At 43.6% G+C, this 144,179-nt stretch overlaps 1 protein-coding gene across 1 annotated transcript; it reads left to right on the top strand.

The window, feature by feature from the left end:
- The first annotated feature begins 57,827 nt into the window (after positions 1-57,827).
- VIPR2 (vasoactive intestinal peptide receptor 2) lies at positions 57,828-137,912 on the top strand. The gene is made up of 13 exons (XM_060248122.1): positions 57,828-57,922; positions 76,578-76,680; positions 103,846-103,953; positions 106,721-106,818; positions 119,887-119,981; positions 123,352-123,493; positions 126,050-126,200; positions 128,129-128,189; positions 129,964-130,033; positions 135,137-135,228; positions 135,325-135,454; positions 135,552-135,593; positions 137,665-137,912. The coding sequence occupies exons 1-13, from the start codon at positions 57,872-57,874 to the stop codon at positions 137,836-137,838; spliced, it is 1,317 nt and encodes a 438-aa protein (XP_060104105.1). The 5' UTR covers positions 57,828-57,871; the 3' UTR covers positions 137,839-137,912.
- The last annotated feature ends 6,267 nt before the right edge of the window (positions 137,913-144,179 follow it).

Below are 144,179 nucleotides of genomic sequence, written 5' to 3'. Positions count from 1 at the left end.
CACATGTGCTAAAAACAGGGGTGGAATTCTAGCATGAGCTCCTTTGCATATTAGGCCACACACCCCTAATGTAGCCAATCCTCCAAGAGCTTACAAGGCTCTTTTTTATAAGTTCTTTGAGGATTGGCTACATCAGGGGTGTGTGGCCTCATACGCAAAGGAGCTCCTGCTAGAATTCCACCCCTGTCTAAAACCATTTTTAGATTACTTATAGAAGCCATGCGATTCTCCATGATACAAGCATTGTACAGGAATGTTCACATCCATTTTAAGAGAAGAAAAGCACAAACATTCCACACTATACAGTTGAACTTCTATTTTGTGAATCTTTGGCTGTTTTTAAAAATTAGAGGTGGTGTGAGCCCATTTCCTGTCATTCTCTCTGGTATATTTTTATCCTGTCCTTCCTTCGAGGAACTCAACACCGTGTACACAGTTCTTCCTTCCTAATTTTAATCTTTACAATAATCCCATGATGCTGAGAAGTGTGACCAGCTCAAGGCTGCTCGACTAGCTTCCACGGCAATAGGTGTATCTGAATATAGGTTTGTAAGACCCTAGTTCAGGGGTACCCACCAACACCTTTCTTGGTGCCCAAGCATTTTTTAAAAATGGGCAGCACCAAATGGAGCTTTTGCCATGCAAGGTTTCTGATTGGCACTGGAGATTTAATTGGATATGGAAATTGTTTAAAATGTTGCTTTGGCATCAGCTGTCACTATAGTACACGGCTCTTCACTGTGTAAGCTGAAGCAGCCATTTTGTGGCTAGGTCCACCTCCTGTGGCCGCTATCTTGTGTGGCAGCTGTTTTGTGGCTGTGTCCCCCATGCTCTGTCAGAATTCCAAACATGCCCACAGGCTCAAAAAGGTCGGGCACCTCTGTCTTAGTGCAGCACCCTAACTGCTACATCACACTTGCTCCAGGGTAGCCCAAACATTCCCACAATCAAGGGTGGAATTCTAGCAGGAGCTCCTTTACATATTTGGTCCCACACCCCTGATGTAGCCAATCCTCCAAGAGCTTACAAAAAACAGCCTTGTAAGCTGTTGGAGGATTGTCTACATTAGGGGTGTGTGGCCTCATATGCAAAGGAGCTCCTGCTAGAAGTCATCCACCCCTGCCCACAACTAAGGCTGACTTCCCGTTCCCTTAATGCTTTGTATACAGAGCTGGGGTATTGTGTAGCATTGTTCCTCAGGATGATCACTAGAGCCTGAAATTCAATCTGCAATTATATCCTAAGCACTAGTTCTTCAAATCCTTTAGCAAAGATATTTTTTAAAATTGTCGTTCCTTTGACTGCCATTGTCCATTATGGAAATACTAACAAACGTGGCTGACACAGAACAGGGTGGTGGGAAGGAAGGAGATACAGGAAAGAAACTAACAGACCGACCACAAGACATAATGAACATGGGAGAACAGAATAGTAAATGTTCGTGGAGAGGCTAGAGACTGGTCAGTATATTGTTTGGAGACAAAGCAGCTCAATGGGATGAGGCAGAATTTACAGTAAGTAGACAAAATAGCCTTGTAATTATTTCATGGCCATGTAAATGGGGTACCACATGAAAGAATAGAGAGAGAGTCAGGAAAGACAGCTCTCGTTATTTTCATTGGGGAAAAAATCCAATTGCTGTATATCTGCGTCATCCTAATCAGATCATTTATAAGAATAATGTAAACATGGATATATGTCGCGAAAAACATGTGATTGTATATTACTTTCTAGTAAAATACTGAAATAAACCGTTATTTTTGTGGAAATGAATCAGAGAGCAAAATATGGGTGAGTTAGTGACTAAATTAAGGCCATTGTACTTGGATCACGTTACAGAAGTCAAGAGTCACTGGAAAAGACTACAATGCTCAGAAAAGTTGAAAACAGCATGAAAAGAGGACGGCCTATCAAGGGATGGGAACACACTGGAAAATGTGGCTTGGTTTGTGGTTCATCATAGAATCCCTAAGCCAACATAGGGTTGCCAGATGCCTTCCAGCCACCAGAAGGGAATAGAGGGATTAGGGTTGCCAGATCCAGGTTGTGAAACTCCTGGAGATTTGGGGATGGAGCCTGGGGAGGACAGGGACCTCTATGGGGTACAATGCTGTAGAGCCACCCTCCACAGGATCCATTTTCTCAGGGGAAACAGATATCTGTACTGCAGAGATAAACTGTAATTTCGGGGAATCCCAACATCCCACCTGGAGGCTGGCATCCCTAAGTCCCAACATGAGATGAATTGAACCAATAAAGGAAGCCACAGCCCTCAGTTTCCAAGACCTGAGCAAGCCTGTTAACAATTTTGGAGGTTATTCATTCATGTGGTCACCATAGGTTGGAAGGCATTTAACATACATACACACACACACATGCATTTTTTCTTTCAACTACACAGGGTGGTAGAACATGCCAGTATAAGTGAGGATTTGGTTTTTATGTTATTTAACTGGCTTTCTCAGAATCTATCCACATGAAATGCTTAAACTCTTACTCATATGTTCTAGTTTTGAAATGCTGTTCAGTTCCTTTGCCAAAGGATTTGAAGGATTAACTTGATATCGTGTGGACATAATTCATCCAAAATATGTCATATGAACACCAAAGAACATCCCCAACAGAATTATCTTTGATGGATGTTTAAGCCCCTGTAATTGCCCACTGGAGATGACTAAGTGTCATGCTGAATGTGTCACAACATCTTTGTGACATTACAGGAGATGGTGAAGCATATTTTGTGGCCTTACACTTTGGCTGCCCGTCAAAATGTTCCCATTGACTTAATATGAATTAATTCAGTACAAGTACCCAAAATGCTTGCACCAAGGTGATCGATACCAGTGGTTGGTAGGTGTGTGAGCTATTGCTGAGCGGTCGGGTAATGAAATTGCTGAGCAGTTGGGTTAAAACTAATAAAAGGAAGTACTTCTTCACCCAAAGGGTGGTTAACACATGGAATTCACTGCCACAAGAGGTGGCGGCAGCTCTAAGCATAGCCAGCTTCAAGAGGGGATTGGATAAGCATATGGAGCATAGGTCCCTCAGTGGCTACTAGCCACAGCTTATCATTGGAACTCTCTGGGGCACAGTGGGAGGGCTTCTAGTGTCCTGGCCCTACTGGTGGACCTCCTAATGGCACTTGGTTTTTTTGGCCACTGTGTGACACAGAGTATTGGACTGGATGGGCCATTGGCCTGATCCAACGTGGTTTCTCTTATGTTCTTATGTTCTATTGTTTTGTTTCATTAGAAAATGGCTATGCCACCCCTCCAGAGAACCTGCTCAAGATGGGTTAGAAAGTTGAATATAATTCATGAAAAGTCACTAGCAATTAAAAACTCAGCAAGAGCATAAAACGGCATAGAACAGGAGTGGGGACCAGCACTTCACACACCTGCATTCCACACAGCAAATCTGCCACTTGGAGGTCAGCCCTGGGTGGAATAGTGGCATCATCTGTATCAAGAGGCACACCCATCAAATGCAGCAGGATCTAGATAAGCATATCTTCAACTATTGGCCACATAATTCTCCATTACTGAATCTGAGTCTTTTAACTTTACATTTGTTTAATGCCACTGTCTTAGTGATATTAATGACCTTGGAATATGGTTCTTTCCTTTCAGATAATTTATTTTTCCAGTCATGTTTGGAATATCCCAGTAATTTCCACAACACTACGGAGCTCTCCCACCAAAATCTCATGTTACCAAGGGCTTTCTGCTGTCTTTCTGCAATACTTTTGCCAATCTTGTTTCCATTTTAAAAAATTAACATTATCCTCTATGCTAACTTTCTATAGGAATCCACCAAATCTTAGGTCCATTAAGGCTTCCTCACAGAAAGCCCATAATCTCAATCAAGATTTTATCCTATATAATCTTTCAGAGTATCATTCCTTCTGACATCAGAATGGCTTTACTGTACCCATAAAGCAAATCTTTTCAGTGGTCATGTGAGGAATGTGTATATTAGGGTGAATGGCAGCATTTATATAATGAATGATGTAGAACACAGGAAATCTCTGCCTTACACCAATAAATCAATGTGTAGAATGAGAATTACATATAGAAGCTGGATGGGAAAGAGTCACGTATTTGTACTTTGGCTACCATTTCGACCATAAATTTCATTGGCTTTCATCAGAATTTGATGGTGTTCTAAAAGCTAATGAAAACTGCCTTGGAAACCAGAAAAGCCTTTTGTTTTGAGCAGAACTGAATTCAACATTTACTGGGCAATTTCTTGCTGTTTGACTTCCAGTCACTTTATTATAGTGTTTTTTTGTGCTTGGGTCAGATTGACATTTCACAAAATCTAGATAATATTAAACAATTTCTTTCAACTCTTCTGTTTACGTTTAATGGAAGTTAATTTTCACCAAGGAAATGTATTTCTATGTTGTTTTAACTTCGATTATAAGAATTTTTCAGTTGCTGCTCCATTCAAAAGTGAATGCATGAGAACTTACTTCATGCCCTGCAAAATGAAAAATTTCATATCATGTTTTCAGTAATCTAAGGGTGAGATTCGTCCCTTCTTCCCGCCCCCTTCCTACCAGCATGCCTGGGGCACAATCTGATTCTTAGTAGCCACACAACTTGGGCCCTTTGAAATTAGCTAAGCATTCTACAGACAAAAATGTCTAGCATCATTGCCAGAAAGTTCTCTCTCTCTCTCCCTCTCTCTCTCTCTCTCTCTCTCTCTCTCTCTCTCTCTCTCTCTCTCTCTCTCTCTCTCTCTCTCTCCTAATGAAGAATTCTAGAGAACTCAAAAGCTTGCACATGATTTTGTGTCATTGTGGTTACTCCTATTATGTAAAATGTGGGTTCTGGATTTTGTTTCGGACCAATATGGCTTCTTGCGACTTCCTTCTGTTCTGGTTAAAAAGCTGGATTCTAGTATTTCCTGGTATGGTAGATACATAATGCATAATTCACACATGTGTTACTTCCTTAACACTACACTCTGATATTCACAGTTTCTGCCAGATTTTAACACTAATCCAGCCTCTTAACCTTCCTTTGTCCAGACATTTTCCATTCATCACACCAGCTGGGTTTTCTATAATTTTTCTATAATTTTTTCCTCTTGATAGCCCCTCAAGATGATGCTGTTATCTTCATCTACCTGAGACTGCTGCATTTCAAAGAAGCAGGAGGGAGAAGAGAAGGAGGAGGAAGAAATTGGATTTATACCCCACCCTTCACTCAGAGTTTAAGAGGGGCTTACAATCTCCTTCCCTTCCTTCCCTTCCTCTCCCCACGATAGACACCCTGTGAGGAAGAAAGGGCTGAGAGAGCTCTTCAAAAACTGCTCTTGAGAGAACAGTTTTGAGAGAACTGTGACTGACCAAGGTCACCCAGCTGGCTGCATGTGGAGGAGTGGGGAATCAAACCTGGTTCTCCAGATTAGAGTCCACCACACTTAACCACTACAATTGCTTTCTCTTGGAGGATTCACGTGCTGTATTAATGCACAACACAACTTAAATAGAATTATGCTGAGGGAATAAATTCATTTTGAACGCATCCATTTGTGGGATGATGTTTGTTCTACTTTTCCTTTTCCCTCTGACAGCAGTATTGCTCTTTAGTTAAAAGCCTTAATTTCTTAGACAGAAGGGAATTTCTCTAGGGGAAATAACATACTTTAGTTAGAGGAAAGCTGGGGTGGGGGGTAGATATCCTTTCTTCTAAATGTTAATGTATAATTTATTTGCCTCTTACTATGGCTGAGCTATGAAGAAAAATGCAAGATAGGCCAAGACAGAATGAGTAATTGTCCAAAAAGCCTTTTGTGAATTACAAAGCCAAATGTAGTGTTTAAAACATCTAGATCCATGCTGGAGGTTTTCTTAAAAGATATTGTCTCCTAAAACATTATAATTACAAGAGATTTAGCAGTATTCCCTCAGGTGAGGTGACTCCTGTTTAGAGATTGGTTACCGATAACTAGGGGTGTGCAAAAAAAAAATCAGAATTAATCGGATTTGGAAATATATGGGGCCAAAATATTCGGAATACCATATATTTCCAAATACCGGTATTCAGAATAGCCGTATATACTGGAGATATACGGCTATTTCCGAATATACAGCCCCATTATACCCTATCGGCCATTGAAATCAATGGCAAAATAGGGTTTATTGGAAGTCATCTGGAGGGGAGGGGGTTTGAGGGAAAGCCCCCAAATTTGCAGAGGACCTGCAGGGGACTCTCCCCTACAAATGCCCCAAGTCCCAAAAAGATTGGGCAAGGGGTTCCCATTCCAGGAGCACCCAAACAGGGTGCCCCTATCCCACCATTATACCCTATGGGCCATTGAACTCAATAGCAACATAGGGCATAATCAGAGGCTACTGGGAAGCAGGGGGTTTGAGGGAGAGCCCCCAAAACTGCATGGAACCCGCAGGGGACTCTCCCCTACAAAACCCCCAAGTCCCAAAAAGATTGGGCCAGGGGGTTTCTGTCTTTGGGCTTCCCAAAAGGCCCATTGCCACCAATGCTGGGGAAAGCCCAATTAGCCACTTCCTCCACTATAATTGCTCTGGGAAAAGTGGCTCTGGCCAGAGGGGGGTTTGAAGGAGAGGCCCCAAAACTGCAGGGCAGCTTCAGAGAACTTCCCCACATGCAACCCTCCTGGCCCAAAAAGACTGCACCCATCTGTGGGCACTCCAAAAGGAACACTGCTCCCAATGGTGAGAAAAAAACAATTAGAGCCACTTCCCCCACTGTAATTATCATGGGAAAAGTGGCTCTGGGGAGCAGGGGGTTTTGAGGAGAGGCCCCCCAAACTGCTGTGCAGCTTCAGGGCACTGTCTCGCACAAAACACACAAGGCCAAAAAAAAAAAATTGGACCAGGGGGTCCAATTCCTGGGGCACGCAAAACAAACCTAACTTCACATCAGAGAATCTCTATAGGACCTAAATGCACTACATCCATCTATCTACTCTATGAACCCTGCTGGCCTGGAACCAATATAAACCCAGTTGCCAACGTCACTGCCACACAATCTGCTCAAAACACAACCTGGCTGCAGCAAACCCAAATGCCAGCTCTCCAGCCCTGCCCCAAACAACGCGGGGAGTGCTGGCCAAGCACAACAGTCTTGCTGGTTCTGGGTCTCTCACCCAGATGCCAGCTTCCCTGCCACAAAAAGTGCAATCTACAGATGCCAGCTCTCCAGCCCTGCCTCAAACAACGTGGGGAGAGCTGGCCAAGCACAATAAGCATGCTGGTTCTGGGTCTCTCACCCAGATGCCAGCTTCCCTGCCACAGAACATGCAATCTACAGATGCCAGCTCTCCAGCCCTGGCCCAAACAATGCGGGGAGAGCTGGCCAAGCACAATAAGCATGCTGGTTCTGGGTCTCTCACCCAGATGCCAGCTTCCCTGCCACAGACCATGCAATCTACAGATGCCAGGTCTCCAGCCCTGCCCCAAACAGCACAACTCTCAAACAAGAGAAGTGGTGGACCACACCTAGCTCCACATCATTCTGTATCTGACACAAAGCAAGAAGCATTTAGACTTACCTTGAGTGATGTATGGTTGGCTGGTCCAGGCTCTTTTGCATTACCCAGGGTGAACCATGAGGAGGCGAGCCAGAGTTGCACCCCAAATGAGGATCACTGGGAGTGCCTCAGACTGTGTGAGAGGAAGGGAACCATTCCTTCTCTCTCAGCTCAGCAGCAACACACCAGCATCACTGTCCCATTAGAGGGACCTCAGCATTGGTATGGCTGCTGGCTGCCTGTCATCATCACTGGCACTTCCCTCTTTCTTCCTCCTGCCTCTGAAAAAAAAACACTGGGTTATCCTGACTGGGCCTGTGGGTGCTGGCGGTTACAGTTGGGGGCTGCAATGACTCTTTCAGTATTACTAGGCATATGTGGATGGGGACTGGGGAAATTTGGATTGCTTTGCAGATTTTAAATCAGCATTCACTTTTGGTTTGGGGATGGATGAGGGGTTGGGGGGATGCACTGCCAATCAATTGTGAGTGAGTTTTTGGGCTGTCTTTGGACTCTAGTCTATGTTTAGTGGGAGAGTGTTTTACAACCCCCTTCCAAGCGCAGACCAAGAGATAATGCAGGCACAAATAGGTGCTCACTTCATTCACTCTCACAGTCTATGTTCGGGGAGCCGAACAGAGGCAAGTTGACCTTCAGGAAGACCAACTGCTCAACTGTTCAGGGTTGCAGGCGATTGCGATGTGAGCAACCAATGTCGCCCATATGCAAAAAGACACACTCACTCTGCACGCTCGTCGGTGGGCATGAGAGGAACGCCTCGGCCACAGAGAGGGCCGGTCAGACCGCTTCCTTCATGATCCAGTAGTCCAAAGGAGACGTTTCCTGTGACTCGTTGGGCTCCGAAAGATAGTCCCTCACCATCGCAGCACCCGTCTCCACTCTCAGTGGCCTACCGCTCCCAGAGGGGCCAACGAGCCACCCAATGAGTGTTATCTCAGCATGAGATGGCATGAGTCTGGTGGGAAACACTGCCTAGCCAGGGAGGTTGAGGATGAACAGCAGTGGAAGTGGCAGATGAGCTGCTTCCGCCCTCCTCCTCCTCAGCTACCGGCACTGGGCTCGCCCTGACTGCAGCACTCGACCTTCTGAGAAAGCTTGTCTTGCCAGCGATGGAGCTCATTGGCCTGCTCGGCGATCGTGCCCTTAAGGCGTGGGTCTAACATGGTCACCATCATGTAGATTTTATCCTGGGTGAAAGTCTGAAAGCAGGCCTCAAGCCCTTCCTGCAGCCTAACAACCAGGGCGCGCACCATTGGAAGAACGTCTGCACAGCCTTGAGCTGGCACTAGAAATGAGGCCAGGTCCTCACAGGCCATTTGAACCATGGGGACAACAAGTGCGATGCTCGCTGTATTAGACGAGAGCATTTCTGTGTGGGTCTTGAAGGGCCCAAGAACCTCCACAGTCTGAGAAATGACTACCCAATCCTCTTGGGTGAGATGGTTCTCATCCCAAAAGACCCTTGTCTCAGAGACAAAGGCATCCAGGGCTGCTCTCTGCTCCACCATGCACTTCAGCATAGCACAGGTGGAGTTCCAGCATGTGCTGATGTCACCGTTCAGGCGGTGGCCTGGCATGCCTGTCAGTGTCTTTTTCTCTTGCAGCAGATACGAGTTCATATTGCTGTGTGAGAAGTGACCCGTGATGTGCCGACACTTCTGGAGCAGAAGTCGATACTCATGGGTCACGGCTAGATACCAACAATCCTGGCTTTTCGTCTGGCCCAATGCATCCTTAACCACAAGGTGCAGAAGGTGGGCCACGCAAGGAAGGCGTTTTAGGCCCTGACGCTGGACAGCTGCCTTGATGTTGGAGCCACCATCAGTCACCACGAAGCCTGTGGCCATGTCCCTGCCTACCCAGCCCTCTAACTGCTGTGAGAGGATGGCTCCAAGAGTGTCTGCTGTGTGCAGCGCGTCAACTGCTTCAACATGCAGCAAGGCCCAGAGATAGCCGGCCTGGCGGCCCTGACCCTATCTGCTGCTACTGCCACCCCCACCCTGCAGCTCACTGGGTTACCACCACTGCGCAGTCAGGGAGAGATACCCTTCGAATGATGTTGGCAGCTCCAGAAATAAGAAAGTGAACTAAGAATAACCTAAAAATCATTAAAAAGTAAGATATAAATAAAATTAATAACAAATCCTATTCAAAATTCAGAGTGAAAGAATTTGTCTATAAGTTGAGTTGTCTGGTAGGATATCATAAGTCAAAGTATACTCCATAAATGGGAACCATTTTTCTTTAAAAGAAGTAGATTTAGGATAAATGTCCGATTAGGCTATTTGGTCTGTGATTTTTTTCTATAATTAATTGATCCCATATTTTTGTGAACCAAACAAGATTGAAGGTGTTGTGTTGGATTTCCAAGAGAGAAGCTATTGATGTTTTTGCTGCCATTCTCTCTCGGCTTGACTTCGCGAACGAAGATTTAAGAAGGGTGCAGTAGTCCACGTCTGCTGCAGGCTCGCTGGTGACTGACAAGACCAATGCGGGACAGGCAGATCCAGCCACAGTGGCTGCAGGGAAAAGTCTGATTTGGGGTTGGTGCTGTAGCAGTGCGATTCTTCCTCAATCTCCTTTTGTCCTCAAGACCAGCTATGCGTGCGTTCTCAAAGGAAGAGACAGCCTGGTGGATGGTGTGCCTCCATGCTTTGCGATCTGAGGCTAGGTCAGACCACTGGTGATGGTTGATGCGACAGGTGCCAAGGGATTTCTTCAAGGAGTCCTTGTACCTCTTCTTTGGTGCCCCTCTATTTCGATGGCCGGTGGAAAGTTCACCATGCAGAGCAATCTTGGGAAGGCGGTGGTTTTCCATCCTAGAAATATGCCCTGCCCAGCGCAGCTGCGTCTTCAACAGCAGTGCTTCGATGCTTGTAACCTCCGCCCTCTTGAGGACTTCAGTGTTGATCACAAAGTCACTCCAGTGGATGTTGAGGATGGTGCGAAGGCAGCGCTGATGAAAGCGCTCAAGGAGTCGCAGGTGATGACAGTATAAAACCCACGATTCGGAGCCGTAGATGAGGGTTATCATCACAACCACTTTGTAAACATTGATCTTTGTGCCTTTTTTCAGATGCTTGTTGAACCACACTCTTTTGTGCAGTCGGCCAAATGCACGATTTGCCTTTGCCAGCCTGTTGTCAATCTCCTTGTCGATCTTGGCATCTGAGGAGATGATGCAACCCAGGTAGCTGAACTGCTGGACTGTCTTCAGAACTGATTCACCCATAGTGATGCAGGGAGGGTGATAATCTTCCTGGGGTGCAGGCTGGTGGAGAACTTCTGTCTTCTTCAGACTAACTTCTAGGCCGAATAGCTTGGCAGCCTCTGCAAAGCAGAACGTCATATGCTGCAGAGCTGATACCGAGTGGGAGACGAGTGCAGCATCATCAGCAAACAGTAGCTCTCGGATGAGTTTTTCCATTGTCTTGGAGTGAGCCTTTAGTCGCCTCAGGTTGAACAGGCTGCCATCGGTGCGATAGCGGACGTAGACGCCATCGTCATCATCTAGATCTACTGCGGCTCTTTGCTGCCATTAATAAGCTGTCAATTAATGAGTGTCTTGTTGTAGGAACTGTTGTATATTGCCAGTATTGGAGAAAAAGTATCAGAGGCTGAAATGGGATTCTGTAACCAGTCATTTTAGCAATGTGTTCAAGAACTGTGTTCGAGAAAGCTGCAATAAATGGACATTGCCACCAACAATGTGCAAAAGATCCAGTGTCTTGACACCCTTTCCAACATAAAGAGGAGTTGGATGCTGAAAATTTAGCCAGTTGTTTGGGACTAAGATACCAGTAGGTTAACAACTTAAAGTTTTGAAGCTTCATGTGTCGTGAAAATGAACTGACAAGCATAGAATGCCAGATAGCAGGCCAGTGGTCCTCTAACATTATTACAATATTTATTCCAAGACATTTGATAAGTAAGAGTTTAGATCATGAACTTTTTAGAAATACTGCATATATTTGCAATGTAAGACCATGATAGTTTGTTTCCTTACTATCTAGCAGCTTTTCAAAGTCTGTTTGTGGAGATTGCAATACTGCATTTAGTTTAAATTGAGTAGTCATATGCTGAAGTTGAAGGTAGAAAAACCAGGGAACATCTGCTTGTAATTTTCATTCCAGAAGTAGCTTAGGAAGGCCTTGTTTTCAAGATATGTCTACTAGACGACTGATTTTAGCTTTCCTCCAGACTGAGAGGATATGTGGGTCACAACCCGGAAGGAACCAATCTTGTTGTAAAAAGGAGGAAAATCTGGATATGTTTGGTAATAACTTGCCTTTGAGAGAATCCCAAGATTTAAATAAAGTTGACAGTATTAAGTTATTACATATCGTTTATGGACGAGATGATGGTTTCTTCCGAAAAAGCCTCCTGAATGTGAGGGAGCTCAGGAATGGTCTTTGTCCAGTCAGCATTCTCCACATTCCTGAGAAACTTAATCACTGTTGTCAGCAATGCAGTTATGTAATACAAAGTGATGTCAGGATACTTTAGACCTCCTTGAGAGGTGCATAGTCTTAAAATATTGAAAGCAATACGTGGTCTTTTGTGCTTCCATAAAAACTAATTAAGTATGCTTTGCCAGGCAGTCAAAAGTTTGTTTGGTATATAAATTGGAGGAGTTCGAAAAAGAAATAGGAGCTTTGGTACCACAAAAGATTTTATTAAGTAGAAGCAATCATGCCAACTGAAGGATAATTTGTCCATTTTCTAAGATCCAACTGGATATCTTGAATTTTCTTCAAGTAATTAATCTTCAGCAAATCACTAGACAAGGAGGAGAGTTGAATCCCTAGGTAGGGCAGTGATGATTTTGACCATTTATAAGCAAAAAGGGTTTTCATAGAGTTTATTCTATCATCTGATAAGGTAAGTGGTAAAATTGAAGACTTTGAGGTGTTCACTGTCAAACCTGCAATAGAGCTAAATTCTGCAAGAACTTCTTGAGGATGCAGTAAAGATGCTTCTGGTTCTGTGATGTACAAAAGCATGTCATCAGCAAACATTACTAACTTTAAATTCATGATTTTGCAGGGGAACTCCGTGTACGTTGTTGTTATTTTGGATCACATTTGCTAATGGTTCTAATGCTATTGCAAAGAGAATAGGTGACAACAGACATCCCTGACATGTACCTCATTGTAGAATAAATTTGTTAGATAATGTTCCATTCACTTTGACAAATGCAGAATGATTAGCATATATGGTGTCCACCATACGTACAAAATTATCCCCAAAGTTCATATTTTGTAAAAGGTAAAGTAAATATTTAGTTTCCAATGAATCAAATGCTTTCTCAATATCTAATGAAAGTAATAATGTTTCTGGGCCCTCCCGAGTACAAGATGAGATTATATTTATGGTCTTAAATATATTGGAAGCAAGGTCTCTCCGAGGCATAAAACCAGTTTGATCAGGCTTAACATAGTGAGTTATGAAGGTAGACAATTGTTTGGCTATGAGGGAAGTAAAAATTTTATAGTCCTGATTTAGGAGGGAAATAGGACGATAGGAAGCAGGAGTTGTAGCATCTCTCTCTGGTTTAGGTATCACCACTATCGATGCTTCATTCTATGATGTTGGCATTGTTCCTGATGTCAGTATTTCATTGCAAGCATCTGCTAATGGAGCAGCCAGGAGTAAGGCAAATTTCTTATAGAATTCTGAGGGGAAACCATCAGGCCCTGCTGTTTTATTATTCTTCAGTGTTTTAATAGTACGTAGAATTTCCTGTGAGTCAACTGGCCTATTTAAGTCGATACAATGTTCTTTGGAGAGTTTTGGTAGATGAGGCACCATTTTAAGATATTCATCTATATCTGAAGAAGTAGGATTTTTAGAAGTATAGAGCATGCAGTGGAGGACGGTAAGCAGTGGAGTGCCGCAGGGCTCAGTACTGGGTCCCATGCTCTTTAACTTGTTTATAAATGATTTGGAGTTGAGAGTAGGCAGTGAAGTGGCCAAGTTTGCAGATGACACTAAATTGTTCAGGGTGGTAAGAACCAGAGAGGATTGTGAGGACCTACAAAGAGATCTGTTGAGGCTGGGTGAATGGGCGCCAACGTGGCAGATGAGGTTCAATGTGGCCAAGTGCAAAGTAATGCACATTGGGGCCAAGAATCCCAGCTACAAATACAAGTTAAACCTTAGTTTAGATATACTCTCTAAGCACATGAAATATTAATGTAAATACAGTAGTTCTATCTAACTTGCTATTACAATGAATTTTTTTTAAATGTCAACTCTATATTTACTAGTAGATATGTGAAGAGCACACAGAATTCAGTATAAGAATTAATTCACAAACTGTAAATTAGTGACCCGATAAAAATTGATTTTAATAAATAATAATCAAATTCTAAGAATTAATCACACTATAATTTTCTAAGCAGTTTTATGAATCAATGAGTTATACAATTGATATCTAGATTATTAATAAAATTAATGAATAATTTAAATATTTAAGTTTTTATATATAAAACATATATATATATATATATACACACACACACACACACATATATATATAAAATGTACAGAAATGTCTTTTCAGACAAAGAGATAAAATCTTAAAAACTGTGAAGAGTATTAAGAACTTCTGGAACTACTATCTACAACCTTAAATAAAACTCACAACACTGGGGAAAAAAATAAATATACAAGATGCAGAATTAATTATTGTTATATATTTAAATATTATTATTAAAACATACTATCTAGAATTATGTATTTTATTTATTTTTAAATTAATTAGAGTAAATTAATTAGAGTAAAACTCAAATGTATACCCACACCCACCCACCGATACACACACACAAACAAAGGAATTTATGTTCAAAGACTTTTCAAAACAAGTAAAATAGACCTCCCCCTCCTCCCCCCAAACCCATATATTCGTTATAAATATCAATAACAAGCAACCTGAACGTCAAGCATTGTAATCATACAGACAGAGGCACTTAATGCTATTGTAGTATCACAAAAGCAGCACAGTTTAAAGTTGAATAATCAAGACTTTTTTTTCTATCACTGGAGAAGGTGGCTGTTCCTGTTTACGCTTAGAGGCTGACTTCCCAAAATCAGCAGGCATCGGCACTTGGAGATTCTGAAGGAGTCTCCCAGATTCCCGGTCATCAGCATTATATGTGTGTTCCTTGTGGAATACTTGTATTTTTACTAGATCCTTCCAGCGATAAGGAATGTGTGCATGTTGCAGAGCCTCTGCAATGGGTTTCAAATCTCTTTGTTTATTAAGAACGTCAGGAGGGAGATCTGGGAAGACAGCTATAGCAGAGCCTTTAAATGACAAAGAATCCCAGGATCTGACAGCATCAAGGACTGATTTTCTCGTGTGAGAGTTGGGTATCACAGCCAGAATGTCCCTTGGATCATATCTTTTATTATTGTGGGCAGAGCCCAGCCTGTAGGCAGCTGTTATTAAAGGAGCCGCCCCCACCTCCAGTTTTAACTCATGAGTAAACCACCGTGTTAGAAATGTAGAGAGTTTTAGGTGAAGAGGCTTCCAAGGCTAAGACTCTGGACTGTAAGCGCTCATTTTCTGACTTAAGAGTCTGTTGGCCATCGGCTTCTGTTCCATTTTATTAAACAGTGAGGTAAAAATCTCATCTTGTGATGGGGGGGGGGGGGGTTGCGGGCTTACCTGGGCTTGTTCTGTCACCATGTTGTTGCTTTCTTCTTCACTCTCTTCACTGACAAAACCCTCAGAAGCTCGGGCATAAAGATCAGGAATATATTTAGAGTTCTTTAAAGCTGGCCCTGACTTGTTTGCCTTCTTACTTCCCATGTCAGAGATAGGTACTTAAAAGTTCAGATTGCTTATTTATTTGGTTTAATGGGGCTGAGGAAGCAGAGCACTAAATTAGGCGTCCATCTCCTTCAGCACTGACGCCACACCCCCCCTCCCAATCTTCAATGAAAAGCTGCTGAGGCCCATAAGCTGAAGGAACACACACTAGCAGTACGGGGCACTTGGCCTAACCTTTCCCTGAAGCCATTTCCGTGCTCCCTTACTCAGGCCTTTTTAAACTAGGGTTGCCAAGTCCAATTCAAGAAATATCTGGGGACTTTGGGGGTGGAGCCAGGAGACTTTGGGGGGTGGAGCCAGGAGACATTGGGGCGGAGCCAGGAACAAGAGTGTGACAAGCATAACTGAACTCCAAGAGAGTTCTGGCCATCACATTTAAAGGGACAGCACACCTTTTTAAATGTCTTCCTTCCATAGGAAATAATGAAGGATAAGGGCACCTTCTTTTGGGGCTCATAGAATTGGACCCCCTGGTCCAATCGTTTTGAAATTTGGGGGATACTTTGGGGAGAGGCACTAGATACTATATTGAAAATTTGGTGCCTCTACCTCAAAAAACAGCTCCCCCAGAGCCCCCGAAACCTCCAGATCAATTCCCCATTATACCCTATGAGAAGACGTTTCCCTCTCCACCCCCCCCCGCCCCCCCCCCCCCCCGTTTCTGGGAAATCTGATGCAGGGGACAGAACTCACTCACCTCCGGAGGTGCAAAGGCACATGGTCCTTTGGGGGCGTGGCTGGGCTCCCCTCCCTTCACCAGCCAGCTGACTGGGGGCGGGAAGCAGCCTGAGAAAACGGAAGAGCTCTGGCTGCTGCGATCGGGGCTGGGTGGGAAGGGCTGCCGTTCTCCCCCCTCCCCTCCCCCCGCTTTCCCTTTTATGGCCAGCGGGGGGAGGAGGCTCCAAATCGGGAGTCTCCAGGCCTAGCGGGGGATTTGGGAACCCTATTTTAAACACAAGATATTATTTAAAAATATCAGTAGGACTTATCAACTTATAGTGTTCTGAGGGGTACAAAGATAATTTAGGGATGCCAATCCTCATATTGGGGCTGAGACCTCCTGGCATTACAAATGATCTCCAGGCAATAGAAATCAGTTCAACTGGAGAAAATGGCCGCTTTGGAAGGAGGCTTCTATTGTTTATACCTTGCTGAGGTCCCTCCCCTCCCCAAAGCCCACACTCCCAGGCTCTACCCTCAAATCTCCAGGTATTTCAGAATTCGGAGTTAGCTGGCAGCCCTAGTCCTTACTGCTTTCCATACGCGAAAGATGAGAGTACCCCTGTCTTTCCCCCTATGGGTAAAGAAGTAACTGGATGTTTGTGTGTGGTTTTGATTAAAAACACAGAGGGGAAAAGCTCGAGCCATTCCACTACTCTACTAAGATTGCCAACTACTGCTTGGAAATTCCTGGAGATCTAGGGGTAATGTCTGGAGAGGATGGAGTTTGGAGAGCGGAGGGACCTCAGCAGTGGTGTGATGCCATAGAATCCACTCACTCTCTGAAGCTGCCATTTCCTCCAAACATTTCAGAGCACAGCTCTAGAGCAGGAGATGGACTTTGAACCACTTTAATTGAAGTTACAATTGCTTGCAGCACATGAATTTAAAAACACATTTAAAGAGACATTGACAGAGAGTCGAGGAAGTTTGGCTATTGTAATTGTAACTGTTGATACTATATTGTGATATTGTATTATTTTGATAAGAATATATTGTTTGCATTGTAATTTGCTGCAATTTGTTTCCATTTCCTCCAAGGAAGCTGATTTACTATTATTATTATTAAAACCATTTTAAGGTGCCTTTCCCCACAAATGGGGTTCCCAAGGCAAAAAAAGAGTGGAAAAAGGTGTCAGAAATCTCAAGAGGGAAAAGAAAGAGAAACACAAAGGTGCCCCTTGTGAATTTTTAAACATTTTTTGAGAATTTTGTTTCCAAGAAGAGGTTCTAGAACTCTGTTCTGCTGCATTCCGCCAGGGGGAAAAATCCAAATGAACAAACTATACCAGAATTAGGGAGAAGGGCCAACAACTGATATGGGGGGGCGGCTTTTTTATAGCAGAAACTCCTTTGCATATTAGGCCACAGAGCCCTAATGTAGCCAATCCTCCAAGAGCTTACAGGGCTCTTCTTACAGGGCCTTACTGTAAGCTCCAGGAGGATTGGCTACATAAGGGTATGTAGCCTAATATGCAAAGGAGTTCCTGCTACAAAAAAAGTCCTGGGGTGCATGCAAAAAAGATGTTCACTCACTGGTGGAAGACACTGATCCAGGGAGACAGATCAGTCTCTCTGGGGAGATCTTTGTGGTCTGGCACTATAATTCCAGGGGGACTCCAGGGCCTACCTGGAGGTTGGCAAACCTGTAACAAAGTTCCTTTCTGAAGCTGATTCAGCAAAACCAGCCATCAGACTTTGAGTGCCATATTTGTGGTACAAATGGTAGTCGGACCCTGAGATGTGCTGTGTAGCATCTTAGAGAACATAAAGAAAAGAGTGCTGGGTCTGATCTCATATTTCTAGTGAATTCCCTTGGTATGTCTTAGGCAAGCCGGTCTCTCTCTTAGCCTCAGCTAATTGAAGAGAACAATACTGCTTGCCTTAAAGAAATGCTGTTTGCATTAATGTGGGAAATACTGAATATTGAAAGTGCCATATAGTCGCTAAGCATTATGATAAGGAAACAGATTTAATGGAGTAGCAGAAGAATATCATATAGGCAGTTTTGCAGGGAGGGGGCTTGTCTGAAATAATTTCCTGTGGTTGTAGATTGAGAGAAGGACCATAAGGTCAAAGTCAGAATTCTAAGAACTGCTAGATGGTTATATCCCATCAGGCCTGTAGCCAGGATTTTCAGAGGGCACTTAATGGCTCCCCTCCCCTGGCTGCTGCCATTGTGACGCAGGGCACCGAACTCAGGATGCCTGACCTTCCCTTCTGCCCCCCGCCACTGCTTGAGGGGCCTCAGGGGTGAAAGCTGAGAGCCAGGGGCCACCCTCTCCCTCCCCATGTTTTAAATTGCATGGGAGAGGTACCCAGGAGTAGCCACTGCCCCTCCCACAACATTTAAAGGGCTGGGAGGAGCAGCAGCTGTTCCTGGGTACCCCTCCTGTCCAATTTAAATCATGGAGTGCAGGGAAGGTCAGGGGCACCTGAGTTGGGGCACCCAACAGGAAGTCAGGGGGCAGGGACCCTGTAGCTGTAGGCCTGAATCCCATCCCTCTCAACAAAAGGGAATGGGAGTTTTCAGCCTGGACCTCAATCATTAGCCAGAGAACCAAGAGTTCCAGGGAGTATTGCCCTTCCTCCATGCCTAGGAGAACACAAAAACACATGAAACTGCCTTCCACTGAATCACCAGACCACTGGTCCATCACTGCCAGTGTTGTCCATCCAGACTGGCAGCAGCTCTCCAGTGTCTCTGGCATTCACATCACTTACAGCCGGATTCCTTTTAACAGGAGATGGCGGGGATCGAACCTGGGAACTTTGGCATGCCAAGCAGATGTTCTGCCACCAAGTCACAACCCCTGCCTCTGCCGTACTGGTCAGCCTTGCCCAGCAGCTTTAGAAGCGAGTGGTTTCAGTCCTCCCTCGCCCAAGACTTCTGGGATGCTGTGCTTCTTCTTCCCTCTCAGTAAGAAAATATGTAACAAGTATCTGTTGTCAAGAGCCACTGCCAGAAAGAGAGAGCAGTTTTGAAAGCGTTTCTGCCATTTTTAGAAAACCTTTATTTCCTTGTTATTTTAATGCAGCCGTTGGGAGTCTCCCCCCCCCCCACACACACCTTTTTGCCTCTGTCCTCTTATCAGTGATACCTCAATCTCCTTGTCTGTTTTATCTGATAACTGGATCACTTTGTATCCCTCACTGGAGTTGCTGTCCTTTCGAACGGCTCCTAAATGCCTGATGTTCAGAAATGAAGCAAGAAAACCTTTTCACGTCTGTTGATCTCCCTGCTAGGATGGGCTTCACCTGCTGAAATTGGGGATCAGGCTTCTTTGGAAAGCACCAGGAGTAGTATGAAAGATAGCAACCCTAACGCCTTACTCTGTATCTTTAAGCAAGCTCTTGACAGTGTTCCCTCTAAGCTGAATTCGTGTGAGTTAGCTCACAGTATTTTAGCCTCCACCTCACACATTTTTTTCTTAGTTCAGGAAAAATGGCCCCAGAGCAAGCTAATTTATGCAGTAGCTCACAACTTTAATGCCAGTAGCCCACGAAGTAGAATTTTGATCACAAGACTCCACAGCTTAGAGCAGAGGTATCAAACTCATTTTTTATGAGGGGCAGATCTGACATAAATGAGACCTTTTGGGGCTGGGCCATGTCGGGTTGGGCCGGGCCATGTGTGTACCTATTTAAGATTAGGTAGCAAAGTTATAAACTTTAAACTGGGCACAGGAAGCTCTGGCTCTTTCCTTCATTCCCCAGAGGACCAGGGGGTAGGAGCCTCAGCCAATAGAAGGAAGAGAGGCTTAGCTAGTATCGCTGCTGTGCGATTGAGAGAGCCTGGAAAAACAAGCTCTGCCTCCCCCCTTCTTCCTCCCCAAGGGAGGATCCTCAGCCAATGGAGAAAATAGAGATTTTGGTAGCTCCTGTGCAACTGAGCAAACCTTGCAAGGCAAGCTGTTATGCAGAAGGAAGCAAGAGAGAGGGAGAAGGAAGCAGAGGACAGCCAGTTGCTCAGGGGCTTGATAGGAGCCCTCCAGGGGCCTGATGTGGCCCCCGAACTGCATGTTTGACACCCCTGGCTTAGAAGGAGTACTACCCTTGATCTGATCCCTTCCCATTTAAATAAGCCATCCTTTTATCAATTCTCAAAAATCTTGTCATGGATATTTCCCCATTTCTCTTTCTATTACTGGCTTCGAAATTCCTGGGGGAACCTCCACTTTCAGAGGCAGTCAGCCTCTGAATCCCAGTGCCACGAGGCAATCTCAGAGGAAGGTCTTGACTTCTCTGCCCTGTTCTTGGCCTTCCAGAGGAACTGGCTGGCCACTATGTGAGACAGGATGCTGGCCTAGATGGACTACTGGTCTGACCCAGCAAGGCTCTTATATTTTTATGTGCTTGTTGTTTATAATTGATGCCTTCGTATTTGCTTATTCCTTCTTTGATCTGTCCCGGTCTGGTTTTCGTCCTGCTCACTCCGCAGGAACAACACTCACCAGAACTTCTACGGATTCACAATTTGGGACATCTCCCTATGACACATTTCACCATTCACGAGGCTGGACGCAAAGCAAGCAACTCAGGAGTTCTGGATGACCTTTTTGTTATGATCCATTTTATCCAAAAACTCTTCCCGTATGCACTTCAGTTCTGGAATGGCACAAAGATATATAGCAATAAACTTTCTTCCAGAGATTGAGTTCCTTCTGACTCTAATTAGTCATAAGAAACATGAAAAGTTCCTCTGTTTTTAGAACGTAAATCTGTCAGAAGGGCACTTATTCACTTTGAGCCATATGGTTTAAATACACATATGTACACACACAAAACCAGAAGATGGTGTTTTATTTCCCCTCACTTTATCTGGAAGAACATAGACATCGCCTCCCCCCCCAACTGAAGTGAATAAGAATTTTTCCATCCCTGATGTAATTTTTGTTAGTTTTAAAAGCAGAAATATGCCTTCAAGCTGGTCTTTGAAAGATGTTTATCTGTTATAAGGATGTCCTATTATTTATTCTTGCTGATCTATTAGCTCTGAAATGCTGTTCCAGTTTCAGATGATTAAGCTGTAAAGTGGCTGAAAAAAATAAAACAATCTAAGAAAACATATAATAGTAAAACCATAAAAAGTTAATACGTTGAAGAACTCAATAAAAATTTATTGGTGCCCAGCTTTAACCAGACTAAAAAGTCCCCAAGAAAGAGGACAATTTTGCAGACATGGTGGAAGTCTAACACTATGGAAGTTTGCCCTCTGTATCTCCTCTAGCAATCTCCTCCTTATTTATTTACTATTTATTATTCTCCATCTTTCTCCTGGGGGCGGGGAGAGGGGCACTAGCAGCTTACGTAATTCTCCTCTCTCTGTTTTATCCCCACAAGAACCCTGTGATGTACACTAGCCTGAGAGCATGAAACGGGCCAGCGTGGTATAATGGTTGAGTCAGACTCAAATCTGGAAGACTCAGGTTCGAATCCCCACTTGTACCATGGAAGCCCACTGGGTGACCTTGGGCTAGTCACAGGCTCTCAGCCTAACCTTCTTCAGAGAGTTGTTTGTGAGGCTAAAATGGGAGCAAGGAGAATGATGTAAGCCACGTCTTGCGGCTCTCAAACATCTGATGCTTATTCTACGAGGCTCTTAAGTAAGTTTGGCCACCCCTGGTATAACCTCATCTCACAACATCTCAGAAGCTAAGTACTTGGAAGGGAGACTACCAAGGAAGACTCTGCAGGGGAAGGGAAAGGCAAACCGTCTCTGCTTCTCACTTGCCCTGAAAGCCCCTTGCTGGGGTAGCCATTAGTCAGCTGTGACTTGATGACACTTGACACACAAACAAACAAGTAGAGGAGTAACTGATTCCTTTAACTCCACACCAACGTTTTGGCCTCAATATTTACACATGTCACCATATAAGAGAATTAAATTTCCACCAGATGTATGGGTTGTGGGTGTGGGTAACTTCTGTGTATAATTACCCAACGTGACCCAATGAGTCACACGCTGGTCAAATACTCATAGCTGTTTTATTATATTTGATTTTCAGTGATATCTCAGATTTGTTAAACCTTAGTCCTCAATTAGGGTAACTAGGCATTTAATCCTCTGTGACAAGTAGTCGATCTGAATTGCTCACTTGTAAGGCTGTGACTTCAAAAAACAATGTGTTTTTCTGTCTTCCTGTGACCTTAAAATATATATTTAACATATGCAATATTTTGACAAATACATTACCAAGTAAAACCATTTTGCTTGCTATTTGTTACAAACCACTCTTCCATGGCCATCAGATTAAATTCAAGTACAAAAAACTCAGGACCCCACCACCACCCCTGTATTTTTTATTTTTAAAAACACCTTTTTTAGCATGGTAGTATTCAAAACAAAGTTCTCTAATGTAACCCCGGTTACAATTGCTGCTAATAAAACCTGCAAAATTAAGCTTTTAATAACAGGCCATTATTCACAATCATGATTTCCACAGATGGTAAGTGGACTTTGATTAATACTCTGTTATGCTTCATTTCTGCAAGCTGGTCAACACGCAGCAGATCTCACCGTCTAGGTCCCGTGTATAGCAGTAAAGCCTGTTTTCATAATATTGCAATTTCAGTGTTCATTCAGAACACTTGATGTTCATTATCTCAGCACTGCCTCATAAGAAGCCTGTAAGTCTGGCCAGCATTATTATCTCTCGACAGTATAGATGGAGCATTGAGCCCAAGGGAGGGGCTTGGGCCGCAGTCCTAAGAACATTTTCCTAGGAGTAAGTCCTATTGAATAAAAGGGGACTTACTTCTAACTAGACCTGCTTAAGCCGGCTCCCTCTCTTGCAAAAAATAGGGATGCTATGCTACCAAGTAGCCCTTTCTCATATGCCCAGGGAAATCCTGTTTGCCACTTTGGGGTTAGGCAGCAATTTTTCTCCAGGCCAGTTGTAGCAGTTAAGAATGCGGACTCTAATCTGGAAAATTGGAGTTGATTCCCCACCCCTCCACATGAACAGCAAGGGATCCTTAAGGGTGGGGCTTTTTTTTGCCTTCTTCTCAGCATGGAGCATCACTGTTTGTGCGCGTGTGGGGAGGTATTTGTGAAATTCCTGCATTGTGCAGGGGGTTGGACTAGATGACCCTGGAGATCTCTTCCAATTCTATGGTTCTAAGTTTTGCCACCATTTTCAGCTTGAAAATACTTGTTTCACTTTAACTTTTCAGCTTGAAATCACTTGTTTCATTTTAACTTTCCTTTTTTTGCAACCTGCTGGTCTTTTATTTTTAATGCCTTTCTTGTGGATACTTTCTATTAAATGTATGCAATTTTTAATGCTGTTTTTGTGTCAATAAAGGGTATTTTGTGGCTGTGCCCACTATACTGTATCAGAATTCTAAAGATAACCACAGGCTCAAAAAGGTTGGGGACCCCTGCTCTGGAGAAAGGGCAGGTAGTACAACATGGCAGGTATAGGGAATCTGCATCCCTAGGACATATCCCCAAATCTTTAACAATGTGCTGTAGTTCCTTGTTCAGTCAGTTGTGCTATAAGGCAAAAAGGAAAGGTCCCCTGTGCAAGCATCAGTCATTTCCGACTCTGGGGTGACGTTACTTTCACAACGTTTTCACAGCAGACTTTTTACGGGGTGGTTTGCCATTGGCTTCCCCAGTCATCTACACTTTCCCTCCAGCAAGCTGGGTACTCATTTTACCGACCTCAGAAGGATGGAAGGCTGAGTCAACCTTGGGCCGGCTACCTGAATCCAGCTTCTGCTGGAATCGAACTCAGGTCGTGAGCAGAGAGTTCAGACCTCAGTACTGTAGTACTGCTGCTTTACCACTCTGCGCCACGGGGCCACTTGTGCTATAAGAAGTGATCTCTAAAGGCAGAAAGTGTGAAAATCACCATTTGCAACAAGAAGGGTGTATCCATAATAACCTACATTTTTAAAAAAAATACTAAATGGAAGCTAGAATCAATTTGTTGACTGGATTTCTGTATTATTCTTACTCAGTTCTGATCAATTGTTTGATCCTAATAATTCAGAAGAAAGCATCTAAAATATTGGGGCGGGGGGCTGCCATAGTTTAGATGCTACTTTTCTAAGCCTGGATTAATAGTACTGACAGTTGTCTGAGAACAGACTTCCTTGAACGTGCTTGAATAATTTCTGCTTCTAGGCAGCCTGTAAATAGTAGAAGAACAGCCTTTCTCGCAGAGCTTGGCTTTTCCCTTTCTGGTCCCGAGAGGATCCAAGGCATGCAGAAACATGAGGGTGAAAACCTGTTTTTTAAAAAGCAAAGGGTTTTTTTTTTACTTCCCCTTCCCCCAAGATTGGAGGTCAGTATAAGGGTTTTCATATTCCACACATGGCTTGTTTTAAAGAACAACGTTATCAAGCAATGTTGCTGTCGGGGCTCAACTCATGTCAACTTATTTTTAGGAGAAGTTCATGCTTTCGCTTTCTTGCATGTTGAAAAAGTATCTGTTATATTATGAAGGTGCATTTGAGCTAGAAGCCAAGGACAAAAGAGTCCAGCCTGTATGACTTTTAAAGAAGCAAACTGGTATTTAAGTGTGCCTGATAATTCTGCAAAATCAGATGCATTGAATCCATGAAGCTGCCTTATACTGAATCAGACTACTGGTTCCTCGAGGTCAGTATGCCTACTCTGACAGGTAGTGTCTCTCCTGGGTCTCTGGTAGAGCAATTATCGATTCCTTTTTACTAGAAGTGTTGGGGATTGAACTAATAATAATAATAAATTTATTTTTATATCCCGCCCTCCCCCGCCAAGGCAGGCTCAGGGCAGGCTAAGGACCATCGGCATTCAAAGTAGATGCTCTGAGCCCTGATGCCTCCATACCCACTACATTCAAGATTTAGCTTAAACTTGGCTCTCCACCCTTGACCTTTGTCCAGTTAGTTTGCTTTTTAAAAATGATTTGTCCCTCCTTTATGCACTGATTGGCCTTCCCTTCCCTGGCTGCAGCAAACCCCACCCCTTCTTCCCTCAACTCAATGGGCGAGGCAGGAACGGACATTTGCTAATTTTTGCAAATTGGTTTCCACAATGCCCTTTGCAGGTTGCTGTTTATGCTCGCAGTAAAATAAGAATAATTAGTGCTGGGGCATGGTGGAAGGCTGGAACCATTTTTCACGAGCTGATCCGCAGCTGATACTTGCAAGCTAAAGACAAGGACAACAGAATATGCAGGATATCCATCCAGGAGTCACAAAGGACTGCCGATGTTTGCAATTATGTTATTCATTATATTGTAATTTTCTATACTGTACCGTTCTGTACCATACCATACCATACCATCAGGGCTTTTTTTGGTAGAAAAAGCCCAGCAGGAACTCATTTGCATATTAGACCACACCATCCGACACCAAGCCAGTCAGAACTGCGTTCCTGCTCAAAAAAGCCCTGCATACCATACCATACCATATCACACCTCAAAAGGACATTTTGAATAATTGGTACCAAGCTAATGTTGCATTGTCATGACCTGGATGGTCCAGACTAGAATGAACTTGTCAGATCTCAGAAGCTAAGCAGAGTCAGCCCTGGTTAGTACTTGGATGGGAGCAAAGGGTAAAAGTGCAAGCACCACTCATTTCCGACTCTAGGGTGATATTGCATCATGACGTTTTCACGGCAGACTTTTTACGGGGTGGTTTGCCATTGCCTTGCCCAGTCATCTACACTTTCCCCCCAGGAAGCTGGGTACTCATTTTACTGACCATGAAAGGATGGAAGGCTGATTCAACCTTGAGCTGGCTACCTGAACCCAGCTTCTGTCGGGATCAAACTCAGGTCGTGAGCAGAGCTTGGACTGCAGTACTGCAGCTTTACCACTCTGCACCATGGGTCTCTTACTTGGATGGGAGACCCCCAAGGAAATACAGGGTCACTATACAATGGCAAAGCAGCTGTGTCTATTGCCTTGAAACCCTGAGGTTGTCAAAAGTCAGTTGCAACTTGAGTGCACTTTACATACACACAGTGTTGCATTAATCTCCTGCAATTAAGTACAGAAGTAGGACCCTAGTGAAAGACAGCTCCTTTCTAAACTACACAGTGATTTCTACATTATACAGCATTCATCTGACACAACCCCTGATTTCTTGCTTGGGAACATGGTAGATAGAAAGCAATTTCCCTGCCATAAACCCCTGATAAATGAAGCACTTGAACTCAGACCTCTCGGCCTCAAGATCAACGGTGCAAGTGATGGGAAGGCTCTAAAACCAATTTAAGAACCTGGAAGTTTAGATTATCTTTTTTTAATACATTGACAATAGATAAATGCTCTCCTGTCTTTTCTTTTTGACTGACTGGGACACTATTTGGCAGAGTAGCAGATAAGGAGGCAGCAGCGCACACCAGGTGGAACATGCCCTTTCGTCTTCCCCGGGGGAAGTGGATTGGCTCTTTACCCAGCTATTAGTGTTGATTGTGTGTTGATTGTGGTTTTAAGATTAAGGAGGCAGCTCGCAATCAGCAATGGATGTTGATAGGTTTTAATGCTCGCCTCAACAATGCATTTGAGCCTAATCATGGAGAAGGGAGAAGAGAAAGACATGTGGTTCGTACTGACAACCACTATCAACAATACATAATATGGAGGCCTTGAATGGGAAGCTGTAGAGGTGAGAACAAAAGGAGGGAAGAAATTGGTTTCCTAGGAGCAGGCAGAGTGTTTATCAACACAGGAAAAAGCTGTTAGGATGCAGAAATAGCTTTACTCAATTCACTGATGGATATATGGTTGCTGTTGGCACTTCCTAAACAGAGGGAGAAACCTTGGAGGCCCACTGCATATATGGAGAGCATTATCTTCCTGCGCAAATAAATCCTACTTGGGTTTTTTAAAATATAGTTTAGGCTATGCATGCTCAGATCCAACAGCCTTTTCAGTCTGATTGCATTCCAAGTACTTTATCATCTTTATCTGTTGTCTTCAAAACACGCTCCACATTTCTAGAACGTCATTGCTAATCAGTGGACATGTGAAGTTTCACCACAGCTGAATGAAGTAATCTTCTAGGAAGTGCTTTGTTTTGTGCCAGCACCAGACCGGTGTTACACGCGGTCAACAAAAACCCTCACATCCTTTTGATTACGGTTTCATATCTTATAAAGGAAGGTTTATAAGAATGTGTCTGGCAACTTTGGTCTTCTTCAGTGGCCCTATCATGGGTACCCCCCACCTTCTGAAAGTATTTACGGGTAGAGCCTTCTCTTCAGTGGCACCTTACTTTCATACTGCTTTCCCACTGGCTAGCCATCTGTGACCTAGCCAAATTAAAACCTTTGGGATTCTGAAACACAATTGCAAAGGAAACCCAAATGCAAGGCACAAAAGAATGATTTTTTTAAAAGTACATTGGGAAAAAGAATATAAAACCAATACTGTGGTGGTAGCAGCTGCCGAAACACCGTTTTAATCTGCACAGCCAATCAGATTACCAATGGCCATTCAGAAGCCCTGCCAGGCAGTATATCCACCTGGCCTTGCTTGCTTTCTAAAAACAATTGGTGGGGGCCAGGAAAGGTGTGAAGGGGTGCCAGGCACCCAAAGGCACCGTCTTGGTGACCCTTGACTCTGGTTGATTTTTTCCCCTGTTTCTCTCTCTGTGTGTGATCACCCTTACTTAGTGGGTCGCGTTACATCACTAATTATAGAGATGTTTGTGGGGCTAGGGGTCAACAAACTGTTTAAAATTACAGATAACCAACTCAGAAACCTTTTAGGCTGAGTTGAGAGGTGGACAAAAACCTGGCAGTTCCCACTATTTTGTAAGGGACACAGTCATAGGGAACTACTGGGCATTTGGGTAAAGGGAAACTGGCGAAGGAAACACAGAAGATTATTTTAGTGTTCCCTAATGCCCTCCACAAATGCAAAGATAATCTAGTTTGACTGAAACCTAGTTTGGCTGGGACTTTTCAGTTTAGAAAAGAGACAACTAAGGCGGGGCATGATAGAGTTTTATAAAATCTGTGCCCAGGCTCACCCCAGGTGGCAAATTGGTACCACGCATGAGGCAGCTGCCCTTATGATACCAGTAATATTTGTCACTCCCAGATTTTCCCCAGCAGGCGGGCTGAGGGAAGTATTCATTGAGTGGCAGGCGGGCCAGTCAATGCTCTTTGATCCACCCCCATACTGCACCAATGCTCCTTAGTGTGTAACTAATAAAAGCTGTGGCCTGGTTTTTAATTCTAAGAAAGTGTGTTGTGTGTTTTGTTGACCTCCGAAAGACCTCTTCTTACTGGGTCCTGCCCCAGCAATCTAGTTTGACTGAAATCTAATTTGGCTGGGACTTTCCAGTTTAGAAAAGAGACAACTAAGGGTGGACATGATAGAGATTTATAAAATTATGCATGAGGTGGAGAGAGTTGACAAATAAATTTTTCTTCTTCTCCCAAAATACTAGAACTTGAGGGCATCAAATGAAGCTGATGAGTAGTAGAGTCAAGATGAGTAAAAGGAAATACTTCTTTACATGGAGAGTGATTAAAATGTGGAATTTGCTGGCAAATGACGATGTAGTGATGGCCACAGGAACAGACGGCATTAAAATAGGTTCATGGAGGATAGGTCTATCACTGGCTATTAGCCATGGTGACTGAAGGGAATCTCTGTGTTCAGAGGCACTAAGAATCTCAGAGCCAGGAGGCAACATCAGGGAAAGGCCTTGACCTCTATGCCTTGTTGGTTGTCCAGAGGAACTGGTGGGCCACCATGTGAGACAGGATGCTGGACTAGATGGACCACTGGTCTGATCCAGCAGAGTTCTTCTTATTTTATGTTCCAATGACTGCAGTTGAGTGGAGGAAAATGATGAACCAGAAGTCCTCGCCAAGGCGTTTTTGAAACTGGACTAGTGTTTTCTTAGAATTCATCTAACATTCACATTTAGTCCTCTTCGCATATTGAAGCCCATTTATCTAGAGCAACTTTTTCCAATTAAATATCCAAACTATATCAAAATTCAGAGCAAGAGCTCAACAAAAAGCCAGTATAAGAACCTCCATTTGCACAACTGAAATTGTTCAACTTAACATTGATAATTGACACTTTCTGAAGAAGTGAGCAGTGACTCATGAAAGCTCACCACAAATTTTAAGAACATAAGAGAAGTCATGTTGGATCATGCTAATGGCCCATCCAGTCCAACACTCTGCCACACAGTGGCCAAAAAACCAGGTGCCATCAGAAGGTCCATCAGTGGGGCCAGGACACTATTTATTTATTACTTATTTATTTATTACTTTAAATTTCTATCCCACCCTCTCTGCAAGTGGACTCAGGGCAGCTAACAACATAAATTTTTACAATTTAACCAATAAAAACTACAATTTAAAATTATTTAAAACACTTAAACATTTAAAACATTCCATTGCATTTTTGGTGCTGTATCACTATAATATAATTTGACGTAGATATCAATGTAAATGGTGATCATGGTACTCTGTAACGGTGTAGAGTGGCAGCTCTCTCCCACTAGAAGCCTTCCCACTGTTGCCCTCCCCCCAAAGCACCAAGAATACAGAGCATCACTGCCCCAAACCAAGAGTTCTATCTATACCGTGGCTAATAGCCACTGATGGACCTCTGCTCCATATGTTTATCCAATCCACCCTTGAAGCTGGCTATGCTTGTAGATGCCACCACCTCCTGTGGCAGTGAATTCTATGTGTTAATCACCCTTTTTGGTTAGTCTTTAAGATGCTACTGGACTCTTACTCCTTTCTACTGACATGTATATTTATATTTCTTATATACACTTTATTTTGAATGTTGTTATAATGCTGAAATGTTTTAATATTTTGATGTTCACTGCTTTGAAAGACGCTGTTTGGATGGGAAGGCTGCATAGAAATGTTTTAAATAAATAATACTCCATAAAGTTTCTGCAGCCAAACATGGCTTGCTGAGAGTCTCTTGTTAGGAAAGGGTACACACAAGGTCTCACAATAAGTCATAAATGTGTCCAGGGCACCCTGTCCAGTTGTTTTAGTGTACAAACATAAACTTCTGCATGATTCACACTTGAATTACTGGCAACCATTCACCTTTATCATTTCCTCTTTGGATGCTGATTCACACATCTGAATTTACTTTGTACGGTGACCCTCCCAGGGTTGGCCCAAGGTTTTTTGGTGCATTAAGCAAGCAATGACCTTGGCATCCCTCTACCCCAGCATTCTGTTTTCAACAGTGCCCAACCAGATGTTTTTAAGAAACCAACAAACATCACACAAAAGGTGCAACTGCCCCCACTATGAACCCCAACCTCCTTCTCCTCTGCCTGCTGAGCCAGACCCAGGCTTTTAGGAGGCACACTGGGGAGGGGGCTGGGTTGAGAAGATACACACAGCTGGCAGGGCCGGATTAACAATAAGGCCAAGTAGGCACTGGCCTATGGGACCCCACACTTTTAGGGGCCCCAGGCTGGCTTTTCCCTACCCCAGGTTTTCCCCTGCTTGCAGCCCTCCCAGCCTGCACACACAGCCAGCAGCTGAGCTTCTCTTTGCCCGACTTGCCTGATGCGGCTGCTGCTGGCGTCATTGCCAAATTTGCCTCTCTCTGCCTCTCCCTTGCAGCTTTGTCAAAGGGGCTTTTGGGTAAGTGGCTGCAATGAGGGCCACAGGTGGCAGGGTGGGTGTTCCAACTCTGAGATCATTTGCAAGGGGGCCCCCAAGATTTTGACTGCCTAAGGGCCTCCACAGGGTTTAATCTGGCACTGACAGCTGGCAGTGAAGAGGTTGGTATCAAGGGGCTCAGTGCAGGACCTCTTCCAAAACAGGCAGAGGGCAGTGAAGCAATGCGGAAAGCTGGGCAAGAGGCTGAACTGGTGAAGGAGCAGTGCCAATACGTAGCCCTTGCATGCACACGCCTCTTTCTATCCACCTCTGTTTTTTTTTCCATGGCAGCTTTTTTTCTCCTCATCATTGTCACAAAGAAGGAGGGGGAATGAGAATGTGAGAAATTGGCGAAGAGGAAAGAAAGAGCAGGCTGGAAAGGGCAGGAGTCCCCATTAGAGAGGGCAGACATGCGGCTGAGGTTTCATGACCCCCTTTTGAGACCAACACATAGGCTGGGAAACATTGCTGTAAAGCACCTTTAGGTGTCCTTTGGCTCCATCTTTGATTGACATTACCTTCACATACTTGCTATTGTAGCACCCCACTTACTCCTCCCATATACATTAACTTATAGCTTTTTAAAAGCCATACTTAGTTCCACTCTGAGCTACAATTGGCTCTACAGCCATCAGAGTGGATCCAACCATCTTCTAAGTAGCCTTCTTCCAGCTCAAGTGGTTCTTCACCCAATAAGCAAGCTACTTAAGTTGGAGGATGGCTCCTTAAACTGGAGGAAAACTTCAGACTTGAGCCAAAAGGAAAGGTGGGGTATAAATATATATTTTTAAATAAAGAAACTGTTCCATGGAGTGGTGGGATAGGGGTAGGACCCACCCCAATGGTTGCACACCCCTGGTCTAGAGAATATAATAATGGAAATATTATTTGGCTTTCCCAGCAATCTTCCTTTACAACATCCTGAGTGAAAGCTATCTAACCCTTGGTCCAAGTATATCAAAGCAAGCAGCAGCTGTAAAGAAAACTAAAACCAATTCATTGTGCATATTTTTCCCTTCTTTTCCTCTGGTAACAGTTTACTGTTTTGGAAGAAGAAGAAAAAGAACATTATGATTATGATATTGGATTTATATCCCGCCCTCCACTCCGAATCTCAGAGTCTCAGAGCGGCTCACAATCTCCTTTATCTTCCTTCTCGCACAACTGACACCCTGTGAGGTGGGTGGGGCTGAGAGGACTCTTACAGCAACTGCCCTTTCAAGGACAACCTCTGCCTAGCTGTGGGTAACCCAAGGCCATTCCAGCAGATGCAAGTGGAGGAGTGGGGAATCAAACCTGGTTCTCCCAGATAAGAGTCCGCACACATAACCACTACACCAAACTGGCTCTCAGAAGGAGGAGGAGGAGCTTGAATGTATACCCTGCCCTTCACTTGGAATCTCAATCTACTTCCCTTTCTCTCCCCACAACACCCAGTGAGGTAGGTGAGACTGAGGGAATTCTGAGAGAACCAACTGACCCAAGGTCACCCAACTGGATGTATGTGGAAAAGTGGGGAATCAAACCCAGTTCTCCAGATTAGATTCCACTGCTCTTAACCACTACACCACGCTGGCTCTCTCACTGAGACTGAGCAGGTCTGGCTGTATCAGAATAGCCGAAATGGGAAGGATCCTGAGCATCATGACTAAACCATTTGTGAGTTCTTCAGAAGAAGTGATAACATTCTTCAGAATTCCCGCCCTTGTTCAAGCTCTTCACAGAGTCAAGAGTGCAACAGAGGCAAGAAGCCTTATAAAATACCTCTTTGTTTTGGCATGGAAATCCCATTGCTCTTTCTACGCAAACCAGCAAATGTAGACAGTCAGTTTGGCTGACATTCATCCAACACCTCAGTCCAAATCATGTCTTCTTGGCCTCAGCTGTCACAGCAAGAAAAAAGAAGCCACCTGCTTAGAATCACAAAAGTCTGCAAGTTTTGGCTTTCAGATTTCAAGATTTAATGCAACTTGAGGTTAGCGAGATTGGGGAGAAATCCAGATTTACTCGACATTGGCAAATTGCATTTTTAATTTATGTAACCTTCTCAAAAGTACAGGGTTGGTCAGTAAAAGGTACGCAGATTTTTGTCTACGTGTTCAAAATTCCCCGGGTTGTTCTAGAGAGAACTGAGGGCCAAAGGCAGCTGATTTGTAAGGAGAGCATGATTTTTGTACAAATGAATTGCTCCCCAAGGACAGAATAAAGAGTCAGGAGCGGGAAATCAAACCCAGTTCTCCCAGATAACCACTACACCAAACTGGCTCTCAAAATGGACACACACAATAAATAATGCACTTTCAATGCACTTTACAAGTGGATTTTACTGTGTAAAGATCCACTTGCAAATGGTCTTTGAAGTGGTCTTTGAAGTGGATTGAAACTGTATTATTTAGCATGTGTGAAAGTGCTGGACATGCTTCAGGGCATGTAAATGGGAGGGGGCACACATGGAATGCTCCTGTTGTCCCCCCCCCCCCACAATACATTTTTTCAGCCCTAAGTCACTTGTGCAGGAAGAGCACAATTTTATTTCATGAATTTATTTATTTCATAAATGTACTTACTTATTTCATTTATAGTCTGCCTACTCTGAGCCTCAAGGCAGGTTTCAGAATTAGAAAATAATACAATCAAGGCCAGTATAATACATACAACAAACAGTGCACTAAAACTGGATTACAAAATTAGAGGATAATGAAAACAAAAACAATATAGTCTATCCAATAAACCAGAGGTGGCCAACAGTAGCTCTCCAGATGTTTTTTGCCTACAACTCCCATCAGCCCCAGCCAGCATGGCCAATGGCTGGAACTGATGGAAGTTGTAGGCAAAAAACATCTGGAGAGCTACCGTTGGCCACCCCTGCAATAAATAATATAAATGGGGGTGGAGGAAACAGCTGTCTAAATTTTATCAGATAGGAATAGTATAATCCTAAAACCACTGTCCTGGGAGTAAGCCTTATTGAAAAGACCTAAGTAAAAATCCCTGTAGACTTACTCAAGAATGCACTCTTAAGATTATAGCCTTATTCTTTTTATAAGAGTCCTCTTGAACAATTCCATTTTACTGCCACCCTTTCCCCATTCATAAAAATACCCCTCTGAACAATTCCATTTTACACACTTTGGCCTGTTCTTGTATTTCAGCCACATAAGGGTGGAGTCAAAATAAAAGGGAAGGGCCCCCCATTTGCCAACCTGAGCTTGTTGATGGAAGAATGCAAATGTGATGGATAAATAAAATATCTAAAATCCCAGGAGATCTTATTGGTCTTTTTGATTCTGGGTCATGCGAGGAAAACCTTGTCTAAGGTTTATTCAAAGGTCATACTATTGCCATAGGTCAGGGGTGGCCAAACTGTGGCTCGGGATCCACATGTGGCTCTTGAAGTCCCCACCACCCTGCTGGCTTGCTTGGAGAATGCATTTCTCTCTTTAAATCACTTCTCCTAGCCAAACCAGCCAGTGGCTTGGAAAATGCATTTAAAGTTAAAGTTGCTTTCTTTCCACTTCTCTCTCTCTCTCTCCTTCCTTCCTTCCTTCCTTCCTTCCTTCCTTCCTTCCTTCCTTCCTTCCTTCCTTCCTTCCTTCCTTCCTTCCTTCCTTCCTTCCTTCCTTCTTCAAACATTTGATGTTCATGTCTTGCAACTCTCAAACATCTGACATTTATTCTATATGGCCCTTACATTAAGCAAGTTTGGCCATCCCTGGACTAGAAGATATTTTATGGAGGGATCCCAATATCTAGAGCCAGAGCTGATCAGCGGTATTATTCCTTGGAAAGACAAGCCAGTGCATGGATTAGCCTTGTACCAGCAAAACAAATTCATAACTTATTTAGATAGCAGCCTGAATAGCCCAGACTAGCCTGTGCTCATCGGAATTTGGAAGCTAAGTAGGGTTGACCATGGTAAGTACTTGGATGGGAGACTGCCAATGAAGACCCAAGTTGCTATGCAGATACAGGCAATGCCAAACCACCTTAGCTCATCTCTGGCCTGAAATACCCTGTGGATGGGGTTACCAGGGCTTCTTCTTCTTCTTCTTTTTAGCAGGAACTCCTTTGCATATTAGGCCACTCACCCCTGATGTAACCAATCCTCCAAGAGCTTACAGTAGACCCTGGAATAAGAGTCCTGTAAGCTCTTGGAGGATTGGCTACATCAGGGATGTGTGGCCTAATATGCAAAGGAGCTCCTGCTACAAAAAAGCCTTGGGGGTTACCATGAATCAATGACAACTTGACAACTTCTTCTTCTTCCTGAAATGGCAGAAGCTGAGAATGCAGAAATAATTGTCTGCCTTTTCACAACGAACAGAATTATTCTGGTTCATATTTGAGGAAAAACCCTTCTGAGATCATTCGGTAATGGTTCGGCCGCATAAGATATGAGAAATGGGCTGGGATCCGAGTCTTCGCTTGTGCAAACAGATTTGTTTTCACGTGTGCCCTGATGACTGTTGACAGCCACCCCCCAGACTAACCTCTCTCCCAGTCTGCTACTCTTCTCATCTCAGAAAAGCTGCTCTAGAAGGCTGATGTGCTCTATCTCACAGAATGTAAAGCTATCAGGGGAGATTACAGCTGGGAGAAATATTGGTTCTACAGCTCCATCTAAGTGAGCACAGCATCCACATGCAAGTGAGGGGTTGGATCCAAGTCATTATCTGTACAATCAGATTAATATGTCATGTAAAAGTGTTGGATAAAACTCAAATTGAAAATAGGTTTGTTGAGATAGGCTTTGTCATTACTGCGGAACAAAAAAGTTACAGTGATGCATCTCCAAAACATTGTGTTTCAATTAGAACCTTGTAATATTTCATTTACTTTATTCTTCACTTATGGAAAACATTTTTTCCCCAAAACAACTGAAGCTGAACAGTTGCATGTTTGAGAAAGATTCAAAGAGAGCAAACAATGTGATGCTGTAATGAAATTCTGAGTATTGTTAAAACAATATTTGATTCCAAGAATTCTGGATTTAATGTACTCAATACTGATAAGGCGTAAAAACCATTTTCTGGCTAGTTGGTGGCATATATTGATTAAATAAATACAATTTGGAGTACAGCTTTCACTCAGGAGCAATCAAATCCTAAAAGGATGTTGACAAGTTGAAAATATTCAAATGAGAAGTATGAAGATAATAAAAGATTTATGAATGAGGAAAACATTATGAGGAAAGAGACAGGTTTAGGTCAAAGAGAGTACAACATAACAGAGGCGTCACTAGGTGGGTTGCACCCTGGGGCCAAGTGCGCCCCAGAGGCGTCACTAGGGTGGGTTGCACCCTGGGGCCAAGTGCGCCCTGCTGGCTGCGCAAAAGCGTGGGAAGGCAGGAAGCCCCTCTCCCTCCCCACCCGTGTTTTGGAGGGAGCTGCGCCCTCTCCGCCTTGCGCAAGCATCGACGGCCGCCTCTAGTTGCTGCCCGCCCGGAGCCCGGGCCTGGGGCAGAGCGGGCGGATGCGCCCCGGTCAGTAGACGCCACGAAGCCCCCTTCCCTTCACAGGCCCGCCAGCACCCGGGAGGAGCCGCCCGCCAGCCAACCACCATGCGTCAGGCCTTGACTCAGCTGCGTCCCAGCGCCATCCCCCTCTCCTCCGACTCCATGGGTGACTCACTGCTCCAGGCGTGGGCTCCGGGCGGGCAGCAACTAGAGGCGGCCGTCGACGCTTGCGCAAGGCGGAGAGGGGGGCCAATGAGAATGCTCTGGGGGAGGGCCGATGGCCCCCTTGGCCCCGCCCCAGTGACGCCACTGCAACAGAAGTGAATAGGTATTTGTACAGGGTTTACCAAACTTAGTAAGCATTTCACAGTAAATGAAATCTTATTAGACCATTTTTTCTCAGATGAACCCAAAGCAGCTTAAAAAGGGGGAGGGGTACAAATTACAAAACAAGTAGACAAAGAAAATCTGGGCCACGTGTGCAAATCTGATACTTGCAGGTCACAGGATAAGGCCCGAAGTGTCAATAACTTACACCTCTGTCTCCATCCAGCCCACATACCTGCAGGAAGAAGAGGAAAATAGTCAGCTGAGATGGACCTATCTTGCTCCCTGAAAGCCAACTGGACCATCTTCAGTTCCCCTCTCTTCAAGGCAAACAGGGTTAACTCAGGAGCTCCTGTCCCTCTGGGTAACTCACTGGTTTGGCCCATTGAGGGACTAACAAAAAATGGGAATATGAGAGATGACAGGAAGGTAGATCAGATTATCCAATTTAAATTCAGAGTGTGTTGCCTTCCTAAAAAGTGCACTCATAACTCATTACTGCAGGGGAAGTGCAAAAACTGAATTAAAGTAGAGAACCATTTAGGGCCCAACAACACATGAGTCCAGATCTCAGGTTGGGTTTCTTGCAGCCACACAGCTATGGGAAATGGGTTATTTTAAAAAAGAGAGCCTAAATAGGCTCAGAATGCTTTCGAGGGCAAAAAAGGACTCCTGCTTCCTCCCCACAGCTGTTTTTCTATAAAAAGACAGCACTGGAAGGAGTTGTCTCCCTGTTTTTGCTGTTCCTGTGCACAGGAACTTGGCTCCATCTCTTTATAAACGCTAATGTGTAGTTTGTCCCTGAAGAACTGAGAGCGAATGAAAAGGGAACATTTTAAAAAGAAGAAATAGAAGAAATGTAATAGCAATGGAAATAAAATGTCAGGCATTCCTCTTGGAATATATTCATGAGGGCTCACCTGTCTTCGCAAATTGTTCTATAAGAATGCAATACTTTTACTTTTGAACATAGTATCTACTCACTAATGGCTGGGTGCTTTAGCCTCAGCATTTTCAAGTGCTCTTCACCTATCTTCTTCCTCATTCTCACACTGGCTTTGTACAACAATAATCTAAATATAAAATTTGCACATGTACTGAAATAGGAGGGGGGAAACATAGAGGAGAGCTTTCCTTTCCCTCCTTGTCCTTTGCTTTCCTGTCCTTCTTGCCTACTGTGGGCTGCTAAAAGAATTTTAATGGAGTTCAGTTGCAACAGGAGTCAATTACTACAATTCAGCTGTCATCAGGCAATAGATATCCAACTGCAGAGAATCAGATCCAGAGAGAAGGCAGAAATCAAGCTCTCCAGGACCTGGGAGAGCTCCCAAACAAAATGGATATTGCTGGAACATCCTGACTTGGATAGCCTAGGCTAACTCAATCTCATCAGAACTCTGAAGTTGAAGAAGAAGAAGAAGAAGAAGATGATGATGATGATATTGGATTTCTATCCTGCCCTCCACTCAGAGTAGCTCACAATCTCCTTCATCTTCCTCCCCCACAACAGACACCCTGTGAGGTGGTGGGGCTGAGAGGGCTCTCACAGCAGCTGTCCTTTAAAGGGCAACTCCTGCGAGAGCTATGGGTAACCCAAGGCCATTCCAACAGGTGCAAGTGGAGGAGTGGGGAATCAAACCCGGTTCTCCCAGATAAGAGTACGCACACTTAACCACTACACCAAACTGGCTCTTACCTTGGATCGGACATGGCCAGTATTCGGGTGGGAGACGACTGAGGAATACCAGGGTCATTACACAGAGGCTGGCAATGGCAAGCCACCTCTGAAAGTCTCTTGCTCTGAAAACCTGATGGGGTCACCGTAAGTTGGCTGCAACTTGGCAACAAAAAAATAAAATAAAGATCTACTGAGCACTTACTATACCAAGGTCTTGTACACTATCCTTTAGCTGAGCGTTAGCAGGAATCTAAAATGGCGTAAGTCTTGCCTTGGATTCTCAGAGTTTCTGATATTGTTTGGTGGACTCTGAGGGCATCTTCTGACTTCTTTGCTTGGAGCTTGCAAAGCAATGAGGGCGGTTGGCAGAACTGTGCATTTTGGTTCTTGTCTGTAGTGTCTCAAGCCTCAGGAACCAGCATCCCTGAATCTCATCTCAGGGCCTGTAATGTGCCCTCTCTTGAAATGCTTGCTGCAGCAGATATCTCTGTAGAATCTCTGGTCTATGTCTGTAGAAGATGTAGAACCATTGCCCCGGACCACATAAAGCTTCCTTATACTGAATCAAACCATCAGGTCTATCAAAGTCTGTACTGAGCCATGGCCCCTTCCCTAGAGTGTCTAGGTACTATCACATGATTCTTCCTTCCTTCTTTCTCATATCAAAGTTTGGTTGGTGTGATGTTTTAATAGATACTTTCCCTCAGGCCTCAGATTCAGTGGGAGCTCACAGGAGTACTGCTCCTGAACCTTTCTGAGAGTTCCACCTCCTCCTTCTGAGAGTTCCACCTCCTTGTCCATTGAATAGTATTGCAGCTGCATAACAATCTCTGGATGAGCTCCACCACCTATTTTTCTACAAAATGACCCTTGCTTTCCCTAATGCTTGTTAATGTACTTTGGTCTCTCATTTCTTAATGATACAAAACTAGTAGATATGTTTGTGTCTTTATGTTTCTCCTTAATGGGCTGCAGAGGCTACAGTTTAGTAGGAGTAATAGCAAAATAAATAGTTTTTAAAAATCATTTTTCTACTGTTAGGATACCCAAGGCGAGAAATCCAAGAAAATGTGTGCATTTTCAGAAGCAATTGAAATATCAAAAACCGTTGCATGGACTCTGGAAAGAATGTTCTGCTTACAGCAAAATAAGCACATCTGACAAATTTTAATGTCAGAAAAAAATACTTGGGGGCTTATTATTATACCTTTGTTTTTACAGTAGCATCCTCTGTATTTTGCGTATTGACTAACTCTGATTCAAATTCCTCCCTCACTGGATGAACTCAGTTGGAGTGATGCTCTCTCAGCCTGATCTAGCTTATGTGGTCGCTTTGAAGATAAAACAGAGGAGCAAAGAACAATACTCTAAGCTACTTTGGGTTTCCGCCAGGGAGAAAAGTGGAGTACAAATATCTAAATAAAATAAATATTTCAAATAGACACAATATGATAAGCAATGTAGACAGCAAGCCAATAATGAGGGAAAAAATGTCAAGAGCCTTGGGAACAGGTCCTTGGCTGTGGGCCTGAGGTAAGCAGTTGAGGTAAATATAGGTGTAACTAAATTTATTGACGAGGACTTCAAGTGTTCTCTTTTCTCTTAAGTGGAAGTTGAAAACAGAAGCCCAACCCAGACTGTGGAACCTTCTCTCCCTTCTGCCTAGCAATCCAATCATACTTTTGCAATTTGACATATAGCTCCTTTGTGCTCCTCATTAATTGCTCCTCCTCTCCGCAGTTTATGGGTGTTTCTCTGGATTGTTTAGAAGTGAAGGTTGTGAAACTGGCTTTGTCTTCCAGAAATTATGATGGAAAGGTGTTGCATAGAAACTGTAATCATGAGTGAACATTTCTCTCAGAAACACTAGATTTTCAAAGAGTGGATTCACATGTCTGGTTCTGGTCACTCCATATGTTAAAAAAAATGTTCACAATGCTAAGATTTAAGAAAAAACATATTCCCAGTATCTTAAATCCACAAAGCAATCCTGAGAACGCTTTCCTGGGAGTAGCCCCAACAACTAAACCGGAGTAGGATTCTCAGAAGACCTGTTTAGGATGGCTCTCTAGCTGCATGCAGCCTCATTGCAGTGTAAAATCCAAGGCTTTTTTTTGTAGCAGGAACTCCTCGGCATATTAGGCCATCCACCTCTGATGTAGCCAATCCTCCTTGAGCTTACATTAGGCTCTGTATGAAGAGCCCTGTAAACTCTTAGAGGATTGGCTACATCAGGGGTGTGTGGTCTAATATGCAAAGCAGTTCCTGCTCCAAAAAAAGCCATGGTAAAATCAATAACATAGTGGTCATGGAAAATGCTGTCGAGTTGCAGCCAACTCATGGTGACTCCATTGCGTTTAAACCAAACAAACCAAAGGAGAAAAAAACGCCAACCATTTAAACAGGTGGGTACTGAAATGTTGAGTTTAGCAACTTAAAAGTATTACAGGTATTTAATACACTCTATGACAATTGAAAGTATAGAAAGTACATGAAAAATAAAATGCAATTGTTCAACAATAATCTTAGTCCTTCAAAATTTAGCTACAGACCAAAAGGATTTTGTACATAAAACCAACAGGCCAAATGCATTTTGGCTTCATGTGCCTTCTTCATTGGCCTATAATCATAGTCAAAGAGCATGCATTTGAAATCATATAAAAATATAAACATCTGTAAAAGGGAGGAGGCAGGTTCATAATATTCCAAATTGAGGTTGACCTCATTAAAAAACCATTGTATGTTTTTGAGTCAACTCTCAAAAAGTGCAGTTTTGTTCAACAATTGTTGTGCCTTTCCTCCAGTGTTTAGCCTCTCTCGGTGTGGATTTCCAAGGGAAGAGATGATCAGAGGAGGTTTGCCATTGCTTGCCTCTGCACAGAGACCCTGGACTTCTTGGTGGTCCTTCATTCAAATAGTAACCAGGGCTTAGTTATGAGCTCTTTCAAAATCAGGTTAGCTTGGGCCATCCAGGTCAGGGCATGCACAACATACATAAAACCGGGGGGGGGGGTTGTAGCAGGAACTCCTTTGCGTATTAGGCCACACCTCCCTGATGTAGCCAATCCTCCAAGAGCTTACAGTAGCCCCTGTACTAAGAGCCCTGTAAGCTCTTGGAGGATTGGCTACATAAGAAAGGTGTGGCCTAATATGCAAAGGAATTCCTGCTATGAAAAAAGCCCTGTATAAACCTATTTATTCAAACTTTGGATAAACACTCTGAATGCCCTCTTGATAGACTCTTAGGCAAACAAGTTTGTGGAGTGTTCAGAGTTAGGAACATGGCTGAACGTGCAGACCACAGTCCAACAGGGAAGGAATCTCATTTAACCCCGTGTGTGTCAGGGCCCAGTTTTGTTGTTCTTGCAGATTATCAGCTTCATGCAGGCTCAACTGGTGCCTACTTCACTTTCATTTAAGCACCAGACCAAAACACATATTTTAACCTCAGCTTTTAATTAGGGATTTTATCTTATCTTAGCTTTTTAAAGCTCTGCTTCTGTTCTGTGGATAAATGTTATGCTCCTTATGTCCCAGTGGCTTTTTTCATGGCAGGTTTTGTGATTTTAATTCTAAGTCACCTCAAGCAAGATTGGGAACAGGCAGCATAAAAAGTTCCTTTAAAAAAAGATGAACAAAACGACATCATATTTGTTTTGAACACATGTGACGCTGCCTTGTATTGAATCAGATCTTTGGTCAGTCAAGGTCAGTATTGTCCGCTCTCACTGACATCAGCTCTTCACGGCTCCACATCACCTACTGCCTCATCCTTTTGGTGTAGTCGTTAAGTGTGCAGATTCTAATCTGTGAGAACCAGATTCCTCACTCCTCCACATGCACCTGCTGGATGACCTTGGATCAACCACAGTTCTCTCATAGCTGTTCTCTTGAGAGCAGTTCTCTCGGAGCTCTCTCAACCTCACCTACCTCACAGAGTTTCTGTTGTGGGAAGAGGAGGGGAAGGAGATTGTAAACTGCTCTGAGACTCCGAGTGAAGGGTGGGGTATAAATCCAATTTCCTCCTCCTCCTGGAGATGCCAGGATTGAACCTGCATGGAAAGCAGAGGATCTTAAGAACATAAGAACATAAGAGAAGCCATGTTAGATCAGGCCAATGGCCCATCCAGTCCAACATTCTGTGTCACACAGCGGCCAAATATATATATATATACACACACACACACACACACTGTGGCTAATAGCCACTGATGGACCTCTGCTCCATATTTTTATCTAACCCCTTCTTGAAGGTGGCTATGCTTGTGGACGCCACCACCTCCTGTGGCAGTGAATTCCACATGTTAATCACCCTTTGGGTGAAAAAGTACTTCCTTTTATCCGTTTTAACCTGTCTGCTCAGCAATTTCATCGAATGCCCACGAGTTCTTGTATTGTGAGAAAGGGAGAAAAGTACTTCTTTCTCTACTTTCTCCATCCCATGCATTATCTTGTAAACTTCTATCATGTCACCCCTCAGTCGACGTTTCTCCAAGCTAAAGAGCCCTAAGCGTTTCAACCTTTCTTCATAGGAAAGGTGTTCCAGCCCTTTAATCATTTTAGTTGCCCTTTTCTGAACTTTCTCCAATGCTATAATATCCTTTTTGAGGTGCGGCGACCAGAACTGCACACAGTACTCCAAATGAGACCGCACCATCGATTTATACAGAGGCATTATGATACTGGCTGATTTGTTTTCAATTCCCTTCCTAATAATTCCAAGCATGGCGTTGGCCTTTTTTATTGCAAACGCACACTGTCTTGACATTTTCAGTGAATTATCTACCATGACCCCAAGATCTCTCTCTTGGTCTGTCTCTGCCAGTTCACACCCCATCAACTTGTATTTGTAGCTGGGATTCTTGGCCCCAATGTGCATTACTTTGCACTTGGCCACATTGAACCGCATCTGCCACGTTGACGCCCACTCACCCAGCCTCAACAGATCCCTTTGGAGTTCCTCACAATCCTCTCTGGTTCTCACCACCCTGAACAATTTAGTGTCATCCGCAAATTTGGCCACTTCACTGCTCACTCCCAACTCTAAATCATTTATGAACAAGTTAAAGAGGATGGGACCCAGTACCGAGCCCTGCGGCACCCCACTGCTTACCGTCCTCCACTGCGAAGACTGCCCATTTATACTCACTCTCTGCTTCCTATTACTCAGCCAGTTTTTGATCCACAAGAGGACCTGTCCTTTTACTCCATGACTCTCAAGCTTTCTAAGGAGCCTTTGATGAGGAACTTTATCAAAAGCTTTCTGGAAGTCAAGGTAAACAACATCTATCGGGTCTCCTTTGTCCACATGTTTGTTCACCCCCTCAAAGAAATGTAACAGGTTAGTGAGGCAAGATCTTCCCTTGCAGAACCCATGCTGAGTCTTCCTCAATAACCCGTGTTCATCAATGTGCCTACTCATTCTGTCCTTGATAATGGTTTCTACCAACTTTCCCGGTATTGAAGTCAGACTGACTGGCCTGTAATTTCCCGGATCTCCTCTGGAACCCTTTTTAAAGATGGGGGTGACATTTGCTACCTTCCAGTCCTCAGGAACGGAGGCAGATTTCAATGAAAGATTACAGATTTTTGTTAGAAGATCCACAAGTTCAACTTTGAGTTCTTTCAGAACTCTCGGATGTATGCCATCCGGACCCGGTGACTTATTAGTTTTTAATTTGTCTATCAGTTGTAGGACCTCCTCTTTTGTCACCTCAATCTGACTCAGGTCTTTCAACACCCCTTCCAATATTAGTGGTTCTGGGGCGGGCAAACACTTCTCATCTTCCACGGTGAAGACGGAGGCAAAAAATGCATTCAGCTTCTCAGCCATTTCCCCATCCTCCTTCAGTAATCCTTTTACCCCATGGTCATCCAAGGGCCCCACTGCTTCCCTGGCTGGTTTCCTACTTCTAATATATTTGAAGAAATTTTTATTGTTGGTCTTTATGTTTTTTGCAATATGCTCCTCATAGTCCCTTTTTGCCTGCCTGATCACAGTCTTGCATTTGATTTGCCACTGTCTGTGTTCCCTTTTATTAATCTCACTTGGACTGGTTTTCCACCGCTTAAAGGAGTCCTTCTTACCTTTTACAGCTTCCATTACTTTGTTTGTTAACCATGCTGGCCTTCAACTGAGCCACAGCCCCATCTGCTTTATCTACTTAATGCATAGTAGAGCAAAGTAGAACAATTCCCAGTGAAGTCATTTAAACAGAGAGGGCAGCATGAAACTGTCAACTAACAGCTGCCTTGTCTTCAGAGCAAAGAGTAACCCTTCCATTTGTGTTGCCAAATAGGAATATAAATATATATACCCCCCCCCCCAAAAAATCTTCCAAATGAAAAGTGATGACTTCCTTTTCCATCCTTTTTAATGCCCTCATAAATCATGGTGTTTAAACGCTTTCCAATAAATCAGTAGCCAAGTATATTGTTATACTATGTGCATCAGATGGATCCCAATTACTTATTCTATAAAGAACCATATATCATTAAGATCAGTTTCTTTGTAGCCAAAGACACAGCCAAATGCACAACCTTATGACTCCATTAACCACTCACATGTTTAGCTCCCTGCAGCTCCTTGTATAGAGAACATCTGGCTAATCGTCTGATGACTGTACTGGAGGCTGATTTAAGGGAGGTACCCAGGTTTGGACATTTACCTGTCAGCTTCCCTGAATAGCCCAGACCTCAATGGTTGGTCCACTTGGACTATTATAGAACATGCCTTAGATTGGGTTTTTTTTTTTTTTAAACTGAGAATAGACCTTGCTGCAAGGAATGACGCTGTGAATGATTGTGATATGCAAGGAAGAATGAATAATCATGATACAAAACCACCCAGGACATGTGGGGGAGCCATTTCATTTCCCACTCTTCACTATTTCCTCTTTCCCTTCCCTGGCAGCATCCTCTTCCAGCTCCCTTCTCTTCTTTCCACTCACCAGCCCACCTACCTGTATCTTCTTCTTCAGAACTCGAGAGACAGCATTCATGCCATCTTGCCTCAAGAATGTTAAAGGGTAGAAATCCTGGGCCAGTTGCCTTGGAGTGCAATGTTTGGGGAGGGGCTGTGGCTCAGTGGTAGAGCACCTGCTTGGCATGTAGAAATTCTCAGGTTCAATCCCCAGTACTTCCAGTTAAAAGGACCAGGGAAGTAGGTGATGTGGAAGACCTCCCCCTAAGATCCCAAAGAGCTGCTGCTGTTCTGAGTAGGGTTAGGGTTAGGGAATACTGAACTTGATGGACCAATGGTGTGATTCAGTATAAGGCAGCTGCATGTACATTCGGGTTCCTTTCTCTAAGGCAGACAGAAGTCCCACATGCAGTGCATTTCTCTTATTACAATGCACCAAAAGATCCATCTGCTCACCATCTCTCGGTCGCACAGTTATTCAAAGCGTGGGAGTTCTGTGCAGAACAGAGTCTAGCAAATCTACTTGGATAAAAACCAGTAAAAAAAGGGCAAAAATCTCTAAACACAGAATGATTTAGGTTGGATTTTTGTTTCTGCATTTTGCCTCCCTAAAGAAATACACCCAGCAAATACACAATTACAAACACTGTGTGATATATTTGTCTGTTTCAGAGGAGACTCCAGTGCCCAGTTGCACCCACTCACTTGTGGGCTCCAGGACCATACTTGCAATTAACTCCCAAGAAGACAGTCCTTGCACTGAGGAATCAGGCATGGAGGCAAAAGCTCCATACCGTAAAATCTTCAACAGACAACAATGTTGGCACCATGCTTATTTGCAAAATATCTCATTGGGTAGAAAAGCAGTGACCGATTCCAACAAGAACTGGAAGCAGGGTAGATCCAGGTAGGCAGCTGTGTTGGTCTGAAGCAGTAGAACAAAGTAGGAATCAAGTATCACCTTTAAGACCAACAATAAAACTTTGTTGGTCTTAAAGGTGCTACTTGACTCCTACTCTGAAAGCAGGGCAGTTTCTGGCGGGTAGCTGTGCTGGTAGAAGTGTAAGATTTGAATCTACTCCAGTGAACACCTTAAGAGCAACAAAATTTTCCAGTGTATAAGCTCTCAAGAGTCAAAGCTCCCTTTATCAGGTAACAGGTATCTATTAAGGATCCCCTCCTAAAGATACACACACAAAACATCTATTACATGTTACCAGTGAAGTAAATCCAGTTTGACTTTCAAATGTCTTCAAATTTGCAGTGATTTGCTGTGTGTACAGCATAGGGTTGTTAAGTCCAATTCAAGAAATATCTGGGGACTTTGGGGGTGGAGCTAGGAGTAAGGTTGTGACGAGCATAATTGAACTCCAAAGGGAGTTCTGGCCATCACATCTAAAATGACCACATTCCTTTTAAATGCCTTCCCTCCACTGGAAATAATGAAGGATAGGGGCACCAATCCTTTTGAAAATTGGAGGGTGTTTTGAGGAGAGGCACTGGATGCTATGCTGCAGATTTGGTGCCTCTACCTCAAAAAAATAGCTTCCACAGAGCCCCAGATACTCATGGATAAATTTTCCATTATACCCTATGGGAATCGGTCTCCACAGGGAATAACAGAGTGTCCAGCAGCCATTTCCTCCCCACCCCCCGCTTTCTAATGACTCTGAAGTGGAGAGAGGGCCTCCAGACCAGGGGATCACTTGCCCCCACCTGGGGATTGGCAACCCTCATACAGCAAAACTCTCCAATGGATGCAACAATTTAAACCAAATCAGACATATATATTATATAGACCGCTTTTTAAATTACCAGGTATTTAAAATTTATCCTTTGTCATTGGCTACCAACTGTAGTATCACAGAGAAGCAAAGTGATAGAATAAGAAGGAAGGAATGGGCATGTTTTGGAGGCAAGATGGAAAGGACCCTTTCTCTAACCCTGAAATGTCATGGGCAACTGTTTAATACTATATAAATGACGGTCCAGATTTTCTGCAGAGTTCATGAGCCAGTTTGGTGCAGTGGCTAAGTGTGCGGATGCTTATCTGGAAGAACCAGCTTTGATTCCCCACCACTTGCAGCGGCTGGAATGGCCTCGGCTTAACCATGGCTTTCTCAAGAGTTGTCCTTGAAAGGGCAGCTGCTGTGAGAGCTCTCTCAGCCCCACTCACCTCACAGGGTGTCTGTTGTGAGGGAGGAAGATACAGGAGATTGTAAGCCGCTCTGAGTTTCTGATTCAGAGAGAAGGGCAGGGTATAAATCTGCAGTCTTCTTCTTCATGCTACAGCTTCTTTCACGGAGAAAGAGCTTCTCTCTAGAGTTTCTTTCTAGCTATAATGGTTATATTCAGCAAATACCATTCAGTCCCAAGATTGCACTTGTACATACTTTACTGGAGATACTCCAGCATCAACCTCCATCCCTCATTGCATCAGTTTTGCTCCTGTCTTTTTGCCTCTGAGAAATTTCATTTTTATGAGACTTTGAAGGAATAAAATCTCATTCAGCTAACTCTTTTAGCTTAATGTATTTTTAATATTCCCTCTCCAAGGGAACAAAGCTGCCTCTGATGTTTCTTGTGTGCTTAACAAACAGAGTTTAGGCAATCTATTACACGAATGAACATTTTTAAAATTAAAGCAGCATGTGTTTTTTTTACCCTGACTGAGGTAAAACCCGGCAACACAACTGTGTACAGGAACCAGCTTACTAGGTGAGTTTCTTTGAAAAGTAAATAGTTATACTAATTGGATTACATCATATTCAAGGCAGGAAATAAGAATTTCCTGTCAGGACATCAACAAGTAACATGGAAGCTGAAGCAAAACAGAAGTAAGGCTGCTTCCATACAGAAGTCTTATTCTGCCTTTTACTTCAAAAATGGAACACTGGTTTTGGGAACACCCACAGAACATCCTCTGTCTACTTTCCAGATTTTCTTCCACTTTGTCCTGATCTTCCCCAAGTTTCCTTACTGCCATTTTCTCATAAAGATCACACTCCAAATGAGCTTTAATGACCCTTGGATAGAAGGTGCACATTTTTAAAAGTACTGCCCATATCAGCACATTGCCCCCATCTGGGGTTGCCAGCTTTCATGTGGGGGCTGGAGATCTCCTGGAATTACATCTAATCTCCAGGCTACAGAGATCAGTTCCCTGGAGAAAATGGCAGCTTTGGATGGTGGACTTTATGGCATTATAACCTGTTAAGGTCATCCTCTCCTTAAAGCTTGCCCTCCCCTAGCTCCACCCCACAAATCTCCAGTTATTTCCCAACCCAGAGTTGGCAACCCCATCCCCCACAAACACACACCCTACACTACTGGAAGACTGCTGGGGGCATGTTTAAAAGCTATGTTCTTGATACACTGCTATAGTTTGAGCAGGGGTGCGAAGTTGTTTTGGCCTGAAGGCAACATCCAGGTATGGAAATTTTACAGCAGCCTGAGAACTATCAAAGATTATCTCTGGGGCCTCACGAGGCAAGGGCTAATAATGTTACTCCACACATTCTAGTGTCCTGGCACCACAAGTGGACCTCCAGATGTCACCTGGTTTCTTTGGCCACCATGTGACAGAGTGTTGGACTGGATGGGCCATTGGCCTGATCCAACATGGCTTCTCTTACATTCTTATTCCCTCATTCACACATACCACTCACCCCACAAACGTCACACCTTATTTCATATGTGCTTTCAGGTTGGTGTTCAGATACTCCATTCCCTCTAGAGTTGCCAGGTCCCTGCTGGACACCAGTGAGGGATGCAGGGAGTAGGGTTCCCAGATACAGGTTGAGAAGCTCCTGGAGACTTGTGGATAGAGCCTGGGAGGTCAGGGATCTTGCTAGGGCTGCAAAGCCCCTAGGCTGGGTGGGGTTTCCCCGCCCTTCAGGTTCCCAACCCATCAGCCCACATTGGGCCGGCGTGGGGAACCTCCCCCGACATTGCTGGTGCAATGACATCACCCAGAAGTGATGTCATTGCACTGGCGACACAGTGTGCCAGCCACTCTAGGCGTTTCTGGGAAAACTCTATGGTTTTTCCGGATGCTCTATATAATTTGGGAGGGAAAACTCTATGGTCACGGGGGACTTGGCAACCCTAGATCTTGCTGGGGTATAATGTCATGAATTTATCCTTCAAAGCATCCATTTTCTTCAGAGGATCTCTGATAGAACTGATCTCTGTAGTCCAAAGATTAACAGTATCCCCAGATCCTACCTAGAGACTGGTATCCCTAATTCCCTCCCCAGGGCTTTAAAAAAAAAAAACAGGAAGTCCTTTGCATATTAGGCCACACACCCCTGATGTAGCCAATCCTCCAAGAGCTTACAGGGCTCTTAGTACAGGGCCTACTATAAGCTCCAGGAGGATTGGCTACATCAGGGGTGTGTGGCATAATATGCAAAGGATTTCCTGCTACAAAAAAAGCCCTGTCCCTCCCTTTATTCCTTTCTTGCCTATTAGGGTTGCCGGGTCCTCCCAGGCCAATGGCAGCAGATGGAGGAGGTAGGGTTGCCAGATCCAGGTTGGGAAACTTCTGGAGATTTGTGGGTGGGGCATGGTTAGAACAGGGACCTCAGTGGGGTAGAATGCCAGAGTCCACCCTCCAAGGCACCCATTTCCACCAGGGGAACTGATCTCTGCAGTCTGGAGATGAGTTCTAATTCCACCGGGAGGCTGGCATCCCCGTCACCTACCTACCTACACACATGGAAACATAAATGCATTAGAGACCTTTCTTTCTTTCTTTCTTTCTTTCTTTCTTTCTTTCTTTCTTTCTTTCTTTCTTTCTTTCTTTCTTTCTTTCTTTCTTTCTTTCTTTCTTTCTTTCTTTCTTTCTTTCTTTCTTTCTTTCTTCTCCAATAGAATATTAAATGCTCTTCCATGTTCATTTTAAAGGATTTCCTTTCCTTTCCAAATGTAGCTGCCAGAGCTGCTCTTTGTAAGTTGGAAAGTGATGTGGAGGGGCGCTTTTAGCCATTGACTCCCTTGCCACTTTATTACTAATACTAACCACAGCTGTTTTTATGCCTGCTGAAAAAATAGAGGAAGGATTGACTATGTATTAAGCTGTCTTGAGCTACCTAGAGAAAAGATAAAAATATGGTTATATAGTGAATCCATCAATGCAAACATACCTTATTGCGCTCATAGACTAGTGATCTGACAATACAAGGCAGCTTTGTATATTCATGTCATTTTATATAACTTCTTTGCCCTGCCATAACTGGGAAAAGCCCAGTCTGCTTGAGGAAGGTGCAGTTAAAAATAATATACTACTTGAGGAGACGTGCAGTAGGATTCTACCAACTGAAATCTGTGGGAGCACACCTTAACCTTCTAGAGCATTCAGTGGGTGACCGCAAAGTAGCTGTTTTACTACAAAGGAAATTCAAGAACAGAATGGAGAGAGAAACTGCTGAATTATAAATTATTATGAAACACCACTCCAGGACTGAACAGGGATATTGGGGGTTTTATCTCATCACCTATGCTAAACCCACTCTCACTATAGCTATACATCCACAGTATTCCAATGTATTTCTCTTTTAGAATAGTGTATCAGAATAATTTTTTGTATTGACATACTCAAATAAGGGATATTGGCTGTTAACCCACCAACTACATGTATTTCAGCCCACTGTACCCTATCCCCTTGTCTGAAGAAGTATGCATGCATATGAAAGCTTACATTCTGAATAAAACTTCGTTGGTCTTAAAAGTGCAATTTGAATCCTACTTTGTTCTGCTGCTTCAGACCAACACGGCTGCCCACTTGGATTTATCTGACATCCCCCTAGATATGCAATGTGTTAAAATCCAAAGATGGATGTCCCAATCCGAATAAAATAAAGTGCCTTGGCACCTGGCCATTGCAAACACAACCATGCCTCACTAATTTGTTAAAAGTGTGAATGTCGACAGTAGGAGGATTATTATGGCAGTCAAGTACAGCTAGAATAAACATAGACGGTCAGCAACACCACGGGCCCTTCCTCATGGTCCAGTGAGCATTTTGAGCACAGTCTACACTTCTTCCTTCTAGCTTCCTTTGAACATTTGCAAAGCATTACGGAAACGTTTATGATCATTCAAAGCTGGATATTTTTTGCATGGCAAACAGGCGATACTTCCTGCAAACAGCACCAAGGAACAACAGCAAAGAGCTACATGTCAGCAGTCTGCATATAAAGTAACAAACTCTCTGCAGCCACTGGCTGTACTTGCACCCTGCAAACCAGTGTGGGCGCTGGATGACAAGGCGGGCATTAGCACAGATGGGGCAGCTGCCGTGGCCCAAGGCTTCTGGTATGGCCCATTGTCACAGATCCCTCCCAACCATTCCCCTCCCCTGCCACCTGTCCATGCGCCTTCCCCTGCCCTTTGGTTGCAAGCTCTCCACCACCCATGCTCCCAGCATGGATGGTGAAGCACGTGCAAAGAGCGCACAGCAGCTGCACTCACCAGTCCTGTTGGGGGAAAGGGCATGAGTGTGATGCAGGCGGCTGTGAGCACAGGTGGCGGGAGGACTTGTGAAAAAGGGAAGGATTCTTGTTTAGATGGGAACACACACAGGTGGATGAATGGAAAGGGAGGGATGGGAGCTGGTGGTGGGCAGAGTGATGTCTGCTCAGGCCTTCCTAAAACTTGGAACTGACACTGCTGGATGGACTGAGAGGAAGAGGAGGAGGAAGAGGAATTTGGTTTTATATCCTGCTCTTCACAACCAGAATAGGTCTTGCAGTGGCTTACAATCATCTTCCCTTCCTCTCCCCACCCTATGAAGTAGGTGGGGTTGAGAGAGCTCTGAAAGAACCATGACTGACCCAAGGTCACCCAGCAGGTTTCACGTGGTTTGTCCACATTAAAACCCGCCATTCTTAACCCCTGTACCATATTTGGCTCTCACAGCTGGGAGATCAGGGTTCAAGTTCTGCATCCAGTCATGAAGCTTACTGGGCAATTGATCCCAAAAAGCAATCAGAGACATAGCCACTTTACTCTTCCTGTTTCTCTGTCCATTCTTCGTAGTCCACATCAGAGGACTCGTATCACTAATGTGATACGAGCAAAGCCTGGCTGGAGACAGATTTATTTATTTAGGTATTTATGCCTCTCTATGGTCTCCAGGGGTGATCCAAAACAGCTTACAATGTCATTCAACCCACCTCTGTTTTGTCTTCATCACAGTAACCGATAAGGTAGGCGAGGCTGAGAGACAGCGAGGAGACCAAGATTACCCAGCAAGCTTCCATGGTAGAGCCAGGATTTAACCCTGGTCCTCCCAGATCCCAGACCAGGGGTGGCCGAACTGTGGCTTGGGAGCCACATGTGGCTCTTTCACACATATTGTGTGGTCCTCGAAGCTCCCACCACTCCATTGGCTGGCTTGGAGAAGGCATTTCCCCCTTTAAATTATATCTCCAAGCCAAGCCAGCCAGCAGCTTGGAGAACACATTTAAAATTAAAGTTGCTTTCTTTCCACCTCTTTCCCTGCCTTCTTGCCTGCCTTCCTAGAGCTGCTGGGTCCTGTTGGAGAATACCTGGAGACTTTGGGGGTGGATCTAGGAGAGGGTGGGGTTTGGGGAAGGGTACAATGGGGGTGGATCCAGGGGAGGGTGGGGTTTGTAAGCAGGGTACAATGGCCTAGAGTCCACCCTTCAAAGCAGCCATTTTCTCCAGGAGACCTGATCTCTGCCAGGTGATCAGTTGTTAAAGCAGGAGATCTCCAGTCCCCACCTGGAGGCTGGTAACTGTATGCCTTCCTTCCTTCCTTCCTTCCTTCCTTCCTTCCTTCCTTCCTTCCTTCCTTCCTTCCTTCCTTCCTTCCTTCCTTCCTTCCTTCCTTCCCTCCTTCCCTCCTTCCTTCCTTCCTTCCTTCCTTCCTTCCTTCCTTCCTTCCTTCCTTCCTTCCTTCCTTCCTTCCTTCCTTCCTTCCAACTTGTGGCTCTTAAACATCTGGTGTTTATTCTATGTGGCTCTTAAATTAAGCAAGTTTGGCCAGCCCTGTCCTAGACCAGCACGTGAACATTTTTCCCACTCTAGCTCTGTAGCAGAAAGACGCAGACAGGAACTGAGGCAGAGGGGGCAATATCAGCCTCTCTACATCAGAAAGGATATAGATGCAGGAAAATCAAGGCGGAAAGGAAGCCACCATAGGATTAGAGCACCTTCTCTAAAAGAAGCATGAATAATTCTCCTCTAAAAGAAGAGTGGCAACACATCTTGGCAGGATATGTTAGTGGTTTACTTTTAGACATCTAAAGGGAAGCCATATAAGCAGGGGTGGAATTCTAGCAGGAGCTCCTTTGCATATTAGGCCACACCCCTTGATGTAGCCAATCCTCCAAAAGCTTACAAAAAAGAGCCTTGTAAGCTCTTGGAGGGTTGGCTACATCAGGGGTGTGTGGTCTAATATGCAAAGGAGCTCATGCTAGAATTCCACCCCTGCATATAAGAGATTTACAAAATATGGGGAAAACGAACAGAATTTTATTCTCTCTCTCTTTCATAATACTGGAATTCAGAGTCACCCTTTGAAATAGATTAGTAATAGAGTTTCGGGACAGACAAAACAAAGTACATTTTCCATGCAATCTGTGATTAGCTTGTCAAAATCACAAAGATTTTTGGGGCATACTAAAGACTAACAACTGTACTGTGGTGTGAGCCAGAGCTGGCTTTGACAGATGCATCCGTTTATTCCAGCATAAGCTTTTGCAAAATGATAGGAGAAGGGGAGCCTTCCTTGACCTCCTCAGGCAGGCCCATCCACAAAGTGGGAGCCAAACAGGCACCACAGCGAAGGCATGCGACTGGGCAGTTGTCGACTGTAGCCCTGTGCAGGGTGGCATCTTCACAAGGCTTTGCTCCGATGAGTCATTGGGAGTGACTCTTGAGGTGGCCAGGAAAAATGAGCCACAGACAGTGAAGAAGGTGATTCCTGACGGGGCCTTTTGGCATTCAAGGCATGCTTCTCTTTTTCTTCCCCCTCTGGCAGAAGTCCCAAGAAGCACAGTCATCCCATTACTAAATCACAAGGAGGAAGACGGATGGGATTCCAGAGCCAGATTTACACACAAGCTACGTAGCCACAGTTTGGGATGACAAGTGGCCTCCAAACACAAAAATGTACTGATGCTTTTTTGGAGGGAGGGGGGCTGTTAAACCTGATAACTTAGGGCTGGGTCACCCAGCATGGCACCCCCAAGCACCTGCCTTCCATGTGCTTTTGCCCAACATGGCATCCGCAAGCTCTTGCCATGTGCTTTAGGAAAGCAGGGGGGTTTTGGTAGCAGGAACTCCTTTGCATATTAGAGCACACCCCTGTGATGCAGCCGATCCTCCTAGAGCTTACAATAGGAAGAAAAGCCCTGTAAGAAGAGCCCTGTTTTGGAGAATTGGCTACATCAGGGGTGTGTGGCCTAACATGCAAAGGAGTTCCTGCTACAAAAAAAAAACCCTGCAGGAAAGTAAGCTAGAGACAGAACCTAGTTGTGGTTTGGTGTAATGGTTAAGTGTGTTTGGTGTAGTGGTTAAGTGTGTGGACTCTTATCTGGAAGAACCAGGTTTGATTCCCCACTCCTCCACTGGCAGTCGCTGGAATGGCCTTGGGTTAGCCGTGGCTGTCATAAGAGTTGTCCTTGAAAGGGCAGCTTCTGTGAGAGCTCTTGCAGCCCCACCCACCTCACAGGGTGTCTGTTGTGGGGAAAGAAGATATAGGAGATTGTAAGATGCTCTGAGTCTCTGATTCAGAGAGAAGGATGGGGTATAAATCTGCAGGAGATCTGTAAGAATTCTAACTCCAGAGGACAGAGAGCAGCTCCCCTGTGAAAAAAAGGTGTCTGTCTTGGAGAATGGACTCTATGGCATTACATCCTGATGAGATCCCTCCCCTCCCCAACCCCTGTCTTCCCCAGGCTCCACCCCTAATCTCCTGGAATTTCCCAGCTTGGAGCTGGCAACCCTGGCAAGCCCTTGTGAATGGTTGTCTTCATACAAAGAAAGGGGCTTCACTTAGGTCCTCGCCACTGCTCACTGCAGAAGGAGCTGCTAGAAATGCAAATAATAAACAGGACCTACAGATCAGCTGTGATGTGCCGGTGGGGGGGGGGGGAGGAAGAGGGAATGGGAGCATCACAGTAGCAGAGTCCCCTTCCCACCAGCTGCCTATTCTGTGTGTTTATATTTTTCACTCTCCTTTCTCTTGGGTGTGTATGTGTACTCGGCTCCACCTCCTGTGGCAGCCATTTTGTAGTAGCACCCACCACCCTACCTCAATATGGCTGCTAGGCTTAGGACTTGAAACAGGTCTCATGGGATCCAGTCTTTCTCCTCAAACACCTCCATTTAGTAACTGGTTTAATGGTGTACCCTCAGACCCCAGAGAAGAAGCACAAAGCTCACAGATGCAGATATTTAAATCAGTACGGTTTTTCCCCCCTGTTTTCTGGGGAAGTTACTTCTACAATCAACTTTTTAAAAGTATCTCTTTAATGATAGAAGATTCCTTCATTCGTTTTCAGTCTGGCAAATGCGGTATGTGACTTGGAGCTTGGATGCGTTCCGGCTTCTGGTCTTTAATGAGTGCCCAAAGGTGAAACTTCACAAAGCACTTCACTGTGGCATGAGAAGCAATTATAATCTTTGCTGAGCTGGACAGCCGGGCAGGGAAAAAAGGAGTGCCACACCACGGACAGAAAATCACACTGGTCTGAAATGACGAAAAGAAAGATATCTGTATCTGCACAGATGTTAGGTGCGCCCCTATTTTATAATTATTTAATTTATATTAAAATTATATAATTTATATTGGGTTCAGTCCCGGTGCTGAATGCAATTCCCAGCAAGAAACCACAACTTTTTTGTACATATCCAGATGGGATTCTGACTGAACACAGTGGAACTTACTTCCAAGTAAATATTCATAAGATGTATGCCATGGTGCATGCTAAGCCCTTCTACAAGGGAAAGTGTGGTCCAATATATAGACTTACTTGAAGAACTGAGAAGAACTCTCCTGATTCTAATGAGGGAAAGAATAATAAACTCATCTTTTAGGCCACTTTAAAAGTACACAAATATCCAACATAACAAAGAACAGTGAAACAAATTTAAAACAAAGTTTGAGTCTAGTGGCACATTTCAGACCAACAGAGTTTAATTCTAATTTCAGGACACAAGCTTTCAAGCTTACACCCAGAATTAAACTTCGTTGGTCTTAAAAGGTACCACTGGAGTCAAACTTTGCTCTATTGCTTCACACCAGAGGTGGCCAAACTTGATTAATGAAAGAGCCACACTGATTAAACCTCAGATGTTTGAGAGCCACGAAACATGAAGATCAGATGTTTGAGAGCTGCAGCACAGGAAGGAAAGCAACTTTAACTTTAAATGCCTTATCCAATGAATTTGATGGCTTGAAGTGATTTAAAGAGAGAAATGTCTTTCCAGAGCCACTGACGGGGCGGACGGGACTTTGAGAGCCACACAATATGTGTGAAAGAGCCACAGTCTGGCCACACCTGCCAACACAACCTGAATCTAAATGTAAAACAGTCACCATTCAATGGGAGCTTTCACACATAGTAAATCCACTTCAGAGCCTCCAAGCTGCTCAGCGTGGGGGTTCCCTGATTTGAGTCTCACAGCAACCCTTTGAGGTAGGTTCTTAAGACTGAGAGAATCGCCCCGGGGCCACCTGGGTGAAGCTTTTAGGGGTGAACCAGGGCTTGAACCCTAGTCTTCCTGCTCTCATCTCTAAAAATACTAATTTGACAACATTGGCCTAAAAATATTGGTTGCCAGGAGACACAGGGGGCCCACCCACAACTATAAGGCTATCATTTAATTTTTGTAAAAATAAATAAAAATTTCAAAAAATGCGTGTGGAAAAAAGATACAATTAAAACTTTTGCAAAATAAATATATATATTTTTAGTAATTACAGCGTACATATACTGTACATACCACTGGCAGTATACAGTAGATACTAAATGTAAATACAGGTTACATTTTCTCCAGGGGAACTGATCTCTGCCAGCTGGAGATCAGTTGTAAAAGTGGTAGATCCCCAGGTGCCACCTGGAGGCTGGCAACCCTAAATACAACGTGAATTTTAGTTGCATTACATTAATAACACTGGAAGTTCGATTACATTTTCAAGCTACTGAAAGGTCATTAACATTTTTACCATATTGCCTAATGTTTAAGGGGGCCCACTTGCCACTGGGCAAGCTGACACCCCGGCCAGTCCGCCACTGCTTCTAACTGTCATGCCTGCGTTCAAAACACCCCCACGGAGGAGGCCGAGGAGGGCTGAGGGATGCGTGGCAAGCGGCCAACAATTGGAGGGAGCCCCAGAGAAGGAGGGGCGGCAGAAAGGCGGCGGGGGAGAGAGAGAGGAGGAGGAGTTCGGGGCTCGCGGTACAGCAGCAGGCAGGCGAGCCACAGCGCAGGAGAGAGACCACGGGCTAGAAGGCGCCTAGGCAGCAGCCGCTTTGCCTCTGCCCGCAGACTGGGACTGGTGCCTAGGCGCGGGGCAGGCGGGAGTGGCCCACCACCACGTGTGCGCCCTGGTCGCTGCCGCCGCCGCCCCGGGGAAAAAGCGCGGGCGCGCTGGAGGAGGGAAAGGGGCGCCGCCGCGCCCTCCTTATGTGCATGCGGTGGGCTTGTCTCTGCAGCTTCGGCAGTCCCCCGAGGAGCCCCTCGCTTCCCCCGGCCCCGGGTAGCTGAGCCCGCTGCTGCCCCTCCGGCTCTCGGCTGGGATGCAAAACTTCGCGCTTTTTCTCCTCTCCGCCGGCTGGACTTTGGGGCTGGTGAGTCATTCGTGCAAAGCGGAGGAAGGGGGGGGGATCTTGCCCGGGAGTCCGGCCTCAGCCCCCCGGGGCCGCGCGGTCCGTTACCCGAGACCCAAGAAATAATAGCTCCTGAACATGTCTTAAGTACGGTTCCTTCCGCTACATTAGTGCTCTTGGTGCAAGTAGGTCAGGCCCCCCTGCAGCTTTCGTGAGGCATGAGGGGTTTTCTCCCGACCCCCCATCAATATTCTCCTTTGGTCGGCCTTTTTTAACCACCAAGGTTTTCTGATCTTTATCCCACTAGAAATTTAAAACATTTTGGATGGTTTTGTGATGGAGGGGTGCCCTTGGAAAAGCAACCCGCAAGCTCCGTGAAAGGTGAAGTAATCCCTGTGTGTGCCGAGGAAACGCACTGGGGGACTTTGGAGGCCAGTCGCACTCTCTCAGCCTAACCTACCTCACAGGGTTGTTGTGGGAGTAAAATGGGAGGAGATGATTTAAGTCACTGAGTCCCCGTTGGGGAGAAAGTTAGGGTACAGATGAAGTAAGTAAATAATGATGGGGGGGGTCTGTGAAAAGTGTACCAGCAACAGATAGGACCTGTCTGCAACCACTGGAACTGGAAGCCCAAAAGTTGGTAATTGAAGCACCACCTGCCAAATGTACTCGTGTACTTGGTGTTAATCTTGAAATAAGTACTGTCCTCTACTTCCACATTCGCTGTCACTAACGTTATCGTGTGTGAGTTTTTATTGAATTATTTTGTAATTCGGAGTGTTCTAAATCATCCAGATGTTTAGCCGCCCTGAGCCTGCTTCGGTGGGGAGGGTGGGATATAAATAAAATAATTAATTAGTTAATTAATTAATGGTTTTATGCTTGCTGTCTTGGGCACCCTGATTGGGTGGGAAGGCTTCATAAAAATATTTTAAAAGAATAAAATAGACAATTAATTAGAATTGCACTTTTCGCCTATTGCTGTGCCTTGAATGTGTGGCAAAGGGGAATCTCTTCTTTAATTATCCTGATTGTTGGCATGGTAGCAATTAATACGTTACAAGGTAACCATTTTAAGCAACTTTATTGTGAAAACTGAGCATTTAGTGGAAGGGAAAGTGGATACTGATAAATTTTTGCCTGGAAACAGGTATGGAATTGCATGACTAGAGGGGCGGTTATTATGATCACACATTTGGGAATAAGGGAAGGAAGTTTGACAAGTTTCTCTACAGTGTAGGATTTGTTAGTGATTGGTGTGAAGTATTGAGTGTGACATCATGCTGTGAGGTATTCCCCAGTTCATAAACCTCTAGATTACACTGTAATCTTGCTGGGTTAGGTCATTCCCACGCAGACAATATTAATCAAATTTTAAGCAAAATTGATTGCTTCCCAGTGCCCTTGATGTCGTCACCCAGACTGACTGTCTAGATAACTGTATTTTTAAAATTTATTATTACATTTCAGTATTTATTATTATTTTATCCCACACTTCTTCCAAGGAGCTCAGAGTAGGATGTTATATAGGCTTTCCCAACCTCCAGGGGGGGAATGTCATATTCTTTTAATAATGTCTTAATGAAGTGTTATTTATGCCATGAATAGCTCCAGCTGCCCATTTCCATGTATTGAGACTCTGTTAGAGGGACAGGACCGTTTTCTGCAGGCTTGTTAGCCACCCTAAATGTATACTGTTTCCCCTTCTTGTGTTTTACTCACACAGCAACCCTTGTGAGATGCATTAGACTGAGAGCAAATGACTGGCCCGAGATCACCCAGTGATCAGTTATCGCTGAATCTCTCCTGGGTCCAGATATGGCACGTAACACCCACAGTCTTCAAAGCTAAATTGCAGTAAAGATTAATTGGCCTTGACGTACATCAAGCTGCATTTTCTACTCAAAATCAAAATGACGAAAGAATAGTTTTTAAAAGGTGGCCGGGGGGGGGGGGGTTCCTACTGCTTTGGTGTGTATTTGCAGCTGGAGTGAATATTCAGAGTAATTTTGAGTAGGAAACGAAAGTGTGATCATTTGTCTGGATCAAATAGTCCAGAATCAAGAAGTATGAGTTTGTAAGTAAGTTCTTGGCAAGAATACTAGGATGAAGGCTACCTTAGGGAGACGGTTGTGTGTATTCTTCATGGTGGAGTGCATACACCTTCTCTGCTGTATCATGAAGCAAAACAGAGTTAAAGTGTTCAAAGTTTTAACTGTGATGAGCTGTGGTTTTAAGCAAAACTGGGCTGAACTGATTTACGTGTATATTGCTTGGAGTAAAAGAGAGCTAAGGTGGGGGTATAGTAGCTCCACATTGAGCATTGCACCTGCATATTTGTAGTCTGACAGTGTGCACCAGGACATGCACAATGACTGACAACATGGCCCAGTGTGCATTCCATAGGAGATCTGCTTTCAGCGTATTCTTTAAATCCTAAACAAAAAAAGAACCAACCAGCTACAAGGCTGCCACTATCCATCTCACCCATGCGGCATTTTTTACCAATAGGAAAATTTCCTCCCAGCAGCTGTGTCCCCAGCCCGGGTGGGGAAGAAGACAGGTATAATATGGGAACTCTGTAGCTCAGGGAAGTTCAGCATGCAAGACACACCTGGCAGCGCTTCCAGGACATCCTGAGCTGATGGCATGCCTCTTGGATTAGCATCCTTGCCAGCTTTAGACGTGTTTGCAAACTTGAGCCTGAAGTGGAAAAATCACAGGGTTGGGTTTTTTTAGCAGGAATGCACAGGAACGCAGGGTGTGGCCTGATGTGCAAATGAGTTCCTTCCAGGCTTGTTAAGTAGAAAAAAAACAGTGTAAAGCAATGGTGACATCAGGAGGTGTGGCCTAATATGCAAATGAGTTCCTGCTGGGCTTTTTCTACCAAGAAACCCTGATCACAGTGAGATTGACGCTTACCAACCCAGCTGGAACTTCTGAAAAAAATGATGAAGATCAAAAGCAAGCATGCGTTGCTTCTTAGTAATCTGTTGCCTAGAGTAACTGTTTTGTGACTCTTAGAGATAAAGCTTGTATAGTCGTGATCTTACAGATCTTTCTGCTTGTTACACATTTTCAAAGTATGAGTTGGAAGACTGGTGGTGGAAGGTGCCATCAAGTTGCAGCTAATTTATTTTGTTATCAAGGCGAAAGACAAAAGGGGGAGCTTTGCCATTGCCTGCCTCTGTGTAGCAACCCTGGACTTCCTTGGTGGCCTCCCATCCAAATACCAGGGCTTTAGTTTCCAAGATCTGGTGAGATCAGGCTAGCTTGGGCCATCAGGTCACTTGCCTGTATTGATAGCATAACATTTGAAGTACATATTTTCCCACAAAAGACGCTGGCTGGCGGGTGGAATTCACGTGTGGAATTTACTGCCACAGGAGGTAGTGGCAGCTACAAGCATAGCCAGCTTCAAGAGGGGATTAGATAAACACATGGAGCAGAGGTCCATCAGTGGCTATTAGCCACAGTGTATTGTTGGAACTTTCTGTCTGGGGCAAGTGATGCTCTGTATTTTTGGTGCTTGGGAGGGGCAACAGTGTGAGGACTTCTAGTATCCTGGCCCCACTGATGGACCTTCTGGTGGCACCTGAGTTTTTTGGCCATTGTGTGACACAGAGCGTTGGACTGGGTGGGCCATTGGCGTGGTCTAATATGGCTTCTCTTATGTTCTTATGGCATGTTATTCATTATTCATTATTACATTTTTATCCTGCTGCAGGGAGCTCAAGGTGATGTATAGCATCCTCACAACAACCCTGCAAGGTAGGGTTAGGCTGTGAGAAAGTGACTGGCCTCCGGTCTCCCAGTCAGCTTTGTGGCAGAATGTGGGCTTGAGCCCATTCCTCCCAGACCCCAGCCTTAATACTTTAACCTGGTAATATTTTCCTGTGTAGCAAGAGCAGCCTAGAGGGGCTTGGGCAGGAGTGTCGAACTCATTTGTTATGAGGGCCAGATCTGACATAAATGAGACCTTGTTGGGCCGGGCAGGGCCATGTGTGTACCTATTTAAGATTAGCTAGCAGAGATATAAACTTTTTAAAGGACACAGACAAACATGACTAAAGATTTTTTTAAAAAAGAAGACCCTTAAAACATGCTTAAAACATTAGCACTTGTTGTTCTTAAAGGTGCTGTCTTTGTATTTCTCCGATGGGATTCAGGGAACTGGGCAAAGGAAGCTCTGACTCTTTTTTCCCTCCTTCCTCAAGGAACTAGGAGGGGGGAGAACCCTCAACCAGTGGAGAAAATAGGGGTTTTGCTCTGTAGCTCCTGTGCAATTGAGTAAGCCTTGCAAAGCAAGTTGAGATGCGAAAGGAAGCAAGAGAGAGGGAGAAGGAAGCAGATGACAGCCAGTTGCTCGGGGGCCTGATAGGAGCCCTCTGGGGGCCTGATTCGGTCCACAAGCTGCATGTTTAACACCCCTGGGCTAGGATGTGAAGCAAGAGGAAGAGGTGAGGTTTGGGGTGGGGAGACAGTTGTTCTGTACAGGTGGTCTGTGTGAGAGTGTTCTCTAGCATATTGGCAGTGAGGGAAAACACATAGAGCAGCCTACTTTGGCATTGTGGAGGTTGCAGAGGAACATATATAAACAGGACTGTAAGGAGAAATGGTAAGGCTGGACGAGACTGACGCCAGCTTGGACAATCTGGGCTTTGTGGCGGATGTAGAGCTGCCAGTAAGCCCAGAGAACATAAACCTATATGTTTGTAAGCGCCATGGAACCAGTGAGGGGGAACATGATGGCTCTCTTTAAGTCTTTGAAGGGCTGTCACTTAGAGGAGGGCAGGGAGCTGTTCCTGTTGGCCACAGAGAGCTGAACTCACTATAATGGGTCTAAATGGGGCACAAACTGGGATAGGGTGATTAACAAATCCAATAAATAATAATAAATTAAGGGTGGGAAGGTACCGGCTGGATTGTTGGAAAAGCTTTGTTATAGTTGTTCAACAGGGGAATCGGCTACCTGGGGGGGGGGTGAGCTCTCCCTCCCTGGCAGTCTTCAAGCAGCAACTGGACAAACACTTGTCAGGGATGTTCTAGGCCAAGGGTCCTCAAACTTTTTAAACAGGGGGCCAGTTCACTGTCCCTCAGACTGTCGGAGGGCCGGACTGCCGTTACTGTACAAGGCCGCGGGCCGTCAGTTCTCCGTCTTCTGCATCTCTCTCCCTTCCCCACACCACACACCCCGGCCTGGGAACTCACCTCACCTCGGTATCACCTCACACTCTGTCTCCACCGCCTCAGCCCAGTGCCGGAAGTGTGCGTTGCTAACGCGAGTTTAGGTCGAACATCACTTCCGGTCTGATTTTTTCATAACCCAGCGGTCCGCATAAACGTCCTCAGCAGGTCGCATCTGGCCCGCGGGCTGTAGTTTGAGGACCCCTGTTCTAGGCTGATCCTGCATTGAGAAGGGGGTTGGGCTAGATGGCCTGTATGGCCCCTTCCAGCTCTGGGATTCTATGAGTCTATGTACAGCCTTCAGGGCAAAGGAGAAGCTGAGGTTTGTCCTTGCCTTCCTCTTCAGTCTTCCTTGGTGGTCTCCCATCCCAGTAATGACCCTGCGTAGCTTCCAAGAGCTGATGAGTTTGGGCTATGCCATGCTGCCTTCCCTCCCCTATGTATCTTTAACAGGGGCTTAGTGTGTGCTGATGGGCAAATGAAGCTTTCAGTGACATACAGTTAAATAATATCCAGTTTAGTAGTAGAAGAAGAGATTGGATTTATACCTCGCTCTTCAGTACCTGAAGGAGTCTCCGAGCAGCTTACAGTCTCTTTTCCTTTCCCCTCCTCATAACAGACACTCTGTGAGGTAGGTGGGACCAAGAGAGCTCTCCAAGAATTGGTCTTGAGCAGAACAGCTCTGAGAAAACTTGTGGCTGAGCCAAGGTCACACCAGCAGGTGCATGTGGAGGAGTGGGAAATCAAACCTCGTTCTTCCCCACACTTAACCACTACACCAAACTGGCTCTTAAGTTTAGCCTCTATTATAGTAACAAGGCATCTTTTTTCTCCAGGCAGTTGTCAACCCTGGCTGGATGTGGTAAAGAATGGAATGGAATGCCATTTCAGGGAATATCAAGGGTCAGCCAAAAGGGTCAGTCACAGGTCTTGTTCCTTCTGAATTTCCTTTTGGAGCAGCTGTGTGGGATGGGCTCACGATGCGGGGGAAATATGATTTTTAAAACTTTTTTTCCTGTTCCTTTTTAAAAAATAAAATCCCCCCTTGTTGCTAATTGCTTAGTAGAGGAACTGGAAAGCCCCCATACATTTTGTTGGGGTGGGGGGAAGGGGGCTATCATCTCTAGGGGTTGGGGATTGGGTAGAATTTTCCTTAGGAACATTTCACAGGGGAAGAAGGTCCCAGATCAAGTCCCCCTTGATCATCTGTTACTGCTAATGGATTCTTGAGAGTCGATCATGGATCTCCAACTTGTCCTCCAGTTGACCTCTTTGGAAGCATATTCCTCTTTGGGAACATTTTCACATGTGATATTCAAAAGTGCTTTTGAGCTTCTCTCATGCTGTGAGTAACCTGCATGGGTGTGGATAACATAGTGTAGGAAAGCGATTTTCCAGTCAAAGGCATATTCTGGCCAAAGCAATGGTTACAGTTTTGTTCTGCAATTGGAAGTTTAAGCCAATGTTAGGGAATCCTGGTGCAGAATGATCCCTAAACTCAGGGGTCATTTTGTAGAAAAACAAGTGGTGGAGTTCATCCCGGGATTGTTATGCAGCTGCACCTATTATTCAATGGACAAGGTGGGAAGGAGGAGGTGGAACTCTCAGAAAGGTTCAGGAGCTGCCCTCCTGTGAGCTTCTGCTGAATCCAAGGCCTGCCTAAACATAAAATAGCCTCTACAGGTGCCTGGCTGTTTCTCTGCAGACCCCTAAACCCCCTAAATGGTTTGCAAGAGCTTTCTTGCTAGATTTTTCCCCTCTTCTCTCCTGTATTTCCTCTGGGACTGCATTCAAACATCTTTTCAAGCTGACTTTTTCTGAATGTGCACAAACTCGTGTACTCTCATGCACATGTGTACGCTTTGCTCTCCTTTCTCCCCTTCCCTTTCTTCTTGGATTGCAGTGAAGGAACTCTGATTTAAAACTAGTTCTGGTTACCTGTGATGTATGAATGCAAGTGTACGGATTAACCCTGAATTCCCCCCCCCCGCCCCCAACCAGGCCTCTGCACCTGATTAAACCCTGTTTGGAAGCCCAGTTTGGGAGAGGGGTAATGTTTAATTAAGAACCCCATGGTGCAGAGTGGTAAAACTGCAGTACTGCAGTCCAAGCTCTCTGCTCATGACCTGAGTTCGATCCCAGTGGAAACTGGTTCAGACAGCCAGCTCAAGGTTCACTCAGCCTTCCATCCTTCTGAGGTTGGTGAGTACCCAGCTTGCTGGGGATAAAGTGTAGATGACTGGGGAAGGCAATGGCAAACCACCCCGTTTAAAAAGTCTGCCGTGAAAACGTTGTGATGCAACGTCACCCCAGAGTTGGAAACGACTGGTGCTTGCACAGGAGATTACCTTTACTTTTTAAAGTGCTGTTTAATCTGCCCACTTGCATTCATTAGACACAGGTAATCAAGGGTTTTCAACCAGGATTCCTTCAAAGTGGGAAGACCAAGGCACACATGTGGCAGTGAGCTAGGTTTGTACACATCCAGACATAATGTCAGTTTGATTTGGTGTATGAATGCATCCTATGGCTCTCTGGTCTGGGTTGTGTACGTGATCCTCTCTGCACAGCAACTTTGTAAGCTATTTTGCATTGGCAGAGAGTAATTAGTCTAAGGTCACTGACAGCACAATCCTATGCAAATACGAAACCAGGCACCCGCTCTTTTCCTTGACAAGATCCAGAAAAATGCATTTCATTTGCTAAAATCAACCATGAAGTTGAGGGAAGGCTTAGCCCCTTGCACACTGAAGCCACAGCCCGAACGAGGATTCTGATTGGCTGCGATTTGCATTCAGTGAGTTCTTAAGAAAAAAGATCTAAGGCTTTTAGAATCAGTAAATTTAGGCTGGAGTCTCTCTGAAGGCAGCAGGAAAGAGGAGGGCCCAACTTGAGATGGGTTGACTCAGTTAAGAAAGCCAGGCCTCTCAGTTTGCAAGATCTGAGCAATGCTGTTGGCCACAGGGCATTTTGGAAGCCATGAATTCATAGGACTACTCTGAGTTGGAAGTGATTTGATGGCACTCCACACATACACACACTTCTGCATTGGTGTGGGTTTGGTGGCTGAGTGGGGATTTAAAGTCAGGTCTTTCTGGTCCTACTCTAGCACTCTAACCACCACATCACGCTACCTTTCCTCACCAACCACTTCTGTCACTTGAAGTGCTCTTCCAGTTCTTTTTACCTAATGTTTAAAAATTAATTTGTTTTTGGTCTTTCCTGTACTTGTCATTCTTGTTATGGAATACTTTTAAATATTTGAAAACTGCTTGCAAGATCTTCCATTATCTTCTTTTCCATACGCAACAAGCCCTTTCAGCTTTCCTTGTGTCTTTTAGGTTTTTCACCATGTGGGTACTTCTGTTTTTGCCACCTTTCCAGTTTGGTGTAGTGGTCAAGTTTGTGAACTCTTATCTGGGAGAAAGGGGTTTGATTCGCCACTCCTCCACATGCAGCTGCTGATGTGACCTTGAGTCAGTTATAACTCTCTCAAGAGCAGGAGTCAAGTGCGCCTTTAAGACCAACCAAGTTTTATTCAGAACGTAAGCTTTCGTGTGCTCTCTAAACACACTTCATCAAACAAGCTGATCAGGCATTGTGGGCTGAAATACATGCAATTTGTTGATTAAGAGAGCAAATTAGCTGTGGTCACATGGTGAAACAGTGTGGCTTGGCCATTTGGTCTGGATAGCCATAAAAGGTAATAAAGTTTCCTGCCAGTTGGTGTTCCTGCAAATCTAGGTAAATAACAAAAGGACCTGTATTTCCTAGTTGTAGTCCACCTAATATGCAGCTACAACTAGGAAATACAGGTCCTTTTGTTATTTACCTAGATTTGCAGAAACACCAACTGGCAGGAAACCTTATTACCTTTTATGGCTATCCAGACCAAATGGCCAAGCCACGCTGTTTCACCATGTGACCACAGCTAGTTTGCTCTCTTAATCAACAAACTGCATGTATTTCAACGCACAATACCTGATCCGCTCGTCTGATGAAGTGTGCTTAGAGAGCACACGAAAGCTTACGTTCTGAATAAAACTTGGTTGGTCTTAAAGGTGCCATTGACCCCTGCTTTATTCAACTGCTTCAGACCAACATGGCTGCCCACTTGGATCTCTCGAGCAGTTTCTGTCAGAGTTCTCTTAGCCCCATCTACCTCCCAGGGTGTCTGTTGTGGGGAGGGGAAGAGAAAGGGTAGTGAAGGGTGGGGTATAAATCCAGTCTCCTCCTCCTCCTCCCATTTGTACTACCAAGGTGATGTTTTGTACTCAAGCTGTTTTGCTAAGCCCTGTCAGACAGGTTAAAAGTCGCATTACAACAATGTTCTTCGGAGCTCACTGAATGCAGATTGCAGCCAATCAGAGTCCTCTTTCAGGCTGTGGCTTCGGAGGAGGGCAGTGTGTGATGGGGGTAAACTTTTCCACAACCTCATGGTTGGTTTTGCCAATTAAAATGTACCCTTCTGAATCTTGTCAAGAAAAAGAGAATGTGCCTGGCTTCATACTGTTTGCTTTTCCAGGGCTGCTAATGGCTTATGGAGTGTGTTGATGGTGGTTTTAATTAGCAAAACCACGTGGTGAAACTCCTTTTATCTCCACACCTTGACCTAAACTTGAGACCCAGGCAACTGTTTCCTTGCTTAAAATGCTGGAAGGATCACAGGTCTCAACAGCTTCTTGTCACGTTACACCTTGATAGGAGACCAATGGAGTGTAGCAACAGAGTCTCAGTTTATTACTGTTTAAGATAATCTTACACATCTTGTCTCCTATTTTGACATATTTATTAATACACTGTTCCTCCCCCCAATTAAATTCAAACAAATGGTGACTTAATGACTGTATACACTTAGCTTGTTAGTGCTGTTTGGCCTTTGCATACGTCAAAACATCTTCATTAAGTTGTTAGCTAGTTTGCTGTTCACCTATGTAAAGGCATCTGTCTCTGTATATGAACTGTTAACTTTCATTTCATGTATCCAAGGAAGTGTGTGTGTGTGCACATGGAAGCTCATATCTTGAATAAAACTTTGTTGATCTTAAGGGTGCCTCTGGACTCTAACTTTGTTCTCTTGCTTCAGACCAACACAGCTGCCCACCAATATTCCGTCTAAGCTGTGGAGTCTTGTGAGCAAAAAATTCTACTTTGTGAGCTACTGGCATTGAAGTTGTGATCTACTGCATAAATGAGCTGACTCTGGGACAATTTTTCTTGAACTGAGACAAAAATACGTGAACAAGAGGCTAAAAAACTGTGAGCTTGCTCACACTAATTCTGCTTAGAGGGAACATTGTTGCCCACCTGGATCTATCTTACACCAACTGAGTTTCAGGAAGGCACCAAGGATGAAAACATGCTCCTTTTTCTCTGGGCAAAGTCTGGAATATTGAAAAGTATCACATCAAAGCTTGTATTGTACTACTCTGTTCAGGAAAGTTTGAATCTTTCCTTCTTTGTGCCTCTTCTATCAGAGGGAGGGTCCTTAGGACAGAGTCCAAAACTGCACTGGTGGGATCAGAGCCACTTTGTCAACAAAGAGATGAATAGTCCTAAAAATTTAAATTGTGAATGCAAAGACTTTTCCTTGGTTACAATAGAACTGAGGCCTGTTGTCAAAGAGCTGAGACTAGCCAAAATTCCTTATGGAATGCACATCTATGTCTGCCACATCTAATGCATGGGTGAAATGTCCCAAAGCCTTAATTTATAAGTAGCTGAGGGCGAGGAGAAGAATCATTCTCTTCCCCCCCCCCCACTTATTGAAGGAAATGGAACTGTTTGGCACACTCGGGACACTTAAAACTACCATGGAATGTTTTAAGTGTCTCAGTGTGCCAAACAGTGTGCTAAGATTTAGGAGTGTGGAATTGGACAGTGTGGATTACTTTTGTGATTTATTATGTTGCTGGATGATAGTCATCCATAGAGCAAGATTCAGATAATTTTTGTGCTATCGACACAACAGAACGGACCTTCAACAAAAGAGACACAGACCAGAAGTTTTCTGTTTCTTTTTAACTTTCTACCCTGAAGAAGGCCGGAGGCCATCCTTCAACGTGGAATCACAGGACAGGCACGTAGACAGTTTCAGCCCAGACCCTGGCACTCCCCTTGAAGTAACCCAGATAGCAAGACTTGAAAGGAGGTTGTGACTGAACCCTTGGGCAGCCAAGTATTGACTGTACTGGGCTAGACAGACCTATGATAGACTACCATAGAAGACAGATCCTTACTTGCTTAAATTATCATATGGCTGTCTCTGAACAAGAGAGTGTTGTAGGCAACTATCTCTCATGTTCCTTTGTGGGTTTTTTTATATTTTAACCTTTTATTAGTTTTAAGTATAAGAAAGAGGGTTCAGAAAAAAAAGAAAGGGGCAAAACAGAAAAGACAAAGGAAAAGCAAAAAATATATCAGTTACCTTTCTACAACAAAACAAGATGCCAAATTTCTTCTACCTGCAAGTCTTTAGGCTTTAACCAAATGTTACCATTACATTCTACAGTATTTATAGCTTTTTAAACTGTTATATAGTTCTAATATCTATAGTATAAATCTGAACTATTTATCTTTAATGCAAAACATTTATCCAAAAGCAAAAAAAACAAAGCGAAAAAAGAGAGAACAAAACTGGCTGAATGATTTTAAAAATATTAAAAATAAACATAAATAGGTAAGATGGATATATACTTTATGTCTATAATAGTAATTTGCTTGTTTCCAACCACAGCTAAAAACAAAAGCACGTTACTTTATCTATGTCAATATGGACAAATTAAAAAATTAGAAATCAAGAGCAGATCTTGTCACTATATAATATCTGTATTCTCTACATTAATATAGATTGAGTATAACCAACTATTTATCTAAATTAATTGTTCAAAACTTATTTGAGAGCTTTTGGAGACTCTATTTCCAACTATCATGTTATTTTAAAAAAGAGGAGAATTGGTACAGCATAACAACCTCATCCCCCGTGTTCCTTTGTGTTTTTATGGAAGAATGAAGGTGCTGATTTATATTTAGACACTGCTTGTCTTCCCACTGGGAACTGAAAGCAGCTTACAACATTCTTCCTGTCTCCATTTTATCTTCATGACAACCCCATAAGCAGTAGACAAGTGCACCTTTAAAACAACTAAGTTTTATTGAGAATGTAAGCTATCGTATGCTTTTAAGCAGACTTCATCAGACAAAATAGGAATGGCAAGCAGCAATTCTTAATATGAGTTGGTCCGTAGAATCATTGGAATGTTTTTAGCAGATTAAAAGAATCACAAATAGGGATCTGTGTTTGTTAGTGTTCTGTGTTGCTTTGTTCTAACACTAACAAACACTGGTCCCTATTTGTGATTCTTATAATCTGCTAAAAACATTCCCATGATTCTACGTACCAACTCACTGCCCACTTATATTAAGAATTGCTGCTTGCCATTCCCATTTTGTCTGATGAAGTCTACTTAAGAGCATACGATAACTTACATTCTGAATAAAACTTAGTTGGTCTTAAAGGTGCACTTGTCTACTTTGTTCTACTGCTTCAGACCAACACGGCTCCCTACTGGGATCTAACCCCATAAGAGGTAAGTTGGGCTTGGGAGACAGCAGCCAACCCAGGGTCACCCAGGGCAGAGTGGGGATTCAAATGATCTGTCTCCCTGCTTGTAAACTTTACATTCCAACTGCTACCCCCCAAACTGGCTCTTAACTTTTGTTTGGGGAAACGGTTGCGCAATCTTGTAAGGAATCCACTCTCTTAGCCTCCGTGTCCTGTAGAGTAGAGATAGTAATCTGGATGCAACAACAAGGGCTTGGGTGTATGTACAGCAAAAAATGTGTAAAATTATGCATGCTGGCAGTGCTACATAAGCACTAAGTGTTGTTCATTTTTTGTAAAACTTCCCCATCTGGCCACTTGCAGGTGATTTTCACTTACCAACCAGACTAGCAGCTATTTTAAAACCATGTTCGTTACAAGCACTTCAGTCCTATGGGTAGCTGTGATTGTAGCATTCATCAAGGAATTGGGGTTACTGGAGTGTCACACAATGCCTGGTATTGCTCAGGATTCCGCTTAACTGCTTCATTGTCTTGCCTGGTTCCAAGCTGGTTGACATGGCCATGCAGATGAATCATCCCTATCAAATCTTGTTGCACAAAACACCTGGGTGCACAGTGTGTGTACAAAATTACAGCTCATGTCGTTCCTCAGACTGTCCCTTCGCTGCGCAGAGTAGGATCCTATTTAAGTCCAGAGGGATCTTTAAGACCAACACAGTTTAATTCTAGGTAAAGTTTATACTCGGAATTAACCTTTGTTGTGATCTTGAGAGCCAGTTTGGTGTAGTGGTTAAGTGTGCGGACTCTTATCTGGGAGAACTGGTTTGATTCCCCACTCCTCCACTTGCAGCTGCTGGAATGGCTTTGTGGGTTAGCCATAGCTCTCGCAGGGGTTGTCCTTGAAAGAGCAGCTTCTGTGAGAGCTCTCTCAGCCCCACCTACCTCACAGGGTGTCTGTTGTGCAGGAAAGAAGATAAAGGAGATTGTAAGTTGCTCTGAGTCTGATTCAGAGAGACGGACGGGGTATAAATCTGCAATTCTTCTTCTTCCTATTCAAGGTTCCACTGGACTCAGACTTTGTTCCGCTGCTTCAGACCAACACAGCTGTCCACCTGAATAATAGAATCCTGTGCATTTATTTCCCAGCTTAACAGACTGCATGATCAGACCTTCATGTACTTAGAAGTAGTTCGTGCGAATTATGAAATAGTTGTTTAATTCACGGATTGAGTGGAGATATACAAGAGGATCTCTGGCTTGTTCACTGCCCTGTCAGAAACCATTTATTATTAGCCAAACTTGCTAAATGGTGCATGTCAGGACTTTAGGATTCCTGCCAAATTGCTTCCTCTTGTATTTCTCCAAGTTACTTTTTTTATTAATCTCAAACTTTAATGACTGCAGTTCATCTAATTGCTTGTAACGGTATGCAGCACTGATCTGTATCGCCCACTTCACTGAAACAGTCTTTTCACCATTGCGAATCCCAGACCTTCCAGAGGGTAAATGTGATCTTCAGGGTCTGGCATGAGATCCCTCAGCATCTTAAGGCCCTCCATTTCTTTGCAAGCACATGGATGTTCGGCTGTTTCATTTGTTAGAATGTGAGCACTCTTACACAATGTGATGTGCAAAGAACATTCAGAAAAAGAGTCATGACCAGGGGTAGAATTCTAGCAGGAGCTCCTTTGCATATTAGGCCACGCAGCCCTGATGTAGCCAATCCTCCAAGAGCTTATAAAAAAGAGCCCTGTAGTTCTTGGAGAATTGGCTACATCAGGGTTGTGTGATCTAATATGCAAAGGAGCTCCTGCTAGAATTCCACTACTGGTTATGAACATCTTCTCATTTTTGGCCACAACTTTGAAATGTATCTTTTTAAAAAAAAATTCCTATTTTTGCTTTTAAAATATTGTTTATAGAACATTTAAACCATGTAATTTAGACATGGAAAAAGGGAAATATTTTTAGACAGTGTTCAACAAATGATTACATTGGGATTTATGGTTCACTGGCACTACACATAACTCTCTGTATCTAGCTCCATTATCAGCAATGCAAATAGGATATTGTACATTATATGTAGGGATAGGTACATAAGTGCTGTCAGGTCGCAACCAACTTATGGTGACCCCTACAAAGGGCTTTTGAAGAGAAGCAGAGGTGGTTTGCCATTGCTGTCCTCTGCAGAGCCTTCCTTGGTGGTCTCCCATCCAAGTACCAACCATGCTTAGCTTCTGAGATCTGACAAGATAGGGCTATTGCATGCCGCTTTCCCTCCCACTGGAAATTTGTGAGTCAAGAAGCACATGCAGTGCAATAAGGTGTCCTGAGGAACTGTATTTGTTATAGGTTAATGGAGTGTAACAACAGGGTGTCTGTTAATTACTCTCAGCATGCCACGATTAAGGATATGTCTGCCAATCCAATTTTGACATATTTATTTCCTTCACTATGTTCCCCTCACACACCTGGAATTAAACCCAAACAGATGGTAATGATTCATTATGCTAGATCCAGGTGGGCAGCCATGTTGGTCTGAAGCAGTTGAACAAAGCAGGAGTCAAGTCGCACCTTTAAGACCAACCGAGTTTTATTTAGAACGAGGGGATCAGGTATTCATTATGCTGTACGCTAATTTACTGCCCATCCTCTACCTATATGTATGGACCGGTAATCTCAGTTTCATTGTGTCTGAAGAAGTGTGTGCGCGCACGAAAGCTTATACCACTGGACTCAAACTTTGTATTGGTTGTAGTCAGTCTTCCTATCGTGGTCAAGTTGTTTTGTTTCCCCCTGGCAGTGTATTTGTGGAGAAATTTGGCAAGGCTTGTGGATCTAGAGGTATGATTTTATGGGGGGGAAGATCCCTGCTTCATACCTTCCGACGGACCCAGCAACTGAGTAAAGAGCATGTCTTTAGAGATTTTTAAAGAGAGAGAGCCATAGATTAGTGGTAGACAGCATGCTTTACAGGTAGAGGGCAGACTCTTGACAGATGGTCCACAGTGCATTGCTGTGGGGTGTGCGTATGCCCCCACTCCTCTGACATGTGCATTATTTAGGTGCCTGTACACACAACAGCCCCATTCTAGCAATCTTTGCCCATGCCCTGATTTTTTTCTTCCTGAGGAGAAAGAACTGTAGGAATCAGGGCATCAATATGTGCAGGGCTGAGCATTGAGCACCTATGTTAGATGCATGTGGTAGAGACGGGTAGCCCTTTCTGTGAGCTCACTCACCCTGTCTGATTTCCTGTGCGATAGTATAATATAGTGGGTTCGATGCAAGGAAGAGACACTGTAGCTGTGATCATAGCTCTTTTATTAAGTACAGCATGGGAAAGGCTGAACTCTAAGGCTGGAGAATGGGGCCAACTATATACACTTCAAGGTTCCTGTGCAAGGACGCCATTGGATCATTCAAACCAGCAGGGGGCCCATGATTGGAGCATTGTTCCTGAGTCCCCAAGCTCAGTCCCAAAGGCTCCAATGAGCCAGGCAGGAACACCATTAAATATATCTGACCCGCCCCGAGCCTGTTCTATGGGAAGGGCGGGCTAAAAATCGAATAAAAATAAATAAATAAAAACAACCTTAGTCCACATACACAACAGATAGAGTTTGTTTATGTGACTAAATCAGGTTTACTGGAGCCCTGCAGCAGTGAGATGGTGGCTATCGAATGGGCCCAACCGATAGGTCTGTGTCCCCAATCAGCATGCCCAACTGCCCTTGTAAATTGGAAGCGATGGCAAAGTTTCTTTTGCACTTGCTGATATCTTTGGAGATCTGGTCGCAATAACAGTGATGGTACTTCCTATTGTGAAGTTTAGGGTTCCGACTCACATTCTTTGGTAACAGCAGCCTGGCATGCAGAAATCCTTGCAATGTGAAAATTTTCCCAGCACCTCCTCACCCTGTCAGGAAAACACAGTGCAGAATATTGGCACAAAGGCAAGGACATAAATGCTGTGGATAAAATGAGCGATGAATCTTGTCTTATTTATGAATGAGGCAGCTGTTTATTGTTTGTTTGTTTATTTACTCTGCTTTATTTGAATCCTGCTGACAGAGTGGTGTTCCCAAAACAATGACTGTAACCTTTTTTTAAAAATTTCATAATTTTTAAAGGAGACCTAGAAAAGCAGTGAACCCAGGAGGAGAGAGGACAGAGGTTTGAACGAAAACTAAAAAAATAAATAAATCAACCAGTCTCCCTGGATGGCCCAGGCTAGCCCAAGTGCATCAGATCTTGAAAGCTAAGCTAACCTGGCCCTGGTTAGTATTTGGATGGGAGCAGGGGTGGAACTTTAGCTGGAGCTCCTTTGCATATTAGGCCACACACCCCTGGTGTAGCCAATCCTCCAAGAGCTTACAAAAAAGAGCCTTGTAAGCTCTTGGAGGATTGGCTGCATCAGGGGTGTGTGGCCTAATATGCAAAGGAGTTCCTGCTAGAATTCCATCCCTGGATGGGAGAAGTTCAAGGAATTCCAGGGTCAGTACACAGAGGCAGGCTGAGGCAAACTACTTCTTTTCATCTATTGCCTGGGGAACCCTACATAAGTTGACTGCACCTTATTGACTGCAATTTATAAGTCACATTATAAGTTGACTGCAGCTTTACACACACAGAGCGTCTTCCACAGGTGGGGAAGTATTTCCTCAGAACAAAAGAGATGAAACAGCAGACCAGGTAACCTTTGGTGCTCATCTTTGCCAGTTTCCTGACTGCTGGCTGTCTCTTGAACAACAGTTTCAGAGTGTAGACCTGTTGGTCTGCAAGGGAACAGCTAAATTTGAGTCCAGTAGCACCTTAGAGACTGACAAGATTTTGGAGGCGGGAGTATAAGCTTTTGAGAGTCATCTCCCTCTGGTTGCAATGGAGCCAGTGTACAACATGGGGGAACTCCTGCATCACTCTTCTCATTGCTGCTAAGCAGGGCTTTTTTTGTAGCAGGAACTCCTTTGCATATTAGGCCACACCTCCCTGATGTAGCCAGTCCTCCAAGAGCTTACAGTAGGCCCTGTACTAAGAGCCCTGTCAACTCTTGGAGGATTGGCTACATCGGGTGCGGCCTAATATGCAAATGAGTTCCTGTTACAAAAAAGCCCTGCTGCTAAGCAACAGTAACATGAGCCTTCACCTCTTGTTAAAGTCAAGTTGGCCACCTCTTACTGCGATACCTCAAGCCATGAACCAGCCCTGCCCTTCTGTCATCTGCTTCCAAATGTCAAAAGGAAAGGACATCACACTTGGGTTTCCTGTTAAAAAAAGTGGGAATAAACACCAAAGTGCTTAACAAATACTGAGCACTTTAGCGACAAAGGAGTCCTGGGCATTAAGTACTTAAGAACCAGTGTCGTACGGTGGGCAGGAAAGCGGACTGAGACTTTGGAGATGTTGCCAGCTCCCCCATTTTCATCTGCACAACACACACAGCCTGCACCGCCTGATTGTATGTTCTACCCACACAACATCATGAGCAAGTCCTACAAGGCACACAAAGAATATGAGGAGCAGAAAACTTTGCAGCAGTGAGTACACCTTGGGATGGCCACAGCAAATGGCTCCGAGGAGGCCTCTTCCTGAAAGTAATATTCACATGTTTGCAGGGGTGTGGCAACAGAGACACATGTTCAGATCCACCGCACAGCCTTAAAGCTCACTGGGTGACCTTGGACCGGTCATATGCTCTCAGCACAACCTCCATTGCCAAGTTGTGTTGTAAAGATCAAACAGAGGGAGTATATGCTGCTTGGATTAAAAGTGGAATAAATATGCCATGATGCTGTACAGAGTCCTTCAGAGTTTTGAAATGTTTAATTTTATGACTGTAAAAAACTTAGGTTTTATAATTGGAGGCTGCATTCTTTGCTGTCAAGCCCGTGTTCTAAGATGGGGTCCTTTGTTGATTTAACAGGTCAATGGTATTCACCCAGAATGCAGGCTTCAGCTGGAGATCCACGAAGAGGAAATGAAGTGCAAGGAAATGATAAAGAATTCTAGGAGAGCAGATTTTAAAGGTAAGGTATGCAAAGCAATGAGCGACAATCATGCATCCATGCACACTACGAGATTGATTGACTGATTGATTTTATCAAATTTATATCCCGCCCTCCCCTAACAGGCTCAGGGCAGCTAACTACAGTTAAAAGCCACATAGAATATTAAAAACAAAATGCAATAAAATCAATCCACACATTTTAACCATAAACTCCAAGATGCACGTTGATGTTCCTGAATATCTGTATTTGTCCAGTGGGACTGTCAGTGCTGTGGGACATTTGCTACCTCCCCTTAACTATTGAAGGCAAGCTTCAACATTTCATGACAGGATGTGGGATTGCTGTTTATATCATCTCTTGCCTGCTGTCTTACTAAAAGAACCTCCAAGATATTTCAAGTAACATTTGAGGCGGATAAAAACCCTTGCTTGTCAGAGTTTCCCCCATCTCCATCCTATTTACATTCTAATGCACTGTGATCTATATACACTCTAATGCACTGTGATCTATATATATTACTTTTTAATGCACTGAAATACATTTCCCCCTCCCCCCTTTCCAAAACATGCCACAAGAGACCACAAATGAAGCACAGTACAGTGCCAAAGGGTTCTTATCTCAGCCCTGGCCTGGATACCTCAGGCAAGCTCGATCTCAGAAGCTAAGCAGGGCTCACATTGGCAGGTATTTGGATGGGAGACATCCAAGGAATAGCAGAGCCAGGACACAGAGGCAGGTAGTAACTGATCTCTCTGAATGCCCTTGCCTCCCAGCCCCACTAGGGGTCACCAGAAGTCAGCCATGACCTCCAGACACACACACACACAGAGGCACACAAAATACACAAAAATTAATAATAATGGTTCTTATCTCACACAAAGGCTTTTTGAGGCTGGCCTGTATTAACAGAAGTTGTGGGTTAGAGCTTTCTCCTCCTTTCCGTACAAAGGAAGAGAAAGCCTGCTGAGGGTTCTGTCCCATGCACCTTTTCTTGGAAAGAAGGGTGAAGGTTCACAGCATGTATTTTACAGGAAGTAAGTCCTACTATATTCAGTATTATTGGATAAAAGTGCCTAGGATTGCCACTTGAGTTTGGAAGTGGTTGGCTATATGTTAGCTGGCTTTGGAGGCATGTGCTGTCAGGGTGGCCGAGGACCTGCCTACCTGAGGGACCGTCTTTCTCCATACGAGCCCCAGAGAGCACTGAGGTCAGTAGGAAAGAACAAGCTGACTATCCCTGGGCCAAAGGAGGCCAAATTGCAGAACACCCGCGCACGGGCCTTTTCCATCGCAGCTCCATGCCTATGGAACCAGCTCCCGGAAGAGGTGCGGGCCCTGCGGAGTCTTGACCAATTCCTCAGGGCCTGCAAGACCATCCTTTTTAGGGTTGCTTTTGCAGGTTGCTGATTAATGATCGCTAAACAAATGGATCCGCAAAAATGATTTCACCTCAGGGATCTTCGCTATCACGTAAACTGACAGAAATAGCGCCAGGAACATCGTTGTTACTGTCAAATTATGTTAAATGTGAATTTAGAATTGTTTTTGGATAATGTTGATTTTAAAGTCTTGTATAATTACTGTATTGTATATTTTATGGATGTTGTTAGCCGCCCTGAGCCTGCTTAGGCAGGGAGGGCGGGATATAAATAAAAATTTATTATTATTATTATTATAGGGTGGACAGTGTGTGTTCCAGCCAGTACTACTCCCCACCAGTGTTCCCTCTAAGCTGAGTTATTGTGAGCTGGCTCACAGGTTTTTAGCCTCCAGCTCACAAATTTTTGTCTTAGCTCAGGAAAAATGACCCCAGAGCACCCTGATTTATGCAGTAGCTCACAACTTTAATGCCAGTAGCTCACAACTTTAATGCCTGTAACTCACAAAGTAGAATTTTTGCTCACAAGACTCTGCAACTTACAGGGAACATTGCTCCCCACACATATTTTGTTTTCACCCTCAATCCTGCTGAATCTGATGGGATTTAATACTGCATAGGATCAGGTGGAGGAATTTCATCATTGTTCTGGAGTGGAATTCAAGAACATTGCAGGCTGAACTTTTTGTTCTTCAACAATATTGGACAAGAATCTTAAATTCTGTTGCTAAATTCTATCATGTTCATCAGGACTGAGGGTGAAAACAGACATACTGCCTAAGCCAGCTAACACGTCAAGGGAGCTGTAGAGAATGGGATACATGTGGGATACCACAGTACTTGGTGAATTTCTAAAGTTGTTTCCATCACTTTTACAAGGACAGTAGCCGAAAGCATGTTACAGCCTGGACTTGTTAATCCATCTCATTTAGAGACCAACTACACCTAGCAGGCATGTTTGGGTAATGGAAACGCGATGGCCTTTTCTTTTTAAAGGCCATTTAGGGATGAGACATTTAGGAACAGAGAAGCTACATGGGAGAGTCTCCTGACCACCTCGCCTCTGCTGTTTCTCTGCTCCCTGTAATCTCCTCCCAAAGTGGCTTTTGTTGCTGTTTAAAAAAGGCCATTAGGGGAGGGACAGTGGCTCAGTGGTAGAGCATCTGCTTGTAAGCAGAAGGTCCCAGGTTCAATACTCGGCATCTCCAACAAAAAAGGGTCCAGGCAAGTAGGCATGAAAAACCTCAGCTTGAGACCCTGGAGAGCTGCTGCCAGTCTGAGTAGACAAGACTGACTTTGATGGACCCAGGGTCTGATTCAGTATAAGGCAGCGTCATATGTTCATTAGAGGCTTGTATCATACAGTCTGACTCCCAGTTCTGGGCTGCCTTTAAATTTCATAAAACCCAGTTATACAGATTTGCTGGTGTTGTGCATGAGCATGGCTTGTTCACAGTGCTCTCACCCTCAGCTCCTCCTCTGCTTGTCATCCTGTTTGCAGAATTTGATGGAGTGCTGTGGTTTGAGCATGGTACAGTTTGTCTTGGAAACTCTATGGCCGTTTTCGCACTCACGTTTTACTGGCGCCACGACCCTCCTCACGCCGGCGAATCTGCATGGATTTCGCACCAGAAGCGCCGGCGCACCCAGAAGCGCCGGCTACTTCCGTCGCTAAGCCAGCGCAAACGTTTTCCTGCATCTTTGCGATTTCCGTTTGCGCTGGCTTAGCGACGGAAGTAGCCGGCGCTTCTGGGTGCGCCGGCGCTTCTGGTGCGAAATCCATGCAGATTCGCCGGCGTGAGGAGGGTCGTGGCGCCAGTAAAACGTGAGTGCGAAAACGGCCTATGAGCCAGACAGGACCGGATCTACATGTTTTTTGAGGGGGGGCAAAATTAAAAAATGGTGCCCCCTTACGGGCCATTCTATCTTATGGTCCCATAGAGTACAATGGACTTCATACCCAATTTGGCGCCCCCCCCCCTCTGTCGGCGCCCAGGGCAAGCACCCCCCCTCTACCCCCCCCCCCCAAATCCGGTCCTGGAGCCAGATGGGGAGAAAACTCCCACTTTCTGAGGAGCTTCCTTTCTCACCTCCAGGCAAAGTAGAAAAGAAGAAGAAAAATTGCAGATTTATACCCTGCCCTTCTCTCTGAATCAGAGACTAAGAGCGGCTTACAATCTCCTTTACCTCCCTCCCCACAACAGACACCCTGTGAGGTGGGTGGGGCTGAGAGAGCTCTTGAAGCAGCTGCCCTTTCAAGGACAACTCTTTCGAGAGCTATGGCTGACCCAAGGCCATTCCAGCAGGTGCAAGTGGAAGAGTGGAGAATCAAACCGGTTCTCCCAGGTAAGAGTCCACACACTTAACCACTACACCAAACTAAAAATGTGAGTCAACCAGGAACAAGGGGATGCCCAGGCACTGAGAACCAGCCAGCCCTGTAGCTAGAGGCCATGGGAGGAGGGGGCCACAGCGGAAGGGCCTATGGGGATGAGTGCAGAAAGCTGGAGAGGCTGCAGGCTATCCTCCCTCCTGCATGATTGAAAGAGCCTGCCAATCAGCTGATGAGCCCTTTAAAATGGTGTAACAGAGCAGTGACTGCTCCTGCAAGCCCCTCTCATGCAATTCAAATCACAAATGAGAGGTATCGCCCTGGGATGGGGGTGAAGGGCCCCCATATACTGTCAGGGGGCCAGGCCCCATGGGCCCCTTGTTAGCTACGGACCTGGAACCAGCTATGTTGGAGCCCTGTGCTGAGACACCAATGTGAAATCAGAATGCAGCCTTGGCTATGTTGTGAGCTGGTGTCACTCTCTCATTCTGGTTATCCTTTTCCAATCGTGAGCAGCAGGGTTTTTTTTTTTAATGACTTGGTACATTATGGAGCATAGGCCACACTTTTAGGAGAGGAAGGAAAACTTGTTTCCTCCTGATTTCCTTTTGCTGTCTTCACTTCTAAAATATTTTTTTCCAGTGCGGCTTGAAGCGCAAGACTATCGGAAAGCAAACAGAATGGTGACATTTTCCACAAGTCTGTGCCTTTCCCAAGGCCATCTGCTCCCTGAGTAAATAAGCCATCTTTCAGTCTTTGCAGTGGGTAGACAATAAAGACACCAAACAGCTTAAAAACATCTCCCCTGATGTAAAAGAATAGCGAATTGGTAGCGGTGAATTAAATTGTGGGTGGAAGCTGTGAGTCAGAACTAAAAAAGAACACTTTGTAGAATTTTTTTTTTTTTAATTGGCAAGGATATCTCTGTTTGGCCACGATTATATAAAGTTAATAGGAAGGCTGCAGCAGGAGCTGTTCCAGATCTGGAAGATGCTTGCAATGATAGAGAAGTATGGAGAAGGCTGAACTCGTCTCATTCTGCGCTGGCTGAATGGTTGAGCCTTCTGACGGGAGACCTGGGTTGTAGTCCCACCAGAGCCGTTTGCTAGCACCAGGATTGTACCTTGTTAAAGCCTGCTACTATATAGTGTCCCGTGGTTCCTTCTCCATTACTTTTTATCCTTCTTCCGGGTGACATAGGTGGTTTCCCTCTCCTCCATTTTATCCTTACAACGGGCCCTTTTTTTGCAGAAAAAGCCCAGCAGGAACTCATTTGCATATTAGGCCACACTCCCTGATTCCACCGTTGTTTCACACAGGACTATTTTGCAGAAAAAGCCTAGCAGGAACTCATTTGCATATTAGGCCACACTCCCTGATTCCACCGTTGTTTCACACAGGACTATTTTGCAGGAAAAGTCCAGCAGGAACTCATTTGCATATTAGGCCACACCCCCTGGTGGCAAGCCAGCCAGGATGTCAGAACTTAAGAACTTCAAACGGATCCCATACTTGGTTACAAAGCTAGGATTTTATTAGAGAGAACTAAGTACTGGAAGAGACGAGATAACAGTGATGGCGAGGGCCAGCACCAGGGCAGTTTTATACACTAAAGCAAACACATCACAAAGCCACAATTCACACCGTTACGAGCACATCTGTCTTCCCGCCATCCACTATCAGCGGGGAGGTTGCCTCCTCGCTCTGAAGGCCACACGGCTTGGCTTCAAAGGGCACCAGTGTGAGAATGTACAGAGACACACCATAATTCAGTCTACAGCCCTAAATATTTTGGATACCAGTAGGGCAAGGTTAATTGCTACATAGGCACTTGGGGTTATTAGGAGGTTACAACATGGAGTCAGTTTGGTTCAGTAATAATGCATACATAAGCAATACTGAGATTACAAGGCAAGTACTGGTTACAAGGCAGTAAAGCATCATCCATAGTTACAAGTTCTGACACAGGACTGCGTTCCTGCACATTCCTGCTAAAAAAACAAACAAACTTTATTTACAACGAGCCAGTGCAGTGGGTTTGGCTGAGTATGGTTGGTCCAGTGTCTCCCAACAGCTGCATGGGGATTTTAACCTCAGTTTCCCCAGTGTTAGTCTGGCACTGGGACCACTGCACCACCACAGTGGCTCTAGGACTACTGCATTGTTAAATTTTCTTCTCAGCCTGTAAATGCATCAAATCAGGGTTCCCCAATCTTTTTGAGGTTGCAGGCACCTTTGGAATTCTACAAGAGTGGTGGACGCAGAACAGCTGCCACAAAATGGTTGTTACAGGAGGAGGAGTCACCCACAAAATGGCTGCTGTAGCTGACCTTCAGTCAGACTGTGAATATACTTGTGCTGTGGTGACAGTTGCTGCCAAAGCAAAGTCTTCACAGCCAATTTAATCTCCAGTGACCAGTCAGAAGACATGCTGGGAAAAGCCTCACCTGTAGGGTTGCCAGCCCCCAGGTCCCAGCGGGGGGTTCCCTTGCTTTGGGGGCTTTGAGTCACTGGCAGCCAGCTGGCCAAGCGGGGGAAACTCCACCCTCAAACAGGGACGTCACTGCATAATGTCCTGAGTGCAGTGACATCACTTCCAGGTGATGTCATCCCTCTGGGAATGTCGCTTGGAGACACTCTGGTTTTCGGGCAAACTCTATGGTTTGAAGGCAAAAATCCCATAGAGTTTTGCCCAAAAACTAAAGCATCACATGTGATGTTGCTACTGTAATGACGTCACTTCTGGATGGAACACCCCTGAAATCCCACACCACAATGGCAAGGTGACCTGGCAACTCTCCTCTCCCTGCCCATTTGCTAGAAACACTTGGCAAGCACCTTAAAAGGTGTCATAGCGCACCATGGTGTCCACAGACACTGCTTTGGGGACCCCAGCATTAAGTTATCAAGGGGTTTACAAAGACATGTTTAAAACTTCTAGTATTCTTTCCTCTGAAGCAAACAGGCCCTAGAAAACACTACTGTAAATTTCCAGCTTCTGTACAGTTCTGTTTTAAACAATCAGCAGGAGTGAAGCCATGCAGCACTCCTATTGTAATGCACTATTTTTCATTATAATCATGGGCCGTAATAGTGGGAAGTGCTGACAGAATTATGGAAGGTATTAGTTTTAACCTCTCTTCCTTTCCTTGTTGCAAATTGGTTGCAGAAAGGCTCCACCAGCTGGAAGGGGCTATAGCTCAGTGGTACACCATCCGCCCTGCATGCAGAAGGTTGCTGGTTCAATCCCTGGCCTCTCCATTTAAATAGTTCAGGAAGGAGGTGATCTGAAAGACCTCTGCCTGAGACCCTGGAGAGTCTCTGCTGGTCAGAGAGAAGACAACCCAGACCAATGGGTTGAGCTGATTTAAGGCTGCTTCAAGCATAGTCTGTGCTGTGTTAGCCCAGGGGTGTTGAAGTCCTTTGTTATGAGGGCTGGATCTGTTATGAGGGCTGGATCAGACCTTGTTGGCCAGGCCATGTGTGTCGTAAAATGTAATTCCAGGTAGCGGAGATCTAAACTTTATAAAGGACACGAACACAAAGATTTTTAAAAAAAAACTTAAAGTAAAACATGCTTAAAACATTAGCACTTGTTGGTTTCAAAGGTGCTTTCTTTGTATCTCTCCTATGTGATTCAGGGAATTGAGCAAAGGAAGCCCTGACTCCTTCCCTCCTTCCCTAGGGGTCCAGGAGGGGGGGGGGAGCCTCAGCCAATAGAAGGAAGAGAGGCTGGACTGAGTAGCTCTTTTGTGCGATTGAGAGAGCCTGGAAAAGGAAACTATTCCTCCCCCCCCTTCCTCCCCAAAAGAGGACCCTCAGCCAGTGGAGAAAATAGAGGCTTTGCTCTGTAGCTCCTGTGCAATTGAGCAAGCCTGGCAAAGCAAGCTGTGATACAGAAGGAAGCAAGAGAGAGGGAGAAGAAAGCAGATGACAGCCAGTTGCTTGGGGGCCTGATTCGACCCCTAGGTTGCATGCTTGTGTTAGCCTTTTCCCACCTTGGCTGCCATTTAGTTGCTTCACAAGTAGAGTTTACTTGAAGCACTTTTTAAAATAGAGGAGCAATGGGCACATCTTATACATGCTTGCTTTTTAGGTCCCAAAGGTTATGTTACCACCTTCTCCAGTAATCTGAAATACAAACCTAACATTGGGTTTCCAGAACCTTTGTTTTTGGACAGAAAAAATTTCTTTAAGCCAAAAGTATGACGTAAAATGTGATGTCTTGGAACAATGAAGATGGGGAAGATCTGGAATGCTTTCTCTCGCTCTCTCTCTTTTTAAAAAGTAATTTAACCAGCTCTCAAGGAAATAACAACAATAAATAAAAAGGTTTGAGCTGGAAACAGAATATGGCATTAGCAGGCTTGAACGAGTTTCTGACTGAAGCGACACAGAAGAGCTGCATCAGTGAGCATTTTCGGAGGACGCTGAAAGTGCCAGGAAAGTAGGGCAAGGATTGTGACCCCCGCCTGCTCCCTAATGAGTTCTATTTATAGAATATGCAGATATTATTGTGGCTGAGCCAGTGATAAATTGTATCTTTTAATGGGGGTGGCTGGTTATACATTTTCAATGCTGATACAGCCACATTGCTCTTATGAATGAAAATTATCAATTAGCTTATATCAGGAGTCATTTTGTAGAAAAACAGGTGGTAGAGCTCATCCAGGGATGGTTATGCAGCTGCACATTAGTCAATGGACCAGGAGGTGGAACTCTCAGAAGGAGGAGGTGGGACTCTCAGAAAGGTTCAGGAGCTCTGCTCCTATGAGCTCCCACTGAATCTGAGACCTGGCTTATATCCAGAGCAAATTTCAAGGTCAGATTTTGGGCAGGGACTACAAAGCCTGGATCCAAAGGAAGTATCTTGGTGCTTTCATATGTGCATCCCGCTCCTTTGAAGCCTGATCCCTGGAAGGAAGTCCCACTGGATATACTCCCATCGGACTGCCACCATGAGAAGATGGAAGTGCTTGCCCATGGGAAATGAATTGGTTCTCTCCACTTGTATCTTAAACACTGGTTCAGGGGTGGAATTCTATCAGGAGCTCCTTTGCATATTAGGCCACACACCCCTGATGTAGCCAATCCTCCAAAAGCTTACAAAAAAGTGCTTTGTAAGCTCTTGGAGGATTGGCTACATCAGGGGTGTGCGGCCTAATATGCAAAGGAGCTCCTGCTAGAATTCCATCCCTGGATTTTCCTATTAAACCTTCCCATTCGCTCTTATGTACAAGGGAAATAGTGGTGCACTTAAATAATTTTAAACTCTGGTCTTAATGATCTTATGAGGACGCCTATGTATGGTAATGTGCACTTCTGATGTGAAGCTACAGTCTACTTTTGGATTCCCCAATTGTAAAGTTGTCCTGCAGAGTCTGACCCCGGCAGCACCACTGGCATTCTGTTTTGCCTTTTCAGCAGTTGCTTTGTGGCTGATTTTGCAGCACTATGACTCTGCAGGTCCAGGTAAGGCTGCTAGCTCCAGGTTGGGGAAATTCCTGGAAATCTGGGAGGTGGACCCCGGGCAGGATTGAATTTGGGGAAGGATGGGAGCTCAGTGGGGTACAGTGCCATAGTCTGTCCTTCAAAGCTGCCAGGGAAATTGATCTCTGTAGACAGGGGGTGAGTTGTAATTCCTGGAGACTCCATGTCCCTTCTGGAGGCTGGAGATCCGTGCCGCTTTCAGGCTGCTTTCAGTTTGGTTACAGTTCATCAGAGGGACTCTGGGGGAGCTGTGTCCTACATAAGAATGGCCCTAGATGAGGACCTTTTTCCATGTACCTCCTAAGTGCAACCTGGCTCTTGTAGGTAACTTGTTTTGACTAATAGATATGTATAGTTGGATCCTCTTGGTCCTCAACTTGCAGGTTTTTCAAGATGGTTCTTGAGAGGCAGCAGGAATTGTTCCTTCCCAAACCAATATGAAAATAATCTAATGGTGAAAAACATAGTAGGTCTTTCATAGGACATAGTATGAAAAAATATGGATGCAAATTTATCATGGGGAAAATAGCTGATGGGTTAGCTCACTCCCCAAGTGATGATTAACAAAGCTCATTTATCATCTCTTGTGGCCGCCAGTGATACAATTTCTTGTGCAAAATTATGTAATCCCCTCTAATGAGTGATTTGGTTATGTTTTTGAAAAGTTGATTTAGGCAGGGTTTGTGTGTTTGTTTTTAAGCAGTTCCGTCTGGCTTAGCATCAGAGGGTGTGGCCTAATATGCAAATGCGTTCCGGCTGAGCTTTTTCTACCAAAAGAGCCCTGGGTTTAAGTGTGACTGAAAAGTAGTGCTTCCCTATTCCCCCCAGTTTGGATGCTTGGATTTGGCTCTTTCTTTCACCTGTAACTATCTCATTGTTCTTTGCATGATTTTTACATTGCTGTTGAACTGTGTTTACTTAGGATGGAATGTAAGTAAGAACTTCTTAATAAAAGTGTAGTGATTTTTTTTAAAAGTAGTCCAAAGGAACCTGCGGGTGCATACATGCAAAATGTTACTTGTAAAAAGTTATTTTCTATCTCTTCCATGCCCGTCTTAATGTATGGGTGTGAAGAAAAATAACTTTTTATGGAAAATATGTGGAAGATGCTGCTTAAAGGAGGGAAGTATGGTCTTTTGCCCTTCATCTTTGGGATAGGCCCAAATGCGCAAGAGTGGAGCTAAGAAAGTAATTTATTCTTCTGTCCTTTGCTGCTGGTATGAATTACACATCCATTAGAGCCAAAGATTTACTCATTTTTCAGTATCTACATAATTATCAGTGCTGCCAAATATATATTTTTTTTCAAAAATTAGATTTATTGCTGTCTTTGGATATTTGTATGTTAGGTTGCTAATGCTGTTTTTGGCCTGACATCAACTGGAAAAAGGAAGCTTGGCTTGAAATTAATCCTTTTTTTAGGTGTCCGTACGGTGTCAGAAGAAAATTGAATGTACATAAGAAAATGTGGCTCTGCTAAAGACGCTTAAGTTTAAGGCTGTCCCAGCGAAGAATTTAAATAGTTTGGGTTGTGTTTACAGAGGAATTTTACTTTTGTTTAACAAACACAGCAAGGTTGGCTTCATTTGCATTTTCCGAGGAAGCACCGACAGAAGCAACAGACAGAAGCACTGAGCTATGGTTCATGCTGTATTTTAAATAATTGTCATTTATTTTTTTACCAGCAAAAGTAAAAGAAAATTTAGAAATCTGAACAACACAGATTTTCAGTGTGTCAATGTACACCTGTATTGCATGTTAAACATCATCAGATCCTATCAATACTTGTATTATTGGTCAGCAGGCCTCATTTTGTGCAGGAACTCATAGAGCAGAGCTCCGGAACCTCTAAATTTTATTGTGCTCTTCCTTTCTTACCCCCCCCCCCCCAATATTTGCTTCTGGGCTCCATTGTTCAAACCCCCTGGGAAACTTTTGCTGAACTCTAAGATCGGACAAACCTGACAAAGAGAGTCAGTTTGGTGTAGTGGTTAAGTGTGTGGACTCTTATCTGGGAGAACCGCGACCGGGTTTGATTCCCCACTCCTCCACTTGCACCTTCTGGAATGGCCTTGGGTCAGCCATAGCTCTTGCAGAGGTTGTCCTTGAAAGGGCAGCTGCTGTGAGAGCCCTCTCAGCCCCACCCACCTCACAGGGTGTCTGTTGTGGGGTGAGAAGATATAGGAGATTGGAAGCCGCTTTGAGTCTCTGATTCAGAGAGAATGGTGGGGTATAAATCTGCAATTCTTCTTCTAATATTTTTCCCCACAAAAAAGGGGAAAATAACCAAAACATATAAAGCAGAGAGATGGAAATTTTCATCATGCCACTGTGGCCACATAGGAGAAAGTAATTTTAAAAGTATGATGGGAGTAAAGTTTTCTTATGACAGTTATAATTGAAGAAGCATTTTAAGGTAGATGCTGAGCTGATATAATTTAGTGCACCTTCTGGTGATGTCGGGGGGGTGTGGCATATGCAAATGAGTTGTGCTAATGAGCTCCGGCACCTCTTTTTCTACAAAATGATCCTGAAGGAGCATTACTGGCCCAAACTCCCAAGCAGTGAGCATCGTGGCTTTGAACCATCCATAGCCCATTTTGCTTGACCTTGCACTTCCCTTCCCCCTCCCGGCTTCGTGCTCCCTCACTTTTTCCAAGCCTGTCTCCTTCATATGACCTTGCCCAGCCCCTCACCCTGCTCCGCAAGGAAAAACCAGATGTCGCTGGGCCGTCTGAGACAATTCAAGAATCTCATAGTAATTTAGTATCTTGTTGGACAGTGCGGCAAATAACTATGCTTTATGCTTTTAGGAAGAAGCGTTTGCGTCGCCAAGAACGTTCTTTCAACAGGTCTGTGAAGCTTAGGGATGGATTCTTGGAAATAGAAAAAAAAGTCTGAGTTCAAAGACAACAAGTCAAGTGGCAATTATAAGAAGAAAAGCGCTGACCATCTCTAAAAATATCATTTAATTGGTACATTAGTAATCCTTGCCTCCAGGGAGCTGATAGTGGTGCACACTGGGTCTTCACATGCAAAAAAGAAGGGGGAACAACTCCCTCCCAGTAGGGGTTTTGAGAAAATGGTTTAGAAGAAGAAGATGATGATGATAATGATATTGGATTTATATCCCACCCTACACTCTGAATCTCAGAGTCTCAGAGCAGTCACAATCTTCTTTACCTTCCCCACCACACACACACACAACAGACACCTTGTGAGGTAGGTGGGGCTGAGAAAGCTCTTACAGCAGCTGCCCTTTCAAGGACAACTCCTATGAGAGCTATGGCTGACCCAAGGTCATTCCAGCAGCTGCAAGTGGAGGACTGGGGAATCAAACCCGGTTCTCCCAGAGAAGAGTCCACACGCTTAACCACTACACCATACTGGAAGAGAGGCAGTAGTTCTTCCACCCACAACTGAATGCTGTTCCCCGACTGCTGTATGGCTGGGGGGAACACGAGCTGAGTCCAGAGAATCCTCCAGACCCAATGATTTAAAAACAGTAATGCGTAGTTTGACCCATAGTTTGGTCTGATGTTTATCACACATTTCCCCCAAAAGAGTGTCAGCCTCTATATCTAATAGCTCACCCATTTTATTCTGTGATATAGATTAAACTGAGGAAGTGTGATTGGCCTAATGTCACCTGGTGAGCATCCTAACAGAGCAAAGATTTGAGCCTTTGTCCTGTATACCATACTGGCTCTCCCACCAGAGGTGTCTCCAGGGGTGGAATTCTAGCACCTGATGTAGCCAATCTTCTAAGAGCTTACAAAAAAAGAGCCATGTAAGCTCTTGGAGGATTGGCTACATCAGGGGGGTATGACCTGATACGCAAAGGAGCTCCTGCAAGAATTCCACCCCTGGGTGTCTCCCTGTAACTTTTCAGCACTTCCAGAGTTGCTGGATTGTCTTTTTGGAATCCTCTTTTCAGGTCCATGCAACATCTGACTGCAACAAACTTGCTCCCATCACATCTAAACATCTTGCAGTGCAGTGCTGCTGAAACCTCCCACCATCTTCTCTTTGCAGCCTGCACTTAGGTGCAATGTTCCCTAAGAGCCAGTTTGGTGTAGTGGTTAAGTGTGCGGACTCTTATCTGGGAGAACCGGGTTTGATTCCCCACTCCTCCACTTGCACCTGCTGGAATGGCCTTGGGTCAGCCATAGCTCTGGCAGAAGTTGTCCTTGAAAGGGCAGCTGCTGTGAGAGCCCTCTCCAGCCCCACCCACCTCACAGGGTGCTTGTTGTGGGGGAGGAAGGTAAAGGAGATTGTGAGCCGCTCTGAGACTCTTCGGAGTGGAGGGCGGGATATAAATCCAATATCTTCTTCTTCTTAAGCTGTGGAGTCTTGTGAACCAAAATTCTACTTAGTGACTACTGGCGTTAAAGCTGTGAGCTAGTGCTCTGGGGCAATTATTAGTTTGCTCTGGGGCAATTTTTCATGAGCTAAGACAAAAATGTGTAAGCCAGAGGCTAAAGATCTGTGAGCTAACTCAGCTCAGAGGCAACACTGCTTAGGTGTATTTCTCCCAACCTGTTCTGATATTGCAGTCCAGCTGGTGTGTGGGAGAAGGGTAAGGAAGGGCTTTATGGACCATGGGAAAAGAGCAGCAGAGCAGAGGACTCAGCACCCCCTTGCTGTTTGGTGTTTTGCATTGCAACAATATCCTCCATATGCAGGGGTGGAATTCTAGCAGGAGCTCCTTTGCATATTAGGCCACACACCCCTGATGTAGCCAATCCTCCAAGAGCTTACAAGGCTCTTTTTTGTAAGCTTTTGGAGGATTGGCTACGTCAGGGTTGTGTGGCCTAATATGGAAAGGAACTCCTGCTAGAATTCCACCCCTGTCCATGTGTATTGTGATTCTGCTGTTGAAGACCCTGACCTGCTGCTGATAATGGGGGTTTCATAGTTTCACTAAGGTTTTGCTTAGAAAGCTGGAAAACAGGTGTCCAGAGATAGCTCTAGACTGTGAGATGCCTCCCCCATTTGTGCTGACAAAGCCTTAACTGGGCGTGTCATTCCCAGTGTCCTGGGGAGGCAGAGGTTGAAGCAGCTTCACCCATCATGGCCAACAGCAAAACTAGGATTGGTGGGACAAGCCCTGCCTGGCAGGGTTGGGGATGATGCCATCAGGACAGGCTCCAGCGGGGTTAGTCCAGCCAGGATGCCAAGCTTTGCTGGAGGTAATGGGAGGACAGGCTCTCTGTGAGGTAGGAAAGGCCCAGAAACCCAGTACCCTTCCCCACTGGCTATTCTGCCTTGTTTTAATGTAAAGTCAGAGAAGGCTGGGACAAAGACCCCACCCTCTCTGAGCTCCACCCTGGAAACCTCCAGGAATTTCCCCCACCTGGAGTTGGCAATCACAGTGCCATCTAAGCAGAGTTACACCCTTCTAAGTCCATTGACTTCAGTGGGCTAAGAAAAGTATAGCATTGCCTAGGATGGCACCTGTCAGTCTTGTTGATATTGTCAGCATTATCATGAAATACATAATCAAATTTGCGGTAAATGATATGCCACAAGAAACTTAGATTTATTAGTCTGTATTCAGCAACTTTAGCAAAATTAGTCAATGTATGGCTGTGAGAGTTTGACTATAAGGAAGGCTGAGCGCAGAAGAATAGATGCTTTCAAATTGTGGTGCTGGAGAAGACTCTTGAGAGTCCCTTGGACTGCAAGATGATCAAATTAGTCAGTCCTAAGGAAAATCAACCCTGACTGTTCCCTGACTGAAGCTCAAATACTTTGGCCACCAAATGAGAAGAGTGCACTCACTGGAGAAGATCCTGATGCTGGGAAAGACAGAAGGCAAAAGAAGAAGGGGACGTCAAAAGATGAGATGGCTGGACAGCATTACTGATGTAACTAACATGAATTTGAGTGGACTTCAGAGGGTGGTGGAAGACAGGAGGGCCTGGCGTGACTTGGTCCATGGGGTCGCAAAGAGTCGGACTTGACTGTATGACTAAACAACCAAATTCAGTAACTGACTGAAGAATACATCCACACTGGGTGGTTTTATATTTTAAATGTTTCTAAGGATTAGGAATGGGCAGGAACTGGCTCACAAACTTAAGTATTTTGGCCAGTTTGTGGTTCACAAAGCGATATTTGCAAACTGAAGAGCTGGCACAAATTTCCATGAATTTTGATGCAGTTCATGGTGGCTCGTTAAGAGCAGAAAGGGGTTTAAAGGCCCAGAGCCTTTTAAACAACTGCTTTCTGATCTTCACAAAAAACAATTGAGCTGTGGGGAGCAGAAAGCAGGAGGTTTAAGTGACTCATAGTCATTTAAACCACTGCTTTCTACTCCCCTCAAAAAGCAGCAGGGAGCAGAAAGTGGAACCTCAAATGACATACATACCAGTTCAGTTCACACACTGAATCATGAACTGAAGCAGAAATGCAGTTCATGCCCATCTCTACTGATCTTTCAAAATCAAGTTTAACCTCTGACAAATTAAGAAAGATGTAAGTTCTGGGTAGCTGCACTTGTCTAAGGAAAAATCCAAAAACAAACTTCACATAATACCAGGGGTGGAATTCTAGAAGGAGCTCCTTTGCATATTAGGCCACACACCCCTGATGTAGCCAATCCTCCAAGAGCTTACAAGGCTCTTATTTGTAAGCTCCAGGAGGATTGGCTACATCAGGGATGTGTGGCCTAATATGCAAAGGAGCTCCTGCTAGAATTCCACCCCTGCATAATACCATGTATTAAGACTGCATGAAGCTGCCTTATCCTGAATCAGGCTCCCCTGGTTCATCAAAGTCAGTACTGTGTACTCTACTCAGACTGACAGCGGCTCTCTGGCATCTCAGGCTGAGGTCTTTCACATCACCTGCTTCCTGGCCCTTTTAACTGAAGAAAAAGACACAAAACGAGTATTTCTTTGTCATGAGTTTGTCCAGTTCAAAGTCTCCAGTCGACCCTAATCAGAAATATTCGCCTATACCTCAAACTTTGTATTTATTTAGATATTTATGCCCTATGTTTCTCCCCAGAATAGTTTACACCATCATTCTCCCCATCTTCCTTTCATCCCCACAACAGCAGGTTGGAGTGAGAGAGAAGTGGTCCAAGGTCACCCAGAGAGCTGCCATTGGTCTCCCAGATCCTAATTCAGCTCTCTGTCCCTTAATTATATTGAAAGGTAGATGCTTAGTTAATTGCTTTTTCAAAATACTACATGCAAGGTCACTTGTGTCTCGCAAGAAACACCAGTGGGCAGGAAATGCCTCTTTTTCATTATAATTAAATGGGATCCCTGTGGTGACTTTAGGAGAGGGGAAGTCAAGTGGAGGTTTTTTTGTTGTTGCTGATTTAATTTTTCCTGCCATCTTTTTGGCTTTCGGATTTAATATGCATAACCTCCTTGACTCTCAGTTCCTGTGCAGTCCATCACAACTTTTAACAGATTTCACAAAAATGTAGTTGGCTGTTTCAGCCTGGCTTTTGATGCCCTCTGCTGACGGAAGCAAACACACCTTTATTCTGCAGTATGTGTTTATTTAGGAAGAAAGCAGCAGTCAAATGTTGGTTCTGAGTTTGAGCGTGCTTCTAATTATGGATCATTCCCTTCCCTAACAGGATATTTGATTGGGTATGCAAGGTAATTAATGCTTCTGTAAAGGAGAGAATGTACCTCGGAAGAGATAACCGTAAGACCATCTGAACCATGAAGCCTTCTCTAGACTTCTTCAAGATTGATAATTTCCAATTGCAAATAGCCTTTTTTTTGGGGGGGGGGGGGATGTTCTTAAAAGAACAGTGTCTGCTTACATTTAGGCCCTCCTAGGTAGAGATGGTTACTTAGACCAAGGACTTTTTTTGTAGCAGGAACTGCATTGCATATTAGGCCACACCCCAGGATGTAGCCAATTCTCCAAGAGCTTAGAGGGCTCTTAGTACAGGGCCTATTGTGAGCTCCAGGAGGATTGGCTACATCAGGAGGTGTGGCTTAATATGCAAAGGAGTTCCTGCTACAAAAAAAGCCCTGCTTAGACCCATTACAGTTTGGTTTCTGGATCAGTTTTGAAACTTAAACTTGCCTTGATTGCCCTGTTGGATAATTTTCACTGGGAAAGAAACAGGAATAAGACCCCATCCTTTCTCCTGGACCTCTCAATGGCTTTCAGTGTGTTTAATCACACTAAACTTCTGCCCCAGTGGTCTGAGATGGGAAGTGGGGAGATCCTCCAGGGGTTCTTCTTGGATGGTCATTTCCTGGAGGTGCTAAGTGTCTACTGCCTGCAGCATTTATGCCAAGGAATTTCTTACTGTCTTCTAGGCTGTTTAACATCAATATAAAGCTGTTGGAGGAGATTGTTAAGGGATTTGTTTCAGGGGGTAGCCATGTTAGTCTGCAGTAGAACAGGTAGATTATTTATTTATTAGATTACCAAACAGATTTCCATTGCCTTAGAGACCAACAAAAGTTTCAAGGTACGAGCTTTCGAGCGTCCAAACTCCCTTTGTCAGACATGAATAGAAATGGAGATTCTGAGTCCTTTCGTCCTAGTCAGAAGGTGGCAGGGGTGTTGTAAAGACTGCTGAGATGGGATGCATATTGTGGTCAGCTTAATTGGAGCAGAGGGGAAATGCTTGGGAGTAAAAACTAGCATCTGTAGTGAGATGAGAATCTGATATCTCTATTCAGTCCTGGGGGACATTGTTCTGAATTCATGAATTGAGGGATTTGGAGTGATATGTCATTCATATGCTGATAACCTACACTTCTGTTTTGCCTTTTTATCACATCCAGATGAGGTGATAGAAATGCTGGACAGACATTTGGCATCAGTAATGGAATAGATATGAGGTAATAACTAAAGCTAGATCTGGATAATAGCAAGATAATGGGTGCTAACTGTTGATTCTGGCTAGGGCTGCTCTCATCTTGATGTATAGGTCTGCAGTGATTTCATCCAGCCCTGCAGATACAGACCTAAATACCATCTGTGGCATGGAACACTTTTCACCAGTTCCTGGTAGAAAAAATGAACTTGTCTCAGTTATTCATCAAGGACAGACCACTACATGTGCTATATGTTTTATGTGTGGGGTTTCTGGATCAGTTCTATGAAGACAGTATGGACACTTCAGAAAGCAGCCATCAGACTGTTTTTGGGAAGGGCAGGACAGAAATCTAAAATAATGAATAAATATGGGAACATATTTCATAGTACTTAACAGAGCTTCCCTGGCTGTTTGTTTCTGAACCCAATTCAAAATGCTAATTTGCTGAAATTTTAAGAAAGCAATGATCAGGTAACCTAACAAAAGTATCTGAAGGATTACTTGTTCCCTTATATGAGTGGATACAAAGGAGGCTTGTGTAATCTTCAATGAGAAAGCAGGTGGCTACTTTATTTATAGTCCGTCTTTCCTACTGGGACTCAAGGCACATTGCAATACAATAGAAGTAGTATAAGGCATCAGATTACAGTGGTTGGTATATTGGATTATGAAGGTAGAAAACTATAGTAGAAGCAGGTGAAGACATAACATAAAAAGTACAAAAACCTGATTGCAGAAGCTCGAAAACAATATGCTAAAAACAAGAAATGCATATAACAGACACAGCTATAAACTTTAATTTCCTGCATTGTTTAGGGGGTTGGACTAGATGACCCTGGAGATCCCATCCAACTATGACTCTGTGAAACTACAGCCCTGTTCTCATTGTTATAAACCCCTCCTGAAAATTCAGTTTTATATATTCTGCAGACTGATAGTTTCCTTGAGATTCTGTCCCATCTATATAGGCTCTTCCAGTGAACCATTCATTTGGTGCCTACTTTGGTGACTTTTTAAGTCATAGGGAAAATATTGTTCACCAGACTTCTAACAGTTTCTGACTGTTTAATTAGCTCTCCTGCTGTTTATATTTAATCTCCCGGAGAATATTGTGTTCTATTCTTTTTGTAGATTTGTTTTATAGTACTATGTGCTTTTTTAATATTGCTGGAACTATGCTAAAATGGTTTCATAAACCATAAAGTATACCTTAAGAGTGTCATATGAATGTATGAATGTATGAAGCTGCCTTATACTGAATCAGACCCTTGGTCCATCAAAGTCAGTATTGTCTTCTCAGACGGGCAGCGGCTCTCCAGGGTCTCAAGCTGAGGTTTTTCACACCTATTTGCCTGGACCCTTTTTTGGAGATGCCAGGGATTGAACCTGGGACCTTCTGCTTCCCAAGTGTCATGGGTGCTGGGGACCCTGCAGAAGAAGCCGAGCCTGCAGAGCCTGCAGAAGGAACTGTGCTCCTGCCACCTGCACCAGTGCCCCTGCCTCCTGCTGAAGAAGATCCAAGCCCCCCTGCCTCGCCCTCTCGGGTGGCTCGTGTGCGTGACCGCCTTCGTCGGGACCTCAGGGATCGGAGGAGGGCGGCACGCTCACAAGTAAGACGCTCCCTGAGCCCTGAGTGTTGAAAGGATTCTGGCCCTTCTAAGTGTGAGGATGCTTAAGTTTTGGCAGGATCCTGGCTGCTGCTCTGAGACAGCAATTAGCCCAAATGAGCAACAGGCAGCAGAGGGCTATATAGCTGTGGGCTTTGGGAGGAGGCTTTGTGGAAGCAACTAGTCACATACCTGACATCCTAGCATCCACTCCGGCTCTTGACTTTGGCTTTTGGATTCCTGACTTTGGCTTGGACCTCTGGACCCCCTGACTTCGGCTTCGTAACCTCTGACCTGTGATACCTGGATTACGATTCTGTTTTGGCGCCTTGGACCCACCTTGCTCACCAGTTGCAGACCCTGGACCGCCCCTGGACTTTGCCTGACTCAGCCCCAGCTCGTGACACCAAGCAGATGCTCTACCACTGAGCCACCGTCCCTCCCTTGTTACTGCTAATGTTAAACAGCTGAGTTTGTGTAGAATAGATCTGTAGGAATCTTTATTTAGCAAAGTATGGATTACTATGCAGAGGAAGGCAATGGCAGAGGAAGGCAATGGCAAAAGGGGAGGGACAGTGGCTCAGTAGTAGAGCATCTGCTTGGTAAGCAGAAAATCCCAGGTTCAATCCCCAACATCTCCAACTAAAAAGGGTCCAGGCAAGTAGGTGTGAAAAGCCTCAGCTTGAAACACCGGAGAGCCGCTGCCAGTCTGAGTAGATAATACTGACTTTGATGGACCGAGGGTCTGATTCAGTATAAGGCAGCTTCACATGTTCACCTCTGCCCATCTCTTGCTTGGAAAACCCCAGGAGGTGAACATAAGAGAAGTACTGTCCTTATCAGATGGCTGCATTGTTGATAAGGATAGTACTGACTATGGCGTTCCCACTATTATGCGTGCTAATTAGAGAAAGCTAGGAATACTTTTAGCACTACTGGACCTGGGAAATTGTACAACACTTATAAGAATGGTCCCTGGAAGAAGGATCTGAGTTCTGAAATGGCTTGTAAAGCAGACCGGTTCTCCGTTGGACCACCTACTTTTAACACTGGACTGAATGTTATTTAGTGACTTTCAGCCACATAAGGACAGTAGGAGCATTGAGTAACGTATGAGGTTTTAACTTGGTGATATGTACTGATATTATTCGTTTTGTATTTTGATACTTATTATTCACAACAAGTTAAAATTGCATTTTACACGGATAGTTTTTTCTTTTTTTTTCTTTTTGTTGTGGCTTAGTCTCTCCTCTGTGGTCCCGTTTACATTGACGTTCCGTAATGCTTGCCAGGTAGGGTTGCCGGGTTCGACTCCAGAAATATCTGGGGACTTTGGGGGTGGATCCAGGAGCAAGACTGAACTCCGAAGGGAGTTCTGGCCATCACATTTAAAGGGACTGCACTCCTTTTAAATGACTTCCCTTCATTGGAAATAATGAGGGATGGGGGCACCTTTCTTGGGGGCTCATAGAATTGAATCCCTGGTCCAATCATTTTGAAATATATATATATATATATATATATATATATATATATATATATATATATATATATATATATATATATATATATATATATTTAGGAGAGCTGACTAACATGGCTACTATCTGAAACTACCTCACCAGTATGCAGAAGTACAGTCAAGGCGAAAACAAAGATCAGGTCACTTTTATGGTGACAAGGCAAGCTCTGATTGTTATAATCCTGAGATAAATTAGTAGCCAGGACAGTGTTGGGGCGAGTAAGGCACTGAGCAGATGTGAAGGGGATTTCAGGTCAAGCATTGCCAGGATACAACATTCCAGGGAGTCCTAATGCAGATCCAGCTGATGTGACATGAATTGGGGTTGCCCCAGCCACAAAACGTATCCAAAGTGGTTTGGCCAGAAGTGCTCTGTTATTGTTCACGTAATATTGTCACAATAGCAGGAATGTATTACAGCTTTCTAAATCTTTTCCAGTGGTCACAGTTCATACTACAATCATGAGTATCTGTCTGATTAGAACTTGGCTATTGCTGCTTGTGCAGTTGAGGGATCATGGGGAGGGCTTATGACTCAGTGTCAGAGCATCTGCTTGGCATGCAGAAGATCTCAAGTTCAGTCCCTGGATCAGATAATGTGGAAGATAAATGCTCTGATTCAGTTTGCATGCAAATTAGTGTATCAGCCTTTTCTGTTGTGCAGCATCTGGTACTCAGTACCATGTTCCCTCTAAACTGCAGAATCTTGTGAGCAAAAATTCTACTTTGTGAGCTACTGGCATTAAAGTTGTGAGCTACTGCATAAATGATTGTGTTCTGGGGTCATCCTTCCTGAGCTAAGACAAAAATCTGTGAGCTGGGGGCTAAAAATCTGTGAGCTACCTCATGCCAACTCAGCTTAGAGGGAACACTGCTCAGTACCCTGATTCAGTAGGTTGATGTGTTCCATCTACAGGGCTTTTCTGGAGCAGGATTGCAGCTCTGGCTGGCTTCGCATCAGGGGGTGTGGCCTAATATGCAAATGAGTTCCTGCTGGGCTTTTTCTACAAAAAAAGCCCTGTCAATCTATATACCACCTTTCACATTTGCAGTGTTTTCAATCTGAGCTTCGGAATAAATATCTCTAGGTCCTTACGTCTTCCTTGTGTTACACAGATGGAGTACCAAGATGTGTTGAAGCAATGATAGCGGTAAAGCAATTAAAATTATTTTAGAATACTCCCAGAGAGTTTAAAGAAACATATTAGGCCATACTTGGAGGAGGCATTGGATGTATTTCTGTGTAATCAGTAATTCTTGGCAAACCTTTTGTTAATGGGATTTTAAAAGATTTGTTATTAATACGTACAATAGCTGAAACCACTCATTACGCTGTGTTTGTTGTATTTCAGCAGCAAACAGATAAAAGCAATTTCATAAATGATATGATAATGAAGGTGCTTGTATGATCATCTTTGTAAACAAACAATTTCTGGAAACAAAGGAGATAATTAACGAGGTATCCGGTTAATTAGTGTACTCATCAAAGGATGAATTCCTGCTTGAGTTACTGATGCAGAATTCCTGTAGGAGATAATGAGCCAATATTGGCTGATTATCAAGCCTAGAAATATGCTTCAGATTGTTAGCATCACAAGTTGAAGCATCCAGGAGACAGGATTATTATTTCCCAGTCTGCATTTCTTATCATTCAGAGGAAGAATGATGTACATTCTCTGTGGTTATAAATCTGCTGTTGAATTTGATAGGTGGAGAGGTTGACACTCAAGACTTCTGGCTTATGTTTTTGAAAAGTGTTGCCGATTCTTGAAAATGCATGGGCACTTCCTGGTGAAAGCTCTGAAGCCAAAAGAGCTGGCCATGAATTTCCAGGGAACCTCAATAGTTAGAGGCAGCGAACATCAAAATGTCAGTGAAAGAAGGCAGCATGAAGGGAAGTCTCTGTGCCTTGTTTGTTGGCTCTCCAGGGCAACTGGTTGGCGTCTGCATGAAACAGGATGCTCGAACTGGATGGACCGCTAGTCTGATCCAGCAGCACTGCTCTTATGCATTCAGGTTGTATATGGAAATATAATGTGGTGTACATGTCCCAACCTGAGTCTTGTTTCCTTGGCTTCAATTCCATGCTCATCTGTTCCTTCTTTTTTCCTAGACTGATTCCCCACTAGCCTTCCTGGTCCTCTTCTCCACAAGGCTTCCGTCCGATTTTGCACAAGCTGTCATGGGGCTGCAACTCACTCCACCTCTTTCCTGCAGCAAACAAGATCCTCTAAAAACCAGTTTCCGCTTGCCACGGGAAAGAGGCGGAGCGAGTTGCAGCCCCATGGCAGCTTCAAAGCAAGATTCAAAGCATTGGGTTATGTGGTGGTGGAAAATGCTGTCACATTGCAGTTGACTTATAGTGACCCCATAGGGTTTTCAAGTAAGAGATGAACAGAGGAGATTTGCCATTGCCAGTCTCTGTATAGCAACAATGGACTTTCATGGTGGTCTCGCATCCAAGTACTAATGAGGGCCAACCCTCCTTAGCTTCCAGGACCTGAAGATATTGGGCTAGCCTGGATCAGCCTGGTTATTTGGATATACTCAGGATTCAACTGCAAAATAAGTAATCAAACCAGTATATTTTATGAACCTTTGTTATTGTTATTTTTTCAATAACTTTCAGAATGAGAAATATAGGTTTAAATACCTTTGGGGTAGCTATGTTGCAATGCAGTCCTATCTACAGTTGCTCTAGTCCAGAGGTGTCAAACTCATTTGTTATGAGGGCCAGATCTGACATAAATGAGACCTTGTTGGGCCGGGCCATTCAGGTTGTTCCGGGCCGTGTCAGGCCAGGCCATGTGTATATCTATTTAAGATTAGCTTGTAGCAGAGATATAAACTTTATAAAGGACACAGACACAGTTTTTTTAAAAAAAAAACTTAAAACATGCTTAAAACGTTAGCACTTGTTGGTCTTAAAGGCGCTTTCTTTGTATTTCTCCCATGGGATCTAGGGAACAGGGCAAAGGAAGCTGTGGCTCTTTTCTTCCTTCCCCAGGGGACTCGAGGTTGGAGCCTTAGCCAATAGAAGGAAGAAGATGAAGATATTGGATTTATATCCTGCCCTCCACTCCGAAGAGTCTCAGAGCGGCTCACAATCTCCTTTATCTTCCTCCCCCACAACAGACACCCTGTGAGGTGGGTGGGGCTGGAGAGGGCTCTCACAACAGCTGCCCTTTCAAGGACAACCTCTGCCAGAGCTATGGCTGACCCAAGGCCATGCTAGCAGGTGCAAGTGGAGTGGGGAATCAAACCCGGTTCTCCCAGATAAGAGTCCGCACACTTAACCACAACACCAAACTGGCTGAAGGAAGACAGACTTGGCTCAGTAGCTCTGCTGTGTGATTGAGAGAGCCAGGAAGAACAAGCTCTGCCTTTCCCTTTCCTCACCAAGGGAGGAGCCTCAGCCAATTGAGAAAAATAGAAGTTTTGCTCTGTAGCTCCTGTGTGATTGAGCAAGCCTTGCAAAGCAAGCTGTTATGAAGAAGGAAGCAAAAGATAGGGAGAAGGAAGCAAGTGATGGCCAGTTGCTTGGGGGCCTGATTCGTCCCCTAGGCAGCATGTTTGACACCCCTGCTCTAGTCTATACCTATTAAAATAAATGGACCTAAACTGGCAAAAGTATCCATAGGAATGCACTGTCAGTGTGAGATCTTTTCACTTGTTGCAGTTCTTGTGCTCAAACAGTAAATAAGGAGAGAATGCGCTAGTCTCAACCCATGGAGTACACACAGCTGCCTTTTGTGTCAATAGGATAATGCAGTGGTTTTCCAAATTCAGTATGCTCAAACGCGTACCCCTCCCCTCCCAAAAAATCTGGATATCTGACTATATGTACTGAAGCCTGAACATATGCACATTGCCCTCTTTGTACAAAATGGCTACCATGCGTATCAGGAGCATCTCCTTGTATGTGCAGTTTCAGTACCAAAACTGTAATAACTGAAAAGGGCTGTAGATGCAGAAAAAAAAAGTCTTATGATACCTTAAAGACTATCACTTGCACACTTTAGAAGAAGAAGAAGAATTGCAGATTTATACCCCGTCCTTCTCTCTGAATCAGAGACTCAGAGTGGCTTACCGTCTCACATATCTTCTCCCCCACAACAGACACCCTGTGAGGTGGGTGGGGCTGAGAAGGCTCTCACAGTAGCTGCCCTTTCAAGGACAACCTCTACCAGAGCTATGGCTGACCCAAGGCTATTCCAGCAGGTGCAAGTGGAGGAGTGGGGAATTAAGCCCAGTTCTCTCAGATAAGTGTCCACACACTTAACCACTACACCAAACTGGCTTAGACATATCAGCTCTGTAAGCCTAGTTTTACCAAGTACCATGCCCTTTGATCTAGATAAGTAGCTGTGTTAGTCCATCTGTAGCAGCAGAAAAGAGTAAGACCAATTTCTCATTTGGCTTGTTCCAGTCTCAGAGCTCTTTTTCCCCTGGCACTTCTGTCCAATTTCTCACAACCTGCCATGAGGCTGCGACTTTCTCCACCTCTTTCCCGTGGCAAGCAAGAGCCTCTGAAAACTGGTTTCTGCTTGCCGTGGGAAAGAGGTGGGGCAAGTCACAGCCCTGCAGCAGTTTGTGCAAAATCGGACAAAAGTGCCAGGGGAAAAGGGCTCCGAGAAATCAGTCTAAGAGTCCAATAGCACCTTAAAAACTAACAAAATTTGAGGCAGGGTATGAGCTCACAAAAGCTGACACCCCACTGCAAATTTTATTAGACTTTAAGCTGCTACTGGAGTCTTACTCCTTGAACCCAGTTTTTTATAACTCAGAATTTTAGCACTTTGTCATTTATATGCTATGATTAATTTAGAAGCAGTTAATAAAAGGTGCAATAAGAAGTTTTTGTTAATCTTGTGTTCATTTTCTTCCACTATTTTTATCCAAAATTGATTAATTACGGCACAGAACCACCAAATACGGTCAAAGTATTTGAAGTAAAACCTCATTTTCTGCAGTCATATTGCACTCTTTTTTAAAATTTTATGTGGAGTATAGTACCATAAATACTGTTTTCTGAAATTTCCCACTATTCTTTAAGAGGATGTTTGGTGAATAATCTGGGTTGTAATTATGCAGTTTAAAGATTTCTCCCATTTTATTTTTAAGAAATTAGTTTCCTTTGTAGAGATATAGTTTAATAAACTCTTGTATAACCGAGACAATATTCCTTTCATTTTTCATTTTTAATATATCCTCAAATTCTGATAAGGTTATGTTATGCAATTTGTCTTCCACTGTTTTCATGTTGCTGTAGTGTTTTAATTTAAAAAGCTGAAACCGTTTTTCATCTATATTATTTTCCATTAAACCCGACATTGCTACAGGTGCGTCATCTACAAAAACAATCAGTCATAATCATTATTCACCCAGCTCTGCCACAATTTGTAATATAAAAGATTCAAAGGGTAAAATTGTTGGTCTCAAACAAGATTGCAATCTGTCCCATGTTATCAAAACATCTATTAAGTTCTTCATGTTTTTCAAACAACTTGAACACAGTTTATGAAACTTATTAGAATACCAAGGAAGGCAAATTAGTGGGATGCATGAACAGTCTTGCTCAAGAACATACCAAGGCACATTCGTATCACTCAGAAGCCATTTATAAATACTTTTTAATTTACTAGCTCGATAGTATCTCCAAAGATTTGGACACATGAAGCTCCTTCTTGCTTTTGTCTTTGAAGATCAGCCAAAGCTACAAGCAACCATCCAAAACACCTGTCATTGACAATAAATCTGCTTAACATAACTAGGTTAACATTTTTAGTGGGTTAAGAAAGGTATTTGCTCTGTTTAACAACTGCTCCGTAGAATTAAACCTCTTGATAAATTCTAATTCTGCAATTCCATGTGGAGTAACGACATCTAATCTGAAATATGAGAAGGGTGTGGCTATTCCTTCTGTAATGGCCCATTCTTTTACCCTTGAGGATATGGGCAGCTCACCTACCCTCCCCCACCCCCCCCCACCCCAAAAACCCGCATTAATGTTACTCAATGGTATGTTTCTACTTATTCTTTCAGGATGTCTTGGTATCTGGGATAACCTAACTTGCTGGCACTCTGCAGAAATTGGAGAGATCGTGACAGTCCCTTGTCCAAAAATTTTTAGCAATTTTTTCAGCAAATCAGGTACTTTATGTATATGAAAGTGTTTTACTGGGGGAGATTTCATGCATCTGCGACAGCAGCAAGAAGTCCAAAATCACTTGACTCACAAAGGGGTGTTTTGAATTTGGTGATGTGTTGAGACTATACTGAAAGTAACACGCCTCTGAAATTCAGATTATTGTTATATATCTTGCTTCGCCACCTGAGTGGCGTAACATCCTTCTAAGTGCACTGAAGCCAGTGCACTTAGAAGCATTGTGTTTCTGCCATTTTAAGACGGGCAGAACCATCACTTATGAAGTGTTACCTGTGTTGTCATTTTGCTACAGGTAGGCACTAACAAGGACCTGTTTTCTATATGCAAGAGAATCAGGTGGGAGGAAGTGGAAGAGGTTGGGCCACACAGCCTCAGACTGTAGGTACTAGATTCCACCCCCAAATCCCTTGCTTTAGGAAGAAAAAGGGTTCTAGCCCAATTTTTGCCTCTTGTTCTGGTTTTCTGTTTGCAAGGAGTTTTTAAATACAGGTCAACCCCTGCCCCCAGAAGTGGAACAGTCCATTTCTTCCAATGCGGCATACTGACTAAAGTGGGACTAAGACCTAGGTTCAGCTCCTAACACTGCCACAAAGCTTGGTGCTGACCTTGGTCTCATCGCGCACTTTTAGCCTAAACTACCTCACTAGGTTGCTGTGAGGCTAAAATGGGGAGCGCATGCACCCTGTACACCACTCAGAGAAAGGAAGGAGTAAAAATATGATCAATAGACAACCACCTCTGCTCTTGGTCACCTTGGTGAATTGGCTTTGGCTTTGGGTCTTGCATTTAGGATGTGTTGCTGAAGAAGAATGATTGTGATGAACAAGTTTGCTGGGGATTGGAGAAATTTGGTGGAGGGAATGATATTGGCAACTACATTGGTATTAGGAATCATCTTCACCCACCCCCTGACAAGGCCCTCATCTCAGCCAATCCTTGGACCATCCTGACTGTGCTGATCCTCCTCTTTCAACTCACTCACCGCTTCCCTACCACCCTCTTAGGCTTGGTTCGCACATGCAGGAGAATGAGGTGACAGCCACCTCATGGACTGCACCACTTCAGACGTCACCATTTTCAGATGAAGGATCACATTTTGGAATGCTTGTTAGAAACTCCCCCAAAATAGAAAAACAGATTGGCAAGCCAATCGAAAGGCAATAATCTTTATTCTTGGTGTGTTGGTTTTCTGTTCAAGGGATTCTTTTAATATGAAGCTGGAAAACTGCACTGAACTGGTGCAGTTCATTCTATCATCTCAGGGCTTTGCTGCCTCATCATTACCACATGTGTGTGAACCAAACCTACCAGCAAATTTACAGTTGCTATCTTTGTCCACCTGACCGTTTCCCTCTGGGCAGCAGGAAGAAGGGACAGGGAATGAAGAGATCTCACTCAGATAGGGCGCCTGCTGGGGGCGCTGTCCATGAACCCACCAGATTTGGAGCTGGTACTGCCTGGCAGGCTACTGTGCATGGCTGGAGGCTTCATTTGCCTTGGCTGATCTCAGATGGTGTGGGCCTATACTTGTATGCATCCTAACTGAATTATTTGAGAATCAGGTCCCCAACTTTACAGTAGATAAATGGGTTTCTTATCGCATCACATATTGACAAGTGCCTATTTGAGTTCCAAAGAATTTGTTTGCATCTTCTGGAAAGCTAATGGGAAATCTTCCGAGTTTGCTCTGCGTTTGATAACTTCTCCCTCACCCCTGCTCCCCCTCCTTTAATTGGATGAGGTTTTTAAAATCCATTACAAGCAAAATCAGAAAAATGGTTGCTGCCCAAGAGTACATTTATCTACCAAGCTGGTTATTTCTCCCAGCAGGATCTGAAGGCTTTAATAGCCATGCCATGGATCATACACTATCACCTGAAATAATATTAGAGAGTAATGGAAGAGTTTGTTGTTTAATGGGGATGATTTTATTCAAATTACTTTTCCATTATGCACGTTTATCACCACAAATTAGGCATCTCAAAAACTGGAGGCTGATAGATCCCCTGCCGAGTAAGTCTTAAATATTGTATAGCAACTTTCTGGATTGTTGCTGACAAACATCTCAACAGGAGAGAACTGGGATGTTAAAACAGGCGAATTCCAAACTGTGAAGCCCCATGGGCAGGGGTGGAATTCTAGCAGGAGCTCCTTTGCATACTAGGCCACACACTCCTGATGTAGCCAATCTTCCAAGAGCTTACAAAAAAGAGCCTTGTAAGCTCTTGGAGGATTGGCTACATCAGGGGTATGTGGCTTAATATGCAAAGGAGCTCCTGCTAGAATTCCACCCCTGCCCATGGTACTACTGTCTGAACCCCGGGGACTGCTTGGCTGGTAGGCAACATTGATGGCCTGGAGCTGAGCCAAGCAGAACTGCTGGTGCTGGTTGGGCTCAGCTAGGTTTGTTCCTAGTCGCCACTGGTGCTCTGGGACTGAAACTGGCCTGGGCCTTACCCAATAAATGAACAGCTCATTTTGCCCAGTACACAGAGATCTAGAGTAAGTATTTGGTAGCTGGTGTTTGGGGAGACTGGGGAGAAAGTTTGCACAAAGTATCCGTTTAGGGCAATGCCTGTGGATAGGCCATACGATTTTGAATTGGACAGGTGAGACAAAAATTTTTGAAAATCTGTGATACACCTGTAACCAGTTGAGGACCAGAGATTCTGCTGGCTTTATTTAGAAGGTCTTGCTGCAGAAAATTGCCAGATGTTGATGCATTACAGAGTTTTTTTGTTTCATTTTTAGGGAATATAAGCAAAAAGTGTACAAGTAGAGGTTGGACAGACATATTTCCAGATTTCCTGCTTGCTTGCGGATTTAAAGAAATCGATGAGACCAGCATGGTAAGACTGCTAGTGCAGCTGCAAAAAATATTGAGGAACAATATGCCCTAGAATGTGCATGATGTTTTCATTGCATGGGTCAAAGAACCCGGTGGAAAAATTTCACAGCAGTGTTCCTTTGGATTTGCTTGATTTTTCCCCTTTCTAATCCTTCCAGTCTCTCTCAAACTGGAAGCCAGTGACATTAGAAATATTAATTTAAAACGCAATTAATGTCAATTAAACATGAATGCTAGAGCTACACCCATAACAGTGATCTCAGCTGCTGGAAAGCCAACATAAACACTGTCTCTGTAGGACATCATTAGTGTATGTCTTAGAGATCCTAATTGAACAACAGAGGAGGTAGTCTCCTACAGATGTTGGATCCAATCCACCCAGGGTTTTTAGATTAAAACCAGCAACTTGAATTGGGTGTGGAGGCAATAGGAGTCCTGGAACAGTGGTAAAATGTTTTAGAACTGCTTTTCTTGTTCCATAGCCTGTGGCTGCACTGAAGGAAGTGGTCAAGTGGGTAGCCATGTTGGTCTCAAGCAACAGAATAAAGTTTGAGTCCAGTGGTGCCTTTAAGTCCAGCAAAATTTAATTCTGGGTGTAACCTTTTGTGTGCTTGCACACTACTTCAGGCATGTGCACAAAAGCTTATACCCAGAATTAAATTTTGTTGGTCTTAAAGGTGCCACTGGACTCTTACGTCAAAGAAGTTGGGTCTGTAGTACGGCTGAATTAACCCTACAGAGCTTTTCTGGTATCATGGTAAATTTCACCACAAACCCAAAATATCTGTGGGTGTGGGTGTTAAATCCTCAGTGTGGCTGCATCTGTGGATCCTTAAAACCAGATACTGGAGCCATGAACAGACAATACAGATCTTTCTACAACCTGAGAAAAGCCCCAGATTGGCAGAGAAATCTGAGCTAAAAAAATCTTTGGGGGGGTTAACCACACCCCAAATGATAGAAACAGCACTGTAACTTTGAGAATTGAATGCCTCCAGTTGCTGTTGCTTGGCAACCACAATAGTATCGCCAGCATTCAAGTCTTAGTTTCTGTCAACGAAAAGCCAGGTGAGGAGGCAGGGCCTTTTTAGGGCCATTTTGTCTTTTGACTGATTGGGACTAGGCCAGGCAGCAGTCACTGGGAGATTTGCTGTCACTCAACTTCTGTGACTCAGCAAGGCCTGACTGCTTGCTTCTGTTCAACAGCAGCCACCCCACAAAAGACTCTGCGTTACAGTGGTTAGAGTTTCAAATTAGGATCTGAGATACCCAGATTTGAAATCACACACTGACACAAGAGTTCACATGGTGGCTTTGAACCAGTCACACACTCTCACTCTAATCTACCTCAGAGATCCCTTGTGAGGATAAAACGGAGAGGAGAATGATGTGAGCTGCGTTGGGTCCTCATTGTGGAGAAAAATTGAGTATAAATAAAGTAAATAAATAACAAGTATAGCTGCTGATGGGGAGATGATAGAAGGTAGTTTGGCTGGTGGTGGATACTGAGAAGAAAGGGGACAGGGAAATGAAAGAAGAAATAACAGGGGAGGGGAAAACAAGATAACCCCTGCAAATCCTTGCAGATCCCCCACTTATGTGTGTGTGTGCTTATGTATATACAGTCAAGTGTTCCAAGTGTATGCATGGGAGCAATATTAAAAAGAATCTGAAAGGTTCCCCCTGATGAAGCTACATGCAAAACCCGTAGGGGTTGCATAATTATTAAAGACTATTTTTCCTTTGCACTATATCATCTTTTGCTTCTTATGTAAATATACATAAACAGGTCCCGTGATCCCAGTGTGCCTTTGTTGGTGGTCCCTTTTCACTTGCCAAAAAGCTGTTGTGATCTGCTTTACATATGCACCACACATTGTACGTGTGTGTGCACGCATGCTCATGCACATTGCATGTATGTAATGAATCATGAATGTTATAATGTTGGATATCTTGAGAATGAAACCTCAGTGCAAATAGTCGGACTTATTACCTATCTTCATACGATGTTAGTTATTTCCTAAAGAGAAGTGTGTGAATGCAATTCATTAGGACTGCTTGCAGGAAAATATATTCAGGACTGAGACAACGACTACCCTTGGGACTGGGGCAAAAGGCAATTCAGCAGCGTGGGTGGAATTTCAGAGCAGTTGACCTTCAAGCCATCTGCATTTTGATATAACATCCAACTTGCAGTTTGTGTCTTTTGGAAGTAGGGCTTTTTTTGTGGCAGGAATTCCTTTGCATATTAGGCCACACACCCCTGATGTAGCCAATCCTCCTGAAGCTTACGGGACTCTTATTACAGGACCTCTACAGTAAGCTCTTAGAGGATTGGCTACATCAGGGGTGTGTAGCCTAATACACAAAGGAGTAAGATCCCATGTGCATGGACTGAGATGCATTTAAATCTTACCAGAATGGGATAAATAGGTTTCCTCCTTCAAGCATTATATTAGAGATAGGAGTTCAGGACAGAGACATACTTCTGAATGCCCAAACATTTCAAGTGGGGTTGGTCACATAGAATGAGGTGACAGACTGATGGGTGGAGTTTTGGATTGTATAATTTCAGACTGCAGGTGTGGAATTGCATATAAAAGTGTCTTGCATGAAGAAAACTAACTCATCAAGATAAAAGGTGTAGCACGGCTCTCTCACTGCAAAAGTCTGTTTGTTCGATTTTAATGAAGGGAGCATTCCAGGACATAACACATTCCAGAAACAGAACACCATATTTTGCTGTCTCATTTGTAGAATAACTCTACCACCCAGTTTATACACGTTGAATAATGAGAGGGTGAAGTGAGGACATAGAATGCGCTGTGCTGCTACAGACTACAGGTGGTGGATTCCCACTTTGGAAGATCGTTAAACTCTCTGCTAATAGAAAACTAGCTTGGCAAGGAGAAAGGTTCTACCACCTCACTTGGCTTGGTGAGCTGCTCTTCTGTTTGCAAGGAGTTTTTAAAAAGAGCGGAGCATCCCCAAATGTGGTCCTCCCCCTTCAAGTCTGCAGTAGTGCTCTCCGATCTGTCATCTCAGGCACTTCATTCCCCTGCATGTGAGAGCTTGGACTGAGAATGATTGAGAATCTAGAACTTGTGGCCTATGAATAGTCATGTTTTGTGTGTGCCTTTGTACCTGTGACCCCTTTCTTAATAGATCATTTAGACCTTTTTGGCAGAGACGACAGCCGTATTTCTCTTGTGAGTCAAGACAACTAAAATTAGCTCTCTTCTGGACTTTCTCATTCAGATCTGTCCAAGCCTAGCATGCTTCTTGTATACGCAGATAGCAGCTGTCCTCAGGCTTTTAAAGCTTTTTTCCATTTTAAAGAATGGCTACTTTCTAATTACACACACAAATACGCTCCTTAAAACACCAAAAACTCAAGTGTGGATTTCATTAATTAAGGGATTTTAAAAGGCTAACCATAACAAATTTCTCAATGAAACGCACCGGAAACATTCTAGCTCTTCCAGCTGCTAAGCATATTGTCAGGACTGTATCCTGCCATGGGCTGTTCTCTTTGCTGCATGTTGGATGTATCTCAGCTGCCTGATTGTGGTGCCTGTGAAAAGGCCGGGGGGGGGGGGAGAAATGATGCTCTGTGCTTTGTAGTTTGATCCAGGTGTGCAGCCATGTTAGTCTGAAGCAGTAGTACAAAGTAGGAGTCCAGTAGCACCTTTAAGACCAACAAAGTTTTATTCCGAATGTAAGCATTTGTAAACATGCATACTTCATCAGACAATTGAACGGGGTGCAGTGAGCAGAGCTACTACCAGCTATAAGTAGCTCTGCTCACAGTACCCCATTCCATTGTTTGATGAAGTATGTATGCATATGAAAGCTTACATTCGGAATAAAACTTTGTTGGTCTTAAAGGTGCTACTGGATTCTTGCTTTGTAGTTTAGGTGTTCTTGCATTTTATGGTTTAGATCCAGTGTCTGCAATTCATAGCTTATCTAGTTGTCATAGAAATTAGGACCTGGTGTGTGGAATGATGGTTCCTTCCTCAGCCCAGGCTGTGTGAACAATATAACTAACTGGTACCGATGTACAGTGGAATAATTATAAAAAAGTCACCGTTCAACAATAAAGATATGCACACTCTCATTGTGTGTACATGCATTTGATTTAGTGCAAATATAAGGCAAAATAGAACAAAAGAACAATAAGGTGTTTGCACTCCCCCAATTCATGCACTTTAAAATTTCTTCTTAGGAAACAGCCTTAACAAAGTTCATAAGTGCTATAGGGTGGAGTCCTTAAAGGTTCCACTTGTGATGTTGTGATGAAGAGAATAAGGAGGAACTGTATAGAAAGGAGTCCTCACGGTTTCACTTGTCTCATACTTTGTCAGCCTCTTTTCTCACCGTTTTCCGGAGCCACAGTAACTTTGTTTCAGACACAGATCAATGCATGCTCTAAACCTCTGCTGCTGGCTCTGTGTGAATGGGCTTGGAAGGTGTGAATTGATTACGTTGGTGTGAAAAGGTGGGAGGGGGGTAACCACTAACTTCATTCCTGGCAACCCCCTGGCTAGAAGGTTGACTCGTGTATCGAAGCAAATAAACTGTACCTATGTTTCCATACGAGAGAGTTGGTTGATACCTGGTTGATCCTCACACATATGTATTACTTCTGAGGTATTAATGTTATGGAAAACTTGCAGCCTCGTGGGGATGTTCCTGCTTTATGAGCAATGCATGGTACCTTTATACTGGATTAATTCATGCACAAAAATTGCATGAATTATATTAATTTAGATAAAAGAGGTTAAAAACTGTCTCCCCTCATATTGTTCCAAGGCAGTTTACGGAACTACATCACTGAAAGAAGGAAGGGTCATCATTTAGGCCACTAATCTTATTAAAAATACAAATATAATAAAACTCTTATATTAAAATACAGCAGTCTAAAAATCATCAATCGCCCCCCCCAAAAAGAAACCCAGTAGCACCAATCAGCCCAATAAATAAAGTTAATCAAAGTCTCTACCCAGAGGCAAAATCCCATATGAAAAGGAGCATCTTAACCTGGCACCTAAGGCTATATAAGCTTTGTGGTAAGTAAACTATTGCATGGATGAAATTTTACACTGAGGTACTACTGTTAATAATGCCCACCTATAGACCACCCTTATTGCCTCTGAAAGTGAGCAGCATACAGGCAGTGCCGCTCATGAGCAAGCATAGGAGAGCAAGAGGTCTTCTAGTAGCCCAGGGCACAAACCCCGTATGGGTTCTCTTGGACCATCTCCCTTGAAAGACGAAGTTGCTGCCCGAGAGCACCCATTCTTTTGTAGGTGTGCACAGTAAAATTTCCTGCTGGCATGTGCCTTGCTTGATTCAAAGGAGAATTCCAAGATCCAAGCAAGATTTCTTTTTATGTAAATAAGGTAAAGGTAGTCCCCTATGCAAGCACTAGTCGTTTCCGTCTCTGGGGTGACATCACATCACGACGTTTTCACAGCCGACTTTTTACAGGATGGTTTGCCATTGCCTTCCCCAGTCATCTACACTTTCTCCCCAGCAAGCTGGGTACTCATTTTACCAACCTCAGAAAGATGGAAGGCTGAGTCAACCTTGAGCCGGCTACGTGAACCCAGCTTTCGCTGGGATCGAACTCAGGTCATGAGCAGAGCGCTTGGACTGCAGTACTGCAGCTTTACCACTCTGCACCACGGGACTCTTACTTTTATTTAAATGGGAAGTGTTTTATATAGTGGCAGGCAGTGCACAAGATGAAAACTAAACAAGGCCATGCCAGATACCCTATTAGATCTGGTTGTTTGTTTATTTAGCTTTCTGCTCCATCCTGTTCAAAAGCCTCATATTGTTAACCAGATGTGGTGGAACAGGCCTGCTTGGGCCTTCAGGCCCTGTTCCATTCTGCCCTCCAGGGTTCTCCCAACACCTGGAGAGGCTTTTCTCTCTCTCATGTAGAGAAAGTGGATCAGGAGAAACTTTTCTTCTCCTGCATGTGATACTAGAAGTCATGGTCACTCTGTGAAACCGATTAACTACACATTCAAGGTAAAGGAAAGGAAGTACTACTTCATACATTAGGTGACTGACCTGTGGGATTCACTGCTATGAGGTCCCTTTGATTTAGATCGATTTGAAAGGGGTTTGGACAAGGATAGGTCTGTTGTTGGCTGCTAGTCAGTGGGACCTCTGATTGTCAGATGCTGGGGAAGAAACAATAGGTAATGGTTGTTATCTTCATGGGATCCCCATGTCTGTTAGCCGCCCTGAGCCCGCCTGGCGGGGAGGGCGGGATATAAAAATAAAATATTATTATTATTATTATTATTATTATTATTATTATTATTATTATTCATTGTAACCAGCCACTTTTGGAAACAGACCATTGAGCTGAACTAGCAGGACTACATTCCAAAGCATGCCTGTATATAGCCTATTGGTACCCTTGTTTGGAAGCATTTGCCAATTTTTCCCCTTCCAGTGCTTATTTGTCAGCATTGCAGTTGGTTATTAAACAGTACTGTATGTCACGTTTTCAGGGTGCAGGCAGGCAGGAATCGAAAGCCAGTCCAAGGTCAAAGTCCAGGAAGTCAAGCAGGAGCCAAGTCACCAATGCAGAATCACAAACCGGAATCAGAAGTCAATGTCCAAAAGCCACAAGGTCAGGGTGCCAAGGAAATCAAGCAGGTCAGGATCAGGAATCAGGAAGGATTCTGCAAGCCAGATAATAGACTTGTTGCTTCCACAAGGTTACCAGGTCCTGGGTGGGAGGTATATGGGAGTCTCAATCAGCCTGCTCCCTGGGTGGCAGTGACTCTGCTAGAACTCAGGGCTGAGAGATCTGAAGCAGCGGTGTGCCTCATGTCTTCGCTCTGAAAGTTCTTTCCGGAGTCTGCTTTGAACTCTTGAGATGGGAGGAGGAGAGCTCAGAGGAGATTGATCGTCAACAGCTGACACTGGTGCCTGGAGAGTGATTGATGGGCCAGCTGCTGTTTGTTCAGCTGAGGAACTGGCTGGCAACTCTTCCAGGTCTGTTAACCCTTCCAGCAACTCCTCTTCATGGCTCATGACACTGTATAGGATTTGATCAGCCATCCTGCCAAGTTTTGCTTAGTGGCCAACACTGTAGTTCACTGAGAGCCAGTTTTGGTGTAGTGGTTAAGTGCGCAGACTCTTAGCTGGGAGAACCGGGTTTGATTCCTCACTCCTCCACATGCACCTCTGATGTGATTTTGGGTCAGCTAAAAGTTCTCTCAAAGCTATTCTGCTCAAGAGCTGTTCTTGGAGAGCTCTCTCAGCCCCACCTACCTCACAGGGTGTCTGTAGTGGGGAGGGGAAGGGAAAGGAGATTTGTAAGCTGTTTGGGAACTCCTTTGGGTAGTGAAGGGTGAGGTATAAATCCAATCTCTTCTCCTCTTTTTCATCAACTGTACCAACCTGCTGATTAACAAGAATCAACCATCGAGGTGCTTCCTCTCATTGGTATGGATTTAGGTCTTTTCTGTGTCTTTACTATCCTTGATGCTCTGATCTACCAGAACAGGAAGAAATTGAATATTTAATTACATACTTTTGGCTTGGAAACTGAATTGTATGAGCATAAAAATGCTAATGAAGAGTCAGCACTTTGAATGAGTATTTTTATGAGTCTTCTTATCGCTGGAACAAGGTAATGAAATCATTGTTATTAAAAACAGTTCTTTGTGTTACATAACATAATGCAATTAGGTCTTCTTGAGACACAGACCATCTTAGTCAAGAGTAGAAGGAAGATGCAGCATTTGATTATGGTTCTTGCTTACATATCTGTGTGTTAACCAGGCTTTCACCTAACAATAATTATCTGGTCCAAAAAGATGCTTGCTCAGAATTATTTGGCATGGTGTATTTGAATTAAATAAGACATCAGCCTGCATTCCTTTGTGCACTGAATACCCCCCATTTATGTCTCTCTTATCCTTCATCAATAGGATTGCTAAATGTAGCCCTGAAATCCACATATTCCTCTTTAATCCCCTTAGTACCGCAGAAGGAAGCAACAGCATCAGCCACTCATTCCTTCTTGATCCTGTCATATGCCCTCTTGCTGAATAATGTACTTTCAGTCCACTTTCAATGAACTTTAGCGGCTATTCGCAAATGGATTTTTACACAGTAAAATCCAGTTGCAAAGTGCATTGGAAGTGAATTGAAAGTGCATTAATCAGCATGTTGGAAAGCGTTAAGTTCAAGACTCGAAGAGTGCTTCATTGAAAGGAAGAGGAGGGCAGCCATATGAGAAGGCATGGGTAGAATTTCTTAGCTGCAATTTCAGCATATTCTGAAGCATTGAAGAATATAATGATAAAGGGCTGATCTCTAGGACCAACTGCAACCCTCTGTAGTGGAACCTAAGTCTAGAATTCCCTCTCTGGGGGGAATTCCTGGCTGCTTCTCTGTTTCAGATAGTAAATTGAAAACATTCAGCAGAGCCTTTGAAGGGACTTCTAATTGCTTCTGTTACTGATGATGATGATACATGGTACTTGTTATTTTGCACAGATGCCATGTGCCATGCTCTTTAAATTAAATAATTCAGCCCTGTTGAGTGCACAAATTACTTTTCGGCTTCTCCAACTACCATAGCTTATGGGTAGGATACTACTGGACCAGTCCACAGTTAAAAGTGCCAGACAAAATTAATATCATACTTACTTATAATTGCTGTAATTGTAATAGCAAAACAATGGTGTGATTCCAGTGTTACCTTAGATATGTGGCAAAACAAACTGTGGGAAATCTTTATATTTAGCAAAGTTACAAGCAGGGCTTTTTTTGTAGCAGGAACTCCTTTGCATATTAGGCCACACCCCCTGATGTAGCCAATCCTCCAAGAGCTTACAGGGTCTACTGTAAGCTCTTGGAGAATTTACTTCATAAGGGGGGTGGCCTAATATGCAAAGGAGTTCCTGCTACAAAAGAAGCCCTGGTTACAAGCCATTCTATTCTACCTAATATAGAGCATTATCAACAAAACTTTCAAGCACTTTGGTACTCTGCAACAGAACATCTCACTAGCTCTGATATCTTTCAAAAAAATCCATATTATAGAGAGTTATCATACTTGTAATCTGAATATTCTTGATTGTTGTTGATTACTGTTTAGATACTCCAATTGTACTCCAAAGCTTAGATACCTTTGAAGTAATTCATGTTCTTTTATTTTCTGTATTTGTAAATAGAAGATTCAATAAAAACTTTAAATTTTAAAAAAGTTCTGGTTTGGGCAGACTAAGTGGGGAGACTACATGTGTGATGCATTCATGTAATTATTAGGAAGGGTACAGTGCAAAATTGTCAAGGAGAGGAGTATTTTGCAGCCTGCAAATTATGTACTTGGGGTTTTCCCTAGCTGCCGTAAGGCAAGAGAAAGCCTTGGCAGATGGTCTGTCTCCATCAGCAGCCATTTCACCTGTCCATACCAAAGGGAGAGGGGAGGCCATGCAAAGCCCTTCCATTGGCCTGTCTGGGACCAACGGTGATTTGGCTCCTCCCCTCTCAGAACTGTCTCATGCAGTGGTCTTTCCATCAGGTCATGACAGAACAGTTGTAGAAATTACTCCAAGAGTTTCTACCTAGATTAGTTTTTTCTCCTTATCATTTTGTGCTGCGTATACCTCCTTTAACTGTGATTAGGTTCCTGAAAAGAGAGTGAAACAGTTCTACAACAGCCTATACAAATTGCCTTCAGTGTCGAAGCTTCCTCCCGGAAGAGCTGCCGCCACCTTCTCTGTGAGCCCCATGGTTCCTTCTGAAGCCCAGTTTCTAGCTCTGCTTCCTAATGGAGTTGGGAGGTGGTTCACCTGCAGCCGTGCCACGTTGCTTCCAGCCCAGCTGCATTGATTTCTGCTTGGGCCAATCAGGCTGCAAAACTGCCACCAAGCCACCTCCCCAAGATTTAATTTTAAAAAATATTACACCCAGGTGTTGTGTTGTGGGCAGTGGTTTTAAATAGTTAACCACTCTGGTGTAATGGCGCCTTGTAATGACAACAAGGTGTTGTCCTTGGTAAATGGTACTGTTCTTACAGCCCTTTCTTACACTCCCAGGGAAATGCTGACTGCCACTTTGGGATCAGTCAGCAATTTTTCTCCAGGCCAGTTTGGCAAGGGATCCTGGAGGTTTTTGCCATCTTCTGGACATGGAGCAGGGGTCACTGAGATGTATGTGTGTGGGGAGGTGTTTGAATTTCCTGCATTGTGAAGGGGGTTGGACTAGACGACCCTGGAGGTCCCTTCCAACTCTGTGATTCTATGATTCTACTGCTTGGTGTATCAGACCAGGGTTTAATGCCAATCAGTGTCTCTCCTGCTCTTAGTGATACAACGCTGTTTACTCCAGAGCAGTTTGAATGTCAAAAATTCTGGTAGGCTTCATATTCCTTACAGCAACAAATTAACCTTTTGTCTACAGATTTTTTTTTGGTCTTGTTAAACAGAAGTGAGAAATGTGCTCTGAAGTGGAAACAACACCCTGTCAAAAACCCAAGCAAGCTAACTATAGCATATTATAGCCAGCAACCGTATTAATAGAAAGCTGTGTGGACTGTCTTCCACATGACTGGATATTTGTTTTTTTAAGAGACAAATGAAATAAACGTTCTTTTGGACAATCTGCTCAGTGAAGTCTAGCAGGGTTTGGTCAGGTTTCTGAGACAGAAAGTGATATGTATATTTTGTAATTAAAACATATAGAACAATAGATGTTTAGAAGGACTTCCAAATCACTGTGCACGAATCCTACAAAGGTGTTCATAGGAGGTGAAATGCCTTAACACCCACAGTTATAGACATTACATTTGGTAATTAACACCAGGCATATGTATTTTATGAACCACAACAGACGTTGTTTATTAGCTGATTATCTTTACTTCTCTTATCCTGTATTGGAACCTTACTGGCTTATAGGAAGTAAACATGTTGCTGACCCTTCCTTATGACCTGCTTCCTTCAGACATTACTGGTACAGCATTAACGCCCAAAATAATAACCAAAAGTTTAATTCGAATGAACGAATGAACTTTATTATTACAGTCATAGACCAATATAAAAACTATAACACATCATATAAAACCCTCCTAAAATACCTAAGATAGTATAAAATACCCTCCTAAAAAAACATAAAATACAATAAAATACATAAGCATTTCCCCACCTATACAATCCAAGATAACTAAAATATAATTGAACCAATTTTAACATTCAAGTCAGTTCCAATTTATATAAATCCTTTAAATCAGAGTATATAAAAACATTTATAAACTAAAATTCCAAGAGATCATACAAGACATGCAGTTTCTTGTTTCTTAGTATGGAACTTCACAAGATAATGGCAAAATTTGGCTATCTGTCTAGAGATAGTTGGACTTGCATCCACCAAAAGTTTCTCCAAACATGCCTCGTCCGCGTCTGCCATTGGTTTAACTACAAACGGGGAAACAAACCTATCCCTCTGTACCTGGTGGAAAGGGCATCGAAAAAACATATGAGTCATCGACTCCACCTCTCCCATAGCACAAGGACAGCGTCGGTCTTCATACGGGACTTTTCTATATTTCCCTTCTAGCACCTTTGAGGGCATGGCTGCGCATCGAGCCAACGTAAAGGCTCTTCTGTGGGCTGGTACCTCCAAATAAAAAAAGTACTTGGCCGTCCTCATAACATATTTGGTCTCAGTAGCTGCTAAAAAAGATCATGGACTAGTGCCTCTGCCACCATCATGCAACCTTTTATAGAAATCCCTATATGTTTCCTTTCTTCCTTCCTCCCTCCCTCCCTCCCTTCCTCCCTCCAGCATGCATGGTCCTATAAATGAAGAAGATGGGTCCCTGTACAGTCAACAGCAGTACTGCATACCACGGGGCCGCCACCATAAATGTGTCAAATTTTGTCCCATAGCATATCAGATCATTAGGTATATTTCCCCACCTATGCTGGTGTTGGCCAATGATATGGGATTACCGAGCATATACGATAATATTACAGCACAAGGATATTGAAATGTAAAAGTGGAGGATTTTATACTAGGGTGCCGTTTTTGGTGGCAGTCCTGTGCTGTACCTAATACGTGGTTTCTTCATAAATATCTGTAGTATGGGGAAGTGAATTGGAGAAGAGAAAAAGGAGAGGCAATTCTCATGAAATACCAGGAAAGATGCCAGATTTCATTTGTTTCCACTCTGCACATGCATAACTTTATTTGAGATGCCATCAAGTAAATGCTTAAAATGGAGCACAGTCCACCCAACCAGCACAGTAGCATTAAACCATAGCAGAAGCATTTTGGTAAAATGTTTTAGTAGCACATTTGGTAGGACAGCTATATCTGAATTACTGGCAGATAAGTCAGTAGACAAATCTAACTGGTATCTGTTTTCAAGAATCTTCTTTGCAACTGGTGTCCAATGTTTTGCTATTTGGGATTATTTCATACATGCATATTTCTGTTTCAATTATTATATTGTTTTTTTTTCATCTCCTCTAGCCTCAGGCTCTTCTACCTTCCATAATGGGCAAGCAGGGCTTTTTTTGTAGCAGGAACTCCTTTGCATATTAGGCCACACACCCCTGATGTAGCCAATCCTCCAAGAGCTTACAGTAGGCCCTGTAAGAAGAGCCCTGTAAGCTCCAGGAGGATTGGCTACATCAGGGGTGTGTGGCCTAATATGCAAAGGAGCTCCTGCTACAAAAAAGCCCCTAGGGCAAGTTATCTCCTCTGTTTATCGCAGCAGGTCCCCATAGCGCATAATGAAGCTTTTCCTTTCCCCCATCCCAACCATCCTACAGGCAACTACCACCAGATACACTGAAGTGTGTCTGGCCATTGCTCATAATGGAAAGGTCACCCATAACAGGAAATCATCCATGCCGCCAGTGTGTAGATTGTACACTGGGATCATTGGATCTACCTATGGAAGTCACAAATGTCATTATGTCCATAATATCTAAGCTTTGCTTAAAACAATGCCATTTTGGTGAATGCCTTATTTTTGCCCTCCTCAGCAACTGATGAATGACATTTTTTTCCCCCTTCATAGGGTTTCTATGTTCTGGTGAAAGCGATTTACACTCTTGGGTACAGTGCGTCTCTCATTGCTCTGACGACAGGAAGTATAATTCTTTGCGTTTTTAGGTACCGTAAGTATGTTTGAAAATGGGAAGGGACAGATATTTTTAAATATCTTGTCTTGATTTTGAACGCTTGTCAAAGGCAAAATAAACCAAAAGGTGAAGAATTTATGAAGAGACTGGAAATGCATATCCTTTTGTTCCATCAGACTTCACTCTTTCAAACGCAGTAGTTTTCAAGGGAACTGGTTCATACATTTCATCAAGTGATAAAAAACAAAATATATACATACATGTGTGAACCATATCTGAGAATAAAAAAATCTTGATCCTGGATAGTATTTCTAATCAGATTTGAGATAGTGCATAGAAAAGCATTCCTTTTAAGCACAGAGGGAATGAGTTCTTTGATCTTTTTAGTTCCATTTGTCAGGACTGGATCTACATGTTTTTTGAGGGGGGGGCAAAATTAAAAAACGACGCCCCCTTATGGGCTATTCTATCATGGTCCCATAGAATACAATGGACTCCATACCCAATTTGGTGCCCCTCCCTCCGTCGGCGCCTGGGGCAAGTATCCCTCTCTGCCCCTCCCCCCCCCCCCCGATCCAGCCCTGCCATTTGTATCTTTGGTAGGCATCTTTTTCTCCTTTGCATGTTCTAGGAATGTGAACTTAAAAGAATGGGAACTATATGACATCACCATGCTTCAAAAATAAAGACTGCAAAGTTAAGCTTTTGGTCATCTGGCAGTGTAGAAATGGAGAAAGCATGACAAAAAGAAACTGAAGTTGTCATTGTTCTTCTAATGCAGCTCTTGATTTATTGCTTGTAAGGAAAAATGGGGGCATCTTCCAGTGTGACCCTGAAATGGGAACCCAGAATTTTGAAACTTCATGAATGCAGTTCTCAGCAAGCTCAGAGAAGTCTCAGTTTATTAATTGTGACATGTTCCCAGGAAAACATTTTTATAATTGCAGCCATATTCAGGTTGATTATCACCACAGATAGCAGTTGAGATGGCATTTTGGACTACAGCTGGAGAGTTGCATGGTGCACTTTCTATAACAAGAGATTCCCTGCCCTTAGAAAACAGTGAGAAGGGTTCTAGCCTAGACTTCCCCCAGTGTATTAGTGTTCTAAACAGATTGCACAGTCAACAACCATTGATTCATTCATTCTATACTTTTCTGTTCTTTGGGGATCTTTGCCATAGGGTGTTTTCGCACTCACGTTTTACTGGCGCCACGACCCTCCTGACGCCGGCGAATCTGCATGGATTTCGCAACAGAAGCGCCGGCGCTCCCAGAAGCGCCGGCGCTTTCCGTCGCTAAGCCAGCGCAAACGTTTTCCTGCATCTTTGCGATTTCCGTTTGCGCTGGCTTAGCGACGGAAGTAGCCGGCGCTTCTGGGAGCGCCGGAGCTTCTGGTGCGAAAGCCATGCAGATTCGCCGGCGTCAGGATGGTCGTGGCGCCAGTAAAACGTGAGTGCGAAAACAGCCATAGTGTCTTCCAAAACAGACTTGTGTTCTTAGATTACAGTAGTCTATAAACAACAAGCCTTGACATGGGTGGTCCAAGGCCAACCTGACCTCATTAGATCTCGGTAGTTAAACAGGATGGGCCCTGCTTGGTCCTTAGATGGGAAACCATCAACAAAGCCAAGGGTTGCTATGCAAAGGCAGGCAATGGCAAACCACCTCTGTAAGTCTCTTGCCTTGAAAACTCCAAGAAGGGCCTGCCTGTCGTCTACAGCTTGACAGCACTTTCCACCACCAGTACCTCAAACAACAGGGCCAAGTAAGGTTTATTGTGAATCTTAAGCAGGCACAGAAACTGCGGCATCATTCAGTAAGGCAGCCTAGGCCCAGGCTATAACTCTACCCTAAGGTTGCCAATCCCCAGTTGGGGCAGGGGATCCCCCAGTTTGGAGGCCCTCCCCCCCAGGATTATCATAAAGCAGGGTGGGGGAGGGAAATGTCCTCTGGGCACTCCATTATTCCCTATGGAGACCAGTCACCATAGGGTATAATGGAGAATTGATCCGTGGGTATCTGGCACTGTGGAGGAGCTGTTTTTTAAAATAGAGGCACCACATTTTCAGCATAGTATCTGGTGCCTCTCCTCAAAAAATCCCCAAGTTTCAAAAAGATTGGACCATGGGGGTCCAATTCTGTGAGCTCCCAAAGAAGGTGCCCCTATCCTCCATTATTTCCGGTGGAAAAAAGGCATTTACAAGGAGTGGGGTCCCCTTGAATATGATGGCCAGAACTCCCTTTGAAGTGCTGTTGTGCTTGTCACAACTTGCTCCTGGCTCCACCCCCAAGTCCCCAGATGTGTCCTGAATTAGACCTGGCAACCCTACTCTACCGTTCTATTTCCTGTTTCCTGTCCTACAGTGCTACATCTCCCAGCAGGCTTTGTTTATAGACACTGGTATGTCTTAGAACACCACAAGATTGCATCCACCTGGAGACAAATCTCTATAGCTGTCTTTGCAGAGACATTCATGGTGTCCATGGAATATCCACTTCAACCCTTTGTGGACGTCATTCCTCCTGCTGCCAGCAGAGAGCATTTTTCAGGCTTGTTACAAGCTGAAGATAGTTTTAGCATTGTAATAGTCTATAGCAACAATGAACTAGTTCCTAGCTTTCATTTCGTTAAAAAATGTAGACCTTATGTTGTCAGGATATAGTGTTGTGTTGCCAATTTTTTATATGAATGCCAAGAAAAGCCTTCTGATGGTAGTGGGAATGGCCAGCACAGGACTTAGGTAAAGAAAATAACACTGGTGTGGGAGGCACCTGGGGGGGAAATGAATACCTTCCCTTACCAGGTTTAGAAAGATTACAGAAAGTGTGGGGGGGGGTGTGCAGAAACAGGACACACTGAAGGATGGTGGTGTGTAGATGCTCCCAGAGACAACGCTCCCATAAGGAAACCAGTCAGGAGCTAAACCACCATATGGAAACAGCCAAAGGCATGTTAAAGTTTTTTTGAAAGCAAAAGGTTGAATAGGAATGCAGTACTATTCTGTTCCAGAGGAAATTTGGAGGAGGATATACTATATAATCGTGTTACCTTACCTCCATGTGCTGGCTTTGAACTCTGTGTTTTAATTTGTTGGACACTTATAGTGACTGTGCCCTGCAGCTTTTGCTGTTCTGCATACAATGATAAGTCAGAGTGTAAATATTTCAGTTAAAAATAAAACATTCAGGAGGACTTTTTGGAGGGAGGAAGTCTGCAGGTTTTGCAGAAGTGCCTTAGGGCCACAAGTTGCCCAGCCTCATAGCAGAGAAGAGATGCTGGAAGAGGCCAGCCGGGGCAGCATTATTACTTAATTGCCCCAGGAAACAATCCTAGATTAAGCAGAATTTTCAACAGCCTGTCTGTCTCAGAAACTACAATGCCTATCTTTTTACGTGTAGGAAACTTCACTGCACTCGGAACTACATACATCTGAATTTGTTCCTGTCTTTCATTCTAAAAGCAATCTCTGTTTTAGTCAAGGATGAGATCCTCTATTCCAACGCCAGCACAGATCATTGCCCAGAGGAGCAACCGTCTTTGGTAAGGAAATAAATTGTTGTTAAAGGTTTCTCTACCTGTTGCATGGGGGTGGGGCAACATCACATCAAAGATAGATGAGGTGCCTTAAGTCTTATATGAGACAAGAGCTAGATACACAGATGAAGTGGAGCTAACAGGTAACCTTGCAAAAAGTCTGCAAGCTGCAAAAGAAAAGAACCAACCAGAATTCAAGGCATAGAATCACAGAGTTGGAAGGGGCCATACAGGCCATCTAGTTCAACCCCCTGCTCAATGCAGGATCAGCTTAGAGCATCCCTGACAAGTGTTTGTTCAGCTGCTGCTTAAAGACTGTCAGTGAGGAAAAGCTCACCACCTCTCTCCCTCCCCTGTTGAGCAACTCTTAATGTAAAGTTTTTCTAATATCCAGCCAGTACCTTCCTGCCCATAATTTAAATCCATTATTGTGAGTCCTCTCCTCTGCTGCCAACAGGAATGGTTCCCTGACCTCATCTAAGTGACACATACTTAAAGAGAGTAATCCTGTCCCCCTCAACCTCCTGAGAGCCAGTTTGGTGTAATGGTTAAGTGCGTGGACTCTTATCTGGGAGAACCGGGTTTGATTCCCCACTCCTCCACTTGCAGCTGCTGGAATGGCCTTGGGTCAGCCATAGCTCTCGCAGGAGTTATCCTTGAAAGGGCAGCTGCTGTGAGAGCCCTCTCAGCCCCACTCACCTCACAGGTTGTCTGTTGTGGGGGGAGAAGGTATAGGAGATTGTAAGCCACTCTGAGTCTCTGATTCAGAGAGAAGGGTGGGGTTTAAATCTGTAGTCTTATTTATTTATTTATTTATTTATTTATTTATTTATTTATTTATTTATTTCATTTATATCCCGCCCTCCCCCACCTTGGCAGGCTCAGGGCGGCTAACAGCCGCTTCTCTTCTTCTCTTGTCCATTGGGCTCATTGGGCTTGGTCTCCAGGCCCCTGATCATCCTTGTCACTCTCCTGTGAACATAAGAGGGGATTTGGGTTGACTCACAGGAATGTAGGAAAGGTGGATGTCAGGAGAAAACAGACATTATGAGAAGATTCCAAGTAGCTAGCCAGAGTTAATAGAACCTGGGAAACCAAAAGGAAGGCACTGAGGAATGAATGGAACTTGCCAAAAAATAGAGGAAGGTCAACTAGATAGGAATAGAGATGGGGAGTTGAATCTGAGTTGCACCATCAGGGGTTTTTTTTTTAGCAGGAATGCACAGGAACGCCATTCCAGCTGGCTTGGTGTCAGGGAGTGTGACCTAATATGCAAATGAGTTCCTGCTGGGATGATTCTACAAAAAAAGCCCTGTCCACCATCATCATTCTCTGGTTTTGGGCTCAGTGCTTCATCTGAAAAATGGAAATAATGACCCATTTTACAGAATTTGGAAGACCAATACAGTTGTAAAGCACTTTTTGAATGAAACAGCTGTAATAAATATACAGTGATAAATGGAGGTAGATATTTAGAAGGTGGAAGATGAACTGTAGTGTGTGCGTAAAGTAACAAAGATCTGGGGACTTATTGACATAGCATAACAGTATTCCATTAAGAGTTTCCATTCTTGTTGTTTAAAAGGTTATACTTATATGCCACCTGTGGAAACCTGCTGTCCAAGACCTCTTCAGCCATCACATAAATACTGTTTCTTGGAAATATAGGGTCCTGCTTTGATCAGTAGGACCAAGGAAAACCAACATTTCTGCACTGAGGGGAGAAACACGCTACTCCACTCCTTTCCTAAACCCTTCCCTTAATTAAATTTGATCGCCTGATCAACCTCCCACGAATAAGCTCTGTGACAGCAATTGGGGGAACTGACATTACTTTTTAGATTCCTGCTGATTAATTTGGAAAGGAGTGACTTTTTTGGTGGGGGGAGGTGGCTAATTTGGAAAGGAGTTCTGCATGTTCTCTGACTGCAGCTTTTATCCTAACTGGTATAAACCAACGTGCTGCAGTCCAATCCAGGAAATGTCAGATCTGAATGCAGGAGCTATTCCTTGTTTAGTTACATAACTGCTGGGGGAACATTCAGAGTGACGCATTCCTCAGTTTTGGAATAGGCTAGCTTCAAAATACGAAGAGAGCATGTTTTTTGAACTGAATTACTTCTGGTCAATTGGTGGTCCTGGATATTATCTGGCTAACCTCAATGGTGGTATCATGTTTAGTTTTGGGAGGATTTCCCCCTCCCTAGAATATATTTGCCTTGAAAAGCACACAGGATATTTGGGAGATAGACATAAAATGTCAGTGGAATATGCCATGGCTTTAAGAGAACAATACCAAACATTTCATTCTAAATGGACTCTGAGAGGCACTTGCTGTTAGTTTTCATTTAATCTATTTTAAAAAGTTATATTTTGAATCAGGTCCAAACAATAGCAAAAAGGCCCTTTGAGGCTACCCATAGAAAAGTTCATGGAAGGAGAAGCCTTGTATGTCAGAACTTATATTGATCAAAAACGAGCTTTCAACAAAGGAAGCCATTTACTGTGTTGCGGAGATTTTCTTTTGCAAAAATGTTTCATCCTCGGTTTGTAACTTTCCAGGTCGGCTGCAAGGCTAGCTTGGTATTTTTCCAGTACTGTGTAATGGCCAACTTTTATTGGCTCTTAGTTGAAGGACTTTATCTCCACGTCCTCCTCATGGTCATATTCTCTCCTAACAGACAGTTCACCATATATCTCCTTATTGGATGGGGTAAGAAGATCCAGTACATGCTCCTTTTTCTCTGTGTATTCCCAACTGTGTATTATTTCGGGTCCTTGTTATCCTAGCAAACAGCATAAGTCATGCATTATGGCCTACCAGGGTGCTGTTTTTACTGTCTTGGGAGGCAGCATGTCAGAAAACGAATCACATTCCTGGTGGGTGACATTTTGTTTGTTGACTCACAACTAATGGAGGATTGAGCTAGGTGCTCAGATTGCTGGCCAGGTTTCCTGAAGAGGCATAGAATCTCAGGAGGAGCTGAGTGCACAAGATTCTAGGGATAGGAGAGTCTTCTTACAAGTTGAGTACTTATCCAGAATTGGGATAGTGAAGAGAGTCTGTACAGAGCTTGGTGGTAGAACATAAGAACATATGAGAAGCCATGTTGGATCAGGCCAACGGCCCATCCAGTCCAACACTCTGTGTCACACAGTGGCAAAAAAAATTTATATATACACACACACTGTGGCTAATAGCCACTGATGGACCTCTGCTCCATATTTTTATCTAAACCCCTCTTGAAGGTGGCTATACTTGTGGCTGCCACCACCTCCTGTGGCAGTGAATTCCACATATTAATCACCCTTTGGGTGAAGAAATACTTCCTTTTATCCGTTTTAACCTGTCTGCTCAGCAAATAGAACATGTGCTTTAGCTTGCAGAAGGTCCCAGAATCAATTCTTGGCATCTCCAATTAAAAGATCTCCAATTACAGGGCAGAGCTTCAACTGCCAGTTAGCAAACACAGTACTGGACAAGACAGGCACAGAGATATTTATGCATAAACTAAGTGAACTATGCCTTGGGGCATAAACTCCTCCCCCTAAAATGACTAAATTATCCTTTGTTTTGGTAATGTTGTTGGCCTTCTTAAGCTTAGAGTAGGGGTGGCCAAACTTGCTTAACGTAAGAGCCACATAGAATAACATGAGATGTCTGAAAGCTGCAAAACATGAACAGGTGTTTGAGAGCCACAAGACATGGAAGGAAGGAAGATGGAGGAGGGAAGGAGAGGTAGAAAGAAAGCAACGTTAACTTTAAATGAATTCTCCAAGCCAGCTGATGGGGCAGTGAAGGCTTTGAGAGCCACACAATATGTATGAAAGATCCACATGTGGCTCCTGAGCCACAGTTTGGCCACCCTTGGTTTAGGGCTTCACTATGTCTTAATCCAGGCCTGGATAGATCAATAGTCTGTGTTCAAGATACATATGTTCATTGTAGTTGCTGTTGGCTCCATGGAAGAAGCCAAGACCATCCTGATATAAGAAGTTGAGGTTGAGGGACATGACATTCTAGTGAACAAAGGGATGCTGTAGAATCTTCCTCTCCTAACCCAGCAAATTATCTTTGGCTTTGTGTCCACTGCTTCTTGTATGTTTTTGCAGATAGCATCCTTCTGCCATCATTTCCTTACTACTGTATGAGTGTCAACTGTATAATGAGAGGGAGCCAATGCTCTCCATTTTTTTCTTAACTGGAGTGTATCAGCTAGAAGATGAAGGAAAACTGCTATAGTTTTTCTTTGGTACACTATTAGGCAAACCAGATGACATTCAGCAGAGGCCTTGATCTAAGAAAGCAATCTCTGTTGAATATCTTAAAAAGTGGCGCAGCTAAGGAACCACTGGGAGAGGAGAGGCAGAGGGCAAGGAAGAGATGCTGAATCCTACCAGTTCTCTCCTGTGGTCCCCTCTCTCAGCTGTCTCCCTCCCATGCCTGGGAAGGAAACTTTGCTGGAGAAAGGCCATTCTGCAAAACAACATAACTGAAAATTGCATGCTTTATCTTAAGTTGATCTGCTGTGCTTACGATTAGTTCGCATCCACAGCAGCGTATTTTGCATTGTTAATATGATACATTACAGAAACATAATTCCACACATTCTCCTTTTTCCCATTCCATCTTTTTTCTAGGAATCCCTACAGTGTTCATTGTCATGTGGACAGTATCTAGGATCTACTTAGAGAACACTGGGTAAGTACTAAACCAGGAACAAATGTCATACTTTTATCACAAGTTGTTTTTGAGCTTGTCCCATGTCCAAGGTCACCAGTCCTTGGAATGTTAGCATGAGGCTCAGTGTGGGCAAATGCAAAGTAATGCACATTGGAGCCCAAAATCCTAACTATAAATATATGTTGATGAGGACCAACTGGTTGTGAATGACTGGGAGAGAGATCTTGGAGTAGTGGTAGGTAACTCACTGAAAATGTTGACTCAGTGTGCAAGTGCAATAAAAAAGGCAAATGCTCTGCTGGGAATTATGAGCAAGAAGACTGGAAACAAATCAGCCAGTATCCTAAATCTACATTGCACCCCCATTTGGAATATTGTGTACAGTTCTGGTCACTGCACAGCAAAAAAAAGATATTATAGCATTGGGAAAAGGGCAACTAAAATGGTTAAAGGGATGAAACACTTTCCTTATGAAGAAAGGTTAAAGAGGTTAGAGGTAAAAAAAGTAGAGCATGGGATAAAAAAATGTAAAGAAGTACTTTTCTCCCTTTCTCACAATACAAGTACTTGTGGGCACTCAGTGAAATTAATGAGCAGTAGGATTAGAACAGATAAAAGGAAGTTCTTCTTCACCCAGACAATAATTAACACATGGAATTCACTACCACAGAAAGTGATGATGGCTACAAGCATAGATAGCTTCAATAGGGAACTGGATAAACATATGGAGCAGAGGGCCATCAGTGGTCATTATCCACAAGGTATAGAGGGAACACTATATCTGGGACAGTGATGCTCTGTATTCTTGATGCTTGGGAGGCAACAGTAGGAGAACTTCTGGAGTTCTGGCCCCACTGGTGGACCTCCTGATGGCACTTGGTTTTGGGGTGCTGTGTGACACAAAGTGTTGGACAAGATGGGCCATTGGCCTGACCCAACATGGCTTCTGTTACATTCATTAATTTGAAACAAAAATATATATGAAACCACTTTCTGGAGCAGTGAGTTTGGGGAGAGAGACTGAGATGTAACTGAACCATAATCTTTCAACATTTAATAGTGTTTGCTCTACATTGAATGCTGTAGCATAAACCAAAACTAGTATAACTACTGATCTATAACTATGGGAGAGATCATAGCTCCGTGACAGAGCTCATGCTTTGCATATGGAACATTCCAGGTGCATCTTGGCATCTCCAGTTAAAGGCATCTCCTATATAAGTTTTTGGGATACAAATCTGCTTGGGAGATGAGAAGTCCAGTCAGAGTTTTCCTGCTGGATCGCCTGGTGGATCACAAGCACAGTATGACTAAAATGTTGTAAGAGTATATGTTTCCACCAAGGGGCCCAGAGCAGCATACATGGGGGGTGGGTTTCTGTAAGATGATCAGAAAATACAATATCATTTTATTTTAAATCTCCTAAACAGATTTCTTGTAAAAAAGCTATTGAACATATGAAGCTGCCTTATACTGAATCAGAACCTCAGTCCATCCAAGTCAATATTGTCTACTCAGACTGGCAGTGGCTCTCCAGGGTCTCAAGCTGAAGTTTTCATGCCTGTTTGCCTGGACCCTTTTTAGTTGGAGATGCTGGGGATTGAACTTACCAAGATGCTGGGGGTCTTCTGCTTGCCAAAATGCTGGGGGTCTTCTGCTTACCAAGCAGATGCTCTACCACTGAGCCACCATCCCTCCCCAATTCAGCTAGTTTGTCTCATGTGTTTATTTATTATAAACCCTTTTAAGACAATTGAAGAGTAACATTTTTATCCCCCCTCTCTTCTTGTAGATGCTGGGATACCAATGAGCACAGTGTTCCTTGGTGGATTATAAGGATACCAATCCTAATTTCCATTTTTGTAAGTAAATTAAACATTGCATATGGATTATTTTCATGCTGCCGCTTTGCACAGTAATTTCTTGGCATATTAAGTTTACTCTCTGTACGCTTGCATTAATCTAGGCAAAGTATATTGTTTTCATTCATTATTTAGTAACTTAATTTATAAATTAACCTTTTACTGCAAGAATCACCTCCCTGCAAGGCAGCTGACAGTATAACAGTATATATTCTTTTAAACTCTTTAATTTAAAAGAATAACACAATAAAACAACAAAATACATTTTAAAATCCCCACAAAATGAGAGGATTTTTAAGCTACTCCATGTATCAATCAATTAATCAATTTATTCGCCCAACAACCAGTACAAATCAAAAGCAAGAACTATTCAGTAAAACATTTAAGAATAAAATTGGTCTAAATATAACAAAAAATATCTCTAAGATTTAAAAATTAAAATCCATATATAAGAACTGATCTACACTGATCAGATATCTCTAAAATTTAGAATCTATACATAAAATTTCATGCCGAATTCTACAAGCTGCTGAGAAAAATTTAGCACAGCTATTACTGGACCTGTGGGTTTGCACCCATCAAAAGCTTCCTTAAAATATCAGCATCAGAACAACCTAAGTAATTATTAAGCAGAGGGGAAATTACATTAGATCGAACTTCCTGATAGAAATGACAACAAAACAGCACATGTTCTACAGATTCTACCTTATCAATGCCACATGGACAGGTTCTCTCCTTCATGGGAATTTTTTTTAATCTCTCTTCTACAACTGCAGACGGGAGGGTTAGCCATCTCACCAAGGTGAAAGCCTTCTGTTGACTGGGTACCTCCAGAATGGAGAAGTAGGATGCTGGGGCAACCACATATTTTAATTTCTCTGGAATTAGGAAATTTGCGATATTATTGATATCTCTTAGGTGCTTTATATCAAGCAATCTTTGTTTGATCATTGATCTTGCTTGATCATAACCCATTTGTAAAATGAATTCTGAAGAGAAGCCTGTATTCTGCAGTTTAGGTAGATGACCCTCCCAAGAGGATTGAAAATTATCTTGCAGGACTAAAGTTGTCAAACCGTTTGGGTTGTGTACTAATTTTAACCAAAAGTTAATAGAGGCTAGACTTACCCTAGCTTCTACCTTAACCAACCCTGACACAAGACGTAGCCTGGCATTGGACACACATCTTGGAACCTGAAACAAAGCTTCCAAGAATCTTGACTGGACTTTTTCTAGAGGAGCAAAATGGGAAGAGAAAGGTCCAAGTATTGTCCCATACACTAATTGGGGCAATGTTTTTGCCCAAAATAACCGTAAAGCTGCTGGTATATACATGCCTCCTTTGTTACAAGCAAATTTAAGAATGCCCTGTGCAGTTTTCTGGCCAACTGATGCAGCATAGTCATGATGGGTAATTCTACTCCCAGAAGAGTGAATCATCATCCCTAAAAGTTTAAAATAAGATACTTGTTCTAGCTTGTGGCCATTGATATACCAAGACTTTTTTTCCTGACTTTTGCTAAATGATAGAATTTTAGTTTTATTATAATTAATCTCTGGAAGGGTCTCTTCACAGTAGGCGCTGAATGCCTTAAGTGCTCTTTTCAGACCCACTGTACACCATGTACAGACTGAAGTGCTACAATTCACATGTTGGCTTACCATGGGTGATTCCGCATTAGCCTTTGCTCCGGCTCCGATGCTATGTTTCCCCCGGGGCAGATGTTGGTTTCCGCACATTTTGACCCGGGGCAGCAGTTTGAGCCGCCTCCGAAGCGGTGCTGCCCCGGATAAAGGAGATCGGCAAAATACCAGATCTATTTTTTGCTGCGGTTCCGAGGCTCAGAATTTTATGTGCGGAACTCGAGCCAGTGCGCTGTCAAACTTCTTGCATCAGTAGAACACACCCACATAACTCCACGCCCATGATTCCGCCCAGTTATTTCGTCATACTTCCGCAATTTTACTCCCTTTGAAAATTATGCAATATTTTCCTGGAATGGATTAATTTTTTTAAAAAAACAATTCGTTTTGCGTTACAACGCAAAAACAATAAAACGATGTAACGCTATTTTCTTTTTCCGAATACATCGCTTACTTGCACCCGCCCCCCTTCTTTACTATATTCCACGTGAATTTGATAATGTGCCATTGCATTGTGATTACGTTCTTCCCCCCTCCGAAAAAAATCAATCCTGACTGCTATATTTTTTTCCAAATAAGATCGTTGCAACGCAACTAAATAAAAAGCGATGTTGCACGAACTACTTTAAACATGCGTGATTGCCACCTTTATTGTCCCCCCCCCATGGCCTCAAATGGGAGTGGAAATTTGATTATGTTTACAGCTTTATATTTTTGATAGGTTGGGGAAACTTCCTCCCTTAACCCCTCTGTATATTTCTTCCCCCCCCCCCCTTTCATGCATCTGTTTGTAATTTGTTATAGGTTTTAACGGAAAACTGTGTGCTTAACATTCAGTGTGTGTGGATAAAAATGGTGGATCACTGACTCAGATTTTATGGTGCTTAACCTGCCAATGGCAGGGCAAAAGGAAAACACATGACTTTGCCAGTATTATGCCTCTGGCATTACATTGTAATACAAACAAAGACATTAAGTTGTAACGCAAACACGCATGCGTGTAAAAAAAAAAAGGGAAACGTATGAGGGAGGGGGAACTCCGGGAGCAGCGGTAATGCAGAATCAGAAAACATGGAACAGATTGGGAATTTAATCTGGGGAAAATCCTCTAATATGGAATCGGGAATTCTGGCCCGCATAGAACAACCCCGGAGCGAAAGGAGGGCAAATGCCAAAATCAGCCCATATCACCCTGCTGCTAGTGAGAACTAGCCACTATAGTCTGGTTTTATCTTATGGCAAAATTGCCAAAAAGTGTTAACTGCTGACTTGTCACTTCATAAGAAAACATTTCTATATTTAGGGGAGATGTGATCTTTCCTAATTTTTTTTTTTTTTACAAAATACAGCTATAGGGAGGGGACATTGTTGTTTTGAGAAAGTAGAGTTACTTCATGCTGTTTTCCCATAAAAATCATCAATCTCATGTTGCTTTTACCCCCACTGGGGAAAATTTGTGTCTGCCTGTAAGTTTTCCTCAGCCACTTATAGGTGGCAATTTGTCGATAAAATTTGATGACCTTGCAGCTATATTTGAGGCCAAAGCACCCGTCTCTTCAAACACATAGAGGTCAAAAGTCAGCATCAATTCTGTCTCTCTTTATTTTCAACTGAATAATGAATTACTCCTTGTGGGGTTGTATTTATATGGTTACTTATTGTTCATTGGTAATACTATGAAACTGTCAATCCATTTTTATCCCAGCTTTCCTCCAAAGGGCCCAGAACAGCATAAATGGGTTTTCCCTGCATTTCGTCCTCATAGCAATCCTGTGAGGTAAATTAGGCTGAGAGAGGATGACTAGCCCAAGGTCACCCGGTGACTTTTATGGCCAATTGGGCATTTGAACCCAGTGGTCCTCAGTTCAAGCCTGACATCCTAACCTCTTCAACACTATCAGTCATTTACTTCTGACGCTCCAAACATCTCTCCACATCAGCATGTTAGAAACATTTCCCAATAGCATTTTGGCCTCAGATGTCTTGTTGGCCAGCTTTGACACTTCGTGCTGTTCGCATTTTTATAGCCTTCCCTGATCTTTTTAATTGGAGATGTCCTGTACCAGACTGTTCTCTGGAAGTACTAACAGAGCTTGGCATCAGTGCAATTCACCAGCATCCTCTTTTTTCTTATTCCTTGTTCATTGTTTTCACAAATATGCCATTTTGGTTTGGCAAGTTGTAAAATGAAAAGTGCATGGGACTTCGTCATATCTGCTGTTACGTATACTGATTTTTTATGTTGTTTCCCTCAGTTTTTGGTCCCCAGGGTGGCCTACAATAGAGTCAAAATCAACACAAATGATAGAATTACAAAACCAATTCCTGAAAGCCAGTCATGATGGTTTCTGCCTCAGTGTGTTCCACCTTCCTGACCTATGTGGACTCTCCAGTCTTGTTGTAAACAACCAACTTGTTAGTGATCATTTGGAAATATTAATATCATTTAGCTCATCCCTTAGGAATGTTTAATAGAAATAATACCATGCTCTTACCAAAACACTTCAAGGTTTTACCTTTTTTTAAGCTTCTCTGCCACTGCAACAACCTAGTATCTTTTTCTTCTATTTAGAAATTATCCATAATCTATTTGTTTCCATGTCTGGAATTAGAGCAGGGACATAACTGTAATGGAACATTTTACAAAATGAAAAGTAACCCCCCCCAAAAAAAATAATAATTCATTAAAATGTAGATGTAATAGTACGAGAGGATCATACACTCTTATCTTCTCCCTGCCTTCAAATGTCTGTTGGAATAGAACTATAGGTTTACTAAAAACTTAAAAGGAATCAGCTTAACATGATGAGTAAATGCTTTCCAGGACTGAGATACAACATCTCCAAAGGCCCTGATCCACAAGGTGATGATATAGGGTTGCCAGCCTCCTGGTGGGGCCTGGAGATCTCCCACTTTTACAACTCCTCTCCAGGTGGCAGAGATCCTCTCCCTTGGAGAAAATGGCTGCTTTGAAGGGTAGACTATGGCATTGTGCCCTGCTGAAGCCCCTCCCTACCCCAAACTCTGCCTTCTCCTGGCTCCACCCCCAAAGTCTCCAGGTGTTTTCCAACACTGACCTGGCAACCCTAGATGATCAGCTGGAGTAATGGGGTGCCTTACGAATAAAGACTGAACACGTATTAGACAAAGGAGGTTGAGCTTTTACTTGTAACTTATCAAAATGTTTACTAGTTGATTATTACCATAAGAACAGTTTAAGAGGGTAGCCATAGCAGTAGAAGAGCTTGATTCAAGTCCTGAAGGAGCTTTGACTCTCGAGAGCTCATACCCCAAAAATCTCATTGATCTCTAAGGTGCAACTGGACTCGATTCTAGCTCTTCATAGCATAAGATTTCCTTAAAGCAGAGCATGCTATAGTTTAACTGGCTGTTGGGTGGTTTAGTAAGTGGAGTTGAGCGGAACTGCTAATACGCACTGCTGCTTTTTTTTTTCCATAGGTGAATTTTATACTTTTCATTAGCATTATAAGAATTTTGCTACAGAAATTGAGATCACCAGATGTTGGAGGCAACGACCAGTCTCAGTACAAGTGAGTGAAACTGTGTGGCTGCATCTGGACCTTTTTTGGCAAACAGAGGCCAACTGGAGCTCAGCTGAGCTCTGATTCTCCCTGGTTCTTTTTCAGGAGACTTACAAAATCAACATTGCTGCTTATTCCACTGTTTGGAGTACACTACATGCTGTTTGCGGTCTTTCCAATCCGCATTTCCCAGAAGTATCAAATCATTTTTGAATTATGTCTGGGATCATTTCAGGTAACTTGTAAGCCTTCTCATGTTCAATATTTTTATTCTCTGACACTGTTTATCATTATGTTTTATTTTAACTCGTTCATCTTTTCTCCTTTTACAGGGCCTAGTTGTTGCTGTTCTGTATTGTTTTCTGAATAGCGAAGTAAGTTCACAATTACAATCATGTGATAACTACTAACAGAAGCAATAAAACAACATTGGAGTCAAGTTGCACCTTTAAGACCAGCAAAGTTTTATTCAGAATATAAATTTTCGTGTGCTTTAAGCACACTTCATCAGAAGCAATAAAAGCAAGAGATGTTGTTTGATGCACCATCTGTTCAAACAACCCAAAGTGACCCAAGACACTAACCTTCATCATGAAAATCAGTGTGGAAATAGGCAGCCCACCTTTTTGATGAAGGTTGTTGCATTTGTAGCCTTTGTCAAAATCTCTGCCTAGATTTAATATTAAGAGATTAAGAGGCATAACTGCACCCTATTATTCTGCAGTATTTGGCACCACTGATAACAAGTGCTCACAACATGATTCCAGCAACTGCTGGATATTTGCAGAACTGCTCTTGAATTATTTTACTCATTCTTAGTAAGGTGGTTTTAAGAATAGAGGTGATAGGGGATTGCTTGTCATTCTTCAGGAGTCTTCTGTATTCATCTTTTCCACCATCTTGTTAGATGTATGTGTGAGTCTTGTGCTGCTGCAGCTAAAGAAACAGTGCGCAGGAATTCCCCATTAATTTTCTTGGAACTCCATTGGCTGATGCCCTTGAATGGCAGGTCAGACCAGAACCAATGGGTTGAAATTAAATCAAAAGCGTTTTCAACTAAGCATTAGGAAGAACTTTCTGACAGAGCAGTTCCTCAGTAGTTCCTCAGGAGGTGGCGGGCTCTAATACTTTGGAGATTTTTAAGCAGAGGCTGGAGAGCCAGTTTGTTGTAGTGGTTAAGTGCATGGACTCTTATCTGGGAGAACTGGGTTTGATTCCCAGTCCTCCACTTGCAGCTGCTGGAATGGCCTTGGGTCAGCCATAGCTCTTGTAGGAGTTGTCCTTGAAAGGGCAGCTGCTGTAAGAGCTCTCTCAGTCCCACCTACCTCACAGGGTGTCCGTTGTGGGGAGGTAAAGGAAATTGTGACCTAAGCAAATTGTGAAACTAAGCATTAGGAAGAACTTTCTGACAGAGCAGTTCCTCAGTAGTTCCTCAGGAGGTGGCGGGCTCTAATACTTTGGAGATTTTTAAGCAGAGGCTGGAGAGCCAGTTTGTTGTAGTGGTTAAGTGCATGGACTCTTATCTGGGAGAACTGGGTTTGATTCCCAGTCCTCCACTTGCAGCTGCTGGAATGGCCTTGGGTCAGCCATAGCTCTTGTAGGAGTTGTCCTTGAAAGGGCAGCTGCTGTAAGAGCTCTCTCAGTCCCACCTACCTCACAGGGTGTCCGTTGTGGGGGGGTAAAGGAAATTGTGACCGCTCTGAGATTCAGAGTATAGGGCGGGATATAAATCCAATATCTTCTTCTTCTGTGACTCACTAGGAATTTAAGCAGATCATGAGAGGGAGGACAGGAGTGGATGAGCCAATACTGGGCTCTTGTGGCCCTTTCTTATATGCCCAGAGTCATGCTTGTCACCACTTTGGGGTCAGGAAGGAATTTTTCTCCAGGCCAAATTAACCCATGAATCCTGGGAAGGAGGGGGATTGTCTTCCTCTGGGCATAGGGCAGAAATCATTGGGAGAGTGACGGGGAAGGTAGCTGTGAATTTCCTGCATTGTGCAGGGGGGTTGGACTTGATGACCATTGGAGTCCCTTCCAGCTTTCTTTGCTACTTTTTTTTTTATGACACCAGGTAATGATGGCAAGTACTAGGGATTCTTTGCAAGTCACCAGCTCAGTGGCTGCTATTTTAGAACAGCCTCAGAAGTCAGATCCTCTGTATACTTTAGTAGTTCCTCCACAAAATGAACTATTAGACAATATTACTGTCATGATATAAAGATGCAACTATGGCAAACCACCCCGTAAAAAGTCTGCCATGAAAATGTTGTGTTGCGACGTCACCTCAGAGTTGGAAACAACTGGTGCTTGCACAGGGGACTGCCTTTACCTTTTTTTTAACTATTGTTTTTTACCATTTTATTTTTTCTATCTATGAAGCACACTTTCTGTGGTACAAACACCACACTAATTTCCTGTCTGCCTACTTTGTTTCTGTTTAAGGTCCAAGGTGAACTGAAAAGAAAATGGCGGAGTTGGTGTTTGAACCAAAGAATGGGTCGTGATTACAAGCTTCACAGCTCTTCTATTTCTAGAAATGGCTCAGAAAGCATCTCGCAATTGCATTGTAACTCAACAACACAGTTTTCCCTCCAGACAGAAACCTCGGTGATATAAACCATGTGGGAGCCAGCTAAAGACTCGACAATGGATGTCTGTGTATAGCTCAGTCAACGTGATATTTTCTAAAATGTATAGTTTGTACTCTGGTTTTGTCTACATGTCAGGACATGGGGATGGCCCGATGCAATGCAAAATATACATTTTTGTAAAGCTTCGCTCTACTACTTGTTTTAGTGCCAAGATTCATCCCGAGGACATACAAAACCATGTCTTTAATGAATATGCATTGGTTGCCCTTGGTTTAAAGATCAGTGACTCTTATCAATTCCAGTCTGAAAATAATTGGGATTTACTGGATGTTTTCTTCCAGAGGTCCCTTTACTTGTTATTTCAGACTCCAGATTTTTTTCCTGGAACATGTTTACCTAAAATCCCCCTGCCCTTCCCGGGCATAGCCAAATACGGCTAATCCCGGGGCCTTGGCCCTGTTATTGTGATACAGTGATATCAGGTCACATCCTGGACCATGCTTGCTACTTCTTGGACCATGAATGCAGCAAGCAGACTCAATGGGCATGAGCCCATGAAGGCAAAAGTGTGAGGCCACTTTTAAAACTGGTGAAATCCCAGAAGCGAAAATTTGTAGTCAGATTTCACTGCTTAGAGGACAATTCTTCTTTCATTACATGTGTCTCATTTTTATCCTCTCTTCCTAAAAGGAAGCCCACATTTTATCCTTAGAACAACCTTGTGAGGTAGATCAGGCTAGAAGAATGACTGGGCCAAGATTGTCTAGTGGTTGACTGGGAGATTTCAGCTCTCCAGTCTCCCCAGTCTTAGGGCTCACCTAGACGTGACAACATCTGTGTCTAAAGCCCTGGACGCTGCATCCTTATTTGTGTGTGTGTGTGTGCCCACACCTGGAAGTCATGGCAACCTCTGGGGGCCTAGAGGATATCCAAGGAGGTTGCTGAATAAATCGTACCCCTGACTCCTGATATTCCAAGGAAGTCTCCCATTCAAGTACTTGCCAGAGTCAACCTTGTTTAGCTTCTGAGATCTGACAAAATCAGGCTTGCCTGGGCTATCTCTCATTGCCCAGGAATCACTGTCTGTCACCTCCACTGGGAGCCTGTCTCTCCCTCCCCCCAACTCTGTGCCACTTTCAGGCTTCCTCAGCCAAGGGAAGACTGCCTCATGCACCATCATCAAGTAGGCTTTCAGGATTGGGCCCTCGTGGTGTTTTTGAAAGAAGAAAATCTTAGCCTTAAAATGGTGGCTGTCACATCTTGTTGAGCCCCAAGACTGACTCTCTAATCACTGTACTGCTTGGCTTCCCATTTTACACTTTCTATAACTGATAGCAGTAAAAAAAAAAAAAAGGCAAAATGTTTTAATAAATAGATGCATATTTGTATAAATATATAAATTAGTTGCAGAATTCAGCTGTTATTAGCACATAACTTTTATTTAATTATTTTGTGCAGAATATGCCTTCTTGTTCATATTGTACATCAAATGGACTTGTGTTTTTCTGTAACTGCAGGATGTTTTTATCCCTGTAATTAATAATTTTAATTGCACTTCTAATGTGCATAATACTTTGCCGTCTTTACTGGGCTTGACCTTTGAATGCTTTCTGTTAGGGTCACCATATTTTGAAAAGCAAAAAATTAGGACATGTTTCCCTCCTAGCTACTTCAAAGAAGTAATCACTATGGCAAATCTTTTAAAATACTGCTATTGTTTAAGCTGTGATAATTGCTAATAACTAGAAATATTCCTAACCTTCAAACCCCAAAAGAGGACATTTTCACCTATTTTTAAAAGAGCCCAAAAGAGGGCACACACAAAAAGAAGAGGACATCTGGTAACCCTAGTTTCTGTTATTATCATTTTACAAATAGAAAACAGAGGCTGAGAATCGGTGACTTAGCCTATGGCCACACACAATGACTCTGGTAGAGACAGGACTTGGGTCACAAGCCAAACTGAGAAATTTCAGTGGAACAGAAAATACCTATAAAGCAGGGGTGGCCAACTGTAGCTCTCCATGGCCAATGGCTGGAGCTGATGGGAGTTGTAGGCAAAAAGCATCTGGAGAGCTACCGTTGGCCATCCCTGCTATAAAGGAATGCTCATTGAAACAAATTATGGGACTTCCAAAATATGATCCAATTACAGGGCTACCAAAATATGATCCATCAAAATATGTGAGACAAATATGATCAAACAACATCAAAAACTACAGGCAGTAGAAGAGTCTCAAAACATATCAAAACTCTTAAGTGACAAAATGATACATTTGGAGGATCATGAAAACATAAAAACACAATCCAATCATTTCAACTAAAATATTCCAAATGCAGCAATATTGATTATGGAATAATCATTCCAGGATCTTAATCATGGTATGAAGCGGCACATCATGGCATAAGTCCATGTAATGAGCTGAGATATGAATTGAGGTATTTCTGGGTCGAAGCTTAGTCAAACTGACATGATAACAAAACAAAGTTTTAGTCCAGTGGCACCTTTAAGACCAACAGAGTTTTATTTAAGGTACAATGAAATGGAAAATACCAGTCCATACAGAGGGTGAGCAGTAAATTAGCATATAACATAATGAAACTGATTAAGAGATTCAGGAATAACAAGCTTAATTTATACAGTTACCAGTCATTTGGGTTCCACTCTGGGTGGGGGGTGCGGGACATACTAAAGGAAATAAATATATCTAAGTTGTAGATTGGTGTATCCTTAATTGTGGATACCTTGAATAAAGCTTTGTTGGTCTTAAAAGTGCCGCCGGACTCAAACTCTGTTCTGCAGCTTCAGACCAACACAGGTACCCACCTGAATCTCGCTTCATGGATGGCATGGCATGACAACAATCATGGATCTTGATCTTGGTCACTCTGTAAAACGCAACTTGTGTGTGTGTGTGCGCGCACATACACAGTCGTGATTTGAATTGGGACCACCCAGGAAAGTGGGGATTTAGCTTTTCAACCCCTGCTCGGAACCAGTAATTGGAATTGGACTTCCTGTTTTCATTAGCATTTTAAAGGAAAACAGGTTTTTAAATTATACCTTTTTTTTTCTTTTACAACACTAATAAGAGTGCTGGGGGCCTTGTTCTGATTAGCAAAAACCAGTCACAGCTGAAACCCCCTTTTCCCTATCTGCATGATCCCAGACTGAATTTGGGCTGCACATGTACCCACTAACAAGACTTTTTTTGTAGCAGGAACTCCTTTGCATATTAGGCTACAGACCCCTGATGTAGCCAATCCTCCAAGAGCTTACAGGGCCTACTGTAAGCTCCAGGAGAATTGGCTACATCCGGAGGAGTGTGGCCAATATGCAAAAGAATTCTTGCTACAAAAAAAGCCCTGCCCATTAACAGATCCATGAGATCCTTCCTGTCTAGTTTGGCCCTCAACTGCTACATTTCGCTTGCTGTTCAGTCGCACAGTTGACTTGACTCTTTGCAACCTCATGGACCAAGTCACACCAGGCCCTCCTGTCTTCCCATCCTCTGAAGTCCATTCAAATTCATGTTAGTTACATCAGTAATATTGTCCAGCCATCTCATCTTTTGCCATCCCCTTCTTCTTTTGCCTTCTGTCTTTCCCTTCTGTCTTCTCCAGTGAGTGCTCCCTTCTTATTTGGTGGCCAGAGTATTTGAGCTTCAGCTTCAGCATCTGAACTTCCAGGGAACAGTCAGGGTTGATTTCCCTTAGGACTGACTGATTTGATCTTGCAGTCCAAGGGACTCTTCTCCAGCACCACATCTAAGTATATACAGAAAAACTATCCATCATCACTAAGTAGAGTCTGCAACAAGAAAACATGTCTAATATGTCTGGGATTTCAAGGACCAAGAGAGTGATTAGAAACCAGGCTGAAGCCCTCTTAACTTGTTCCCTTATCAAAGCTACCATTTGGGAAGAAAAAAACATTCTGGTTCACAGTTGTAGAGCTCTTGAGGTGTTTTTGTTCCCCACTTGATAAGAGCCTACTTTAACCCTCTTATCGTTTCTATACATAGATTTTCTTGACATTTACTGCATGCATCAAATTCTGCTTTGTGGTCAATTTGCAAGAACAAAACGGATATGGGAGAAATGCAAAAACACCTGTACCCAACCATGGAATGGAAATATAAAGATGTAGGAGAGGAGGCTGTTTTCAGTAGTGTCTGGGAAAGACACTTTTCGATACAGAGGAGTGATTGAATACCTGCAGATTTGCCAAAAATATAGACACACACCCCCTTTTTTTTTTCCTGTCAAGTTGCAACCAACGTACGGTGAACCCATGAGGTTTTCCAGGCAAGAGACATTCAGAGATGGTTTGCCATCCTCTGTGTAGCGACCCTGGACTTCCCTGGACTCCCATCAAAGTACTAACCAGGTGACAGGGCCAGATTAATAAGTAGAACAAGTAGGCACTGGCCTATGGGCCCCCACACCTTTAGGGACCCCAGGCCAGCCCCCCCCCATTTCCCCTCCTGCTTGAAGCCCTCCCAGCCTGCATGTCTAGCCAGCAACTGAGCCGCTCTTTGCCCGACTTGCCTGGTGCAGCTACTGCTGTTGTCATTGCCAAGTTTGCCTCTCTGCCTCTCCCGCACAGCTTTGTCAAAGGGGCTTCTTCGAAGGTGGCTGCAGTGAGGGCCACGGGTGGCAGCGCGGATGCTCCAACTGTGAGATAATTTGCAAGGGCCCCCCCCAAGAGTTTGCCTAGGGGCCTCCACAGGGTTAATCTGGCACTGCTTCTGAGACCTGGCCATAGATCTCTGAAGCCATCCTAAATAAAATGACTTAAGCTACCGCATCAGATAGTACAGATCCAATTCCTGCATCTAGCAGAACTAAATGGTGATGCTTCTCCAAGATAGTAAACTGCTGCATCAATGCTAACCACCAGGCTTCTACCATCCTAGTGACCTGCTACAAGTATAATTGGTGCCCCAAAAACACGTCCAGCCATCGTGTTCCTAGCAATGCTTCTGGGACAGAGTAACAGCTGCAAAACCTCTTTAGTCAGAAGCTGCAGTGCTCTGCTTTCTAGGCATGGAGATGTGCGTGAAAGCAGGCCCTCCTGTTCTTCCCTGGGATTGCCTAAAGGCCTATAGGAAAATGTTTCTTTTAAAAGAGATGTAACATGTGGGAATGAGCAGGTAAAGCTCCACATAGCATGGAGGGTAAGTATATTTTCTCCAAACCGCAACACTCTTCTTCCTTGTGCCAGCAGACAGAATATGGCTACAGCCTGCACAGACCTATCTGATGCGCAGGGTTTACTAGGGAAGGATGGCTGTGTATATTAGCGTAAGGGCAGATAGGCCAAATTAACACATCATGCTATTTCTATGTATTACATCCAAAACCAACAGTGGAAGCAACTAATCCAATTAGACTTTTCAGCTGAGTTTTTGTTTTATTTTAATTTGCCTGGAAGGAGAAAACGCCACCTCGCCTTGAAGAAATTAAACTAAGCTGACAGAAAAGATTGTGATAAGATCAAAACACTTTCCATCAAGTCACATGCAAACCGCTCTTAATTCAGAGGCCTGCTGCAATACAGCGTAGCCAAAACTGGTCAAAAATCAAAAATTTATTTTTGTGCATTATCCCCAACATATCCATAATGCTTCAAGATAGACTGTTTGCCACCTAATGTTTAGTGCACCAAATTATAAATATTTCTGGAACTTTATTGGGCTATGTAAATATTCTTAGTATTATACTAGTTTAGAATATCTGTGCGCTGACTACAAATTCAGACCTAACAAGGCCAGGAAAAAAAAATCGGACACGCTCCTTTTTTAATTACCATAAAAGGCATAAACTGAAAGGGACTTTTTTTTTGTTTTTGTTTTAACCTTCTGTGCTTATTCAGCCATTGCAGGGGAAAAGACATGGAGCTGACAAGTTCTTATAAATATGTGTGCCATGTCTGCAATCTTGAAAGAAAGGAACACTGCTGTGTTTACTTCTGTTGTCGCCTCTGACCAAAGTCTTTTCTAAATAATAAATGGGTATTCTGCTGTGCTCTTGCAAGGGAACTTTTTTTACCTCACAAATTGAAGGGTTACCAAAATGCCAGAGGCAGTGAGCAGCACAGGGATTTCTAGAATTCAGCTTGAATGAGAGGTTATGACATCTCGGCTCTTTGAAAGAGAGCCAGTTCTCATCAGCCTGACTTAACCATGACGAAGGATGTTCAACGAAAATATTCACATACATTCCACTTCAGTATTGACTTCAGTATAATGTGAAATTCTAATACATCATTCACCATGATGTCTATCTGAACTACAGTTGCACAGGCAAAGTAAGAGTCTGAATGAGGCGTTTGGCCTACACAGGTCAGTTATTCTTATCTTG

This window comes from Heteronotia binoei, chromosome 10 (assembly GCF_032191835.1).
Source record: "Heteronotia binoei isolate CCM8104 ecotype False Entrance Well chromosome 10, APGP_CSIRO_Hbin_v1, whole genome shotgun sequence".
Lineage (NCBI taxonomy): Eukaryota > Metazoa > Chordata > Lepidosauria > Squamata > Gekkonidae > Heteronotia > Heteronotia binoei.
This window is presented reverse-complemented; position numbering and strand designations above follow the sequence as displayed.

What these genes read in the sequence shown, in the direction of transcription:
- VIPR2 (XM_060248122.1), top strand. Translation starts at nt 57,872, where the DNA reads ATGCAAAACTTCGCGCTTTTTCTCCTCTCCGCCGGCTGGACTTTGGGG. An exon ending in AAATCGATGAGACCAGCATG is followed by an intron (nt 106,819 to 119,886) that starts GTAAGACTGCTA and finishes CCCCCTTCATAG; the next exon opens with GGTTTCTATGTTCTGGTGAA. An exon ending in CAGAGGAGCAACCGTCTTTG is followed by an intron (nt 123,494 to 126,049) that starts GTAAGGAAATAA and finishes GTAACTTTCCAG; the next exon opens with GTCGGCTGCAAGGCTAGCTT.